Here is a 144179-nt window from a genome sequence, read left to right as displayed (position 1 = left end):
GGTCACGATAATCGCGACCATCGCCAGGCCGCTCGCACTAGCTGTGGGTGGTCACCCACAGCTGTGCGAGCGGCCTGGAGGCTGGAAAAAAAAAAAAAGAACGCCCTGATTCAGAGCAAGCGCACGCAAAAGTGTGCGCCTCTGAATCAGGCCCTTAGTGTGTTTTGATCAGGGATGTGCAGAAAAGGTAGACAGGGGAGGCAGTGCCTCACCTGCCATACACTTTTTACTCCAGAGTTTTGACTATAAAAATGATTAGAATAATACAAATAAGATATTTATAATTTCTTTACATTTTTCTCAGAATTTTTATAGTCAAAACTGTGAAGTATACCTAAGTATAACAGGAAAGGCTCTGCCTCACCTGACCACACATCACTGGTGCAGGGTGTGTGGTGTACACAGGGTCTTTTGTGCACCGCACACCCTGCACCCATTATATACTGTTATGTTCTGGGTTGTTTGCAGGGGCGGATTGGGAAATGAAAGTGGCCCTGGAAAAAACCGTGAAAGCGGCCCTCGGTGTGCGCGCCGAAGGCGCGCGCTGAAAAAGTGGGTGTGGCCTTGTGGAAAGGGGTGTGGCCTAATGCAAAACACCATACCTGCAAGCCACTCCCCCTGTTTCAGTCATAGTCATACTGGGGGCATGCCTACCGCTCCAGGAGCTGATAGCCATGCCCACAGTCCCTCTCTCCAGTGAATAAGCACAGCGAGCATGTGAATGAGCATTTTCTTACCTATATGATTACTCTGCAACGGAGAATCTCTGAAGAAATAGATCCTCCCTGGACAGGCAGTGTCTTGAGTTGGTATTTGCTATTCACACACGAGATCCCATGGTCTGGAAGCCGCCTGTATGTGTCCCAATAAAACCAATGTCATTATCATGCAACAGAGGTTCAACCAGATAATAAATGTGGGTTTCCCATATCAAACAATTTTATATTAATAAAATATATTTGCTCTTTTGGTACCATTTGCATCAGTAATATGGTTTCATTAGAATTGTTATCTTACTGAAGATGACTGTGCCCCAGTGTTTCTTCTAATAGTATCAGCGTTCCTACCGTCCTATATGTGTGTCTCCAGCACCAGCGTCTTGGTGTGTCTCCAACCTATCCCCTCGTGTGTTTCTTCAGCGCTATCTCCCTGCGCCTCTCCAGTGCCACCCCCAATTCTCTCCGGCACCATCCACCCACCGTGCCATCCTCCTGCGTCTCCCGAGCGTCATCCTCCTGCGTCTCCTCAGTGGCGTCCTCCTGCCCTAGCACAGAATAGCCCTTCTTTCTCACACACGGATCATCTCCCCTTAGCACAGAATACCCCCCTCCCCACAGACAGATCAACCCCCCCGTCCCCACAGACAGATCATCATTTCCCCCACCCTTAGTATAGCAGACCCCCCCTCCCCCAGACAGATCATCTCCCCCACCCCTAGTATAGCAGACCCCCATCCCCAGACAGATCATCATCTCCCCCGCCCTTAGTATAGCAGACCCCCCTCCCCAGACAGATCATCTCCCCCACCCCTAGTGTAGCAGACCCGCATCCCCAGACAGATCATCATCTCCCCCGCCCTTAGTATAGCAGACCCCCCGTCCCCCAGACAGATCATCTTCCCCACCCCTAAGGTAGCAGACCCCCATCCCCAGACAGATCATCATCTCCCCAGCCCTTAGTATAGTAGACCCCCCCTCCCCCAGACAGATCATCATCTCCCCACCCCTAGTATAGCAGACCCCCTCCTCAGACAGATCATCTCCCCCGCCCTTAGTATAGCAGACCCCCCCTTCCCCAGATAGATCATCATCTCCCCCACCCCTAGTATAGCAGACCCCCCTTCCCAGACAGATCATCTCCCCCACCCCTAGTATAGCAGACCCCCCTTCCCAGACAGATCATCTCCCCCGCCCTTAGTATAGCAGACCTCCCCTCCCCCAGACAGATCATCATCTCCCCCACCCATAGTATAGCAGAGCACCCCCTCCCCACAGACAGATCATCTCCCCCGCCCCTAATATAGAAGACCCCCCCTCCCCCAGACAGATCATCTCCCCCGCCCCTAATATATCAGACCCCCCTCCCCCACAGACAGATCATCATCTCTCCAGCACCACCTCTAGTATATCAGACCCCCCCTCCCCCAACAGACAGATCACCACCCCCTAGACTGCAGCCAGACCCGATTGTCTCCTCTCCACTCTGCCCCCTCCCCAGGCTGTGAAATGAAACTTAAACATGACACTTCACAGCCTGGGGAGGGGAGAGTGGAGAGGATGTGATCAGGCTGAAAGACTGCTCTGACCGGCCGGCGGCCCCCCATCCCCGCCGCAACTTACCCTCACCGCGGCCACGCTGTCACCCGCGGTCCAGCGCCACTTCACCTCACTCCGACTGTATGCTGGGTGGAGCCTTGATAGGATGCTGGCCGCTGGCCTCTCTTCTCGCGAGAGAGGCTAAGGCACGGCCAGGCAGTACTGATAGGCAGCCAGGCTGCTTGTGTAAAACACACAGGAGCTGGCTGGGTGACGCGAATCGGGGGGCGGGGCCTCAAATAACAAGCGGCCCCACAACCAATCGGCCCACCAGGATTTTCCCCGCAAAAAGTAATGCCCAATCCGCCCCTGGTTGTTTGTGGACCCGGGATGGTAGCAGGAGCAATCACAGAAGCGGGTTTGAATAAAAAACTAGGGGCCTGATTCAGAGCCGGATGCATTTAGCGCTCGCTCGTCCAGAAAATAGGGGTGGCTATTCAAATGACCCGTTCGCTCTTTGCGGTCTGTTCACGCCTCTATGTCTGAACGAGCGAACAAAACTTGCGGTCGTTTTTTGAAAAAATACGCCCCCTGGCCGCTCGCATCCTACGTCATGTCCGCTATTTATTAGATTAATCGAGTACATCAACCAGCGTATGAACTGCTCGCTATTCTTGGGGTTGGTTTTTGCTACCACAATCTTGTGAGCAGTTCTGGCTATAAAATAACCCAGTGATGTGGCCAATGATGCTGCTGTATTAATTATGCACACCCATAAAATGCCCGTTTTGACCTTTAAGCACACCTGCGTTCGGATCTCCACTCCCCGTTTTCAAGCACTTTCCCCTGTTACCACCCACATACGCCTCATTCTGTCAATCAAAATAGCAGGCATTCGCTATTTAGCGAACAAATGATTTTCGGCCGCACTGACTGGTTCGCGCATGCGTATTACGATCCGTACGCATGCGCAGTTGGGCAAACATCGCTCGGAGCGAACGAGCGGCCGCTTACGAGAGGCTCTGAATCAGGCCCTAGGTTTTTTAATATGTGCTTGAGCAGGCATAAAATATGGCAGTAAATAAAAGTCCAGGTATATATAAACGTGCACTAGAGTTCTGTGGTGGGAGTAATGGGTTAATGTCCAAGTAGAAACAATTAGAACTGTCCAGGTGTGCAGGTAGTGAGACTGGAATAATCAACCAGGTATGCAGGTAAATAATAGCCGGGTATGCAGGTAGTGAACTAAGGCAATTGAGCAGGATGTCAGCAGGCTCAGGCACTCAGGTATGGGCAAGGGTGGTGGAGGAAGCAGGGTAGTCCAGTGGAAGCTAGGAGCTGACAGGTAGACTGGCAGACAGCGAATTACACAGGAACAGGATAAGCACAGAGAAGTCCCTCTCAGCTAGGCTGAGATACATGTTGCACTGGCAAAGAAGGAAGGCACTGACTCTTCCTAAATACCCCATGCCATGCTGTTACTTGCCGGAGGGAACATGTGACTCACCAGGATTGGCCAGCCGCATCACATGGCCAGAAGGCAAAATGGCGGCGCCCATGCCAAACGGAACGGAGACGCCGCCAGGCCTTACCAGCGCAGAGTGACAACAGGCCCGCACAACAACGCACGTAGCCAAAGCCTCCCGCCAGACACCAGCTCCGCCACCAGACAGCCCGCGCCACAACGACCTCACAGGTAACACCCGCCTAGCGCCATGCTGAAATACCCTGGCCGTGACAATATATACACCGATGGGCAGACACTTAATTGGTAGAATATGCCCTCATATATGCTGGACCAGGCTACCCTGCAACAATGTAAGCCTGCCAAAGTAATCCACCTAGCAATGGTCAGTATGGAGGCAGCCAAACCTCTGGTGGACAGCCTAGAGGACCAAAAAGTCATCTTTAGTGCACCTGTAATGGGTCCTATGAAAACAAATCCAAAAGGTGATTTCTAAATCTGGAACGGAACCACAACATCTTGATCTAGATAGAAAACTAGAATGAAGGCCAGGCCTGTCTTCAAGAAAAATGAGGTATGGGGCAGGGTCGTCTTAATATCATCATAGGCAAAGCAATGCACTGCGGCCCCCCCTATCTCCACCCATTCACGGAAATAAAAATGTAAAAGGTTTATAAAATTAAAGCGAGGATTAATCAACAGAAACTTCAAGCATTATAAGCCTTGAAAATCACAAACATTTCAATATATAAATGATAACTGCAACCCACACATATACACATACATACAGTCACATATATAAATTAACTGCAGTGATCGGGCACTCAGATCAGCTTGAAAAAAAATATTTTCCTGGCTGCCTTCCACCATATACCTTGCAGGAGTATGAAATATAAATAGACCTTATGGCGGCACTACAGGACTTGCAGTAAAGATAAAGCTACACATTTCAGTATATCCTGATTGAAATGTTGGCAAACAGGAGTGTGTAGCTTCATCTTTACTGCGAGTCCTGGAGTTATGCAATAAGGGCTCTTTCTCTCTCAATATATAGTCACACACGTATATGCAGTCACACATACATATATATATATAGTCACATGCCCCCTGCCCCTTAATCCGCCCCCCCCCTCCCTTAATTCGGCTCTATGGCTGCAGGCTAGGAGGCAGTTAGAGAACGCTGCCTGGCCGCCCTGATTGTGTGTAATTCCCAATCAGTTCGGCCGGGGAGCATTTTTCTCTGCCTGCCTCACAGCCTCTCAGTTTACATTGGATCATTACACAATAGACATCAATTTGGAGAAACTAACCTATTTTATTTGACAGGAACTCTTCTCCTTCTCAGGTGATGAACTGCTCGCAGAAAAAATGAATCATGGTTTACAATTCTAACTTGCATATATCATACACCAGAAGGTTACAAGTTAACTTATATGAGCACAAGATTGGTTTCACTTGGTTATAACAAAGCCAATTCGTCACAAGGAATGCTTCAATATTTTTCTACAAAATGGTAGATGGGTCTTTATCAAAGGAGCTCCAGTGGCTTCATTGGGGGATATAAGCTCTAACTTTTATATATTCCTGCTTTCCCAGGTGGTGAATTACAATGTTGCATAGACATAGGGCCATTGAGAGCATAGATGCTGTAAGGATATTATAGGAAGAATGAAATGAGGTTGTGCATGCATAAGTTCAGCCCTGTCATTACAAAGTGCCAGTTTAAAAGAAAAAGAGAGGGCAGACACTGAACCTTCAGGGAGCCAACCCTTAAACCCCATCCAAACCTTCCTGCACAATAGCACCAGAAGATTTGTCTTTCACACCCTGTGATATTTTTTACCTGAACTGATTTTTGCAACTTATGAAAAATGTTCCTGCCCTAGCAGGTCATATCCAAGAGGCAGACGTCACAGCTGATTTCCTCCCGGCAGAGGGGTATAGAGCAGGAGGGGTTTAAATTCTTAGTGGTATATTTACTAAAGTACAGGTTTTTAGAAGTGGAGCTGTTGTCCATAGTAACCAACCAGATTGTAGCTAGTATCTTCTAGAAGGTGCTAGATAAGTGTTAAGTAGAATCTGATTGGTTGCTATGGACAACATCTCCATTTCTAAAAACCTGCACCTTTGTAAATATACCCCTTAGTGTAGAATTTAAAGTGCCCACACTCATACTGAGCCTTTATACCCCAAAGTCTCCATTGTCCCAAAATGTATTACATAGTAACATAATGTAAAGGTAATGTTTTAAAAACTTTGTTATGAAACTACTAGTCATATATTAAGGAATAATATACCCCTTACTTTGATATATAATAATAGAACTCACAATAGCATTCCATGACCTGTATAAAATGTATGTGGTCATGCAACATCTCAGTGCCTATTAATCATACTTGCGTAATCTTTGGGGATGTCTAAGGGGGGTATTCAAATAGTCAGGGGGTTTACCCCACAACTAATTGGGGGACAAATTAAATAGCTTTTTTCCCGCGCCCCAAAAAAAATTGATGGAGCTGCGAGGTAAAGTCCGTGAAAAAAAACACCAAATCGGGCTCGCGCGCGGGGAAGAAAACCATTGATTCCACAGTTTACGCAGAATCAGTGTGTTTCCGCGTGCGAGCCCGATTTGGTGTTTCATGTAGCTGCGAGGTTCAGTACAACTGCAGGGACTTGCTCTTGGGGTAATCCCCAATAATTTAATAGCTCCGGCGCTTCAGTCAGCCACAGACTAATTGAATACCCCCCTAAGAGACTCATTAATTTTGGGGACCGTTCCCGGAAGACCAGAGCCCATTCCGTGTCCCACACAGCCACTTACCTAGTGAAATGAGCAGTGCGGTGGTGTGATGAATCACATCATCTTCTCCCCAAACGTGCTCTGTGATGCCTGAAATTGCGGAATTACATTATTCGGTGTGGAGCCATGATAACGTGAATCTCAGTAGAAGTAGGACAATGGAAAATGATAGTTTAAAAAATGGAAGGTAACTTGCCAGAGAGCTAAATTCAGGTTACAACTGTAGTACAAGTGTATATTTATAATGTGTGTGTGTTTTTTCCCAACAAATTATTGCCATGCATGACAGCGATTAACAGCCACCTCCAGCAGAGGAGTTGAAGTGACCTCTGCTCTTGCACTTATTAAGACACTGCTTTTTTTGTTCATTCTTATTGACAAAAACAGGTGCATGGATCAAAATACACTCAGGCAAGAGTTATATGAATAGGATAAGCTTAAGTGTTCTGCAGAGGACAGCACCATAGAGACACTGAAAGACACATGGCAGACAAGTTGTGTTATGTAATGTAGATCTAACTGAAATCAAGTAACAGTACATTGAAGTTTCCAATTTGTTTTCCCTTACTTATATAATCAAGAAACATTTACCCATAGTCAACTGTCTCCATGAAATCTGTTCTGGCAGTTTATTTTAGTTAAAAATATAATTATTTTGCAGAAAGTTATATTTTTAAATTGTTGAAACATACCATAAGTAAAGCCACAAGGCTCAGATCTTGATAATTTCAAAGGTAAATTGTGCTCCACATGCAGTAAGTATATATACTGATGTGGGATATATTATCCTGGCTGTTTTGCTGATAAACAGCCTTTATGCAGAGTCAAATGGAAATTACATTTTTAAGTTTCATATGTGCAAATTGTTGCAATCCATAGGCCATGCATAGGCATGATTACATGATTTCTATGATTACACTTGTGGTCCACCAAGTGCCATCATGCCCTGGCAGCTTTGCTGGGACCAGTAGTCCACGGTCAACCTGTAAAGAACAATGGGCCTGATTCAGTACCAATCGCAAGTGCAACTACGTACACAGATCGAGCGATTGTTTGCCATTGCGCATGCATATAAGCCACACTGCGGGTACACTGTAATCGCACTGCGATTACAGTGCACAGAGGAGTCCATCGCAGAGTGAGTGACAGGCTGTTAGCATTTGGGGGTGGTGACAAGGGAGCGGTCGGAAAAATGCAGGCGTGCCTGTCCGTGAGTGGTCAATGTGCATTGATGGTACCGATGTTTACGCAGAAGAGTGACAGTGGACGGATGTGAGAAAGCAGTAGTGGGCGTCTTTATGCCGTCTGAGCTTTGGCAAGCATTAGCATATTTAAGCAGGTGCATTCCGTGTGAATTTGTAGCTGCGATCGCAATTGCGATCCATACTGAATCAGGCCCAATATTATTCATGCTATTAATTACCTCAGGTTCCAAAGCCCCTGGGATCTCCACTCTCTAGGGATTCCAACCCTGTACTGATCTGTCTAGGGATGGTTGACATTATGACATGGGGCTCATAGTGCAAATCATGTCATCGGCCTCCTCCGGACTGCTCACTTTCACCAGAATAGTGAGGGAAGTGAGAGGGGGTTTGTGTGGGGTGGCGGCTTGTCAGGTAGACTTGCCCTCTCTTGCTGGTGACAGGAGCACCATCCGATTTTTGGGAGCCTCCCGGCCGTTCCGGGTGAGTAAGCAAGTATGTATAACTGCACTAATTCCAAGAATCTCAAATAGCAGTAGGGTGCCTTCCAACAATGCAGCAGATATTAACGACCATGGACTGACAGCAACCAAGACATTGTAGCAATACCATCAGCATAGGAAGCAGTATTTCCAATGTTTCAGTTCTCTTTTTTAGAACTTTCCTCAGGGATAAAAAAAAAACACCTTACCTTAAATACCTTCACCCCGCTGTGCACCAGAGTGGTATTGTGCACATCCCATCTCGGTTCAATTATGTCAGCTGTGTGCGTCAGCCGCCTGACATCACAATGTCAACCTAATTATTACAATCAAAATGGTAACTTGGCAACTGAAAACGCGTAAAACTCTGAACTACCCAACACCAATGACATAACAAGCAAAGTAATAAATACATGTAATACATTTGAAACCATCAGTGGCGTAACTAGTGAGTGGCAGGCCCGGGTGCAACAATACTTTTGGTCCTCCACCCACATGTGCTCCAGGCCCTGCATCTCACTAGTTTCATCCTCCTTGTTTCTAACCAGCTTTATCTTCCCTGCGTGTCACCAGCTATATCCCCCCTGCGTCTCTCCAATGACACCCCCCACTGTCTCTTCAGCACCATTTTCCTGTGTTTCACAAGCATCAGCCCCCCTGCATCTCACCAGTGCCTTTCTCATGTCTTCACTCCAGCACCATCCCCCTGTGTCTCTTCAGCTTACCCCCTTGTGTCCTTCCAGTAGCTCCCTGCCCCTGCATCCCTTACCATCAGCTCCCTGCTCCTGCCCCTGTGTCTCTTCTTCAACAAGCAGCTTATAACCCCCCCTCCCTCACCACCACCACCCGGGTCCCTCTAGCAGCAGCTCCCTGCTTCTGTGTCTCCTTTCCCACCAGTAGCTTACTCCCCCCTTGTCCCTCTAACAGCAGCTCCACTGCCCGTGTCTCCTCTCCCGCCAGCATCTAATCCACCCAGTGCATACTTGCTGACATTCAGCTCCATCCTTCCGGCAGGGGGGACGTGGCCGGGCTATGATGATGTTTTGGGGGTGGGGCCGCACAATCGCATCATCGTGGCCCCGGCACCTCTTCACAATACCGAAAATAAAGGCATTGTAAAGCAGGGGGCGGAGCCACGATAACCCGATTCAGCACGAATCGTGTCATCGGGCATCCCCGCTGTGGGGGTTTCTAGTAGTTGTGAGGGGGCAGGCGGCAGCCGGGAGGCTTGCCTGTCTTTCCGGGGATCGGGAGCGGCACCCGATATTCGGGAGGCTCCCGACCAAATCGGGAGGGTAGGCAAGCCTGCCCCAGTGTCCCTCTAGCAGCAGCTCTCCTCCCCTTCCCCAGTGTCTCCTCTCCCACCAGCAGCTTATCCCCCCCTCCCATGTCCCTTTAGCAGCAGCTCTCCTTTGTGCCTGCCCTGGCCCCTGCTCCTCTTTGCGGCTCCTCAGTGCACTATGCAGCGGTGGTGACGGCATGAAGTCACATACACCATGCTGCAAAAGGAGCCACTGGGATGCAGGCCCACAAAGTGAGAGACAGGAGGGGCGGCCGCGGGCGGAGGAGGAACATGGAGCCAGAAATCGAGGAGAGGGAGGCGGCTGCAGTCAGACAGAGTGGCTCTGTCTGTGCAGGGACGTTGTGGTTGTGGAACTACTTCAGCCTACCATTAGAGGTGATGGAACCCAGTTCCACTATGATCCTGCCAACTTTAACCCCTGGTTACTACTGTATAGTCATGCAATAGTGCCTCTGTGATATTACCAGTTATTGCTGTATAATCATGCAATAGTGCCTCTGTGATATTAGCAGTTATTGCTGTATAATCATGGAATAGTGCCTCTGTGATTTTAGTAACTACTATGTTCAAAGCAGTAACAGTGTCATTGTGTTGTTTTACTACTGTACTGTATAGTGAACCAACAGTGCCTTTGTGATGTCAGTATTTACTAGTATATAAGTAACAATAATGCCTCTGTGATGTCAGAATTGTCTACTGTGTAGGCTGTAATAGTGCCTCTGTGATGTCTGTAGTTTCAAATGTTTTATGTTCAAAGTAGCAATACTGCCTTTGTGATGTAAGTAGTTACTACTATAAAGGCTGCAATACTGCCTCTGTGATGTCAGTGTTTACTACTAGTGCCAGTGTGATGTCAGTAGTTAATACTATAAAGGCTGCAATAATGCCTTTGTGATGTCAGTAGTTACTACTATAAAGGCTGCAATAATGCCTTTGTGATGTCAGTAGTTACTACTATAAAGGCTGCAATAATGCCTCTGTGATTTCAGTGTTTACTACTACTGTATAGTCAAGAAATAGTATCTTTGTGATGTCAGTAGTTGCTAATATATAGTTAAACAATAGTGCCTCTGTTTTGTCAGAATTTACTACTGTATACTGAGGCAATAGTGCCTTTAGGATGTCAGTAGTTTCAACAGGGCCAGACTAAGCCTTCAGGAGTCCTGGGGCACTTAAGACAGGGAGACCCACCTCGACTCCTCTGGCCCTTCCTCTTTTGTCAGCATCTCCCCTATCCAGTGGTGGCACACTGGATGGATGGAGAGAAGAGGAAGATGCGGCAGGGACAGAGAGGAGATCTGGCTGGGTGCCGCACATGTGCAGAAGGTGTGTGTCAGAGGTCACACCTTTGTGAAGAGCTGCTGGGTCCCAGAGCCGGATTTAAACCACATGGTGCCCTAGGCAGGGCTGTCTTAACTGCAGTGTGGGTCCTGGGCAAAGCAATGCACTGGGGCTCCTACCCACCCATTGGGTCCCCAGTAGTACGCCCCTTATATAGTGCCCCCAGTAGTAGTCCCCCCAATGCAGTTTCCCCAATAGTGGTACCCCCTATGCAATGCCCCTTATATAGTGCCCCCAGCAGTAGACCCCCATGCAGTGTCCCCAATAGTGGTACCCCTTATGCAGTGCCCTTTAAATAGTGGTCCCAGTTGTAGTCCCCCCCTATGCAGTACCCCCAGTAGTGCCCCCCTTGTATTGCCCCCAGTAGTAGTCCCCCCTTGTAGAGACCCCAGTAGTAGTCCCCCCCTTGTAGTGCCCCCAGTAGTGGAACCTCCTTGTATTGCCCCCAGGAGTGGAACCCCCCTTGTAGTGCCCCCAGTAGTGGAACCCCCCTTGTAGTGCCCTCAGTAGTAGTCCCCCCTTGTATCTTGACCATCGCGACCATCATTTTGGCCGCTCGCTATAGCTGTGGGTGGTCACCCACCGCTATGCGAGCGGCCCGGAGGCCGCTCCAAAAAGTAAGAGGGACGGCCCTGATTCAGAGCGAGTGCTCTGTCAGAGCGTCTGGCTCTGAATCAGGGCCAGTGTCTTTTACAGCTGGGACAACAAAGACGGGCAGGCTTTGAAATTCAGGGACCCGAGGATGAAGGCCGTAGACCACTTGGAATGGTGTTTGGTTCGTGGAAGAGTGGTAGGAGGCGTTATGAGCAAATTCAGCCCATGGCAGCAAAGCAGACCAATTGTCCTGGGAAGATGTCATAAAAATCCTCAGCAAGGTCTCAAGGTCTTGATTAACCCTCTCAGTAGAACCGTTGCTTTGTGGGTTATAAGCCGTAGAAAAATTTAGCTTTACTTGCAATACAGAACATAAGGCTCTCCAAAATTTTGCTGTGAACTGAACACCACGGTCAGAGACTATCTCAGCTGCAACGATACTGAATTAGAACCCCTATACCTTCTAATATCCTGCCTATACCTTCTAATATCCTGCCTATACCTTCTAAGGATGACGCTAATTTGCATACGCAGTTTGTATAGTAAATAAAGACTCCAGACTTAGAACATGTGGTTCCAAAGCACAAAGTATTATTCAAGTAAAAGTACAGTCAGTTACACGCTATTGATCCAAACACAATTCGGCACAAAGGAATTATACAGACCCAAGTACAGTATACATACGCAGCGCTTCCGGACCAGATGTTAGACATCAGCAAGAAACCCCTCGTCAATCAGCATTCAGCATGAAGACTAAGACCCAGTGTTGGAGCACACATATTTATACCCCCCAGAAATAGACAACACAATAGAGAAGTTTGTTGCTGATGCCATTGGTTCCCAAGGGGGATGCATCTGTTACAGAGCATTTAACAGGCTGATTCAAATAGACACAACCCAGCCTCTAACAACTGGGGGTCTCTGGATTCCCGCCTCATGCAACATCCTAACAGTTGTTCATATAATATACATTTTGTTGCTTGAAGTCTCTGCGGTCCATAAGTTGAGAATGCATGATGCGATCTCCACACCGATGATACCGGAATACTGTGGAAAGAGTACGCATCAGTACAAAACCAAACACGGCTTACTTATCATGTATAAAACCTTAGTTACCAAATAATCTTTATTTCACAGCATTTATACTAAATGAACAAACTTAAATTTATACCTTAAAGCTTATGGAACCTTGTATGTGGATATGTAATGTGTGAGTATGCGGGTTTGATATAAAGACGCTAGTTAACTTGGAGCAGATGCGTGCGCATAAAGCTAATAAACAGCATTTTCATATAGGATCTTATGCATTCGCTAATATGCGACTAGTTAACAGCGCAATTGTGCGTATTAATGTGTATATGAGGAATGGTGAAAGATGCAATCGCATGGTGCTAATAGTAATATCGCCATATGTACTTAAATGTGAATTTATCTAAAATGGCGCTTGGGCGATCTCATTTCCAAGATGGCGTCTTGTGGCCAGTCGCAAGATGGCGTCGCTGCGATGCAATTTTAAACTGATCTTGTCTCAGCCAATTATCCAGCTTCGACAGTCCACCCTTTGATAGCGAACAACATGCTATCACAATCTACTTTTTGAATTTAATTTAGGCTTACATTTACATATTATTTAGTGTTATTATGGGATGGCACAAGGTGGTTCTTAATCCATCAAAAATGTGTCTCTGGGTGGGGACATAAAACTACTATTATACGCACATAGCGGATCTTGGAAGATCATGTGAAAGGTGTGGGGATGCACCAGTCTTATAAATTGAGACTTTACATTATCTGAGGTGTTTTAAAAATAACATTTCAATAATACATTCTATGCACGTCTAAATATAATACATTAAATGATGGTATTTCCTAGTTCAGGGTTGTAATGCAGTTCTATATTTACCTCAGTATTCATATTGTTATTACTGACCACCATCATAGTTTCGTTCTTGCATTTTACTCTATTTTTACATTTTCCACACTTCAACACAATAGGAACACACCGGACACATATGCCAATTATTATGATGACAATCACTATAAGGATCAAGAATTTGCCTATGCTGGCGATCACTTCCTGAACCCATTCCCCTAGACCTGAGAACCATTTCACTGGGTTCAGCCATGAAACTCATCCTTCTATCTTTTCCCCTACTTCAGCCACTGAAGCGTTATGGTTCTTACGAAACTTCCATTTTAGCTGCAGAATTTCATCCATCTTCCGGTCTATCACCTCCTTGGGGTCGCTGGTATTATTGGTGACATAGGTGCAACATTTTACTCCAAATTGGGTGGCTAACATTACGCAATACCCTCCAATAACAGCAGTTAAATAATTCAACACTAGCCTGTGTTGCACCAGTTCTTTCTTGTATGCTTGCAATTCTCTCCCTGTATACCTGAATGTGTCATCGTACATCTCGGTGATATTATCTGTCAATTTAGCAAGTTCCTGAATATACCTAAAATTTAATGTACCCCGAGCAATCCTGGTGGTATCCAATGCGACTAAAACTTGAAAGCCAGTTGTCTCACTAACTAACTGAGTGGCTTTATGCACGTCACCAGGTATCATATTTCTTTTGCCTCTGTGTTCATATTGTGTGTGAAGATATGGTGATGGTGTGTTCTTATGTATACCAAGCATTTCAATATGTGTGAGGGTCATAACTTCTGGGACTACTCTTCCCAGGTAACACAAACCTTTGGAACTTGGGGAGAGCCACTTATACGCTTTTCTTCCACATATAAAATATACATTATCAGGGAGAACATAAGGGATGGTATGCATCATTATCATTAACCACATTTCTCTTGCAAACAATCCTATTTCTGGGTCTTCCATCTGGTTCATGCAAGTCTCTGGCTGTATTATTTTAGCACAATAACCATCTGGCACCTTACCAATAATTTCTTTGGTGGAACTCAATGTATACCGATACCTAAAATGTTTCCCACCAGATTTAATTGAGCGTAACAGATCATGGTTTATGGACTCATTATCAGCTCTTTGTGAGAAGGTCATTGTCTGATTATTCCCCGTCACTTCCCAACTCCCGGGTTTATTGGGGTTGGTTATGTTTAAACACAAAAGTGATCTTTCTACTTGGAATTGATAGAGTTTGAAATGAGGTGGTTTGGATGAGAGGAATTTTCCATCCACTGTTTTCCCTTTTTGTAATTCTAAAATTTCCGTGATATTCAGCGGAAATGGCACCGACCCTATGTTATGCTGTCCCTGTGGCACATGTGAACACACCCAGCAATCAGTTTGATTTAACACTTTGCCTACCATGCTATGATAATCCTCTAAAGGATACCCACCCCAGTACGGGTTATATTTAGGTTGGCACCGTTGGATACAGTTCTCATCAACTAGGGACCCACAAAGCTCACAAATACAGAAATCTTCCGACGATAAACCTCCACACCATCCCCGAGTATCCAGAATAACAGCTCTCTTGACAATAACAGTACTAAGATTGGTCAGACACTCCCCTGATTGGCATTGCACTCCTCCTGACTCCACTCCATCAGCACTGCCATCAGCTCCCGTTTCCTCAATCGGTCCCCCATCACAGACACTGGATATCTCCGAACCGACCAGGATGGTGAACACTCTAAAAGAGAATATGAAAATGAACACAGCAGGCCCGTCCATTGTCACAACAAGTCCTGCAAATTTCTCTTAGTTCAGGTATCTCACTACGACCTTATCAATCCTCCCGGAACAAGCTTGCGAGCGACAGGTCCACGCTATCAGCCTCGTCTCCGACTTGTTTCTACACCAGTTGATTGACCTTTTTGCAGCGAGTGGAATGGACCCAGGTATCTCTCTCGGCAACCTTCAAAGATGTAGTACTTGTCAGCAGCACCTGGTATGGACCTTCCCACCAATCAGTCAAACAACCTGAATGCAAGAAATTTCTGATCATAACATATTCTCCTGGTTCAACATCATGACAGTTAGTTTCAGGCATATCATTGGATAACAATTTCAGTTTCTGCTGCTGTTGCTTTAACTGCTTACTCATTGATATAAGATACTTTACAGTTACCTCATTGTTACCCTTCAAGTCTTCCTGTGGACTTATAATCAAATGAGGTTGTCTACCGAACAGTATTTCAAATGGGGACAGATTTAGAGGAGGTCTAGGAGTGGTCCTTATGCTATGTAGGACCAAAGGTACCGCTTCTGGCCATCCTAGTCCAGTCTCTGCCATGATTTTACTTAACTTATTTTTAATAGTCCCGTTCATCCTCTCTACCTTGGCACTGGCTTGCGGTCGGTAGGGGATATGAAGTCGGCTATTAATGCCCATCAGCTTACACATATTTTGAAAAACATCAACTGTGAAATGAGTACCCCTGTCACTCTCGATGATTTTAGGGATACCGTACCTGCATACAAATTCCTGAACTATTTTCTTGGCAGTAAATGCAGCAGTATTAGTGGCCGCTGGGTAGGCCTCAACCCAATTAGAAAATACATCAGTGCACACTAATACATACTTAAGATTCCTGCAGGGTGGTAATTGGATGAAATCAATTTGTATCACCTGGAAAGGTCCATCGGTCAGTGGAAAGTGGGACGGTTCGGTAGGGATCGCTTTCCCTATGTTCTTCCTCAAGCAGGTCAGACAGGACATTGCTATCTTTTCTGCTTGTGAAGAAAAACCTGGTGCACACCAGTATGCTCTCACCAACTTGCACATACATTGTTTTCCCAGATGAGTCAGACCGTGTGCTGCCTCAGCCAGACTGGGGTAATATGCCTTGGGGGCTACTGGTTTACCTTGTCCGTCCCTCCAGAGCCCGGAGGACTCTTGCCCACATCCCTTGGACTTCCAAATGGATTTTTCCTGAATTGAACACAAATTTTGCATCTCAATTAATTTCAGCATATCAGTTGTTTGGAAAGACATAATTTTTTCAGTTGGAGAAAACATTTTTAACCCTGCTGCCCATTTTGCAGCTTCATCTGCTCTGTTGTTGCCCAGTGACACCGGATCATCCTCACATGTATGGGCTTTACATTTAATTACTGCCACCGCTTTGGGCAGTTGGATTGCTTCTAAAAGATGTTTTATGTGTCGGGAATGTGCAACTGGTGTGCCTGCTGCTGTCATAAAATTTCTCAGACACCATAGAGCCCCAAAATCGTGCACCACCCCGAACACGTACCTCGAGTCAGTGTAAATGATGATTTACTTGCTGCCAGTTCACATGCTCTAATTAGTGCTACTAACTCTGTCACCTGAGTGAGGAGGACCAAGAGGTTTAGCTTCTATGAAGTCTGTGTCATTTACAACAGCATAACCTGTACATAATTCACCTGTGTCTGTTTGTCTATGACAACTCCCATCCATATAAAAAGTCACATCCACATTCTCTAAAGGTGTGTCATGTATGTCAGGTCTAGCAGTAAAGGTCTGATTCAGATATTTCATACAACCGTGCGTATCATTATGTCCGCTGAACTCACCTCCCGCCAGCAACTCGCCTCCTTCCACCCTTTGTACATCATGTTGTACATATGGTAAATACATTGCTGGATTCAGCATGCTGCAACGTTTAACAGTGATGTTTGTAGGTGCGATTAGAGCTAGTTCCCATTTGGTAAACCTAGCCGAAGAAAGGTGTCTGGTTTGAGCTGAGTTCAACAGAGCAGATACAGCATGGGGAGTGTAGACAATCATATCATGACCCAGTACTACGTCCTCACTTTTACTCACAAATAGAGCGGTAGCTGCTACACTTCTCAAACAAGTGGGGAGTGATCTTGCTACTGTGTCCAATTGGGCACTGTAGTATGCTACGGGCCTACTGGCATCACCATGTTTTTGTGTAAGGACACCTGCAGCACAACCATCGGCTTCCGTACAATACAAATCAAAAGGTTTTTCATAATCAGGTATTCCCAATGCAGGAGCTTTTGTCAGACTATCCTTAAGATTAAGGAAAGCCTGCTCTGATTCCTCTGTGTGTATGACACGATTGGGCTTTGAGGAAGAGACTAATTCCTGTAAAGGCAAGGCCAAAATAGAAAAACCTGGGATCCACATTCTACAGTATCCACACATTCCCAAGAAGGTACGAATTTGCTGTTGATTCTGCGGCAGTGTCATGTTTTGTATGGCCTGGATTCTATCATTTGTAAGATGTCATAACCCCTGGGTTAGGCAGTGTCCCAAATATTTTACTCTGGATTGGCACGGCTGTAGTTTGTCCTTAGCCACCTTGTGTCCTGTATGCGAGAGATGAAGTAACAAAAGTTTAGTATCATTCAAACATGACATAAATGAGTCAGAACATAGCAATAAATCATCCACATATTGAATTAGAACAGATCCATTGGCAGGTTGAAAAGATTGTAAACAGTCGTGGAATGCCTGGGAGAAGATACTGGGGCTGTCTATGAAACCTTGGGGAACCATGTCCATGTATATTGTACACCTCTGTATGTAAATGCGAATAGATACTGACAGTCAGGGTGGAGAGGCACAGAGAAGAAAGCAGAACAGAGGTCAATGACAGTGAAATAGGTTGCATTTGGTGGGATCTGCATCAGAATGACAGCTGGATTTGGCACTACAGGGAATTGGCTCTCTACCACCTTATTAATACCTCTAAGGTCTTGTACCAGCCTGTCGAAGCTGGATGATTGGCAGACAGGATTTGCGCGACGCCATCTTGCGAATGACAACAAGACTCCATCTTAGAAATAGGGCACACAGCGCCATTTTGTCAAAACCACATAGTACACAAAACATAACGTGCACACTTACATAAAAGGTTCCCTAGTCAAGGTTTATTCAGTAATTATTAAATAAAGACTATTTGATATCTAAGGATTTATACATGATAAATAAATAGTGTTTGGTATTGAACTGACCTACCCTTTCTCAACAGCTTTCCAGTAACATCAGGGTGAAGATCGCAACATGCATTCTCAACTTATGGATCATAGAGAGTTAAAACACCAAAATGTACCTTGTAAAATGTTAGCAGCTTAGTTATGCATGCAGGGGGGGAATAAGCTTTTGGAGGCTGATCTGTGTCCATTTGAAGTGACCTGTTTAGCATTTGTATCACACTGTTGGGATAGGAGTTTCACAGGTGGGGGGAGGAGTATGGCATTCTGAGAACACACAGGCCAGCAGACACACTTGGAGCAGGGAATTGGAGGAGAGAGGTTCTCTCTCTCACAAGACAACCTAAACAATGGGACTCTGTTCAATCAGGAATATGGCTAAGTATATTGTTGTTAAACTGTACAGTAGTTAGTCTATTTGGGTATCTGTAGCGAGTTTTGTGTTAACCTGTTATTAGCTTATCTAGATTGTTTGTAATAAGTTTGTAGTTTGGTAAGGGAATTCATAAGTCTGTGTTAGCATACAGTGGATGATATGATGTGATCTAGTCTGTAATGTTATCATCTACACTGTAGTGTACAATAGTCTGTTCATACTGGTTGTTTTAGCAGCATGCAGGAAAGGGATTGATTATGGAGTTTTTGTAATGATTGATGCTGGTTGATATAATTGTTTGAGATCCTCTGGTGAGCTGTGTTAGGGCCTTCATATGTGCTTGAACAATATCACTGCTTGGGAGAGATAGGCTTGGTATGTGTTGTATACTCATGAATGTAATCATAGGCTAGTATCAGTGTTATATTATGGAAGTTGAATTAATAATTACTTCTGACCAATCAAAGCTGTTATCGTGTGGAAGAACAGTCTGCAGTTTGTTAAAGATGGCTACCTCCATGTGGGGTGAACAAAGGAAATTACATGTGCTCCACGTTTCCCCATTGAATCATGTGTTTTATTCAATGGAAGTTGTGAATTGCTAATCTTGTGGGTATAGTTATAATTCTCAGATAGGTATATTGTAATTATTATAATTGTGATCATTAATGGATATATGATTTACAGAGTTACAACTTAATGTGGGTTTTCTAACTTTCAAAATGGAGTTTGTCTAGAGACCATGCGGTTTGGACAATAGGCCATGTATCATTCCCAAACCCCCACACACACACACCATCACCAGCCATCTTGGACATGTGCTCTCAGCAGACATTGATATCTCTATCATTGTAGTTTGATCTGCCTGTCTCTGCGTGTGCCTCTCTCTCTGTGCGTGTGCCTCTCTCTCTCTGTGTGCGCCTCTCTCTCTGTGTATGCCTCTCTCTCTCTCTCTGTGTGCCTCTCTCTCTCTGCGTGTGCCTCTTTCTCTCTGCGTGTGTCTCTCTCTCTCTGCGTGTGTCTCTCTCTCTGCGTGTGCCTCTCTCTCTCTGTGTGTGCCTCTCTGTGTCTCTCATTGTATTTTGAAGTTTAATCATGCATATGTATATCAACTGTACTTGTGACTTTATGATTTATTTGCGCTTATTGTAAACAGATCATAGCATGTAACTGACTGTACTTTTACCTCGAATATCACTTGTGCTTTGGAACCACAGATTCCACGTCTAAGTCTTTATTTATGGTGTGACTGCGTACGCAAATTAGCGTCATCCTTAGAAGGTATAGGCAGGACATTATAAGGTATAGGAAGGTGTGTATAGAGGTTCATTTCTAATATTAACAAGCCTATAACCCCTCCCACCACTCTTTTTCACTGGAAAGATGGGACTGTTGGCTACACTAGCTGTACGAACTAAAATTCCCTGTTGCAATAATCGCTCAATTATTGGAAAAACCCCTAACTCTACCTCCTGTTTTAGTGGGTACTGGGGAATTTTTGGAGCTTGCCTACCGTTTTTTAAATTCACCATTACAGGGCTTACGTTTGCCATTAATCCAGTGTCCTGTCCATCCTTAGTCCAAAGGGAATCTGGAATTTGGGACAACATTTCATCTACCTGAGATGGATTTTCATTTAAACTTGTAGAGTGATACATTATCCTTTGGGGAGTATCCAACATATCCCGCACCTTGTGTGCAACTCTCTCTGGGATATCTAAAAATACACCATCAGGGGTGCAATATATAACACATCCCATTTTATATAACACATCCCATTTTACATAACAGATCTCTACCCAGCAGGTTAGTAGGAGTCGCAGCAGCCAGAAGGAAAGAATGCCTGGTATGCAACGGCCCAATAGTAACCTCTGTGGACTTTGTTAAAGGATAATGTTCCACTTTACCTGTTACACCCATTGTTGGTACTGTCTCATTGGTCACCTGTAAATTAACGGGAGATTTTATCACTGACCTGGTCGCCCCTGTGTCTACAAGAAAAGGATATTCAGTACCAGCTACATCAACCATCATGACCGGTTCTTCCCTAGTACTTCCCGTTAACCTGACTATCTGTAGACTACAGGTATGACCTGACCCCTAGCGTTGGCTACCATTCTCCAATAAAGCATTTACGGCCACAATTGGAGCTGGTGCCTGCTGGACATTTGCTGGTCTCTGTGCATTATGCTTATGGGGATGTCCAGGTCTTCCCTGATTTGGGGTTCCTACTCTTTTTACTGTACAGTTTCTACTTAAGTGTCCTGTTTATTTACAATTAAAACATGTTCGTGTATCGGGTGAAGACATGTGTTGTTGTGAGGTTTGAGCAGAGGGTAAAGGTGGTGGATATGGGTAAGGATAGGGAGGGTAAGGGTATTGTGGGGGATATGAAGTTTGTGAGTAGTATGGGACCTGTGGTTGTATTGGGTTAGTGGAATAGAGCTGTGTTTGTTGTTGCGTGGGGTTAGTGAGGGCATATAACTGTTCATATGTAAGTGTGTGTGCAGGTGTGAGTGTGTCTGTTGGCTGTGATGTTACCGTCATTCCCTCCAGAGCTTGGATACTGACAGCCATTAGTTTTTCACTCTGGGTCTCTCTCTTCTTTGAGATGTTTTTATCATGTTCTATGGCAGATTCTATGAGGGTATCTATTGTGAGTCCCCTCCAGCCAGTCTGTGAGGTCTGAACCCGAGTCTTTAAATTCTCTTTCAGACCGTCCATGAGTACCGTGACTATCATTTCCCTGTGGTGAGTGCTATCTTTAATATCTTCTATCCCAGTGTACTGGGTGATAGCCTGCAGATCCCGGTCGCAATAATCTTCTGCAGATTCACTCTCCTTTTGCTTAATGGTGAAAATTTTGTTCCAGTTAACTACTACTGGAAAATATATACCCAATTGAGTTACAATGCGGGAAATGTTACCTTGGTTTACTTGGTCTGTTAAGGGAACGTCACCATCAAATACACAATCCGTGATAAATTTTGTCACGTCGGTATTGCATGGCCCTTAACACCACACGCCAATCTTTATTAGTTGGCTCATGTGAACTACCCAAATTTCTCAAAAATCTTTGACATTTGGCTAGTTCCTTTTTGGGATCGGGGAAATCATTTATGATGGAATTTAGTTCTGCTCTTGTCCAAGGACAATGCATTACTACTTCCCTCGTGGGCACTACACAGTTCGCATCTGCATTTCCTTTCGGAACAGTTATCGTCCGAATGGGATGCAGACCGGTAGCGCTGCTACCTTTGACCTGGTTACCTGGCTGGGGGTTTAATCTGCTGCTGCTATGTATGGTATTAACAACTTCCTCTATGGGTGCAGAGTGTGTTAGCACTTCCGTTACCAATGAAGATGGCGGCACCACTCGTGATTGTGGTGATGCAGCATCTATCATTTGCACAGCATGGGAAATGGCAGACATTACAATAGGCTCATCATCCACATCATAAACATTTTCTTTATGGTTACTTAAGAGAGGGTACAAATTGCTTGTTCCGTTTTTATGGGTATTTTTGGTAACTGTTCTTGCACCTCCATCCACATAAGGTGGGGGAGGTGAGCGTGAACTGCTGGCAATACTCTCCACAATGCTACCTGCCGCACGTGCGCGCCATTTTGCGGCTCGTCCGTATTGCAATTTAGCGTCACGGATGTACTCTCTGGCAATGTGCTCGCGACGCTAGTTTGCGTCGCTTGCACATTTTTAAGCCATGCATCCCCTTCATGCTGCCACAATTTTAAACATTCATAATATTTTACCTTTTTCTCTCGGGAGCGTATCAGATTGATGTGATCCCGGACATTATCTAATACATCTTTATCAAAACTACCAATTCTGGGAAACGGTCTAATACTCTTCATCGTCATTTTAAACCATACATCACAATACATTATCGCATAAGTACCATACTTAGTATGCATAATACGATGGGCTGATCCAATCGGCGCTTCCATTAGCAGCACATCATTGTCTAACATCTCTACTCTTTGCGCGGCTCCCATTCTGAGACAAATCCTACACTTTTCAATAAAATTTCAACTGGTGAAAGACAATCAAGATACTTTCACTTACCTGTGGACGATTTAAACGGCAGCGCCCACACACCTGGATAAGATTTGAAAAAGGCAACTTCCACACCCGGATAAGATTTAGTAAGGCAACTTCCACACCTATGGAAGTTTAAGTCGGCTACTTCCACGCACCTCTCTACAACAAAGACAACATGTACACCTGCTACTGTGTATAGAACGGTAAGCTACTGACTGAGCAGCTAGACTAACCCTTGCACCTAGCCCTTAAGGATCATACAATACCCTTAACCTTGTCCAACAAATACTCACTGTTACATACTTTTCCTAGACAGAAAAATACACGTTAACCCAGATCTTGATAACAATTGAAAAATGTAAACCTCAACGGCTTTATTTAAACATGTGGCAGCACAACCGGAAGTACGTATACTCTATTGTGCGACCAGTCGCATACACAATAATGCGACTACCACACAACTGTATGACAACTTTTTAGTTGCGCACGCAAAAGTGCATCTTTGCTGTGCGCAAAACTGCGACTCAGCCGTGTACTCAATACTGCGGCACCCCTTTAAACGTTAGATTCTATCAGCAAAGGAAAACAAACTTTTTCCTCTCTTGTCCCTGGATTCTAGTCAGCTTCCTTGGCTCACACGAAAATGGATAGCGATCTTTCAGCACAAAGCGGTTGCAGGTAAACCCTGCATGTGGCCACTCCACCCTTTGCTGAGATATCGATAACCGTATGTGCCGTGTGAGTAGGTAAGTGACTTCACTACGAGCCCCCAACTAACGATACTGAGTTAGAACCTCTATACACTCCTTCCTATACCTTCTAATATCCTGCCTATACCTTCTAATATCCTGCCTATACCTTCTAAGGATGACGCTAATTTGCGTACGCAGTTTGTACAGTAAATAAAGACTCCAGACTTAGAACATGTGGTTCCAAAGCACAAAGTATTATTCAAGTAAAAGTACAGTCAGTTACATGCTATTGATCCAAACACAATTCGGCGCAAAGGAATTATACAGACCCAAGTACAGTATACATACGCAGCGCTTCCAGACCAGATGTTAGGCATCAGCAAGAAACCCCTCGTCAATCAGCATTCAGTACGAAGACTAAGACCCAGTGTTGGAGCACACATATTTATACCCCCCAGAAATAGACAACACAATAGAGAAGTTTGTTGCTGATGCCATTGATTCCCAAGGGGGATGCATCTGTTACAGAGCATTTAACAGGCTGATTCAAATAGACACAACCCAGCCTCTAACAACTGGGGGTCTCTGGATTCCCGCCTCATGCAACATCCTAACAGTTGTTCATATAATATACATTTTGTTGCTTGAAGTCTCTGCGGTCCATAAGTTGAGAATGCATGATGCGATCTCCACACAGATGATACCGGAGTACTGTGGAAAGAGTACGCATCAGTACAAAACCAAACACGGCTTACTTATCATGTATAAAACCTTAGTTACCAAATAATCTTTATTTTACAGCATTTATACTAAATGAACAAACTTAAATCTTATACCTTAAAGCTTATGGAACCTTGTATGTGGATATGTAATGTGTGAGTATGCGGGGTTTGATATAAAGATGCTAGTTAACTTGGAGCAGATGCGTGCGCATAAAGCTAATAAACAGCGTTTTCATATAGGATCTTATGCATTTGCTAATATGCGACTAGTTAACAGCGCAATTATGCGTATTACTGTGTATATGAGGAATGATGAAAGATGCAATCGCATGGTGCTAATAGTAATATCGCCATATGTACTTAAATGTGAATTTATCTAAAATGGCGCTTGGGCGATCTCATTTCCAAGATGGCGTCTTGCGGCTAGTCGCAAGATGGCGTCGCTGCGATTCAATTTTAAACTGATCTTGTCTCAGCCAATTATCCAGCTTCGACAGCTGGAAGACCATGGAGATGAAAAATATGTTGAACAAACAAGTGAGCCAGGTCAGGGGCAGAAGGCAATTTCTTTGGTGGTATGTAATGGACCATTTTAGAGAATTGGTCTACTATGACCCAGATGGTAGTGAACCCTTGAGAATTCAGCAGATCCGTGACGAAGTCCATGGAGAGATGCATCCATGGACGTGATGGAATAGGTAGTGGCAATAACTCACCAGCCAGTGCCTGACATGAAGATTTATGCTGGGCACGTGAAGAACATGAAGAAATAAATTCCGATACGTCTGCTTTCTTGGATGGCCACCAATAGCCTCTCTTTAAAAATTCCAAGGTCTTCCAGGTACCTTAGTGACCTGCAAAGTGAGAGGAATGAGCCCAGGTGAGGAGCTGCTTCCTTAACTCCGGGGCCACAACGGACTTCCCTGTAGGAGGCTGTAGCTGTAAGGTGGCGAAGACTCTTGACTCCAAAACAGGGGTATTTTGTTGATTCTCTGATTTGTCATTACAGCGGAAAGATCTGGACAGGGCATCTGCCTTTTGATTAAGGGCTCCAGACCGGAAGGTCAGGGTGAACTGAAACCGAGCAAAAAATATCGCCCATCGGGCCAAACGAGGACTCATGCACTGAAGATTCTTGAGGAAGAGAAGATTTCTATGATCCATGAAGACAGTGAAGGGAAACTTGGCCCCTTCCAGCAGGTATCTCCATTCTTTTAATGCTAATTTTACTGCTAAAAGTTCTTGCTTACCAATGGCATAGTTTCTCTCGGCAGGAGAAACTTCTTGGAGAAGAACCCACAGGGATGAACTCGATTATCATCATAATGCTGGGAAAGAACTGCACTCACGGCCTCTGAAGACACATCCACTTCCACTAGAAACGGCCTATGCAAATCTGGTTGTCGTAAGACTGGAGCTGAAATAAACGCCTGTTTTAAAAGTTGAAAGGCAGTCTCAGGTGGCCATAGGACAGGGTTAGCGTCTTTTCGGGTCAACACGGTAATGGGAGCCAATAATGATGAAAATCCTTTAATAAAACGTCTATAGTAGTTGGCGAACCCAAGCAATCTCGGGATGGTTTCAAAGTTTGAGGACGGGACCAATCCAAAATCGCCTGCACCTTCTTGGGGTCCATTTCTAGACTGGAGCCAGAGATGACATAACCAAGGAATGGCACACTGGGAACCCCAAAGACATATTTCTCCAGTTTGCAGTTTGTTCATGATGTTTTGTTACAGAAGACGAAAAAATCAATATGTCGTCCAGGTAAACTACAACCGAGACGTACAACAAGTCCCGGAAAATCTCATTAACAAAGCCCTGAAACACGGCAGGGGCATTGCACAACCCAAAGGGCATCACAAGGTATTCAAAGTGTCCATCTCTAGTATTAAAGGCGGTCTTCCATTCATCGCCAGCACGAATGCGGATGAGATTATAAGCCCCTCTCAGATCCAGCTTTGAGAATATGATGGACCCTTTAACTCTGTCAAACAATTCTGTAATCAAGGGAAGAGGATACCGATTCTTAATCATTATATCATTGAGGCCCCGGTAATCTATACAAGGTCTTTAGCCTCCGTCTTTCTTGCCAACGAAAAAGAAGCCGGCTCCAGTGGGAGAGGTGGAAGGTCGAATAAATCCTTTTGCTAGGTTGTCCTGGATGTACTCTGACATGGCTTGAGTCTCAGGCACAGATAGAGGATAGGTGCGACCACGGGGTGACATCTTGTCAGGCAGCAGCTCGATAGGACAGTCCCATTCTCTATGGGGAGGTAAGACGTTCGCCTGTTGCTCAGAAAAAACATCAGTGAACATCTGGTACTCCTCGGGTATAGCTGGAGATGGTAACAAAGCTGTCTTTCTTACAGGTCGTATTTTGGGAAGACAGGATTTCTGACAGTCAGTTCCCCATGAAAGAATCTGCATTGAACACCAGTCTATCCTGGGATTATGTTGGCGTAACCAGGGTAGTCCTAAAATGAGGAGGAGCAGGAGGCCACCAGGTGAGCCGAATCTCCGCAGTACAGACAGATTTTTTTTAGCATCCTTCTCTGACGTTCCTCTTTGGAGAGATGGGTTTGGTTCACCTGCATGGGCTCCTCATCTAAAGGAGGATGGGGTGGACGAGTAGGCAAGGGAGACGTAAATGACCTTTGCCGGTCAGTTCTGTGCTTTTCAGCCTGATGTTCTCTGAAGCATAGGTCAATTTTGTTGCAGAGTGAGATCATATCATTTAAATTGGTAGGAAGTTCACGGGTAATCAGATCATCTTTTATTCGGTCGGACAGACCATGCCAAAAAGTTGAGGTGAGGGCCTCCTCATTCCACTTAAGCTTTGATGCCAAGATTTGAAACTGTATGGCATGGGACCAGTGCAAACTGTGAGGTTCTGAATTTGTTGTGGACCCGGGGTGGTGATAGGAGCAGACACAGAAGCAGACTTAAATGAAAAAGTGGAGTTTTTAATAAGTGACTTAGAAGACATGGGAATGGCAAATAACAAATCCAGGTATAGCACTAAAGTGCACTTGATAACTGTAGTGGGGGTTAATGGGAAATGTCCAGATAGTGACAGGCAGGAACAGTCCAGTAAACAAATATGGTGAGCTGTAACAGAGTGCAGATATGATGAGCTGTAACAAATGCAGGAATGATGAGCTGTAACAAATGCAGGCTGTGGTAATGAAGTCCAGCTGGGAGTGAATGGAGGCAAGGTGCAGGGAACAGCAGGTTCAGGTACTCAGGCAGGTGAAAGGTATGTGGAGGGTGCAGGGTAAATCCAGAAGGTTGGAGCAGGCAAGGTTCAGGCTAGTAGCGTAACAGACAGGCAGGCAAAACTGAAACGGGTTTGCAGTATTCAAATGGAGCAGGTTTAATAGGAGTATTATGATTCATGAAACGGTGATGAATATATAAACTGGCAGAAAAATAAACAAGTCCAAGTGATGTGTGGCTGAATAACAAGTGACTGGCAGGAAAACAAAGTCCAATTAATGAATCTGGAAACAGGTGTCAGGCAGAGAAAACAAAGTCCAATGGAGGTGTGTGTGACAGAACAGGAACAGAGGTACTGGAGTGGGCTCTGAGTCCAGAGAACTGGAGGATACACAAACCATGTGGTGAGTGACAGGGTATAGCAGGATAGATGTGGGTAACCGGGAAAAGCCTGAGATGGAGACAGAGCAGGAAACTGAGCACTGCTGGGACTGCAATAATCAGACTGAGCTAAGGAGCACAGAGAACTCTCACACAGGTTGTGCTGGCAACTAGAGAGTGTGCTGAAAACCCTTAAGTACCATGGGAAAGTGCATGATAGGCTGCTGAGAGTCACATGCAGAAGCTCCAACTTGATTGGCCCATTCAGGTCACATGCCCAAAACCAAGATGGCGGCGCCCAGCAGTCCCCAGCATGGCAGCACTGCCAGTCTCACCTGTCACCAGATGGCCTGTACCCTTGGAACAACACGCACAACTCACGCCAACCTCCACACACCAGCACCCTCACCGGTAGGACCGCGCCAAAGCACCCGCACAGGCAGAGACCGGGAACCGCCAGGTACAACAACTCTGGTCGTGACAGCAACCCCTCCTTTATGAGTGGCCTCTGGACACTTCCTAGGCTTCTCTGGGTTGGAGGCATGGAACTTGTGAATGAGACTAGGAGTGTGAACATTCTCTGCTTTAATCCAGCATCGTTCTTCTGGGCCGTAACCCTTCCAGTCCAGCAGATACTGTAAATGCCAGTATTGAAAACGAGAGTCCAGAACTTGTTTCACATCGAATTCCACCCCTTTCTCAGTAAGAAATTTAGGAGGTGATGGTAGGACTTTGAGGAATTTATTGAGGATGAGAGGTTTTAGTAGGGAAAGGTGAAATTAATTAGGAATCTTGAGGTAAGAAGGGAGTTTTAGTCGGTAAGCCACAGGGTTAATGACCTCAATGATGGAGAAAGGACAGATGAACCGGGGTGCAAATTCCATGGATGGAACCCTGAGGTGTAGGTTGCAGGTGCAGAGCCAGACCTGATCCCTGTTTACATATTGGGAACCATTCTACATCTCCTATCTGCCCCCTTTTTATAACGCTGAGAGGTCTTGAGGAGAGTAGCATGATTTTGTTACCAAATCTGAGCAAATTTCCATAGAGTAGGTCCGATACAATTTCAGTTGGGATTCCGTGAAGGTGAAAAATATGATGTACGAACAAATGAGCCAGTTCGGAAGCAGAAGGTAGTTTTTTGAGTGGCACATAATGGACCATCTTAGAAAAATGGTTGACCACCACCCAGATGGTGGTATAGACATTGGAAGCCGGCAAGTCCGTTACGAAATCCATGGACAGATGGGTCCATAGACAGTTTGGAATTGGAAGAGGCTCCAGATTTCCGGCAAGAGCTTGTCTAGATGTCTAATGTTGAGCACACTGGGTGCAAGAGGCAATGAACTGAGCCACCTCTGATTTCATGGTGGGCTATCAATAGGAGCGTTGCTAAAACTCTAACGTTTTACGAATACCTGTGTGGCCAGCAAAGCGGGATGAATGAGCCCAAGATAGTAGTTGCTTCTGTAACTCCGGAGCCACAAAGGTTTTTCCAAATGGAGGTTGTACTTGAATGGTAGCAAAAAGGACTGGGGTTTCTCTGAGGAGTTCTATACTGTTATCTGAAGAGAAGGAGCATGCAGAGCATCGGCTTTCTGATTGAGATATCCAAGATGATAGGTCAGAGTAAAACTAAACCGTGAAGAGAATATGGCCCAGCGGGCCAACCTAGGACTGATACATTGAATATTTTTTAGAAACAGCAGGTTTCGATGGTCGGTGAATACGGTGAAAGGAAACTTGGTACCTTTAAGAAGATAAAGCCACTCCTCCAAGGCTAACTTGACCGCTAGCAATTCCAGTTCTCCGATGGCATAGTTTTTTTTAGAAAAGAATCCACATGGATGGATCTTGTTGTCCTCAAATTTCTGCGAGAGAACAGCTCCCACTGCCTCAGAGGAAGCATCCACCTCTAATAGAAGAGGCTTGTTGGTGTCTGGCTGTCTCAGGACTGGAGCTGATATAAAGGCCTTCTTCAACATCTGAAAAGCTGTCTCTGCCTCGGGAGGCCACTGGGAAGGAATGGCTCCTTTACGGGTTAAGGCTGTGATGGGAGCCACAGGAGATGAAAATCCATTTATAAACTTCCTGTAATAATTGGAGAACCCGAGAAGTCTTTGTACTGCCTTGATAGAAGTGGGACGAGACCAGTCCAGAATTGCTTGAACTTTTTAGGGGTCCATCTGCATTCCAGAGCCAGAAATAATGCACCCTAAAAATGGATTGGAAGGCACTTCGAAGACAGTTTTCGATTTTGCAATACAGATTATTTTTTCTCAGCTGAGTCAGGACTTTTTTAACATGGCATCGATGTCCTTTGAGGTCAGGAGAAAAAATTCAAAATGTCGTCTTAATACTCAATCACATTAACATAAAGTAAGTCTCTGAATATTTCATTTACAAAGTCCTGGAAGACTGCAGGGGCATTACAGAGCCCAAATGGCATCACTAAATATTCGAAGTGCCCATCTTGTGTATTGAAGGTGGTCTTCCATTCATCGCCAGAGTGAATTCTAATGAGGTTATAAGCCCCTCGTAAGAGTTTAGTGAAGACTGTAGCTCCTTTGATACAATCAAACAGCTCTGTAGTGAGAGGCAATGGGTATCGTTTTTTTATAGTGATATCGTTTAGTCCCCGATAATCAATACAGGGCCGGACACCGCCATCCTTCTTTGACACAAAAAAAGAATCCGTCTCCGGCAGGAGAAGTGGATGGTCTAATGAAGCCTTTTTTCAGATTCTCCTGGATATATTCTGACATTGGACAGTCCCAGTCTTGATGTGGAGGTAGGATATTAACCTTACTTTCTGAAAAGACGGCAGAGAAAGACCTGTATGAAATGGGAAGTTGCAGATTTTCTGATGTCTGAATTTCTCTTACAGGTTTGATGTGTGGAAGACAAGACTTTCGACAAGCATTGCCCCAGGAGTGGATTTGCATGGAATTCCAATCGATTTTGGTATTGTGTTTGCATAGCCAGAGGTATTCTAGAATAACATTGTGAGATGCCTTGGGTATAACCAGGAAAATGAAGGGCTCCTATACGAACCAACACAGGATGAGTTTGTTTGGTGACTATGCCATTGATAATAGGGCTGCCATCGATTGCAAATAGAGTGATAACATGATCGAGGGTAGTACAGGATATTTGTAGTTTTTTGACAAATCCGAGGGTAATAAAGTTTCTTGCTGCCCCAGAATCTAGGAGGGAGGAAACAGACACAGGACCTTGTTTCAAATCCAGGATTATGGGCAGAACAGACTCAACACATTTTGGGGACGGAGTCACTACTCTTAACCGAGTGTCCCCGGGACTGGCTAGGAGCGGGGGTTTACCGGACGGTGGTAGCAGGAAGCTACAAGATGGCTGGAATCCCCACAATGCATGCAGAGGTTTTCTCAGCGTCGCTTCTGCTGTTCTTCATTAGTGAGGCGAGCCTGGTTAACCTGCATAGGTTCATCATCTGTGGATCCAAAGGTTGAAGCGATGGGAGGGATAACAGGACGAAACCTGGAATGATCACATCTACTTTTCTCTGCCTGTCATTCCCGAAAGCATAAATCCACCTTATTACACAAAGAGATGAGGTTGTCGAGTTTAGTGGAAAGGTCCCGTGTGGCTAGGTCATCCTATAGCCAATCATAAAGGCCATTCCAGAAGGCCTATGTTAATGCCTCCTCGTTCCATTTCAATTCTGATGCTAACGTTTGAAACTGGATAACATACTGACTGACAGGACGAATCCCTTGTCTGAAGCGCATAATTTTGGTGGATGCAGAAGTCGTCCTTTCTGGTTCGTCAAATATTCTCCTGAATGATGCTAGAAAGTGTGAATAATTATCCAATAGAGGATTGTTCCCATAATGGGGAAACCAAGTCCAATGCGGGTCCGGACAGCAGAGACACAATATAAGCCACTTTGGTCTCAGAAGTTATGAATACCCCTTAATTGCTAGAGAGAAATAATCACTGTCCAGACAATAATTGTGGTTCCAAAGCACAAAAATTCTTATTGCATTATAAAAAAAAAAAGGTACACGCTTTGATCTAGCACAATTAGCACAAAGACAATTAAATACAGAATATATGATACAGCCCAATACATACGCATGCGCACCGGTATACAGTCATCAGTCCAGAAGCCTTTGCTCATCCAAGAAGAATGGCTGTTGACTGGGACCGGGACACAGGCTATATAACAGATCATGATAACAACAATGTAGACAGACAAACATAATTCCATTGGTTCTTGCTCTTGGTTGTTGTAGTATGCTGTAGTTCATAGGACAGTTAACTAGGAGTATGTCCCAATTCTCCACAGTCTCTTGAGATTACATTGTCTTTCTATAATTGGTTTAAGACACTACATACAGACTATACATTCTAACCAATAATTTCCTATGATCCATAACCATCAAACGCAAGATGCGACTCCCTCGCTGATAGACTCAGATATCTGGAAATAAACAGTGTGTCAGTATAGTACCAAACATGCCATGTCTACCATGTTGTATACCTTAAATATCATATACATACATTTCACAACATAATTATATGCTACTAAAACCTCTAATATTACGTTTAATGTAAAGGAATCTTTTATGAGTGAGTGTATATTCATGATTATATGTAAGTATGTGTTGTGCGTCTACACGCAGCGTAAAAGGTACACTGTGTGCAGGGGTTGTGTACAGTGCAAACATGTGCTGTGTGTGTGTTTATATTTACAATAGCAACTGTGTATATGTGTGCACGCATTGTGGATACACCTGCGATTGTTTAAGTGTATGTGTGTATATATATATATATATATATATGTGTGTGTGTGTGTGTGTGCAAATGTGCATCAGTGTCATATACATATATTAATATATATCTATATCTATCTATCTATCTATATATATATATATATATATATATATATATAGGGAAAAACAGCGGCACTCTCAGGACTTGAAAAATAAATGAGACTCACAACTCCAAGAGATCAGCGTCCAACGCTTCAGTCGGTGTGACTTTTATCAAGAACGGCAGTGAAGTACAACACATCTTACCTAAATACCCAGTGACATCCCATAATGTCCATGCCCATCTCATCTGTCGCCCGCCCGTGAAACTACGTCATAGGGGCGGGGCCGGCGCTACCTTGATGACGCGGCCGTCTGGAGCTCCAGGCGCTGCATATAGGTTGCCGTGGCAACCCGGCTAGTGGAGCTGTCACGTGACTATCGTGTAACGCGCCTGCGTCAGACGTCTCCACGGGTTACCATGGCAATCCTGGGGCGTCTGAGAACTGCGTGGGGTAAGAAGATGAAATGCAGGCTAAATGAAAAGATAGTATCTGGTGGGTAACATAATGTTTAAGCTGTAAAAGCTATATGGGCAATAGAAAATGACAAAAAATAGGGTAAAAGCTCCAAGGTGCGCGGAGATGCCATGCAGGTAATATGGGCAGGACAAGATGTGATAAACATATACTTAATACATATAAGTGAAATCAATAAGGTGCAGAAACACGAGACAAATGTGCAGTGTATACTGCATATGTAAACATGAAAATAGAAACAAATAATGAAAGTAAAAGATAAAAAATAAAAAATAAAAGATAACTCATTCAGTAAACAAACAAGAGCTGTGGAGAGACAGGATGAGAGATTAATGTCACCATGGATACAATCCATGAAACAACCATTGGAGATGAGTGATACTGGTACAATCCTTTAGTTAAATACATGCTTGTTTGCGTGTTAAATTACTGTTGAAACTCTTCAATGGTGGATGTATCACTATAACTAAACACATATCGGTGTATGGGTTGAACATCTGTCAGTAATAGAGACATCCGTGTGACTCCATAAACAGAGCCGATAGTGAGGTCACAGAGTAAGTAAGCTAGCTGCTGTACAATTCAACAATGCAAGGCTATACAGGTAACCAATCGAAAAATGAAAAAAATAAGTCAAATGGGGAAAAATATAAGGAATAGAAATGAGGGAGTGTGGATGTGCTGTCTCAAATTGAAACCATGGATATTGCCTTGTTACAGTACCAGGTATTCCAAGGAGGTCTCCCATCCCTGTACTGACCTGGCCTACACTGCTTAGCTTCAAAGATCAGACGGTATAAGGCGTTTCCAGTGTAGAATGACTGTAATCACGGTATATGTTATCCAGAATATAGGTCAAGCCCATAAGGGCCAGTTGAGACAAAAAACATTCACTGGGAATGGGAACAAAGGAATGGGAATAACAAAAGGATGATGGAGAAACAACGTAAACACGAGGAAAAACATGAGAATATGGAGAACAAAAGGATGATGTTTAGAATAATCATATATGATCATATAAAACAATAAAACAATGTGAGGGTAAATTATACCCAGTGTGTATTGTGGATGTTCAACTGTAGAAAAATGCCACTGTTACTTTAGTAAAAGCATGAAAAGGACAATTGTTCGTTGAGTCCGAAAGGGGACACAGTGTTCATTCTGTGGATCCAATAGGTTTCTAATTGGAGAAGCCTTTTCTCTCTGTCCCCGCCCCTCTTGTTTGGAGGGATGTGGTCAATTATTTTATAGACCAAGGTAGATAAGGAGTGGCGTAGATTTTTGAAATGTCGTGCCACTGGTTGGTCTACTTCTTTTCCTTCCAACGATTGTCTTATTGCAGTGCGGTGCTGGGCCATTCGAATACGTGCTGTGCAGGTGGTTTTGCCTATGTAGACTAGTCCACAAGGGCATCGAATCATGTAAATGATGTATTTAGTGGTGCATGACAGGACATGTTTGATAGGTATGCTTTTTCCTGAATGTGGATGTACAACATCCGGACCCGTTTCTAGGTAGCCACAAGTGGTGCAACCAGTGCAGCGGTAGCAACCTGGTTTTTTGGTTAAGAAATGTTCAGTGTTGGCGGTCCCACTGTTAACGTCGTTGTGGACCAACCAATCTTTTAAATTTCTCCCTCGTTTGTAGCCAATCATAATTTTTGAGTTGATGAGAGGTTTTATGGTGTTGTCCGTATTGATAATTGGCCATAGGCGTTTGGTGGTACTGTTGATAAATTTACTGGCGACGTTATGTTGATTGACAAATATCATGGTGTTAGTATTCTTGGGTGTTTGGTCAGTTGAACTTGTGACCTGTTGAACGGATTCTAATGCTCTTTGTTTTGCCCGAAGAAGGTCCTTATGTCTGTATCCCCGTTGTTGGAATTTGTCTATCATGTTGTCAATTTCAATTGTTGCCAATTTAGGATCACTGGTTATCCTAGTGGCTCGTAGGAACTGGGAGTACGGCAGGCTCCTTTTCAATGAAACTGGATGGTGACTCTGTGCATGTAGTAAAGTGTTACTGTCAGTTGGTTTGTGATAAACAGTGGTACTGAACTTGGTACCAGACCAATGGATATTGATGTCCAAGTAATGTACTTGATTCGGACTTTGTTCATATGTAAAGGTAATATAATTGTGCATAGAGTTGATTCTTAACGTAGCATCGATAAATTCATCCTCTGTCCCCGACCAGAGTACCAAAATGTCGTCGATATAGCGAATGAAAAATAAAAGATGTTGGTTAAATTCCGGATTGTTCAAAAAGAGTTCTTTTTCTACCGTGAACATGTAGACATTCGCGAAGGATGGTGCAACATGAGATCCCATCGCACATCCTTTTTTCTGAAGAAAAACTTATTATCGAATAAAAAATAGTTCCTCAGAGTTTGTTGTAACAAGCATATGTAGAAATCCACGTTTGGTCCCTGGTAATCCGGTCGAGATTTTAAAAACGATTCCATATATTCACAACCCTCTTTATGAGGTATGCTGGTGTACAATGAGTTGACATCTATCGTACACATGATCAGATTAGATGGGAGGTTGCTTAGAGAATGTAGTTTGACTAAAAGTGAATTAGAGTCTAATAAAAAAGTGGGTTCTTGTGAAATCAGTGGTTGTATGTAGAAATCAAGAAATTTGGAGGTTTTGCTATACAATCCTTCCCTGGCAGAAATGATCGGGCGTCCTGGGGGTGCAGTTAGAGATTTGTGTATTTTGGGTACTGTGTAAAGTAATGGGGCCATGGGTTTGTCAACTGTCAAGTATTGCAGGATGTCGGAAGTGATGTAGCCTTGTTGTAAGGCTTCGGATAAACTATCATCCAATTCTTGACAGTTGACAGTTGCCATGGTAACCCGTGGAGACGTCTGACGCAGCACCGGCCCCGCCCCTATGACGTAGTTTCACGGGCGGGCGACAGATGAGATGGGCATGGACATTATGGGATGTCACTGGGTATTTAGGTAAGATGTGTTGTACTTCACTGCCGTTCTTGATAAAAGTCACACCGACTGAAACGTTGGACGCTGATCTCTTGGAGTCGTGAGTCTCATTTATTTTTCAAGTCCTGAGAGTGCCGCTGTTTTTCCCTATATACTTGGTTCATACACCATTAGAGGGCACCCAGGCAGGTACTGACTACACTGTGGAGTGCCGGCGTTATTTCTATATATATATATATATATATATATATATATATATATATATATCTAGCTTTATTCAGTAACTGGTAATATTACGTTTACTTCCGTCTGAACTAAGGCCCTGATTCAGAGCCGGACGCTGATTCAGAGCCACAGCTATTGCGAGCGGCCAGGATGATGGTCGCGATGGTCAAGACCATCGCGACCATCGGGCTTGAGACGAGACCCTTGTGGTAGGGTCTCGTGGCCACAAGCCCCAGAGATCTTCTGGCTCTAATAGAGCCGGAAGCTCTCCCACTGACATCACTGGTGATGTCAGTGGGGCCGCCCACAAACAGCAGGCGTTCGCATGGGAACTCCTCCGTTTGTGAAGCCACCCCCCGCCACGCCTACAAAACGGGAAGCGCTGTTGATCAACATCCCCTTTTGTAGTGAGCCATGGAATGAGTGCTTTTTGCGCTCGCTCTGAGGCTCACGCGTGCGCATTGGGCCACCATCGACCCGCTTGCGAGTGCTATGCGCTTGTGAGCGGGTCTGAATCAGGCCCTAAATTCAAAAATGACAGACAATGGAGCTGTGTTCTGATCAGAGATGGCCAGTAGATACTTGATGGAATCACAATGTAATCAAAGGCCTCTCTCCAGCCTATTTGGAAGGTAAATACTAGTTCCTTTAGGAATACAATGATAGTCAGACTTAAAGACAATATTTCATTCAAAACATTCGTCTGCACCTCACAATATGTGTGTGTTTTTCAATTACTAGTCACAGACATGTCCACAGGACTTGTCTCCCAGCACTGACCAAACCTTGCATTTTTAAATATATATAAAGTCTTTTAAATACTTATGTGTATCCGTGCACATTTATTATGTAAAGACTTTAACAGTGAGCAGTAACATGGCAGATGTACACAACGCTAAATAGCGCCGTATACAATGATATTATACTGACTACGCCAGATGGCGTCGTGCAGACTACGCAAACATGGCGTCTTCAGATATTTTCGAAGATCTGATCTCAGCCAATCATCCGGCTTCGACACAGTAGGGAAGTTGGAGGGTTGAAGGGTAAAGTGAACATCGCACTGGTTAAGAAAACCACAACACATCTTGGGGTTGCCATCAAATTTACTGGTAAGTACAGACTAGGTGAGGCACTGGGAACTGAAACCGTTGGTGTGGGCTGATTGGTGTTCGCTGGAATACTAACTGTGACTAGGGAAGCCTGTAAGGCATCTTGCCTGCGAGACATCTCCTGGGTTGAATGGTGCCACTTGCTGCTGCGAGGCCTCTAGGCTTTCCAGTCGATTGGCAATACCCTGTAGCAAATCCATTCTAGACTCCTGTTCAGTGGCCGAATCCATTTGGCCAGTGCAAACTGTCAGGTTTGGATTATTTTTTTAACCCGGGGTGGATGCAGGAGAAAAAACTGGAACGGGTTTGCAGTACTGAAATGAAGCAGGTTTAATAGGAGTATTAATATTCATTAAACGGTGATAAATATATAAACTGGCAGAAAATAAACAAGTCCAAGTGATGAGTGGCTGAATAACAAGTGACTGGCAGGAAAACAAAGTCCAATTAATGAAGCTGGAAACAGGTGTTAGGAAGAGAAAACAAAGCCCAATGGAGGTGTGACTGAGGAACAGAGGTCTGAAGTACTGGAGTGGGCTCTGAGTCCAGAGAGCTGGAGGGATCCATGGGGTGAGTAAAGGGGTATAGAAGGATAGATGCGGGTATCCGGGAACAGCCTGAGGTGGAGACAGAGCAGGAAACGGAGCACTGCTGGGACTGCAATATATATAACACTGAGCTAAGGAGCACAGAGAACTCTCACACAGCTCGCTCTGTGTACACGTTGCACTGGCAACTAGAGGGCATGCTGAACACCCTTAAGTGCCATGGGAAAGTGCATGATATGCTGCTGAGAGTCACTTGCAGAAGCTCCAACCTGATTGGCCCATTCAGGTCACATGCCCAAAACCAAGATGGCGGCGCCCAGCAGTCCTCACGCAGCAGTGCTGCCAGCCTTACCTATCACCAGATGGCCTGTTCCCTTGAAACAACCACGCGCACCTTGTGTCAACCTCCACACACCAGCACCCCCACCGGTAGGACTGCGCCAAAGCACCCGCACAGGCAGAGACCGTGAACCGCCAGGTACAACAACTCTGGTCGTGAGAAATAGGTTCCTATTATGTAATTATTAAAATCAAAAGATTGTGTTAACTTTCCATACTCAGATTCAGTTATATGGCATTGGACACAGCTGTATACCAGTTTGTCCACACATGGAGGATGAAAGAAACATATACAATCTTGAAGACCAGAGGAAAAATAGAAAGGGGAAACAGACAGGGGAGAGCCTTTGTGATGTTATTAGATGCTACTATATTGTCAAACAATTGTGCCTTTGTGATGTAATTAGTTAATACTATATAGTTAAGCAAAACTGATATTGTGATGTCACTATATGCTACTGTATAGTCTTCAATAATGGTTTTGTGATGTCATTATTTACTACTGTATAGTCAAGCACTAGTGCCATCATGATGTCAGTAGTTATTAACCAGTACTTACATCTGACAGAACTGTATCTGAGACACGCTGATATGCTGCTGTATGCTAAGATACTGCCCTATCTACAGTCTACACCTGACTGTTTCTGCCGCCCAACTAAGCCCTACCTTTTATACTCGAGAAGTGATCTTTGATGGGAGAGAATTCTAAAGCAGCAGTGACAGGTCTGAAGTTGCTCGGCACTGTGACGTGGACAATATTTTGCTCTGCATTGATGTTTCCTTTATGAATCAGTGTACCGTCAGCTTGGTGTGACTGTTACACAGAGACATCAGTGTAGCGCGACTTATCCGGCCACATCACAGTACCGGGTGGCATGTAAATGAAGACGGGCGAAGCACTGGAGAAAACACTGACAATACCACAGAAACAGTTTGTAACAAAAAACAGAAAAAGATTATGGCCCTCATTCAGAGCCGCTCGTTAGCGGCAGTACGCTCGTTCCGAGCGATGTTTGCACATCTGCGCATGCGTACGGTTTTTAGTACGCATGCGCGAACCAGTCAGTGCGGCCAAAAATCGTTTGTACGCTATATAGCGAGTGCCTGCTATTTTGAGTGACAGAATGAGGCGTATGTGGGTGGTAACAGGGGAAGGTGCTTGAAAATGGGGAGTGGAGATCCGAACGCAGGCGTGCTTAAAGGTCAAAACGGGCGTATTATGGGTGTGCATAATTAATACAGCAGCGTCATTGACCACGTCACTGGGTTATTTTATAGCCAGAACTGCTCGCAAATTTGTGGTAGCAAACACCAACCACAAGAATAGCGAGCAGTTCATACGCTGGTCGATGTACTCGATTAATCTAATAAATAGCGGACATGACGTATGGTGCGAGTGGCCAGGGGGCGTTTTTAACAAATAAACGAGCGTATGTTTTGCTCGCTCGTTCAGACTTAGAGGTGTGAACAGACTGCAATTTGCGAACGGATCATTTGAATAGCCACCCCTTGTTTTTGAACGAACGACCGCAAATAGCGAACGGCTCTGAATCAGGCCCTATGGCCATCAGTGCGTAACTAGTGGACCTGGTGCCCAGTGCAGATCACGCCCCCTCTGTGTGACATTATATGGAGGGGGCAGGGCAACAATCGATGGGAATTACAGAGATGTCCGGAACACTGGGTGGCAGGTCAGCGGTGTGCACGTCTGAAGCGTCCTAAGAACGCTCCAGACGGCACTGCTGCAGAGATTCTAACTGCGGGGTGCCTTTCCAGGCACCCTGCTAACCAGATGCAGGGACCGTGGGTAAGCAGTGGCAGAGCCAGATTAAGGGGGGTATAGGGGTACCTCATCCAGGGCCCCCGGCCATTGAGTCCAGCTGCAGTGCAGCAGAACTGCACTTCAAGCTATAGGAGGCTGAAATGGAGGTGGAGTTGGGGCAGGGGGAGGGGCTACATGGCCCTCATTCAGTGCTAGGGATGGCCATCGGTGGTGTAACCATCGATGGTTACAATCGATGGTAAAATAGCAAGTAACCATCAATGGTTACAAACTATTCACTGGATGACCATCGATGGTTTCACCAACTGATGGTCATCCCTGTCTTTTGACTGACTGGCCCATAGGCCAATCAGAACATGGGGGTGGGGCTTCACAGGTGCCGGGGACGGAGCTATGCTCCATTTCCCAACACTTGGTAAAAAAAAACATTCGGTTATGCTTTTACATCGATGGAGGGAACCCATCTGGTTCTCCCCCATCGATGTCAAAAACATTCAACATCGGCCATAAACCATTAATGATTTTGAATCATCGATGGTCAATGGCCATCCCTAGTCAGTGCCATGTCTGCAGCATGGCAGAGAGAGGAGGTAATGGAGGAGCTACTGTGCATGTACCCTGTACCCTGTAAGGTGAGGAAGAGGGAGGGAGGGAGGGAGGGGGCAGGCACTATATTGTATGTGTGTCTGTGACTGTATGTATGTGTCAGGGTTGCCGACATTCTGGATTCCAGATCGGCAAAGCAAGGGGTGTTGCCGGCATATGTGGGGCGGAGCGGGGTGTGGCCACGCAAACAGGTCATTTTGGCGGGGCCAAAATTACGCGAATAATTGTGAATCACATCATTCTCTTATAACCATGGGTGCTGGGAGACTTGCCTGCCTTTCCAGGGGGCTGGGTACGGAACCTGATTTTCATCTGGGAATCAGGAGGGTAGGCAGATATGGTATGTACAGTATGTGTGTGTAACTGTGTGTATTTATATTATTATAATCATTTATTTATATGGTGCCACAAATGTTCCGCAGCGCCTTACAAAGTACATAACCAAAAAAGTGACTTACAGTACAATACAATAGCATACAATACAATGCAGGACATGGATAATACAAATTGATACATTGGTGGCCATAACACCCAAATAAGCAAAAGAGCATAAGCAACCAAGTGTTTGTTGTCCTAGTGGTGGGTAAGAACGAAGTAGATGAAAATAAAGTAAGGAGAAGCACAGGAGGGTAGAGGGCCCTACTCGCAAGAGCTTACATTCTCAAGGAGAAGGGCAGACAGACTGGCATGATACAGAAGGGGAAGACAGGGAGGAAGGAGGATGTAGCAGCAAGTTAGGATGAGAGCTGGAAAGCATTGATGAAGTAGTGAGTCTTGAGAGCCCGTTTGAAGGATTGTAGAGAGGTGGAGAGTCTGATGGGGAGAGGGAGAGAGTTCCAAATTGGGGAGCAGCACGGGCAAAGTCTTGAAGGCTGGAGTGGGAGGAAGTAATTAGTTGGCAAAAGAGGCAGCATGCATTTATTGAATGAAGAGGGCGGCCAGGAGAGTGAAGGGAGATGAGGTCAGAGATGTAAATGGGAGAGGAGTGTATGAGGGTTTTGTAAGCGAGTGTGAGAACCTTGAATTGGGTTCTGAAGGGGAAGGGGAGCCAGTGGAGGGCTTATGTGTATATATATATATATATATAGATATATATATATATGTGTGTGTGTGCATGTGTGTATAAGTGTGAGACTGTGTGTCTGTGACTGTATGTATGCATGTGTGTGTAACAGTGTGTATGTTTGTCTGTGACTGTATTTATATATATATATATGTGTGTATAAGTGTGTGACTGTGTGTGTGTCTGACTGTTAATTTATATATGTGTATGTATAAGTGTGTGACTGTGTATCTGTGACTATTTATGTATGTGTGTATAAGTTTATGTATGTGTGACTATGCGTACGTGTGTCAGTGACTGTATATTTATCTATGTATGTGTGTGTATAAGTGTAAGTATGTCTGTGTCTGCATGTGTGTCTTTGAATGTATTTATATGTGTGTATATGTCTGTGTATTAGTGTGTCACTATGTGTGTGTATTAGTGTGTGACTGTATGTATATGTGTGTATGTATTAGGATGTGACTGTTTGGTAAGAAGTGTGTCTGTATGTATGTGTGTGACTGTATATATGTGTGCAACTATGTATTTGCATATATGTGGGACTGTATGTATGTGTATATGTGCGTGACTATAGGCAAGATGTACTAGCGCAGTGGTTCCCAAACTTTTTTAAATCACGGCACCCTATATCTGCATTGTTTTCATGGCACCCCTAAGCCAAAAGTCTGTTATTGAGAAATTCGGAAAAAAATGTAGTAAAGTAAATTGTGCTACCTGTCTTTCTTAGGCTCAGTTATGTGGTGGTGGACAAGTTTGCACTTCTGTTTGTCCACATATTTACATTACATTGGCCATGAATGATTTGATTTGATGCTGGACCACCAACCTGAGGCACCCTTGCAAGTGTCCCGAGGCACCCCAGGGTGCCACAGCGCACAGTTTGCTGCAAAATGCGGTCAAAACGCTGAAAACTGAAGTTTTCAGAAGTTTGACCGCATTCCCCATATGTATCAAGCTCCGGAAAGCATAACTTTGCGGAGCTTGTACCCGATAGGCAACACCCTCTATAGCTGGTGATAACGCTGATCTTAATAGACCCTTTATCCTCCACAGCTCACATACAGCGGTCAGCCACCAGTTAACACAATGCATTTTACGGCCGCAGAATGATGGGAAACAATAAGACCTGTATGTTTCCAAAACCACTCTGCCTTTATTTTGGACAGACAGATTATTTTATAGCACTCAAATTAACATAGAGACAATGAAATCTAGTCTGCACATGGTCAATAACTTTGCCTATCTGATCTAATTATAATATCTATGAATATATTTCAAGCATTAGATACATCGTCAGTAGATGGCAGTATTATCTAAATTATCAATAAACGAATATTAGTATCTACAGATATAAATTTAAATGACATCTCCTTGACAGATTTATTAGCTATGTCTAGCCTTGGAGAAAATAAATCCTCAATAGTAAACAGTGTCTGTCATTTTACACCACAGTTCTGAATAGAAACAATAGAATCTCTTATCTTTCCTGTCATATAAATCAGAATGGAATACAAAGGATGAATACACTCTACTATAGCCTTAATTGGCTAACATAAGTTATTCTATATGAATACATTCCTAAGAGCTAGAATAGATAGATAAGGAGTGAGGCCCTTCTCAGGCCCAATGTCCCACACAGAATATAATTTCTTCTTAGCATTTGAACACAAAATTGAGTCATGCTTTAAAATGATTCTTCACTTTAACACTGGCATTGCCTATAGAAGTCTATGGGCTTCTTTCTGCATAACTCCCGAAAAGGGATCCAATAGGATCCCTCCCAGGGTCCCCCGCGGCTTTGCATGTGCAGTAGGACCCCTGGGTCATAAACCTGAAAGTCCTCATATCACAAAGTACAGCTCTTATCGGAATAACTGTCCTTTGCATAAATAATTGTAAATCTTCATGCATATGGTGTTAATAAACACCGCTGCATATGGTAAGTGTCAGGATGTATTGCATACAAAATGTGATGCTTTATACATCCCGCCGTATGGATGTATGCATACCCCCTCAACCACCCCAAGTTTTGTTGAACTGTCCTGCATTTCGGGGGGAAAGGTAGGGAGGGACCACTCTCACCTACTCTGCGAGGCTAGGGAAGTGATTTACACACTTCCATTGTGACAAAAAATGGGGGCGTGATATGTGGCCACAACCCCTTTTCATGTGCGCGCCAAAGGCTTGTGGACAAGAATACAATCCCCATGTCCCAAATCATGCTCTTAGGACCCCCCAGTCTTAAGTGCCTCGGGCCCTCCAAAGCCAGCTCTGAGCGGCGGTGCCACCCACAGCACTCTGTCTGGTGACACTGCTTGCACTCTCCTAGTTATGGCCCTAATTGCCATTACTAAACACCAACAGCGAACATCCTGCTCTTAAAAATTCCAGATTACTCCCCTGTTACAGACATGGGAAAAATATTAGTGATTGAGTGGTTCATAAAGAAGTAACCAATTAGAGTGAATTGTCCAGTCAATGAATGGTTTAGAGAATTCACATATTTAAAAGGATGGTGTATGTGGGAGATACAACATAAACACTATTTTGAGATATCTCCCACTATTATTATTATGTATACTTTTAAATACATTTTTGGTTTAAAGATTGAAGGAACTATTGATTTTGGCTTTGAATTTTGATCCTATTATGTTTCTCACTCTTTTTCTGTTTTGAGAAATGTTGTTGGTTGTTTTATATTTGCATGTATGCATGCATGTAAATATACATATATATATTGTCGAAGCTGGATTAGTGGCTGAGACGGAATCAGCGTAAAACTTAGCGTGCGCAACGCCATCTTGCGAATGGCAGCTACAATCCATTTTAGAAACAAGAATCTGCAAGATGGCATTTTGCGACCAGTGCCATTTTAAGTTACAACTCACGAGCTAAGTACAGATGGCAATGTTTTTGATAATCTACCAAGGACAACTGGAAGAACAGCCTCCTGAGAAAAAGTAAATAGAATAGACAATGCACCAGAATACTGTGAGTGTTTTACATACAAATTGGGAATCCCTGTATGTAGACAAGTATAGTTGTGGCAATTGTAATATAACCCAGGCATTGATCTACACAATTGAATTTGTCTGAATCCTAAAGAGGTTTTAGTCCCACACCCAGACAGAATGGCCCCGGCTTCACAGCTGGGGGTAACACATTTGCATTGCAGTTTGAAACTGTGAGTGAGGAATGAGATGTGTGTGTGTATATATATGTGTGTGTATGTACATGTATATATATATGTATATGTTAAGTCCATCATAGATAGAATCTCATGCATAAACACCGCACATTACGCACAGTTGAGCTGCTAACATGATGCTCAGTAGCGAATGCACAATATCCTGCATGCGAACGCTGTTTATTAGCTGCATGCGTGCACATCTGCCCCAAATCAGATAAACCTAACTAGCGTATTTTCCCATATCCCTAATACTTACATAATGCACACTTACACAAAAGGTTCCATAGCTATAAAGTAAAAGATTCAAGTTTTATTCATTTATTACAAATGCTGTGAAAAAAAAACTCTTTTGGTATCTAAGGTTTAATACATGATAAGTAAGCCATATTTGATATTATACTGATCCGCACTTTATCCACAGCTTCCCGGGATCAACGGTGTGAAGATCGGAACATGCGTTCGCAACTTATGGACAGTAAAGACATAAAGAACCAAAATGTATTTTTGTGCATGCAGGGGAAATAGAGGAGGCAACAAGCTGTTAGAGGCTGTTCTGTGTCCATTTGAACCAACCTGTTAAATGCTCTGTATCAGATGCGTCCCCCTTGGGAACCAATGGCATCAGCAACAAGCCTTTCTATTGTGCTGATCTATTTCTGGGGGGGTATAAATATGTGTGCTCTGACCCTGGGTTTCTAGTCTTCTTGCTGATTGACAGAGGTTATCTTGCTGATGCCGGCATCTGGTCCAGAGCGCCTGCGTATGTATAACTGTACTTGGGTCTGTATAATATCTTTGCGCTAAATTGTACTTAGATCATAGTGTGTAACTGACTGTACTTTTACTTGAATAATACTTTGTGCTTTGGAACCCAGGTTCAAGGTCTGAGTCTTTATTTAATGTATGACTGCGTACGCGAATTGCGTCAACCTTAGAGGTTTATAGGCAGGATATTAGAAGGTAGAGGCAGGAGTGTATAGAGGTTAGAATCCAGAATCCTTAATATATACAGTCAGGTGCATAAATATTGGGACATTGACAGAATTTTCATATTTTGGCCTCTATTCACCACCACAATGGCTTTGAAATGAAACAAACAAGATGTGCTTTAACTGCAGACTTTCAGATTTAATTTGAGGGTAATTACATCCAAATCAGGTGAACGGTGTAGGAATTACAACGGTTTCTATATGTGCCTCCCACTTTTTAAGGGGCCAACAGTAATGGGACAAACTAAACTATCCTAAATCTAACTTTCACTTTTTAATACTTTGTTGCAAATCCTTGCAGGCAATTACAGCCTGAAGTCTGGAACGCATAGACATCACCAGACGCTGGGTTTCATCCCTGGTGATGCCCTGCCAGGCCTCTACTGCAAATGTCTTCAGTTCCTGCTTGTTCTTAGGGCATTTTCCCTTCAGTTTTGTCTTCAGTAAATGAAATGCATGATCAATTGGATTCAGTTCAGGGGATTGACTTGGCCATTGCATAACATTCCACTTTTTAGCCTTAAAAAACTCTTTGGTTGCTTTTGCAGTATGCTTTGGGTCATTGTCCATCTGCACTGTGAAGCGCCGTCCAATGAGTTCTGAAGCATTTGACTGAATATGAGCATATAATATTGCCCGAAACACTTCAGAATTCATTCTGCTGCTTTTGTCAGCAGTCACATCATCAATAAATACAAGGGAACCAGTTCCATTGGCAGCCATACATGCCCACGCCATGACACTACCACCACCATGCTTCACTGATGAGGTAGTATGTTTTGGATCATGAGCAGTTCCTTTCCTTCTCCATACTCTTCTCTTCCCATCACTCTGCTACAAGTTGATCTTTGTCTCATCTGTCCATAGGATGTTGTTCCAGAAGTGTAATGGCATTTTTAGATGTTGTTTGGCAAACTCTAATCTGGTCTTCCTGTTTTTGAGGCTCACCAATGGTTTACATCTTGTGGTGAACCCTCTATATTCACTCCTGTGAACTCTTCTCTTCATTGTTGACTTTGACATATTGTTCTTGATTTGGCCAACTGTTGTGAAGGGGTTTTTCTTCACCAGGGAAATAATTCTTCTGTCATCCACCACAGTTGTTTTCCGTGGTCTTCCGGGTCTTTTGGTGTTGCTGAGCTCTCCGGTGCGTTCTTTCTTTTTAAGAATGTTCCAAACAGTTGATTTGGCCACACCTAATGTTTTTGCTATCTCTCTAATGGGTTTGTTTTGATTTTTCAGCCTAATGATGGCTTGCTTCACTGATAGTGACAGCTCTTTGGATCTCATATTGAGAGTTGACAGCAACTGATTCCAAATGCAAATGTAACACCTAGAATCAGCTCCAGACCTTTTACCTGTTTAATTGATAATGAAATAACGAGGGAATAGCCCACACCTGTCCATGAAATAGCTTTTGAGTTGATAGTCCCATTACTTTTGGCCCCTTAAAAAGTGGGAGGCACATATAGAAACCATTGTAATTCCTACACCGTTCACCTGATTTGTATATAATTACCCTCAAATTAAATCTGAAAGTCTGCAGTTAAAGCACATCTTGTTTGTTTCATTTCAAAGCCATTGTGGTGGTGAATAGAGGCCAAAATATGAAAATTCTGTCAATGTCCCAATATTTATGCACCTGACTGTATGTGTATATATATATATATATATATATATATATATATACACACACACATGTAATTTATTTTTAGATTATACATTGTTAATTGCGACACTGTTGAAGGAAGTATATCATTTTTGTGTCATTTTTCAAAGTTTTGAAATAAAAAGAAATTAAAAAAAATAAAGATTGAGAGAATGTTTCGAATTTTACAACCAAAAAACAGGAGAGGTGTAGAAATTACTAGCTAATGAATAGACCAGTAAATGAATAAAATGACTTACATAAATAAAACTTAGGGCCTCATTCAGCAGTGCACGAAAGTTCACTGCTGAATGCAGATTCACAATTATCAATTCAATAAAAGTACATCAAGTTGGGTGCAGGGGAGCAATAATTCAATAAATATACTGTACATAGAGGCGGTGGGTTATTGACGGGCTTAAAATTGGCCAGTACTCAACAGACATAGGGGCCATGAGCTGGACAGACAGTGTGGTGAACTGGAGTGACACAGTGGGGTGATCTGGAGTGACACAGGGGGATGAACTAAGGTAGCTCAGGGATGAACTGGAGTGATGCAGGCGGATGACACTGGTGAGAAATGGAGGAATGGTGTTGGTGAGAAACAAGAGAATGGTGTTAGTGAAAAATGGGGGAATGGTGCTGGTGAGAAGCAGTGGGGATGGCGCTGGAGAGACACAGGTGGATTGATGGCAAGACACAGGGGTTGGCACTGGAGAGACGCAGGGAGATGTCACTGTTGAGATGCTAGGGAGATGGCACTATAGAGATGCAGGTAGATGACGCTGGTGAGAAGCAGAGTAGGATGGTGCTCGTGAGACGCAGGTGGAATGATGAAGAGATGAAAGATGCCTATAACAAGGCATCTACAATACACTTGGACCGGCATCGCTCCTGCAATCAGCAACACTAGGAGAGCTGGGTAATTATACCGAGACTGAGCCTTTTACACCACCACTGTCTCTTGCAATAGCTGCCGCAGACTTCTCTTTCGGCTGGCTGTGGATAGTGTTGATCAGAGACTATACTCACCACTGGAGTGGAATTGTATAAAGTTGTAATGTGCATGGAGGCTATTTTATCCAAATTTAATCTGGAGCGCTTCAACTCTCATTTGGAACTAGAGACTCTTTATTGCCTGATCTGGATAAACGTATTATCACTAGGAGTTTAATTAATTCATTTGCATAAGTGAAACTGCTGATTATTTGGGCAGGTGAACAAGCCACCTCTGGTGAAACGCACGTCCTCGCACCCCGGAAGTTCGGCCAGTGCACGGACCAGACTCCAAGGGATCCAAACCCTGAGATCGTATGTATGCCTGCAGACTGACCACCGTGTCAGTGCAGACGCTGCTGTTCACAGCTGAGTGGATAACTCAACGTGTCCTTAAATGTATTCATTGTTTGTTTCTACATTGATTAGCCTAATCTCACTTATTATGCATAGGGAGAGATTTTCTCTTCCTTTCTGGTAAACGATAGGCTGGCTGCATATATCCGCTGAAGGGTGGTATGTTCAGCATAAACCTACCATAGATATTTGCACACATTGTGAGATAGCATTTATATATATCTCCTCCACCTGTGTCAGTCTGACTAAACAGTAAGACATGCTCTACGCATACTCTTGCTGAAATATTGTATTCATGTATTCTTTCTGCACAGTTTAGGTACTTATTCACAGTATGAATATAATTTCCTCTCATTGTGATCTTTCTTCCCGTATGTAATATGCATGCCAATAAAGTTGGATTATGAAAGTTGGCATCAGATCTATGTCCTTCCTGTGCACTTATGGTAATTGAATATGATACTTTGACATGCAGGCTTTTTATGGTGTAACATTACCTTCCCTGTACAATTGACTCAATTTTGTATATATAGGCCTGATAAGCAGATCTACGGTGGTACAATGCTTATTGTTGTTGACATAACTGATACATATTATTTGCACAAGCAAAACAAGCTTTGAGTCAGATGAATATGTTTATGCGTAAACAGTATACTATGATATGATCAATATTTGGAACCAGCTGTAAAAATGCATATGCTGGAATACAGTACAATGACATTTAATGTGTGTTCAAATATTTTCTGGACATTAAACTACGCTTATGCACTACTTTTTGTTGAACTGTGCGTTATTTAATAAAGTGGACTCCTTACGCAAAGTTAGTCCTACAAATACCTCTGTACTGTGTATACCAGGGCATTCATACTCCCCTATCCCAGACAGATATACCTACAATCATACCATACCGGATATGCCCAATCTCGTCTGATCTTGGAAGCTATACGGTTATGGGCCTGGTTAGTACCTGGATGGGAGACTACCAGGGAATACCAGGTGCTGTAGGTTTTACATATAGGAGGTGGATTGGGACGGATTGGTAACACAGCAGAGGGTAAATTCAGCACAGTATTTGCATAATTTCATTCCCACACATCCAGTGTTTTGTAATGTCAGCAAATCATATTTTGTCTGACATATAACACTGCACAACAATGAAAATGTTTCCGATGTGAAAATAGTTACTTCTAATTGATTTCAGCATGCAAAGAATGAATATGACATTTAAATCTCTCAGTTAGCCCTGAGTTCCGAGATATAGCCCATTTATGACGATGTAGGGGTATTCCTAGTGATGTGGGCAGAATGGAGAGAATCTTACCAGCAATCTGCGTTCCGTGCAGAGGGGGCGGGGCCTAATGACCCAATTAAATGAATCAGTTATTTGCCCCCTCCCCTATTCAAATATATGCGATTCACAGGATTACCCACACAAGATAACTGTGGTGCACTGAGTGACAAGCATAGTGAGCGATTCCACCAAGACATTTCAGCAATGGAACAAAGATATCAGGGTAGGTGATCACTACTGTTGGACAGTGACAAGAGATGCCCCAGAAGAGGAGTACAAGCGACAAGCAAAGAGAAAGCACCCCCATGAATAGGCCACTATATTAGATAGTACTTTCGTATGCTGTTTGTTTGTTTCGTATGCTGTATGTTTGTTTCGTTTTGTGTTCTTATTTGTGATTGATTGAATTAAAACAACTGTTATTTATTTTCTATCACGAAAATATCAGATTATTTTAAAATAGCTTTTCACTATGACTATTACTAATGTACATACAGTATAGTGCAAGTAGTGTAGCTAAAAAAATAGAGCTAGTAAAAACATTCTGAAACCATTTCAGTTTTTCTTGACCTCAAATTAGTAATGTATGACTATTTTTAGAAAGGAAACAAATTAAAAGTATTCATTTGTTGTACAGTTTAATCAGGGTTATTAGGGTATCTGTCTCTCTACGTATTTATGAAAAAGTAGTATTTTTTGTTGGATTTTAATGTTATGTGCAAAAACATTCTTCTTTTTTAAGTTTTGAGATATATTTTCTGTGCAATATAGGTTGTTGTGTCTATATGTTTGCAATTTTTGTTTTGGGCTAGCTTATTTGGTTTATTTTTTTGTCTTTGGGTAATTTTTATAGATTTAGGTAGTTGTAGATTGTACTGTGGTTTCTGTTGCCATGGTTTCTATTATGGAAAGCTGCCGAAGCTGGTAGCGTGTGAAGTCATGACGTGTTGCGTCTGTCATGAGTCATTGACGTCATGATGTGGACAGCATCTTTCGAGAGCTTGTGATGTCATCACTCCATTGGCATTATTGCTAGACTATACAGTAGTCAATTCTGAAATCAAGGTGGCACTACTGCAGCCTTTATAGCAGTCAATAATGACATCAGAGCGGTACTATTGGTTGACTATGCATTAGCCAATTCTGACATCACAAAGGCACTATTGCTTGACTATACATTAGGAACTACTGACATCATAAAGACACTATTGTTTCTTTTACAAATGCAACTATTGACATCACAGAGGCATTATTAGTCTTAACAGTAGTAAGAACTGACAATACAATTTCAGTATTGCAGTCTATACTGTAGTAAATACTGACATCACAAAATAAGTGTGCGGGCCCCTTCCTGTCTCTAGCGATGCCGCAGCGGCCGGCGGGTGCAGTAGATTCTGGCTTAGTGCGCGAGGCATTGGGAAAATGTCCAACGCCATTTTCCCATTGATTTTGCTCGGCACTGCAGAGCAGCAGTCTGAAAACAACGGACGGGTAAGTATAAAGACTAAATGGGTGCAGAGCATACTTGCCGACTATCTGGCTGCTCCTTCCGGGAGGGAGAGCAGGGGGCGTGGCCGGCAAAAGGGGGAATGGGCGGGCAGATGTCATTTGCGGGCGTGATGGGGGGGGTCACGTGATCGCATAATTTTGGTCCCACCCCGCTACATAATGCTGATAATACAGGCATTGTGAAGTAGGGGGCGGGGCCAAAATGACGTGATTCAGCATGAATCACATCACCGCTCCCCCCCCTGGGGGGGTTTAACAGGTATTCGCGGTGGGGCCGGGGGGGATTGGCAGCAGTTGGGAGGCTTGCCTGCCTTTTTGGGGGACCGGGAGCTGCACCTGTTTATCGGGAGGCACCCGGCCGAATCGGGAGGGCAGGCAACCCTGGTGCAGGGTGTGCGATGTGGGCCCCCTGGACCCAGGGGCCCTTGTGCATCCTGCACCCATTATAGATACGCCCCTGCTAACATCACAAAGGCACTGTTAGAGCGTTTACAACAGTAATTACTGCCATCACAGAGGCACTATTGCTTGAGTAAACAGTAGTAAAGTCTGACAACACAAATACATTATTGCAGCATATACAGTAGTAACTACTGACATCACAAAGGCACTATTGCTTGACAATACAGTTGTAAATACTGACATTACAGAGGCACTATTGCTTGATTATACAGCAGTAACTAATGACATCACAAAGGCACTATTGCAGCTTTGACTATAGTAACTACTGACATCACAAAGGCACTATTGCTTGACAATACAGTTGTAAATACTGACATTATAGAGGCACTATTGCTCGATTATACAGCAGTAACTGACATCACAAAGGCACTATTGCTTGACAATACAGTTGTAAATACTGACATTATAGAGGCACTATTGCTTGATTATACAGCAGTAACTAATGACATCACAAAGGCACTATTGCAGCTTTGACTATAGTAACTACTGACATCACAGAAGCACTATTGCTTGACAATACAGTAACTAATTACATCACTATGGTAACTGTAACTAATTACATCACTATTGTAAGTGCAGAACAGAAAAGGATCCCTGTTCCATTCAAGCACTATTGAAGCAAGAGCCAAGAAGTACACGCTGGAAGGTCAGGTTGGGTGGTCCTGGCAGACGCTGCACATCAAAAATGGTAAGCCTATTTAAGAGCATTTGTTCACATGTAAAGTTTGTTGTATTTGTATCCTGACGACGGGGTTGCAGACCCCGAAACGTTAATATGTACTTTTTTCCCTAAAACTTTGGAAATAAAAGACTCCGAGTGACGCCTTTTTGGTATGCTATATTTGGAGGTTTAGGCCCCCTCAAGGAAGGCACCAGAGCGAGTTACCCCTTTTGGGGCTCCGGAGTGCCGGGATTATTGGCTTGTGTATATATATATATATATATATATATATATATATATATATACACACATACACAACAGAGATATATACATTCAAATGGGATCATTAGTATAATTTCCATGCATTGGTTACAAGGCACAATGGGGGAGCTGTATTAAGTGCCAAAGCGCTATTAGCACACATTATGTGCGCTGATACCGCTTCTCCCTGATGTATGATCGGGGGGTTTGGCGGTAAATGACAGGGGCGCTATGCGCCCGTCATTATCGGCGCTGCTATCTACAAGATAGCAGCGTTGATCGGCAGGGTATGTATGAACAATCAGTTCGCCTGACCGTTCCACCCGCTGTAGCTGTCACTATCGACAGCTACAGCCTGGCGATGCTCTATCCCGACAGCAGGGACAGCGCTGACCCTGATGTGGTGCTGCTGGCTCCAGGGCTGCACACGGGGTCTTGCGATACTTGCGAGATCCCGCGCATGCTCTGTCTAGCCGGCCGTATCCGGCTGATAACTATGCCCTCAGGCAGGGATCGCCGGAGGGGGGAGTTAACGCCCCCTATCTGGCCGATGAGATGTTCATACTTCTCATCGTTAGTGCTTCCTGCTTCGCCTCGATAAAGAGGCGAAGCTGGAAGCGATATAGCGGCACTTCCCGTGCCGCTATAATACATCTCCCCCAATGATCTCTATTGTTACATGCATTTTCTGAAAAGTATCAGTGTATTTTCATCAACTAATAGACCTTACTAACTGCTTTGGGGCTCATTTACATTTGGATGTTAGTCAATTTTACAACAAACCTCTCAAATGTAGCAGTACACGTCCACTTTACCGCCACACTCATAGGTGTTGCTTTCACAATCTCCCTGAAATGCTTTTTCAAAAGTAGGAAAGGTCATTTCTGACACCACAAAGGCACTGTTGCTGCTTTGACCAGAGTAACTACAGACATCACATAGGCACTATTGCTTGACAACACAGTAGTAAATTCTGACTTCACAGTAGTGATGGGACATCGAAAGAAAACATTGGAAATACCAATGTTTTTAACATTGAATACAAAACATTATTTAAATATAAACATTGGTCCTCTGGAACCGATGTTTTCCAATGTTTCTGTGTTTTGTTTTTCCAGCAAACTCTATACTTAAACATATATTATATAATACACTTTTATAATAATTCTTAGACTGTCTATCTTCATGGAGGCAAATAGTAATTATATATATACAAATGGTGCAAAAATGATAAGGATGTATGCAGTTTTAGAAGTAAAGTAAAACATGTTTTGTGGTAAATAAAACTTGTTATTGAAGGTGTCTTGCAGTCTCAATTTAATTTCTCTTGTTGTTCATTCTTCCAGACTTTACTTTGTCAGCCTGACCCTCCTCTTTCGTTTTTTCTCTCTGTCTCTTCTCCACTCTCAGGGCCTGATTCAGAGCCGGACGCTCTGACCAGAGCACTCGCTCTGAATCAGGGCCCTCCTACCTAAACTTGGAGCGGCCTCTTGGACGCTCGCATAGCTGTGGGTTACCACCCACAGCTTATGCAAGCGACCATCGGGCTTGCGACGAGACCCTGCGGTAGGGTCTCGGTGACCGCAAGCCCTGGAGTGATTTTGGTTCTATCAGAGCCAAAATCACTCCCACTGACATCACTAGTGATGTCAGTGGGGCCGGACCCAGACGGTAGGCGTTCCCATGGGAACGCCTCCGTCTGGCAGCCACGCCCCTGGCACACTCACCAAAGGGGGCGTGCTGTCACTCACCATCGACAGCACGCCTCCTTTGGTGCGAGACCCATAACGGCAGCTACCCCGTCATTATTCGGGTCTCGCACATGCGCACGATGGAGCTCCTCCATCGTGTGCATGCGCACTAGGGCACCATCGACCCGCTTGCGAGCGGGTCTGAATCAGGCCCACAGCTTAAGTCTCTGTCTATATCATCAGTGCACATACTCTCTCTCTCTCTCTCTCTCAGCTCCTCACCAATTATGTCACTCCAGACACCGCTGGCCACACACATGGTGATCTGCACACAATCAGCCGATGTGTACGATTTGTGTACAATTTCTCTTGAAACTCTCCCCGGCAGCTCTGCACACGATCTCCACACGTTCTGCACACAATTTGGTGTCCAATCTTCAAACCATATCTCCTGCAGTCAGACTTTCACAGTGCATCATGTCCTACATTGTCAGATCTGCCCTACTGCACGGCAGATCTGAAGATGCGATGTGCGACCAGCGGGGCCATATTTTACACGATCTGTCGTCCGAATGTGTCAGAATCGGCCAGATCGGGTAAAATATCGCTATGTGTGTGGCCAGTTAGGCCCGCCATACACGGTAAGAATTTTTTATACGATGTGCACGATTTCGATCGATTGTAATGATCAATTGTGCATATCGTGTGTGGTTTGGCATGCTGTACGACGGTGTAACAGGAGTGACAAAAATGGAGTTTTCAAGCCATTTTGATGTTCAGTGCTCTCAGTCGGTTTTGCAATATATACAGATTGTGACACAGTCTAATATATGTCAATATGTTTTAGAATGCTAACTAGTTAGCTATTACAAATGTATTGTTATGAGACAACATATACTTAAGACTGCGTCAACATGGTTTTACCTTCAACTACGCACCATAAATGTACTCAATTTCTAAGACAACAGTGCCCCCTACTGTCTCAATCTACTTGGGTGTATTGCAAAAGATGACCTTTATACCTTTTAAAATGCCTATTCAGGAGTTTTCCCCTCAGCATCTAGCCTATATTAGCTGTACTGTGTCAGTGTGGAAGGAGCCTTATTCCTGGAACCACACTGACTGCAGAAGTGCCAGGAGATCCCGTTTGAATGTAATCCAGTCTCTAGATGCTGAGAGAAAGGCTCCTGGATTTTGCTGATGTGATTGCTGTATCTACTGAATGAATCGACAATTGTAGCTAAGTATATTAAATTTACACTTTTATATTCATTTTGTTTGTTTAAGTATCATTTCTGGGAATCCACCCATCTGGGATCTTTTAGATTGAACCCACTTGTAACATTTGGCGAGCCAGGTAGGAGATCCCATTTGGACCCCCAGCAAAGTACTGTATATTGTATTTTGTAACAAAACGTTTAAGCAATTATTCAGTAAGAGAAAGAGGACAAGTTTTCCTTCATGGCTGACTAGATCCGGACCCTGGGCTGACATGATGGAAACTGCCTGTAAATACATGTAACCAATCAGAACTGTAACGCCTTTAGTTAGATTTAACAAGGGAGGTGCAAACGGATAAAAAATCCTCTGTCTCATAATTGAGTGAGGGAGGTGTGACCTGATCAGTCACAGAGTGTATACTGTATGCCACAGTATATCTATATGTTGTCTGTTTACTGTCTTTGTGTTTGTGTAACTGAAACAAACAAGAATAATGCATTTTAAAATTCTTAAAAAATTTTGTAACATTGTAAAACAGAAATTAGAAGTTCAGCTGGCTGAGTTCCAAAGAAAGCATAATGTTGGTTTTTCACTGCCTGAGAGTAAAAATAGTGAAATTTTGCGTAGACCCATAAATGTTGGGAAGAGAGAAGGGAGTATAAAACCTATGCAGAACAATGCAGTGATAAGAAAGCCTGTCTCACAGATAGAGAGAGTAGGCTTGAATTCACATTGTCCCATGAATTCCCAAGGGAGGGGCAGTGAGGGGTTTCATTACTTAGCAGCTACTGAGGGAGAGAGATCAGATGCAGCTGCCTTTGAGAAAGAAAGTTGTCAGGTACAAACTTTGAATGTATCTGAAGATTCTTGTAAAATTGCAGATATTGATAGTCACACATTGTTAGAATAAGAGTTTGATTCTGAATTGAATGGCAACAAATGTGTGCATGAAGTAGCAGAAACTGAGGTTTCTGACAAAATTACATTGGTTTGTGGCACTCCTGAGGTGAAAGATAGTACACCTGAATTACTACATACTGCCCCTGTGTGTGGTAAACTGAACAAGAACCAGGAAGTGTCTGAATGCCCATTAGAAAAGGTTGGGCTAAGTGATGATGGGGGAGTGGTTATGATGCCCAGTGATGATTGGGATTTACCCAGAGGGTGGAAAATGGGCAGGATTGCAGTCAAAGACCATACCCTTGAGACAGAGAACTACCCCCATGATGATCATGATTATCAGAGAGTTACTGTGAAGTTTCACAATAATGAAAATGCATGCTCAGCAAATGATGTTTATGAGTTATCAGCTATTGATGAGACAGTAGTGGTGGGAAACACACTGATACTGATAACCAGTGAGCCATCACATATGGCAATGCACAACAGCTTTGCACCCACAACATACAAACTGAGTGGGGAAATGAAAATGTTGTTTGATAACAGAGAGCAACAGAGAAAAATATGGGATGTAAATAGGGGTGTGCACCGGCCACTTTTCGTGTTTTGTGTTTTGGTTTTGGATCTGGATCTTTCTTTGTGTTTTGGATCTGGATTGGTTTTGCCAAAACCACCCTTCCGTGGTTTGGGTTCTGGGTTTTGTGTTTTGGATCTGTATTTTTTTGAAAAAAAGCATAAAAACAGCTAAAATCACAGAATTTGTAGGTTTTTCTGCTCCTATGCTATTATTAACCTCAATAACCTTAATTTCCACTCATTTCCAGTCTATTCTGAACACCTCACACCTCACAATAGTGTTTTTATGTCCAAAAGGTTGCACCGAGGTAGCTGGATGACTATGCTAAGCGACACGAGTGGGCGGCACAAACACGTGACCCATCTAGGCGTGAAACTGCAGTGGCAGACAGGATGGCAGATTGAAAAACTAGGCCCCAAACTGTACATAATGCAAAGAAAAAAAAGAGGTGCAAGATGGAATTGTCCTTGGGCCCTCCCACCCACCCTTATGTTGTATAAACAGGACATGCACACTTTAACAAACCAATCATTTCAGCGCCAGGGTCTGCCACACAACTGTGGCTGAAATGATTGGTTCGTTTGGGCCCCCACAAAACAAGCTGGCAATTAATGTGTCCCTGCACAAACTGGCTCTACGGAGGCAAGATGTCATCCTCATCCTCCTCATCCACCGATTCCTCACCCTCTTCAGTGTGTACATCCTCATCCTCACAAAGTATTAACTCGTCCCCACTTGAATCCACCACCACAGGTCCCTCTGTACGTTCTGGAGGCTGGTCTCCCTGGAAGAGCTGATAATTAATTTTGATGAACATCATCTTCTCCACATTCTGTGGAAGCAACCTCCTACGCCTTTCGCTGACAAGGTTCCCGGCTGCACTAAACACTCTTTCGGAGTACACACTGGAGGGGGGGCAACTCAGGTAAAATAGAGCCAGTTTGTACAGGGGCCTCCAAATTGCCTCTTTTTCCTGCCAGTACAGGTATGGACTGTCTGACATGCCTACTTGGATGCTGTCACCGATGTAATCCTCCACCATTCTGTCAATGGTGACAGTATCATATGCAGTGACAGTAGACATGTCAGAAATTGTTGCCAGGTCCTTCAGTCCGGACCAGATGTCCAAACTTGGTCCTGCCTGCCCTGCATCACCGCCAGCGGGTTGCTTAGGATACTTAAGTTTTTTCCTGGCAGCCCCTGTTGCGGGAGAAAATGAAGAAGGAGCTGTTGACGTGTCACGTTCCGCTTCAGCTGACAGTGTGTTCACCAGCAGGTCTTTGCACCTCTGCAGGCTTGTGTCGGCCGGAAAGAGAGACACCACATAGGCTTTAAACCTAGGATCGAGCACGGTGGCCAAAATGTAGTGGTCTGATTTCAACAGATTGACCACCCTGGAATCCTGGCAAAGCGAATGAAGGGCTTCATCCACAAGTCCCACATGCTGAGCGGAATCGCTCCGTCTTAGCTCCTCCTTCACTTTCTCCAGCTGCTTCTGCAAAAGCCTGATGAGGGGAATGACCTGACTCAAGCTGGCAGTGTCTGCACTGACTTCACGCGTGGCAAGTTCGAAGGGCTGGAGAACCTTGCACAACAGGGAAATCATTCTCCACTGCGCTTGAGTCAGGTGCATACCCCCTCCTTTGCCTATGTCATAGGTGGATGTATAGGCTTGAATGGCCTTTTGCTGCTCCTCCATCCTCTGAAGCATATAGAGGGTTGAGTTCCACCGCGTCACAACCTCTTGCTTCAGGTGATGGCGGGGCAGGTTCAAGAGTGTTTGCTGGCGCTCCAGTCTTCGGCACGCAGTCGCTGAACGGCGAAAGTGGCCTGAATTTTTTCGGGCCACCCAAAGCGTCTCCTGCACGCCCCTGTCGCTTTTCAGAAAATTCTGCACCACCAAGTTTATTGTGTGAGCAAAACATGGGACGTGCTGGAATTTGCCCAGATGTAATGCCCGCACAATATTGGTGGCGTTGTCAGATATCACAAATCCCCAGGAGAGTCTAAGTGGGGTAAGCCACTGGGCGATGATTTCCCTCAGTTTCTCTAAGAGGTTGTCGGCGGTGTGCCTCTTACTGAAACCGGTGATACACAGCGTAGCCTGCTTTGGAACGAGCTGGAGTTTCTGAGATGCTGCGACTGGTGACGCTGCTGCTGTTGCTGCGTAAGGTGATACATCTACCCAGTGGGCTGTCACAGTCATATAGTCCTTAGTCTGCCCTGTTCCACTTGTCCACATGTCCGTGGTTAAGTGGACATTGGGTACAACGGCATTTTTCAGGACACTGAGGACACTTTTTCTGACGTTTCTGTACAGTCTCGGTATCGCCTGCCTAGTGAAGTGGAATCTAGACGGGATTTGGAACCGGGGACACACTACCTCCAGCAATTGTCTAAATCCCACTGCACTAATGGCGGATACCGGACGCACGTCTAACACCAACATAGCAGTCAAGGCCTCAGTTATACGTTTTGCTTCAGGATGACTGCTGTCGTACTTCATCCTCCTCGCTAAGGACTGTTGGAGGGTCAATTGTTTAGTAAAAGTAGTGGTGTTCCTACTTCCTCTCTGGGATGATGAACGACTCCCAGCAGCAGCAACAGCAGCAGCGGCAGCAGGAGGCGTAGCAATGCAGGATCCTCCGGAGGAATCCCGGATAGGAGAGTCAGTCATGCCAGTGACATGGCCTGCAGGACTACTTCCGATCCTGACTAAGGAGGAAATTGACGAGGAGGGAGTTGACGGTGTGGTTTGCAGGCGCTTGGATACAACAGGACAATGGGATTTAGGTGTCCCTGGACTGCTTACGGTCTTAGCCAAAGTTTCTGAACTTGACAGTAACTTATTATGAATGCGCTGCAGGTGCCGTATAAGGGAGGATGTTCCTAGGTGGTTAGCGTCCCTACCCCTACTTATTCCACCTTTACATAAGGTACATATGGCAAGACAGTTGTTGTCCGGATTTGGATAGAAATATTGCCAGACCAAAGAGGTGGAATGTTTGGTCTTCTGCCCAGGCATGACCGTGATAGGCTTTTTCATCCCACGGACAACAACTGTCTCCCCCGGAGCCTGATTTAAACAAACCACATCACCATCAGAATCCTCCTCGCCAACTTCCTCCTCAGCGCCAGCTACACCAGTATCCTCATCCTGTTGTACTTCAACAGTGACATCTTCAATTTGCATATCAGCAAGTGGACTGTGGGTGCTCCTTTCAGCACTTGCAGGGGGCGTGCAAATGGTGGAAAGAGCCACCTCTTCCCGTCCAGTGCTGGGAAGGTCAAGCATCGCAACCACCACCACACTTGGACTCTCCTTGGGGATTTGTGATATCTTCTTAGAAAGCACAGTTCTTCGCTGTGCTTTTGCCAGCTTAACTCTTTTGATTTTTTTAGTGGGAGGAGGGCTTCCATCGTCATGTGAAGCTGAACCACTAGTCATGAACATACTAGGGATCGACCTTAGCCGTTCCTTGCCACTCCGTGTCGTAAATGGCATATTGGCAAGTTTACGTTTCTCTTCAGCTGATTTAAATGTTTTTTTCAAGGTAATTTTCCTGAACTTTGTCATTTGGGATTGTATGTGCCCTCTATTATGACATTGGGCATCGGCCTTGGCAGACGACGTTGATGGCATGTTATCGTCTATGTCATGACTAGTGGCAGCAGCTTCAGCACTAGGAGGAAGTGGTTCTTGATCTTTCTCTATTTTATTTTTATCGGAGAAAGTTTGGTCCTCCATTTATGTTATATCGATTTGATATATACGTGCGGCTAAACACAGAAAATATTTTTTTTATTTTTGCTGGAGAGTAGTGCACTTTGTGGGTTACACCAGCCTTTAAGAAATGAGCCAGCCGGCTCTTTACTTATGGGACACAGGCGCACGCTTGGCGCTGCTCCTTTGTTGATGCACGTGCGGCTACTGCGCACACAATTCACAAACACAGAAAATAATTTTTTTTTTGGTTTGGACTGGAGTGTACTTTGGGGGTTACAGCACCCTTTAACGGTCAAGCCAGCCGGCCCTTTACTTATGACACAGGCGCACGCTTGGCACTACTTTGTTGATGCACGTGCGGCTACTGCGCACACAATTCACAAACACAGAAAATATATATTTTTTTGGTTTGGACTGGAGTGTACTTTGGGGGTTACAGCACCCTTTAACGGTCAAGCCAGCCGGCCCTTTACTTATGACACAGGCGCACGCTTGGCACTACTTTGTTGATGCACGTGCGGCTACTGCGCACACAGTTCACAAACACAGAAAATAATTATTTTTTTGGTTTGGACTGGAGTGTACTTTGGGGGTTACAGCACCCTTTAACGGTCAAGCCAGCCAGCCGGCCCTTTACTTATGACACAGGCGCACGCTTGGCACTACTTTGTTGATGCACGTGCGGCTACTGCGCACACAATTCACAAACACAGAAAATAATTTTTTTTTTGGTTTGGACTGGAGTGTACTTTGGGGGTTACAGCACCCTTTAACGGTCAAGCCAGCCGGCCCTTTACTTATGACACAGGCGCACGCTTGGCACTACTTTGTTGATGCACGTGCGGCTACTGCGCACACAATTCACAAACACAGAAAATATATTATTTTTTTAGCACTTGGGGGGAGCACCCCTGATGGACAGAGCACTCCCTGGACAACACTACAGCACCCCTTTAGGACTGGGACACTGCACAGGACTTTGGAGTGGACACAGCCCCTATGGAGAACTGACTGCACAACACAGTGCAGCCAGCCCCTATGGACTTTGAAGTAGTGGACACAGCCCCTATTAACAACAGCAGCACAGCACAACACAGCCAGCCCCTATGGACTTTGAAGTAGTGGACAACAGCAGCACTACACTACACTACACTACACAGCCCAGCCAGCCCTAACTCCCACCCTCCCTCTTCACTGTCCACAGCCGAGTGAGAAAATGGCGCCGACGCGGGTACCTTATATAGGTTCCAAAACCCGTGAGACTCGGAAGGCGGGATGATGACGTTTTGCCTCGATTTCAGATCCGAGTCAGGCGGGAAAAGTCGAGCCTGACTCGGATCGGACTCGTATCGGGGGGTTCGGATTTCAGAAATCCGAACCCGCTCACCCCTAGATGTAAACACTGTGTTTTGTATTGCAGAAAGTCTGATTGTGAATGGTAATAAAGATCAGACCCCAGTGTATTCCCTGATAAGACCTTATCAGTCAATTGTTTTAAATCAGCTTACAGATGCACAGTCACCAACAGCAATTACCAGAGCTGACATGTCGATTGCTGAGGAGTTTAAAGCAGAGAAATGGATTGTGCATAACAGCGGCATGCAAGATCAGACTTTGATACATGGACGATGGTACTTACAGGAAAGAATTCGCATGAAGAGACAAGGCCCTCACTTTGTGCCAGTTATATCACAGCCAACTGCTGGGCTTGTCAAGTTTAAGTCATTGTTGCCAACGTTACCAGGACTGGATTATAGTGCTGCCTGCACTGATACAGAACTTTTATGGACTGTTGCTGCAGCAATGCTGCCATCTTTGCAGACTGTCAGGCAGACACGTGAAGAAAAGGAATTATTCCTGCTGCAAATAAGTGCGAGACCAGTACTGGTGGCAGAATCGTATGCCAAATTAAAGGAACACCAGCTGCAACTTGTGTGGTGCAAAGATGGATCAGACACACTGAGAATGAAAGGACATTTTTGCACAGACAGCTGGGCCATGTTGCAAGGCTTCACCACTTGGATGCCGACATGGAATCAGGACTGGCAAGTCCACAGCAAAGTTATCTGGGGTGGCACTACTCTGTGCATTCGTAGGCCTGTGTCCGTGAGCCATCTCAATGCCCACGCTGGACTAGATGGCAATACAGTTACGGATGTACTGGTTCAAGACAGAACAGTGGCGCTTACCCCTGGAGAGCGAAGAGAACTGTACAATCTGGGAGAAATGGCTCATGTGCAGTGTGGAGAAATGGCTCATGTGTGCTGAGGAGCAGAAGACAACTATACCTGGGCCCAGAGAAAATAAATTCCCATGACACAGTTGCTGGCAAGAAACATTGTGGAGAAATGCAAAACTGATCAGCTGTGGAACTACAAGTAAAAGCAAATAAAAGACATGGGCTCTATACACAGAGGAGAAAGAGCAGGACAGGTGTGGCAGATAGCTTTTATTGACCCTGTGCCCACTGGACGTGGGGGAGTCAATTCTGCTGCACTGCGATGGACACCTACTACCTTATGGTGATTGTCGCTCAGCCTCTGTACATGCTAATACATATGCCCATAGTCTGAATGGTGAAATTCATTGCAGACGCAGCACTGACTGTGCAAAGACTTGTGAAACTATGAAGCTGATGTCACATTAAAGCAAAGCCTTCTTTCCAACCATGGACAGAGACAATGCAGAAAACTGTCATGTTTGACAACAAACAATTGAGAAGCTTTAAACAAACACAGCATAGAGTACACTGGAGGGTCATTTGTATTTTCTTACTATCCACAAACAGCAGAGTGTGAATGTGTGAATGTTTTGTTTAAGAGAACTGTACATTTCTATGTTACATATAGATTAGATATTATAGTAGGAAATATACATCTGTTTATTACAGTATAGCAGCTAATTAAATAAAATGTTTATTTCTGTTTATTTAGTTAAGATTAAGTAAGGGTTAAGGTGTAGATTTTGTTGTTAAGCAAATACACTGAGACAGTTAAGTTGAAAGAGTACATCTATAGGACTGATGTATTATATTGTATTAGATATTGAGACTCACCCTGATTTTCTTTCTTTTTCAGGATATGTTATCAAGAAAAATGACGTCCCTCATGTTTATTCCGGGATTTTGATACAGAAGCTTTCTTGTGATATTACTGTATATCAGAGACTATATTACAGTGCCAAGGACAACAGTGAAAGACTGTTAAATTGTATGGATTCATCCACAGTGCAAGGGTGGGGAGATACGGACTTTAAATCCATTGGAATGTGGTGTGATTCTCACACAGGACAATTACCATCGAGGACTCAACGTGTTTTATACATGTGTGTTTACCTGATAATGTGTATTACCTTAGTACATTATAAGATAAAAGGGTGCCCAGTAAAAAATACCACAAAAGTATTGTGGTATGTGAGGGAAATAATAAAAGGTGGGCAGAGGAGATTACCTGAAGGATATTATTTTGTATGTGGACATCAGGCATATAAGTTTTTACCATGGGGAGGATCCGGTAGCTGTACTATGGCCCGGTTATCACCTGCAACATGGATTCAGAAGAAGTTAGATGTAAAAATAATGCCCACTCATATGATGCATAAGAGGCTTTGAAACAGAATAAAGAAAGGGCTAATGATTTGGTCTTCATACCTTGGTATAAGAAGATGGGTATGGCTTTAACTCTCTATGGGTTACAAGTTGAAAATGCACATAATATAGAGGCATTGGCCCGGTTATTTGACAATGTAACTGATAACATTTTATATGTACTAGATATAACAGCTGATACTTTACGGTATCATGTTAATTAAAATATTGAGACAACATCAATTGGTTTTGGATTATCTGACAGCAGCTCAAGGAGGTATGTGTCAAATAGTGGGTCCCGCATATTGCAGACAATTTTAGTGACCCTATAACAGCACATATTAAGGAAGTACATAAGTTAAAGGAAGAATTTAGTAAAGCTCATAATGACCCAGAGTATGACCTAGATAGTATAGGATGGCTATCCTGGCTAGATCCAGCTAATTGGTTCTCTGGGATCAAAGGGTGTTTCATGGGAATCTTACATTTAATAGGATATATTTTAATAATGATTTTAGCAATATATTTGGTGAACAAATGTGGTATATGGTTATTAGGAAAATTTTGTTCTAGTGTAGAAAATGTTAAATCATATCCTGTTAAGATGATAACTAATACAGGAGAAATTTGGAAGGTATATGGTGCAATATCACCTGAGAGCAAGGGTGGAGTGTAACAGAAGTGACAAAAATTGAGTTTTCAAGCCATTTTGATGTTCAGTGTTCTCAGTCGGTTTTGCAATATATACAGATTGTGACACAGTCTAATATATGTCAATATGTTTTAGAATGCTAACTAGTTAGCTATTACAAATGTAATGTTATGAGACAACATATACTTAAGACTGCGTCAACATGGTTTTACCTTCAACTACGCACCATAAATGTACTCAATTTCTAAGACAACAGTGCCCCCTACTGTCTCAATCTACTTGGGTGTATTGCAAAAGATGACCTTTATACCTTTTAAAATGCCTATTCAGGAGTTTTGCCCTCAGCATCTAGCCTATATTAGCTGTACTGTGTCAGTGTGGAAGGAGCCTTATTCCTGGAACCACACTGACTGCAGAAGTGCCAGGAGATCCCGTTTGAATGTAATACAGTCTCTAGATGCTGAGAGAAAGGCTCCTGGATTTTGCTGATGTGATTGCTGTATCTACTGAATGAATCGACAATTGTAGCTAAGTATATTAAATTTACACTTTTATATTCATTTTGTTTGTTTAAGTATCATTTCTGGGAATCCACCCATCTGGGATCTTTTAGATTGAACCCACTTGTAACATTTGGCGATGCGCGTCCCCGCCGTCGTACATCGGCATCGTAGATCTTATGGAAAATCCATAAGATCTGCGATCCGTCATGCTGTTAGATAGGGAAACGAAACATCTTGTAAGATGCATTGTTTACCATTCACAGCAGCATGTGATGCATCGGGCTGATTTTTAAAACGTACCAAGGTATAGTACACTTTCAAATCTCCCCGTGTATAGGCCATAGACACCGCTGGGTGTGTCATGAAGTGCACATGCAGTGAGTGCCTGACAGTGACACTGTGAGACTGACTGTACACAGTTACCAATAGCTGCAGCAGCCAGACACCCCAGCAGCCAACCAGGGTTCAGTGAGAGAAGCACCAGTGACAGTGAGCCAGGGGTGGGACTGTCCTATGTATTGCAGCTGATTGGCTGACCAGACTGTCTTTCACTCTGTCAGCCACCACCCCCAGCAGCAGCATGCACGCAGCAGTAGTAGCCCAGTCAGTGTTTTGTACACTCTTCTTAAGTTGTAGTTGAATATAAAACAAGGAGAGAGCAGCTGGCAGCTCAAAGCAGTGAAAGCACCACACTGTCACAAAAAAAATAAAAAACATTGGAAAAGCATCGGGGGAGAAATCTTGCGATGGTGATGAAACATTGGATCCTAAACATTGCAGGGTTGAACATCGAAACAATTTGACCGATGTTTCCGATGAAACATCATATGATTCCCATCCCTACTTCACAGAGGCACTATCAGAGGTGCCAAGAGAGGGGGGGAGGGATGGGTACTAATTACTTGGGCCCGGGCTTGTTGGGGGGGCCTAGGTCCTATGCCGCCCACCCTTCCTCCCTCCTACCTGTTGTTGCTGTGCTGCAGTGGGAGACTACTTCCACAGAGCAGCAGTCTCCTCTCCTCTGCCTGTGGGGGGGGGGGAGTGATCACAATGATCGTGCCCCCCCTGTATTTGCGCCGGGCTAAGGGGCTCACAGCGTCCTCCTCCCCAGTGCTGCAATAGCGGTTTATTGTTTTCTAAGGGGATGTGGCCGTGCCTCCAGCAATTAGGCCACACCCCCGATAGTAACGGGGCCTGGGCTGGCTCTCTATGGCTCTGGGCACTATTGCTTGACTACAGCCACACCAAGAGAGTAAGTGAGGGGCGGGTACTAATTACCCTGACCTGTCAGCAGCCTTTCTCTCCAGTCCAACACACACTGCTTTGTGCTGGGCTACAGTGGGGCTAGTGAGGCTGCTGCTGCTGAGCAGCAATCCCCTCTGCCAGCGCAGAGTTTGGGGGGAGCTATCACACTGATCATGCCCCTCCCCTCGATTTGCCCCTGGCTGAGGGGTTTAGAGCACCCCCTCTCCAGTGCGCACACTGCAATTAGTTTTTTAAGAATTTTTTTCCACACCTTCCAAGATTAGGCCAAGCTACCTGAAAATAACCGGGACCATGCCGACTCTCTACAGGCCTGCTTGACTATGCAATACTGATATCACAGAGGCTCTATTACTGCCTATGCAGTAATAAATATTAACATCAGAAAGGCAGTATTGCTTGACGATACAGTAGTAAATACTGACATCACAAAGACACTATTGGTAGACTATACAGTAGTAAATTCTGCCAACACAAAAGAATGTTGCTGCTTTGACCATAGTAACTACTGACATCACAAAGGCACTATTGCTCAACTATACACCCATCAGTATTAACATTATAACCAGGGCTGGCTCCAGGGGTCTGAACACCCTGTGCCGGCCCGTTACTATGCGCCCTTTATTGGGGGCCTCATTACCATATGCCACGCCCCCAAGTGACATTATTTGGAGGTGTGCCCGCATGGCACGCCTCCAAATAACGTCAGGCTGGGGATAAAGCCCAGCCCTCCGTCACTGGCTGGGGTTCCCCCAGCCCTCTCCCATTAGTGAATGGATGCCGCGCGCATGCATTCACACTCTGGGGGTCCGACACCGCTGCGGCGGTGGGGGTCCCCAACCTCCCGACTTGACCACCCGCGGGCCACCTCGGCCCACGGGAACAGCGGGACAGTACTGTCCCGCAGAAATCGGGATGTTGGGGAGGGGTGCGCCCTCTATGGGTGGCGCCCATGTGCCACCACACTGGTCGAACACCCCTAGAGCTGGCCCTAATTATAACCACCAGCCTAGTACTATGTAGGTCCCCCTCGTGCTACCAAAACAGTTCTGACACTTTGAGGCATGGACTCCACAATATGTCTGATGGTGTTCTATGGTATCTATCACCAAGATGTTCGCAGCAGATCCTGTAAGTTGCGAGGTGGGGTCTCAATGGCTCTGGCTTGTTTTCCCAGCACATCCCTCAAATGCTCGATTGGATTGAGATCTGGGGAATTTGGAGGCCAAGTCAACACTTTGAACTTTGTCATGTTCCTAAACAATTATTAAACAATTTCTTTGCAGAGTGTCAGGGTGCATATTCCTGCTGAATAAGGCCACTGACATCAAGGAATACTGTTGCCATGAATGGGTGTAATTGGTCTGCTACAATGTTTAGGTGGGTTGTAAATGTTAAAATAATATCCACATGAATGGCAGTACTCAAGGTTTTCCAGCAAAACATTGCCCAGAAATTATACTGCCTCTGCCAGCTTGCATTTTTCTCATAGTGGCATAACTAGGGGGAGTCGAGCGGGGCACATGCCCTGGGCTCTGGCGGACCTAGCAGCAGGGAGGGTGCTACCAGCCAGGTCAGTGCGGTCCGTGGCACTACACACTAAAACAAACACACCGCTGCCGGGTAGTACATTCACTGACAGTGAGTGTACTACCCGGCAACGGTGTGTTTGTTTTAGCAGCCAATAAGAGTCAGATTCTTATTGGCTGCTGCACCCAGGGCCGGCGCAGGGCTGGAGCTAACTTATGAGCTCCACCTTCCAGCTCCTGCAGTGGTTGAAGGGATAGACATCATGACGTCTCTCCCATAGTGCCGTGTGGGACCGGAGGAGCGACGGCAGCGGGCACTGGAGCGGACATTCGAGTAAGTAGTTTTGTGTTGTTTTATGTGTAAGGAGCACTACTACAGAGGCACTTCATAAGGGACACTACTACTGGGGGCTTTGCCTAATGGGCAGTATTACTTGGGGCATTTAGGTGCATACAGAATGGAATGTTCCCAAAGTGATGAGAAATGGTGGCGTCATGTTGACAGGCCCTTTTTTTCAGTAGCCATGCCCCTTGTGACATGTGACCACACCCACTTAAGCATGCGCACGCAGCTGGGGGGGCGCCATTTTTTTTACGCTTGCCCTGTGCACCAAATACCCAGGATACACCACTGCTCATTCTGGTGCCATCTCATTATTATATATGATCTTTACCATTACAAATTACACAGCACATATGCACGTCATCTATTAACGGCGTCTGATGAGCAGTGCAACGGGTGAGAGGGGGCCACTTTGACATGCAAACTTGTCCCTGCCTCCAGCTCACAAAAGTTAGGAGGTAAGCCCTAGTACAAATTGGGCAGGTTCCCAGCACACAATATCACAAATAATAGACTAGAAGCACCAGAAAACTGCACAGCTAATCGCAGTGAACATAGATCTGTCTTCAAACTCCATGTCATTAGCCACTACTACTAGTCTCTAGTCTAGACTAGAGGAGCGACTGAGTGTGTGACCTTAGACTAGAGAGAAGCCAAGAGCCAACCAACCAACCCGGCCAGCAAAAGGGCGGCGGTCACATGGCACAGTGATGTCACAGTTGTGAGCCTGATCACGTGACTTTGTGACGTTACGAGGATCGCTTCAAAATAGGAAGTGGTTGCTGCTGCCTGGCGGCGGCTGATGTGGCAGGATGATCGGGGACCTGCTGCTGTTCGGGTGAGAGCACGGGTCCGCCCGGGGGAAAGAGGGGGGTCACGTAGTCACCTCACAGCTTAGCTCCCTGCCAGGCGTCACCTGTGCGCAGCAGCCCCACTGTCGTAGTGGTACGGCCAGTCTCAGTGGCACCCAACCCTGACACCTATACAGCGCTGCTATATATACATGCGTTTCGGTAAATGTGCACCTCCATTCCGTACCGAGCATTCCGGTGGCTGCGTGTGTGTGCTTAGTGCTGCTGACAGTGTCCGCATGACCCCCCCTATCTCCCTCTTTTGCAGGATGTGGCTGTTTACTTAAGGTCACAGTAGTCAATATAGTTGTTTTCCATCTGTTTTACCTTTTTTATATAGTAATTGTAGTTAGTGTTATTCAGTAGCTTACAGGATAATCATGACGTTTAGGGGGCTATTCAATTGTTTGTTTATGTTGCAGTAATTAATGGGCGCCCAATGTTGCAATTCAATAGTTTTGGGCGCTCATTATTGCACTCTTCGCAGGTATTTAGCCCGGGTTTAGCCATGTAAAATGGCTAAACCAGTCTAAAGTCCAGGTTAAGGTGCCCAAAATCTAAGCCTGATCTGTTAAATGCTTGGATTCAGTGGGCGGAATTCAATTGTTTTAGCGTGCCCGATCTCCCGCCTAAAGTGTCGGGAGATTGTGGGGCGCTATTCAATTGATGATGTTTATCGTACTGATTGCGCCCTTAGAAGTCAGGTTTAGCCACGTAAAACAGCTACACCTGACCAAAGTGCTGGGCGCAATCGCGAAAAGTGCTGTTTTGGCACCCGGGTAATTTTTTCGCCTGTTTCAGCTCTCATCCCCCTGGGGGTGCGAGCTGAAATGGTGCGCCAGCAGCTGATCGCTCCTGACAGGAGCAACAATTAATTAGCTCCAAACAAAAAAATGGCAGCTGCTCAATCAATCTGGTAGCACTTTTACAGGTGCATGAAAGGGAGGGGTCATACCAAGTAGAAAAGAGAGGGGGGTTTAACCCCCTATTGTTCCTCAGCACACTGAATTATACTAGCAACAATATATGAACACTATATGGTAATAGAATTTCAGAGGTATTAGTTGCATGCATTTGCAAATACATGGGATGCTGCTAGGCCTCGTCAAGGCTTCTCTGTCACTAGCAGTCCCTACACTAAACTGTTCACGTCCGGGGCGCAGAGCACCCCAAAATAACGTCCAGCCCAGGACCCCCCAGGGCATCACACGAAAAATGGAAAAAGAGTCACAGTGCAGTGTAAAGTATAGAAGTGTGCAAGTAATTACTAAGTGTTAAGGGGTTAAAATGTATGTGAAAAATTACATGAATAATAAACAAACATAAAAAGGTGATGTGAAAAGTAACTATGTGTATTAAGTGGTGATGCCCTCAGGAGGCCCAGCCAGAGCAGCCTCGGGGGCCCTACGCCCAAACGCTCACCCCAAATGTAATGTATGCCAATTAAAGCCTCATAATAAAGGCACATATATATTTTTGGCAAATGTAAGGCCTCATGATAAAGGCACATAGATAAATGCATCTGAATTGAGAGCCAGCTTACCTGGGAGTCACCCCTGGGAACTCCAACTAGCACTACTAGAACCAGCATGCCCTGCTAATGGTGCAGTGTAAACGGTGCAACCTGGGTTATCTGACCTGGGTCATGCCTAAAATGAGCTGATTGGTGGTTGTGGGGCATTCACCTCCCACTTTTTATGACCTCACAGGTTTAGCAGGGCAGACCTGAGTTCAGTGTGAACAGAGCTGACCTGGGAGTTACCCAGATCGAAAGTGCAGTGTAAATGGGCCTGACCTGGGTCTGACCAGGGTTGGAACCATGTCCAAAATCCCAGGTCGGACCTGGGTTTTTGGTGGAAAAGAGGTATTATTTACTCTTATCATCATCTGAGTTTTATTAAAAAGAACCTGTCACATTTCAACTGATATTTGTTTTATACCGTGCCTAATGCACTGTTGCAATGCAGATAAATATTTTACTATGAAGCCCAGAAAATGGAGAGTAATAAAGCATTCCTTGCCTGCCAATGTGGGCACAGTGTGAAATGTCATATGCATTCTGCACTATACTTGCTGTGGAGTTGGCTTAATTTACCTGGGATGTAAGAAGACTGTCACCAAGGTTTCTTTTCCAGTTCTAGAAGAAATGAGAACATTAAGATAGCAGTGCATAGATTATAGCCAATTACAGATCAGAAAGAGATTAAATGGAATTCAGTCCCAGTAGTTGATGAAGCTGCTGTTGACCTTGCTGGACATGGGACCACTTCACTGAAAAACTCAACCAACTTTAAGGATATTATAGATAGAAGACTTGGATCAGATTTTAAGAAAATCTGCCGGTTGCTTTAATTTTCAGTGAATGCCCAGTATTAGAAGTTGTCCTGTTTCAGTTACAGGAAGTAAACCCACATGTATGTTGGCATGGATGGATGCCAGGAAATTAAAATTACTATGTGTACTGTATAACCACTTTATGTATATCAATCATGAAAACAGAAACTGTAGAATTGAATAGTGGAGTATATACTTTTTAATTTTATTTTAAAGATTACATCAGGCAGCAACAGTATGGGCACAGTGTGCTACATAATGTTTGTTAAACATGTCAACACTATAGTGATATAAATTCTATCACTTATAATTTAGCTCTGTAATATGACTGTCTTTTATTAGTAGGTTTACATGCTCTGTAATCAGAAAAATTAGATAAAGTCGGTATACATTTGAGTGTGATGTATACAGTGCTCTGTTTCCTGTCCATACTTGCTTATTAAGAAGATTCATAGGGCTATATTTACGAAGCTTCTCTGCGGGTTTCAGGTCAAAAGCATCGCTCACATAAGCGTAAGCCTGGCTTGCTTTACACTTTAAGTACTGGAGTTGAGAACCATTGCTTTAAGAGAAATCTGGAGCAGAGCCATGACGACCAAGTACAGGATTAGTGTTCAATTTACCCACATGTATAGGTAGACAAATAGTGCAAGATTTCACTGTTCAGCTCCTCATTTGTTCATTATCGGCTACTTTTATACACTGGGACTGATTCAGAGGTGGATGCAGTGCCGATATTTGCGCAGTTGTCCGATGTTTTTTGTACTGTGCATGCATACCGATGGTTACTGCCGGCGGTCGAAGAAAGAAGTTGGATGCAGAGAGAGAATTTCAGAGGGTGGTAATTAGACGTGGGGGGGTCTTGTCCAAAGTCGCAATGGCACAAGAAGCCATTTCCGTCGGACATTCTGAGCAACCATAGGCCTCCTCTAATGTCCGATGGTGCAACTATTGTGCATTCGATGGTGCAACTTTTTACGGCAGGTGGGCGTCTTAGTAGGCATTAGCATAAATTCTGTCTTGCCAGCATTTGACCTTTTATTGTTTTACTTGTAGATTGGTTGCCAGGTTGGATTAATACCGACAGTTGGGATGCAGGAGCTTAGAATGCTGGCGCCGGAATCACGTCACCTGTCAAAATCCCGGTGCCGGTATCCCGGCGGGAAGTAGTGTTGTTAGGGGGAGGCTTAGGGTTAGGCACCCCGGGGGTAGGTTGCTAGGTTTAGGCTATGGGGGGGGAGGTTAGGTTCAGGCACTAGGGAGGGAGGGTTAGATTTAGGCAGCGGGGAGGGGGTGGGATACTTACCGACAGGTGTCTGTGTCCTAACCCTGTCAGGATGCCGAAATCAGGATTCTGATCGCCGGCATCCCGCACCCAACCGACGAGGTTATTGTCTTACATGTTTAAATTTAGTTTACATATAATATATGTATCCTCCAAGGCGAGGCAGTTCATGAAACGCTAATGCTGGCCATATCAGCGTGTATGGTCATCTTCCAACCACAGTCCCAGGAGGTCTGGCCCCACTGTCTGAGTGCCGAACTCCAGTTTGGTGACCCACATATGTCGCCAAATTGGAGCAATGACATTACAGCTGCAGAATTCACTGCAAACTGTAGTAAAATAAGACTTAATATGTAGTATGAAGGTTGTTGCTATTTTGATACTTTTTTTTTTTTTATAAAACTTTTTTTATTTATACACTGCTTCCATAGTAAAAATGAAATCCTGTTGTTGCATTGAAAACTCCATGTACTTAACATTGAAGCAGAAGATACTAAATTAGATTAATTAGTTTATCATACATTTTGTTTTGGTTATTCTTTATATGTATTCTCTTTCATTCCACCATGACAGGACACTGCTGGTGAATGCAGGGGCAGTTCTAAACTTCAAACTGTAAGTTTCCATTCTACTTCTTCCACTTTAATATTCTTTCCTCAAGATCAATTTTTGTGAAATCTGTACCTTAATTATCCTAATTAGCTGTGGTTGCTAATATAAATCTAATTATATACCTGTGTCAGTAACTATCCCACTGATATATTTTCATGCATTTCTAATGCCATTAACGTTGTATACTTGTTCGTATCTTGAATTTCTTTGGAAGGCTTTTCAAGTGTTGCACTTATGTTTGTACAATTTATGCTGTTAGCATTGTTACACACTGGTTTGGAATGGCTGCCTGAAATGATAAACAGCTGTAATCTTTCACTTCAACTGACATTTACAGGCGTTCTCTTCCTTTATATCCCAGGAAGAAAAGAGATTCCCAAGGATTTGGAGATGATCCTGCTGTGGCCACCACAGGTAAGTAAGGAAATATCGTTGGAGCTAATGGGCGGAATTCAATTGTTTACGCGGGCCGGATCTCCCTACCACTTTGGGCGTGATTAGCGCAAAAAATGGCAGCAATTAATAGCGGCCCGCGATCTCCTGTCACTTTAGGCAAAGTGACAGGAGATCGCGGGCCGCTATTCAATTGCTGACATTTTTCACGCTAATCGTGCCCAAAGCGGTCGAGTTTAGCCGCGTAAAGCAGCTACCCCCGACCAAAGTGCTGGGCGCGACCACAAAAAAGTGATGTTTGGGCGCCCAAACAGGTCACTTTTCGCACATTTCAGCTCTCAACCCACTGGGGCTGCGAGCTGAAATGGTGGGCTGACAGCTGATCGCGCCCGACAGGAGCAACAATTGAATAGCTCCGTCGGGTGCGATGGGGGCTGGAAACAATTGAATTCCGCCCAATGAATCAATGGCTGCCTTGTGCTGATGAGAAGTACATTATTTCTGGACAGTTGAAAATAAAAGCTGATAATTTCCATGTTCCTGTGATTAAGTTTTCAGTGTACATATATATTTTCTTTAACAATGATCTGCTCTGTTTTTTTTTAATTATTATTGCTTAAAACTAAACACAGGACGTGAAAAAACATCTCAGTAAATTATATGGTTTAATTCTTTAACCATGATTTTAAAGATGAGTTTCTAAGATAGGAAGAGGAAGGCCTAAAGGGTAAGTACATCTTGACAAAAACTTTAAAGTAAGCTCCCGAAAGTCTGCTAAAGAATGAGCATATGTAGTAGAATTGGAATATCCTCTCCTATAGTTTCTATGAGATGTGATTATATAAATCCTTCCTCTTCTCAGTGTATGGAGGTAGAAACTCAAATGGTATACTTGTAATAAGATAAGCTAAGTCCAAACCTGTACAGAGAAAATCAAAGGGATTCATGTGAGACATACAGACTGGGGTGATGAGGGGGGATACTACTTACCCAGGTTGGCTGGAGTCTCCCGACGGGGGCCTGGTCAGTACCACATTGGGCAGGGAAAGGGATGAGCCTGCTACTGCAGCCTCTCTCCCCAGCCCAGCACACGCTGCTGTGTGCTGGGCTGCGGAGGATCCAGGCAGGCAGCAGGAGCCAGTCCTCTCTCTCCCCCTGCAAGTATTATGGGGAGGGGGCAGCAATCGCACTGGTCTGCCCCCTGGGCAAGGGAAACAAATCTTCCCCCCTTCTCAGTGTGCTGCACCACACATTGTATTTTTGTATTAAAAAAAGATGAAATAAAAAAATGGGAGGGGGCGTGACCACGTCTTGACTAGGCCACACCCCTCCCAAGTACCTGAGTCCTTCACTGCTCTTGACGGCCCTGCTTACAGAATGTTTCTCTGATAGAGGTTCTATGAAATGACGACTAACCTTGGCTGTATTGTCTTTGAATTTGGATTCCTTAGCTGAGCCCTATCCTATTTCACAATTAGAGATTGTTTCATCTGAACCCCAGGTTTGTGCTCAGAGCTTTTCAACTGATGTATCCCACTGGCAAGCAGGAGGTGGCTGTATAGTTTAGTAGGATATTGGGCATTTCAATTCCTGGAGCCAGATTAACGGTAATCCTAAAGATTCTAAGGAACATAGGGCCTGATTCATCAAGGAACGCAGTTGCTAATGTGCACGCAATTGGCCGATTGTTGCGTACTGCGCATGCATACACATCACAGAGTGAATGACAAGACGTGCCAATAGTGGCCGATGACGGGGCGTCGGCCGAACGCAGGCATGCCAGTGCATTTGAACGCCGTTGCAGGGGCGTACATAAATTATCTACTAAAATGCCCTATGCAGCCTAAGGCCCCATAGCGTGTGTGGAAGTTAGCCATTTCTGAGTTAGGTCAGACCTTGTGCAAGTGTGTGTTAGGCTGCAGTCTTGCTAAACATTACGGATGTGTGTAAGGTAAAGTGGTCGTCCTTATGTAGTGCAGCGCGGCATATCGATCGCAATGGATTAGCATACTATCGCATTTGAACTGCATGCGTAATGGCTATTGCATTCACAGTTGCGTTCTATAGTGAAACAGGCCCATAGTCCCCCATAAATAAATCGGTTAAATGGCATTGAACAACACAGAGAAAGGTATGTAAAAAAAAAAAAAAAGTGTTTCAGATGAGCAGTAGAACTGGACAAAGCATTTATCTTCATGACATTAAAACATCAAAACCAAGAGAACAGTGGGCCTGATTCAGAGCCGGACGCTCTGACAGAGCGCTCGCTCTGAATTAGAGCCGGTCTTTTTTAGAACGGCCTCCTGGCGAGCGGCCAGGAAGATGGTCGCGATGGGCAAGACCATCACGACCATCGGGCTTGCGACGAGACCCTTGTGGTAGGGTCTCGTTGCCGCAAGCCCCAGAGAGATTTCGACTCTAACAGAGCCGAAATCTCTCCCACTGACATCACTCTTGATGTCAGTGGGGCCACCCCCAAACGGAGGCGTTCACATGGGAACGCTTCTGTTTGGGCAGCCACTCCCCCGGCCCGCCCACCAAAGGGGGCGTGCTGTCACTCAACACAGACAGCACGCCCCCTTTGTTGCGAGACCCGGAGCAACGGAGTGCCCGTCGCTATCTGGGTCTCGCGCACGAGCACGACGGAGCCGGCTCCGTCATGCGCACTGGCACACCATCGACCCAGTTGCGAGCGCACAGAGCTTGCGACCGGGTCTGAATCAGGCCCAGTGTTTGGTCCATTTGTCTTGTCTAGTCCATTATAACCGTTGCTAAAGAGGGCATAAAATTCAGGGGCAGTATCTTGGATAGATTTGCTCAAGAGATCTACATTCCGTTAATATTTCAGCATTGGAAAGGAGATAATGTGTGAGGACAATTGTCCTCCATTGCCATTTTCTTTCCTTACCCATCCTTTTTTTCTGTAACCTAGTCTGAGCAGGAAATATAGACAAGTCTTATTGCTCTGTGGTGTTTTAAGGTGCCTACACACATTGCGATGTGCTCACGATCCTACCTGAGGCACGATTTCCCCTGAACTCTCCCCAGGCAGCTCCCCGGCAGTCGTGGTCATGATTTGGAGTAAAAAATGTCCAATCTGACTTAAGATCTATCGTGCATCCAGTGCATTGTGTCCCAGATTGGCAAATCTGCCCTACAGAACTGCAGATCTGAAGATGCGATGTACGACGAGCGGGGACGCGCATCGTGATCGTGAGTAGAAACCCACTATTTGGGCATATTTTACACAATTTGTCAAAATCGGGCAAATCGTGTAAAAGAATCACCTTTAGACCTTGAAAGAGGGAGGACTATCAGTGTAGACGGAGATCCCCTGGCATTCCCATAAGGTGGCTGAGTGGCCATTTTTTTTTTATTATAAGATGTCTCATTGTTATGTTTCACCTTCTTTTTAACTTGATCCAGTAGCAGCTTTCAAAACCATGTGCATCTTCCAGGTGTTTAGTAGGATTTCAATCATAGCTCTATAAAACTGAAGTGATTCCTTGACCTAGGCTTTAGACAGAAGTTTGTTTTTGTGGTTATAGTCTTGAATGAGACATGTCCTATCTCCTGGCCTAGTATTGGCAGTACTTTAGAACTAAGGACCATGTAATTACCATCCCATTCTCTTGCAGTATGGTGATTATTTATAATGTATGTTTCAACTTTGCTTCGTCTGTTGCCTTGGATGGGAACATTATTTATTAATTTAATTTTCATTTATCATCTTAATAAGCGTAACAAAGTATTAAGATAATACAAAGAGAAACAAATTGAACAGTTGTACATTTCACATCACAAAAGGCAAATGAGTGTCATAGTTATGCACATTTTATAAAGGCTGAAAGAGCAGCATATTCAAGAAACTTAAAATTAAGTTAGAAATGTCAATTTGCAGGCATTGTGGAAATGACTTGTTATTCAATACAAAGAGCAACCTAGGAGATCTGCATGAAAAAGTAAACTTCAAAAAGTGGCAACTGTGATAACAGGACCAATATAGAAGGCTTTTAGTGTAAGCAAAGTATTGGAAGTTTTTAATGTGGTGTTTTTTTTTTCACCCTTTATATGCAATGTTGTAACATTTTCGGGAAAAAACCCCAAAAAAACCCCTTTTTTTCCAAGTTAAAAAACCTATTTCCCATCAGTACAACATCTCTATAAACATGTCCCACATAATTTAACCAATTTTTGAGCTTTTTAGAGAAAATCACCCTAGAAATGACATGTCTTTATTGGCCAAATGATACTATTTAAACCTCCAAAGTACTACTATTATTCACTGGGAGAGATGTACCAGAGGTTCTGCATTTTTTCCCCACTATTTTACCTCAAAATAAAGGCTTTTCTTACCTTTTCGCCTGCTCTCGGAGGTGCTGAGGAATTGAAATGCAAATTAAAATTGTGGTGCGATATTGCAGCAAAAGTGGATCATGGGGCACACATTGCTCCTAAATGATTCACCCCACAAGAAGAAAAAGCAAAAAAGTGGAAGAGAAGAGAAATGGACAGGGGGGTAAAGCATGCTCCTCCATTCAAGGAGGGAGCGTGTGACAATACATTGTTTCTATTTTCTTAATAAACCATCCTTTTGGAGTAGTAGGGTGAAAGAGAGCTTTTCCTGCTCTAATGCCTTTTCTGAGGCCTTAACAATTTGTTTAAAATTTTACATCTCGTCTCTCCTCTTCAGTGTCCATTTTTCTCTCTGGGGACAAGCGACTCAGAGGGTAAGATGTATTATAGTGGCATTCATTGTTCAGCTATAACTCTTCCTGCTTTGTTTCTTTTTTGAGGGGAAGCAGTACCAACGGGATGTAAGAACATCTCGTCTGCCGGAGTGGGGGAGAGAATAATCCTGCCAGAGCCCACAGTGCATTGTCTATTGATGATGCGCTGTGTCTTACCTCGCGTGAGATCTTGCAAGCATTGCGAGATCTCATGTGCAGCCTGGAGCCCAGCAGCTGCTGCAGCCAGAGACAGTGCTGTACCTGCTGTGGTGATGGGGCAACGACAGCTGCAGCTGTTGAAACGGTAAGTGCCACTGACCGTTCATACATTGCCTAGCATATCGGCTCACTATCTTAGATAGCAGCGTTAATAATTACATTAATACATGGGGGAGAAGTGGTATCGGCGCACATAACGTGCACTGATACCACTAAGCCCCAATATCGCTGGTTGATACATCTTGCCCAGAGTGTTCTGTTAGTCAGTGATCTAAGGATTTTATAATATTTAGCTCTGGTCCTGCTTAATCTGGTATTTGTGAGATGTTAAGCAGTCTGTTTGATTAGGGTTATGATTTGTGAAGATATCTAGCTGTAGCTATGGATGGGGGCTCATTATGGTCTATGTGTGACCCAGAAAACTATTTATCATTTGTAGTAACAGTATCTGAATCTCTACGGGTGCCGCCTTATTCCTAAAATACTGACTGAGGGTCAGAGCCGTAACTAGCCTTTTTGGTGCCCTGTGTCAGAGCATTGGTGCCCCCCTCATTTTTCACAGGGGCATAATGCACCCTAAAAAGGGTCACAGCCTCATGGGGAAGGGCCAGGGAAGAGATAGGAGAGGCCAGGAGATGCTGGGGATGAAATAAGAGGAAGCTACAAGCAAGAATGATAATAAACAGAAATTTGACAGGCCCAAACAGCGCCCCCTGACCTGTGGTGCCCTGTGCGATGGCATCGGCTGCACTACCCTAGCTACGGCCCTGCTGAGGGTTTTTAGAATGCAGTGCCCCCAAGCCGACTTTTAGGGGCAGGGAGGGGGTGACGCCAGCCTGTGTTCCCGGAAACGGGGGTGCATCACTCTTGTTTCCTGGAAGTGCCAAGGCCAGGATCTGCATCTGAGGATGCAGATTTCCTAGCCTCGCAAGCTTGCTCAGCTTCAGCTTACTCAGATGGCTGATGTTGATCCAGTTTTTTTTTATATATAATAGTCAATTTTTTCCAGACCGGTAGGTGTGTCCAATGAGTGCCTGATGGGGCATGTTGTATATTGAATCCCAATAATTGCTCCTTGCTGAGCAATTATGTTATGCAGACGGGTCCTGGCAGCATAACAATATTGTATAACATTGCCTTCAGCCTATGAGTATAAGGTGTACATGGAACATGCATTCTGTGTTTAGACTTGACTACCATTCCCAAGATATCTCATTATAGTATGCAAGTATTCCAAATATGGAAAAATCCAAAATACTTCTGGTCCCAAGCATTTTGGATATGGGAGACTCAACCTGTATATATAAAAAGGGTCCGGCACTCGTCCACAAATAATCAAATAATGAACAATAATGCATTGGTGCCTTCCAAAGCAATAAGCAAATATATTCACCATTCTGTGTAGTAAGTGACACACACACACACACACACACACACACACACCCACCACCGATGCAAGTACAAGCTGGTCGGCGCCAGTCTTTATTGTACAATGTCAGAAATATAAAGAAAACATAAATCCTAGCCCTGTCGGGGCACTAACTTCACAGGTAGTTCCCTCACTGCCAGAACCTGGCAGGGCCTAATGCCCTCGCCAGCAACAAAGCACAGCACAGAACTTACAGATAGGTTTTCCAAGTGTCTCTGAGCAAACTCCCCGTCTGCTCTCCCAGGTGAGACAATCAGCCCTAAACACACTAGGCTTATATTGGCCACTCTCAACTAACAAGCCTGTTACCAGGCTGCGAGAACCAAAACCTGGAGTGGCCGTGGGTGGAGCCCTCCCTCTCCTCTCACCCACAACCCCCAGGTCCCAAACCGGCTTTTCAAAAAGCCGAAACTCAAGCCTGCTACACTGCAGACTTTCTCCTGGGGATTTTAAACACATAGGACAGGAATCTGGGATAAATGTCCCTGTCACAGACCACTTTACCAGTGATCCTATAACAAAATATAAATATATATATAATGATTTTGTCTGTTTTACCTCCCAACAACTCATCAATCCCATCCCTTATATAATATATTTAATTATTTTGTATTACCCCCCTTATGTAATATATTTAATGATCTTCTCTACCCCCTCACCCCTTATATAATATATTTAATGATCACCCCCACCCTTTATATATGTATTCGTCTTCTATTCCCCCCCCCTCCCCTCACCCTTTATGAAGTTAATGATTCTATTATATATTTCATGATCCCCCCCCCCCCCATATCTGTACAGTTTTAGGGGTCTATTTACTAAACCTTGAATTGAGATAAAGTGAACGGAGATAAAGTACCAGCCAACCAGCTCCTGCCATTTTTCAAACACAGACTGTGACATAGCAGTTAGGAGCAGCAGGTTGGTTGGTACTTTATCTCTGTTAACTTTATCTCCATCCAAGGCTTAGTAAATAGACCCTTAGTCACTAACCTCTACTGACTGGTGTGGGCTGGGTTCAGCTCAGTCCCCTTAACATTATTACTTGTCAGGCAGCTCCAGCCTCCCTCTCATCCTCTTCTTCTTGGGGGATGAGACGTCTCATCCCTGAGTGTCTGTTGTCAGTGCCGTCGTCACCGCTCGAGGATGGGAGCATGTGGGGACAGGGACAGCAGGTGCCAGGCCAAGACCAGTTAGAAGATCCTATGTAGCCAGGTAAGACCAGTAGGGGCCGTCTTCAAGCGTGCCGGGAAAGGAGCTGTGATGGAGGGTGTCACCAACCCCAGCTGACACTATGTGGCCGTAGCTCATTCCCCTGCCCGGTGCCGCTGCATCAGCCCATTGCTTGGATGACTACTTCACTCCTGGCTGTGGATCCGCCATTGCTTTTGAAGAAAGAAAATTATTCACATGCAGGCATCATTAGATACTCTGCTATAAAATTAATCTAACCAACTGAGCACCAGGGACTTCAGTTTCAACAAGGCACACTTTTAGTTTAACAATTTATAGGGCAAACTCAACAATATTGGACACTTCCTACTTTTTCCTTCCCCATAATTTTTATAATAACATTCCCTATAACCTACCTAGCTGTTTTAATATAACCACTCCCTACCTTTTTACTACTCCAATGTCAAACTGGTTCTAATTGCCACCAGGCAAGATGCACCTGGCAATGCATATTATAATTACAGATACAGTATGTAATTATCATTATCTCTCCTATCCAATTAGTCTTTGAATTTGAGGTTGGGGAATGCAATTTTGCACAGACTATAACAAACTGTATAACGCAATAGATCTGTACAAAAGCAGTTTTTCTCTATGCATCAATAAGTGGATGTTCTGCGGATAAGATGTAAGCATGCTTAACATAATCCTATTGGGAAAATATCTCTTGTATGCTCATGAGGGTGTGTGCCTAGGGAATAGTTATCATTTCATGTTTGTAGTATACTGCTACTACCCAGAGAGAAGTCTTTGTACAACATTTTATCTTATTAGGTATATTTGGTATATGGTAATAATACATAATTAAATTGTTAAATGTGTTTATTGCTTTGCAGGCAGTATGTATAATCTTACTAAGAGAAGAAAAAGTGTGCAGCCTTCCTCCATTAGCACACATGCATTAGCAAAGAAGAAGAATTACTATTCTAACTTCCATCTTGTAGTGTGCCATTGCTGAGTAATGCTACATTAAAAAGTCATAAGCCTGTAAAACATTTTATTTGCCATTTAGTGTAATGTAGCCTGCAGGTGAATCTACTGCATTTGTCAGCCAAATGCTTTCTAAGAGAGGAAGTCCACATGTCATCTACAAGCTATAAAAAGGTACTCACTGGAAGCTACCACCTTCTATGGCCAGGATAAAAATGGATGCTAACAATCTCATAAAAAATTGGATTATTAGGAGACAAACAACATTTTTTTTATTTTTTTTTGCTCTGTTCCTCTCTCACTAAAATCCACTAAAGTACCAGCTGTAGCTATTGTCATACATTCAGCAATGCCCTCTTCATTGAAAGAACGAGAATGGCTTCCTTTAATATGGACTTGGCATCCCAGGACAAAATAATGATTTATATGATTTTATTTAGTTCAGTTACACTGATGTGGTGTTTGCATTAAGTCAATGCTGTCCAGGTATTACACTATGAAGGCATGTCTGTTCTAGCTTATTGGCAGGCAGAATATTGATCAAAAAATCTACAGAGCTTTCAGAGAAGCTGGATCATTCCTGAAGGATGTGAGAATGCTGATCATGTTTTGTTCTTGTTTGTATTGGATCTCCTCCATGTTTTATTTCATTGTCTATTCCCTTCTTGTATTAAGGCGGGTATCCACTTATAGATATACAAACGAGAGCACGATTACGACATTGCTGTCGTGCTCTCGTTTGTATATCTAGTGATGTGCCTAGGCTGAATGTTAACTCGTTCAGTCCAGGCACATCCCTCATCCCTGCACATGCTGAACCTGATGAGATCGTCAGGTTGACCAGCATGTACGGGCGATGTCGGAAACGACCAGCGGGCACGCACATTGCTGGTCACTTCCGACCCAAACATGCACAATGCATGCGCGATTTGCAAGCAATTGCACGATAACGGCGTCGTTGTCGTGCAATCACTTGGATAAATCGCTAAGTGGATACCCCCCTTTACTTTTACTCTTTTATATAATATACAGACCGTATTTGGTACATACCCTAAACTGCAGTAACCATCCAAAAGTGACAGGATATCATTTAAAAGTCTAATGTGCTCTTTGTTCCTTAAAGGATGCCTGGGAGAAGGTACACATTAAATTTGTAACTAGTCACACTGGTGCTGAGCAAAAAGATTTATACAGACCATAAGTTATCTTGTCTGTGTTGCCCTACATTCCACAACCTCACGGATTTGTCAGATTTGTTCAAGAAGGTTCTCTTGGTCACAAAGGCTGCAAGTTGTTCTGTTTATCTATATAGTGCCTACAATTTATACACAACTGTACAGAGAAACCCACTGAAACGCAGGGAGAACATACAAATGTCCCACTGACAGGGCCCTGCTGGGGAATTGAGCTTGTGACCCCAGTGGTGTGAGGCAGTAATGCTAATCACTTTGCAGCCATACTTGCCCAGGTGACTACACAGGCCTGTATTAAATATGCAAACTGAGACTACAACACTGAGAGATTATCAACAAATTCAATTGTACAGTTACCAGCTTTTGAAATATTACAAGTTATTGCCACATATATGGAAAAGTAAAATTCCTTAAAATGCCCAATCCCCCAGGCAAGGAGAGGATAATATATACTATCTTATAAATTGGTGCACAATGTCATACCCTATTAACTAATCTTCATGTGCAATCTACCAATATGCAGCTTATACTTTTCATGTACAGTAGTGATGTAGCTTCTTTTCAACAGTCACTATGCAAAGAAAAAGGATTATGCTGTCCACAGTTCTAGTTTGCAGCTCACTTTCTGTGCAACGGTTGAAAATAAGGGAAACTAATTAGCAGTATAACTGCCAGTAGTTGTCCCCAGTAATGTTGTGAACCATGGTGAAACAATCCCACTCATTTCAGATGCAAGGATTCAGTTTTCCAGGTGCTCTTGCATTAGCTCCATGTCTTAGTGAAAGAGAATAGACCACACATCTGTCCAGCCCAATGTTCTGCTGTGCCCAGTCTGTTTTTTTTTTTTTTATTTAAGGGGGCAGGTGAGATTGCCACATGTATTGGGGATATGTAGCTATAACCTAATGCAGGATTGCAGTCCCTATTATTCTCCATGGGAACTGTGTCTGGCCTGTTTACCAAGTTCTGCACAGAACAGCATTTCAGAGCTCGGCCTTGTTGGCTGACATAACTTCAGAGCTCGGCCGTGTTGTGCCTATGCAGACCTTTTCATGTGATCCCTTTCCCGCAGCCTCTGTCGTCCGCTTTAAGATTTCGCAATATGACACTGCAACGTGCAAAAGGCAGTGAAGTGATATCGATCACTTCACTGCCAAGGTCTTCGCAGGGAAAGCATGATCTTACAAGGGGCTGTCCCTGCTAGAGCATTTTTCTACATAGGACCTAAGGTAAAAGAGAGTAATAAATGTGTGGATATGGACTGAAGAAAATTCAGTGGCATACCCCAAATATAGATACAATGACCCCCTAATGTCCAGCAAACTCCCAGATTTGAGTAAGACTTCCCACACGCCCATGAGCGATGCAGTGCCCCCACAAGGGTAGCATCACTGGGTAGCCAAAAGCATGATGATGAAATGATCCCTGTCATACACCTTGTTCCACAAACTTGGTTATGCACGTGATCTGCCATCCTTCATATCTCTTCTCATCTCTCAGAAAGGAGGCACGCAAAGTGTGCATATAGGCATGCCATCACCTGAGAGGCTTTACAAGATAACTCTAATATAGACATGTACTTTCGGGTAGCGCAAAGCAAGATAAAATAACAAAAATATACTTTTCTCTGTTCCCCTCAATCCTCCATTCTGGTGGGTACCTTGGTGGTCATAAATGCCCAAGCAGATCTTAATACAAATTGAAAAGATATGACAGTGCTGCTAGAAATTTGAAAAACACGCCCCCCCAAGCAGGAGAGTGTTGCATGCTCAGACCATTATAGCCAGCAGGGGGAGTTGTTGTAACCCGAAAAATTGTGAATACCACAAATGTAAGGTGCTGCCTTTGTGTTGTGTACACAATACTCAAAAGTTCAGTAACAAATTGGCAATAAACCAGCATAATAAAATATACACGCATATAGTGAAAATGCTGCCGCATACACTGGGTAGTCTCCCAGGAAAGATATCAAAAGAAACAAGCCTAAAAGCAATTTTAAGAAAATGCGGCACATGCAATGCAATGTAAATTAACTGGAAAAGTATTACCAAAAAATATATCAATTAATAAATAAACAAAAATAAATAAACAAAGCTGTCTGTGACGGAAACGCGTGTTAGGCTGATAACCAGAGATTTGCCCTTTATTGGACCTTTTTATTACCTACCATCTTGGATTTGAGACTTTGTTTCATCAAAAACCGGAGGATTACATACAAGCAAAGCCTTGCCGGAACCCTACCATTTGAGAGCATTCTACAGCCAAGGGACTGCACAAGCTGCAGGTTATTCCAACCCTGCTGGATTTCTAACATTGCACCCTATAGGACTGAGAAGGCACCCAGTAATTATATTTAGAGCCCCCACTGACTATTTACAACACTTTTGTAAAAGATGGATGGGTCCCTTATCTCTGGTGTTTTAAAATACCCATTTTACAGTATTTCTTCTGAATACTATGTACATAACCGTATAATCGTGTTTGTTATAACATTTGATTATGCATATTAAACTTGCTTTTTATATATTTGCATAGGTCGCTCACACAGTATTTGTTTGTTTTTGTTTATTAATTGATATATTTTTTGGTTATACATTTCCAGTTAATTTACATTGCATTGCATGCGCCGCATTTTCTTAATATTGTTTTTTGGTTTTGTTTCTTTTGGACTTTTTGTAAAAAAAAGGATTAGGGGAGCAGAGGTGCTGTAAGTAAATTGGAATTATTTTATTTCTTTTAATAAAATTCACCTAGGACAACATTTTACTTTTGGATGTAGTTATTCTTCAAATGCGAGTCACGGGACTTGGGTGTTTTTGTCAATATACAGACATGTATGCAGATATTATTTTTGTCCTATAATTTCAATGAGATGGCATTCAGTCAAATTTGATATGGGCAAGTGCATTTTAAAGTGCACAAACAAAATAAAAATATTCAAACATGCAAACGAGACCTGACAGTCTCAAAGTCCTATAAATCTCATGAATAATGTAAGACTTAAATGAAGCTAGAAGCAGTGTTTTAGGAAGGGGATGTAATCTAATGAAGGGTATCGGCAGGATTTTTTTTTTCCTACTTTTTCCAATGTGCGCATTTTAATATGGACCCCTAATCCTGGTAATGTAGGTATGAGTGCTTTACAAGAGCAAAAGCGCAATGTGGGCATGTATTTATGTGTGGTTGAAATTAGACTAGTTGTTATCCCGAGTTATAAGTATAATTTGTTTCTTCCATCTTAGGTGACAATATTCGGGAGTTTCTGCTCAGCCTTCGGTACTTCAGGATTTTCATCGCTCTGTGGAACATTTTTATGATGTTTTGTATGATTGTGTAAGTATACGTAGATGCTATTGTTTGAGGATGTTCTTCGCTACAAAATAATAAATGTTGTAATTATGAAATTGGGAACACTGATTATAATTAGATACATGAGGGTGATTCTGCACATTGATCAGATTTAGAATATTGAGAACCAACAATATGAAGAGTAATGTCAATGACCAAAATAGTCGCTGAATAGTGTACAAAGTGTTGGTGGTTGCACCTGTGGAGTTGAATGGTAATTATTCAAAGCAGATTGATATGATGTAATCCTAAATTAAAACAGCTTTTAATGTATTATCCTATAATATATTAAAAGCTATGTTTTCATTTGATTACATACTATAATTAAGACTTTTATTCACCTCTTGTGGATCTCACCCTGTTTTGAAGTCTGAATATATTAAAATTTGTCTTGACATCACATATATTATTCTATGACCTACAGCATGTTTTAAGCAACTTAAAACTGGGCTCCAGCTTTTTAATCTTTATTTATAACATACTGATCAAATTTATTATTATTATTATCCTTTATTTATGTGGCACCACAAGGGTTCCGCAGCGCCTTACACAGTACATAAACAAATGAGCACACAAGAAAACCGATATTAACAGTACAAACAATGGAGGACAAATACATGATTTATATATTGCTACCTAACACTTAAATAAGCCGCATGGTGCCTGTAACCAAGGTTTGGGTGCTGTTGTAAATTAGAGTATAATTAAGTGAAGGAGAAGCACATGAGGGAAGAGGGCGCTGCTCGTGAGAGCTTACATTCTAAAGGGGAGGGGGCAGACAAACATGGGTGACACTGATGGGCTGGATACAAGGGTCACAGTAATATAATATCCATGGAGAGGTTAGTCTAAACTTAAGAGGAAAAAACGAGTTCAGCAAAATTGCACCAAGCCTCATGATTTGAGGGGTCATCTTGCTGCGTCGCTCGATATGGCATAGTTGGAGTGGATAAGCAGATTGCATGTGGAGATCAGGAGGGATACGGGCAGCATTGGAGATCCAGGTGCAGGCACAATCCATAGACATGATGGAAATGTGGTGGTAGATAAAAGCAGAAATTGCTGATTTGTTAAATTCTCCTTCTGTTCTCCTGTTTAACTCGTGAATAACTCTGGCTTCAATTTAAATGTTCTATTTACACTTTAAACTAAGCACTTCAATTCTAAGCACTGTTGCTGGAGCAGCCTCGGCTATGGCAGCCTAATAGTGACAAGAAAAATAAGTAATAAAGTTTTTTTTTAAAAATAGCTGAAACAAATGTTGCATTTATATTACACTGATGATAGTAAAAGCCTTTTTTTGTTCTTGGATACATAAAGTAACTGAGACATAATTGAATAATTGTATCAACACTGCCTGGTCAAGTCTTTCTACACTTAATACATTAATCTTAATGTACTTCCAGCAGTTTTAGTAGAAAACACTACTTGGCGCTTGTGCTTACTTCAAATGCAAGTTTGACTTCAAAGTATATGAAACCTTTCAATACCATTGAAGCCTTCATTATATTTATTATTCTTTAGAAGAAAAACAGCTGGACCAAATTCTAATATGACATTAGGGTACAAGTACTAGGGTATGTGTGTGTGTGTGTGTATATATATATATATATATATATATATATATATATATATATTTGGACTAATGGTACAGGCAGCACTCCACAAAAAAAAAGCCAGAGACTTCAATGTGTGTAGCAACGTTTCAGATGCCTTACTGCATCTTTCATCAAGGCTTAAATAAGGTACATAGCTTCTTACCTTTTATATAGGCACCCAGTATACAAAACAACCACCAAGACAGACTGCAGAGCGTCTCCGGGTCCCAGGCACAATGTCATAACGCAGGGCCATTCCTGATGATGTCACGCGTGTCAATGCACACGCACTTCAAGCAGGGAAGCTCTCCACTAGCACCACTAATGAGTGAAACCCCTACACCATGGAAACACTAACAACAAGTAATCACATAAATGTGGCAAAATATTACAGCACCAAGAACACAGTATTTAAATGCATGCAAAAGTATCCTAGTATTAACAATATATGAGACGGTAACATGTCAATTAATCATATACCATGAAAAAATCTATTAAGAAAAAAAATGTTTCATAATCAAGTATTCATTAAGGCCCACAGGAACCACAGTGTTCAACCGGTGGATCCAGGTGGCCACAAGTTGTAGCAGCATCTTGCCTCTGTCACCACCTCTAACCATCGGTGGCACATGGTCAACTAATTTATACTTCAAGGTGGCAAGAGAATGTCTGGCCAATACAAAATGCCGGGCAAGTGGCTGGTCACTGATCTTACCCTCAAGGGCCAAATGGCCGACCTATGTTGGGCAGGTCTCTCTATGGAAGAGCAAACTGTCTTCCCTACCTTTTCAAGTCCGCATGGACATTTAATGACATATATGATGAACTTGCTAGTACAAGTAAGCACATGTCTAATCGGAATTTTGAATCCAGAATGAGGATGTGTAATATAAGCACCTACTTCCGGATGACGACGGGTCACACAACCAGTACATCTATAACAACCAGCGGACCTGGACAAAAAATGTTGTTGTGTCTGCATAGCTCTATCAGTGACATAATTTCTAACGAGCCAATCCCTAAGGTTTTTGCCACACTTATAACAATTTATTAAGCGGGATCCACTAAGGGAAGGCATGTTGGTGTCAGAACAGATGACCGGCCAAAACTTCTTGGACGTTTTGCTAATCATCTGACTAGCAGTAGAAAAGGTGCTAACAAAAGGAAATACAGGTTCTGGTTTGATATTTTTGCTTAAGCACTCATTACGAGGAATGGACATGACCTTGTTTCTGGCTGCTTCCAAGTCCTGCCTGGAATATCCCCTAATCAAAAACTTAGCGAACATAATATTGATATCTGTTTAAGCTTGAACTGCATCAGAGGTCACTCTCCAGGCCCTAAGAAACTGTGAAAATGGTAAACCCTTTTTCATGGGTCACTATAAGAGAAATAGACTATTGACATCAGCACTTGAAAAATCCATTATTGATGTTACCACCATGAAAGCTCTCAGTACGGAACATCCTAGAGTGCCTTTGATCTATTCGTTACCAAAGATCCACAAGAGCCTTGTTGATCCTCCTGGGAGGCCAATTATTTCCGCACAAGACTCACTGTTTTCAGTGATTTCTAAATATTTGTATTTTTATCTACAACATGTGATCCAAGCAGAGGAGGCATATTTAAGGGATACCACAGATTTGCTCTTAAAGTTACAAGGTTACAGCAAAAATATCAAACCAGAACAACCTGTATTTCCTTTTGTTAGCACCTTTTCTACTGCTAGTCGGGTGATTAGCAAAACATCCAAGAGGTTTTGGCCGGTCGTCTGTTCTGACGTCAACATGCCTTGCCTTAGTGGATCCCGCTTAATAAATTGTTATATAAGTGTGGCAAAAACCTTAGGGATTGGCTCGTTAGAAATTATGTCACTGATAGAGCTATGCAGACACAACATTTTTTTTTGTCCAGGTCCGCTGGTTGTTATAGATGTACTGGTTGTGTGACCTGTCGTCATCTGGAAGTAGGTGCTTATATTACACATCCTTATTCTGGATTCAAAATTCCGATTAGACATGTGCTTACTTGTACTAGCAAGTTTGTCATATATGTCATTAAATGTCCATGCGGACTTGTATATGTAGGGAAGACAGTTTGCTCTTCCATAGAGAGATGCCCAACATAGGTCGGCCATTAGATTGACCCTTGAGGGTAAGATCAGTGACCAGCTGTTTGCCCGGCATTTTGTATTGGCCAGACATTCTCTTGCCACCTTGAAGTACAAATTAGTTGACTATGTGCCACCGATGGTTAGAGGTGGTGACAGAGGCAAGAGGCTGCTACAACTTGAGGCCACCTGGATCCACCGGTTGAATACGGTGGCTCCTATGGGCCTCAATGAATACTTCCGTTTGGCTTGTTTTTGATTTTTTTTTTATATTTATATATTTCTTGATTTAGTTACAATATCTGGCTAATATGTGTATTAGGCATTGCAATTATATTGAGTATTTTTATTAAGTTCATTTAATCTCTCGTTGTTTTTATCATATTTTTGTAGTTGCATTTGTGGTTTTTTCATGTTGCAACTTATATTTATGTGATTATGACATTTTTTTTTCTTAATAGTAGATTTTTTTCATGCTATATGTTTAATTGACATGTTACTGTCTCATATATTGTTAATAGGATATTGTTGCATGCATTTAAATACGGTGTTCTTGGTGCTGTAATATTTTGTCACATTTATGTGATTGTTAGTGTTTCCATGGTGATGGGGTTTCACTCGTTAGTGGCGCTAGTGGAGAGCTTCCCTGCTTGACGTGCATGCGCGTTGACGTCATCAGGAATGGCCCTGCGTTATGACATCGTGCCTGGGACCCGGAGACGCTCTGCAGTCTGTCTTGGTGGTTGTTTTGTACACTGGGTGCCTATATAAGGTAAAAAGCTATGTACTTTATTTAAGCCTTGATGAAAGATGCAGTAAAGCATCTGAAACTTTGCTACACACGTTGAAGTCTCTATTCTTTTATTTTTTTGTGGAGTGCTGCCTGTACCATTGGACTATTTGGGGGGTATTTTCCTCCTGGGACCCTTGCACCCCTGAATCAGGACATTTATATATGGAGTGCCAATCAAGCAGATTGTGTGTGTGTGTGTGTGTGTGTGTGTATGTATAACCAAGATAATAATCAAGGTGCACTCCCCAGTGACTTTCCATCAGTAGCAAAAACCGTAATTTATTTCTTACAGCATAATCTCAGGTTGTCACAAGTCGACGTTTCGGCTAGCAGACGTAGCCTTCCTCAGGACAGACATCCCAAACCACCAAGATAAACCCATGTTGCACACTATGCTGAGCCCTCCTCTTATACCCCCAAGGCTAATTATTAGCCATACCCCCAAACCGTGGAATCATGGGGCAAACTATGTAAACCAACACTTTAATCTAATAAACAGCATACCAAGTATACTAATCTATCCTCACTGGCATCCCTAAGCGGGCTGAACCATGGTTCCAACCTTAAATTATGCCAAACACACTGTAACAGCGTGGGAAAACCACCTCGCGGCTAAATTAGCGGTACTTCCGGTTTGCTTTCCACCGCAACCGGAAGTCGCCATCCGATGCGTTCCACGGAAGTATGGTGTTTCACCTCCAAATGGCTCCCTAAAGTAAGGGAAACATGTGCTAAGCTGGAACCCATATACCATGAGCGTTTTTAAGCACCCCTGTAGGTGTATTAACAAGAAAAAATCATATACTGGAATTATAGATAGTAAATATACCTAATAACTATTACAGGGTTTAGAGAGAGGCTTATCAGCATAGTGCAAAGTTGGAAATATGAAAATGTAAAAACACAAAAAATAAAACAAATATTAATACAGATAAACGTACTCTACATACAAACACACACCCCCAAAAAACCCCTGGATCAAAAGTAAGTATAAAGATAAATAATCAAAGAGTGATTTCATCCCTCGATTAATTGAATTCTAAATACATATCATGCTCAATCAAAAAAAATATAAATAAATAAATATGCAACTGTCAGACATCAGATTGGCCTATGAAAAGGGGAATACCGATAAACCAGTATATGATTTTTTCTTGTTAATACACCTATAGGGCTGCTTAAAAACGCTCATGGTGTATGGGTTCCGGCTTAGCACATGTTGCCCTTACTTTAGGGAGCCATTAGGAGGTGAAACATCGTACTTCCGGTGATTGGAACGCATCGGATGGCGACTTCCGGTTGCGGTGGAAAGCAAACCGGAAGTACCGCTAATTTAGCCGCGATGTGGTTTTCCCACGCTGTTACAGCGTGTTTGGCATGATTTAAGGTTGGAACCATGGTTCAGCCCGCTTGGGGATGCCAGGGAGGATAGATTAGTATACTTGGTATGCTGTTTATTAGATTAAAGTGTTGGTTTACATCGTTTGCCCCATGATTCCACGGTTTGGGGTTGTGGCTAATAATTAGCCTTGGGGGTATAAGAGGAGGGCTCAGCATAGAGTGCAACATGGGTTTATCTTGGTGGTTTGGGATGTCTGTCCTGAGGAAGGCTACGTCTGCTAGCTGAAACGTCGACTTATGACAACCTGCGATTATGCAGTAAGAAATAAATTATGTTTTTTGCTACTGATGGAAAGTCCCTGGTGAGTGCACCTTGATTATTATCTTGAACATGTGTTGATGCTGCCTTGGAGGAAGCATTGGGGAGCACCCCAGGCGGATGTTTAAAAACTTTATTTGTGTGTGCCGATATTTTGGTGTGTGTATGTGTGTGTGTATATATATATATGTATGTGTGTATATATATATATATATATATATATATAATCGTGTGTGTGTATATGTAAATATAATATACACACACGATAAACGGCCGTTTTTCGCAAAAAGATTAGGCGAAAACGCAATTGGCGAAAAAAAAACTGGAGATAACTTCTCTCCATTCCAGACCAGGTGAAAAAAAAAAATGCAAAATCCCTATTTTTGGCTAAAAATGTGGAGATTTCTTTCAGAACCCTTTGGACACCCTCCCTAAATTACCCCCCAAAAAAATTGTAAGTTGAGCTCTTTGGTGAAAAACGGCCGCTCAAATTTTGGGTAAAAAAAAAACAAAAAAAACATTGAAAATGGTTTTAATGTATTGGGTCTGATTTTTCGGGGGACGGTATGGATGTGTGAAGTATTTTAAACATCGCACGCGGTTGCAGCAGGTGGTGTTTTCCGGTTTTTAGAATTGCGTTTGTACGACACGCAAATATACTTGCACCCATTTTAACGTACCCCCAATTTCCGTGGAACAGTAATTTCCTGGAGAAAAAAATTGCGTCCTATCATTTTCAACGTTTTTTTTTTTTTTTCTTCCCCACCCAAAATTGTGCGGTTGTTTTTCGCCAAAGTGCGCAACTTACAAATTTTTTGGGGGGGTAATTTATCATTAGGGGGGGGTGTTCAAAGGGTTCTGAAAGAAATCCCCACATTTTTAGCCAAAAATAGGGATTTTAAATTTTTTTTTCACCTGATCTGGGATGGAGAAAACTTATCTCCATTTTTTTTTCGCCTGTTCTTTTGCAAACAACTGCAGTTTTCGCCGCTAATTGAATACAGCAAAGGAAAAATGGAGTTGTTGCCCATAGCAACCAATTGTAGTTCTCATTGCTTAGACCAGGGGTTCTCAAACTTGGTCCTCAGTACCCCACACAGGTCACGTTTTCCAGGTCACCCAGCAGGTGCACAGGTGTACTCATTACTCACTGACACATTTTAAAAGATCACAGGTGGTTATAATTATTTCACTTGTGATTCTGTGAGGAGACCTGCAAAACATGCACTATTTGGGGTCCTGAGGACCGAGTTTGAGAACCTGCGTCCTAGACTGTACTGAATACATTCTAGCTAGAATCTGACTGGTTATGGGTACCACCTCCACTTCTCCTTCAAGTGTATTCTGGATCGAACAAAATTGTATATACTGTCTGCTATAACATTAAAGATCACGTTATTTAGGATGTGAAAACTCTGGTGTGCTTGGTAGATTTGTTAAGTGGAATACAAGTAAGTAAATGTCACAGCAAGTGAGGAGTAACTTCCATTATGAGCTACTAAAATGTTAAGAGTTTGGATTGTGTACAATGAGAGACTATATAGAATACATTTAAAATGTTAAGTCATGTACTGTACACGTAACTGCTGCCATACATTATTTATCATATCTGATCTTGTTTTACAAAAAAAGTGACATCAAGTTGAATAAAAAGACTAAAGCTGGCCACACACTAGACCAACTTACATTCAACCAGCCAACTTGTTGATTGGTTGGAATGAAAATCTGGTAACATATGTGAGTAACTAATGATCAGCAATTTGCTCCTAAATGCCAGAAAACAGATGAAAATGGTCGTTCAGACAAGTTTGAACAAATTGTTTAGATCAAATATTTAACAAACAATAATTTTTGGTCATTTTACAGCATTTGGGAGCAAATTGCTGATTGTCATTTGCTTTCATACCTTACCAGATTTTCATTCCAACCAATCAACTAGTTGGATGGTTGGACAGATCTTTAAATGTGTGGCCTGCTTAACTCTTAATTATTATTGCATCTGCAATGAATGAACTTGGAACACAGTCTCACATAAACATGTTTTTCAAAAGTCCATAGCATCAAGTAAACTATTGGAAATTTACTGTGTCATTAATCATTTCCTCTAGAGAAGCAGTATTCATTGTGACGATGATTACCCTCTATAGACATGCTATTGCAACATACATCCATTTGTAGCTGGAGAACACGCTATAAGCCTAGTATTGGTAAACCTTGCAAGTTACATGAACACTAAGCAATGTCTGTTATTCTTCACTTGTGAAATATGGCCATGATATATGTAGCATGATACTTTCTACTATACATTTTGTACATTCATATATTAATCTTCTTATGTCCTTCCTTTCAGGTTATTTGGTTCATGAATATACTTGGTTCCCGTGAATAATTCTCTTTTGGCTATGCTGGTTTTCTAAATCAGTCATCTTCAACAACACTCTGATACCAGTTTACTATTTCTATAGTGAACACCAAGGCCTACTTATTTCCAGATACTGGCAATCTTGTATATAATGCACTGTCTCTTATGTGGCTCACACAATTCTGTAGCATCAGAAAGGTTAGCATTACTGGAGATTCAGTCAAAAAATGTTCCTACATATGACTTTGGTATAAGAGCAGGAATGATAAATAGGATTGTAGAAATGTGAAATGAGTTTTATGCTAAACAATATTACAAAACCTGAATATGCCCTGCTTCTCTCAGCTCTAAACATTTCCATGTCTTAGCACTAAATCATACTGTTAATGTTGTAGTGTTTCTCCTTCAAAGATGGGCAACACAAAATGAAATACATTTTGTCATGCCAAAATGTCTTGCAGTAAAATCTGTGTGTGATGAGTTTGTATGCACATGTGAAGCACATTGGGAAAAAAAAAGTTGTTTGTATTTTCTATGCCTGATTTATTTCTTGTGAATTTGATATACCCATTTAATGATTTGTTAATTGTCTTCATATCTTGGTGTCTTTGCTACTAATTATCTACATTTTTTTTTATTTTTTTTTAACAAGTACATAGCAAGCAGAATTCAAACAGGAGGAACAGCAACAACTCAGTTTAGATATGAAATGCTATGATTATTTAAGTTATAAGGGTATTTAAAAAAAAAAAAAAAAAAAAGCCTTTCTGCTTTACTCTCAGTAGCAATATGCAACTGTCTGAAATGTTTACGTGTGTAAACCAGCCCTGGCAAAATGCACGTCTCCTGTTCTTCCAGGGGGTAATCTGCCACGGGAATACGTTGTTCTGTTTTTCCTGTCCCTCTCCTGTTCACAGCACTCTTATCAGAGATATACAGCCTAGCACTGCCCACAGCACCAGGGATATTTCAGTTATAGGGAGCCCTGACAACAAGTACAGCGCTGCTTTTATTTCCACTGTGCTATTGTATGGTTACTCTCATCCCCCGTTTACTGCAAATGGCAAACGGGGGAAAGCAAATACCCACATATATTTGTGAAGACTGTAAAACAGCCTATGCACTATTAGCGTTCCCGCTAGGCTGTTTTAGCGGGGCGTGGCACCCTGCCCTCCTTCTGGAAGGCAAAAAGCACCCTGCCCTCCAGGAGGAGGGCAAAAAGCACCCTGCCCTCACAGCCTGCGGGTGCCGTTCTCACCCGCGGGACGCAGTGTCCCGCGGGTGGAGAAACATGCGGTGTCGCGGTGACGTCCCGGTCACCGCCGGAGAATAGACGCCGGGCGCATGCGCCCGGCATCTATTCTCCCTTACTGCAGCGCTTGGGGGCTGCCCGGCATGTCCGTAAGCACCGGGCACGCCCACAAGTATGACGAAAAGGGGACGCGTCTTATAGACACGTCCCCTTTTCATGACCACGCCCCCTTTTTGGGCGCGCGCGCCTTCGGCACACGCATAAGGTTGCCCTCTCTAGCTCCGGCGCCCTGCCTGCCGCCGGAGCTAGAGTTAACACTACACTATCACCTTTATTGAAAATGGTATCCACATATGTTCAACATATATTGTAGTGGTTTTTTCTTTTCTTTTTTTTGCATATGGACTGATCACAATATACAGTAGCCCTGTAAAATCCATATTGGATATAGGACACTTAAACCATTTACACTGAACTCATTTCCATATACAGACATCTACAATCTTTGACAAGTAGTGATATATTAATGTACTTACTATATGGTCTGTGGTGTATCTTTTAACCTGAATGCTATTTTGTTTATCAAATTACCCAAAAGATATTTCACCTTCGATTGCACATTCAACCTCCCTAAACTTTACCCCTTGGTAATTATATCACATATTCTTATACAACTTCTATATATTTTTTTCTATAGGGTAATTTATAAGTATACTCCTAGATGATTTTTATAATATAGGGTTAAACAATTAAGGAGTGTTATACACCGAAATATTCACAGGGAACCTTGATTTCTCTGTGAATCTTGTTCATGTTTATTAGTGCTGTATTGATTTTGAATTCTAAGGAAGTAATAAAAGTTACATTTTAATTGAGACCACATAAAATATAGTGACAGTGTGCCCCTCCCTTTTTCTTTTTCTCTATATGCTTGAATGTTTAATCTACACACCAGTTAATAGACTGTGGATGTTTTGCATTGCTTTCATTTATATGAAGGATGCTGCACTACTGTAAGACTCCTAAATGTTAACATTCTTTGTTACTGAATTGGTGTCACTTGTTGTTTAGCCCATTTCAGCTTTAGAATCAAAATAATTTGATTATTAATACACTGATGAGCAACTTTATTTAAATAAGTTTACAAAGGGCATATTTCCCATGTCAAAAATAAAGGTAAGGACAAAGATGGTATTTTAATAGACACCACTCCACACATACATTTACTTTGACTAAAATTGCAGTTAATGTGTTTCTGTAAGGTAATGACACAAGATGGATAGCTTTAATAAAAGGATGCTTATAAATGAAAAACATTGGATACATGAGACTTTTATTGTCTTAGGGGGCGCATACATCAGAAATCACAAAAAAAAAAGTTCACCGATTCTGCATTCCCCCTCCCCACTTAACGATTTTCCAATCCACCAATATGTGCTGATACACTGCCAATATTTACCAGCAATATGCAAATCATTTTCACCAAAGAACGGATCTGCCAATCGTGAAAGAATCTTTATTTTACTACTAACAATCTGCAAAACGGCTAATCCGTACCATACACTAGCAATCTACAGCAAAATCCAACATGTTGGACAACCTGATTCCGATCGCTTTTTGGTTGGAATTGGCAATCTGTGAACTCCATTTATTGCTTACACAGTCCTCTGCAAAACACAGAATTGCCCCAATTGTTTGCTGATGTATATCGGTGCCTTAAAACCCACTATTATGCTTTGCTGTTGTCAAAAATATTTCCCAGTAAGAGGAATATGGATGATTGGTTCAAACCTTACCGTTGGTTTGTGAAGTTTATGCATTATATTGCGACTTCAATGTACTTGCAAGGTGTGTATACGAGTAGCAGTAACTATTAACAGGAAAAATGATCTCATCTAATAGACTAAATGTAACAGTTAATTATTAATGTTGTAAAACTGTATTTATGATCTGTCCAATAAAGCTGGGTACACACCTATACAATTGCTGGCCTGGTCACCCGATACAGGGTGATCGGGCTGACAATTGTATAGGTGTGTATGCAGTACTTTTGCATGAGCTTTAGTTGATCAACAGCTTCTAATGCTCCTGCAACAGACATGATCGTGGACTGTTTAATATTTGTCGGCCCAACTTCCTGATCCCATAGAAGCCTGTACACACTGAGCTATGTCTGCACAGTGTGTACAGGCCTCAAGCAGGGGACACAACACTTGGCTGATTGAGGAGCGTTTAACCGATCAGCAGTGATCAAATAGGTGTGTACCCAGTCTAACAGTCATACTATGTTACAAAAGTCCACCAACTGAGCCTCATATAAGTGTTAAAGTAGTTAAGTTGTGTTGTCTCCAAAGGCAACAAATCAATAAATTAAAGTTCTCTAAAGAAGGACAATACATTTAAACTATCAAACAAAGCTCAGATTGTGTGCTCATGCAGTATAGAAAGACACCTTCTTTGTCCTCAGTGAAAGACAACCCAATAGTGCTTGCATGTATTGGAAGTACGGCATTGTGCCAATATATATAAATTAGCAATGCAATTTCAATGTAGTATAACGGTTTGATAATCCATGATTGGGAAAACGGTAGTTTTGTTTTTAACTGGCTACAGGAAAAGTTTGGTTAAAACATTGCCTTAATTACTATTACATTTATAGACAATGGCATTCCGTTTACTGGCTGGCTTCACTTTTTACAATGTCACCTACAAAATTCCTGGTGTTTTGTGGGTATTTCTGATTTCTACCTTTCCCATATAATATAGAGAATAAAAACAAAGATTATATGCTACATTTCTTTAGCTAAACAGTCCTATAGGTAAATTTACAAAGATGGAGGTGTTGCCCATACCAACCAATCAGATTCTGGCTAACCTTTATCTTGTACAATCTAAAAAAATAAGAGCTAGAATTGAATTGGTTGCTATAGACAACACCTCTACTTTTGTAAACCTACACTTTGGTAAATGTACCCCCTAGTGTTTCAGGAGGTGACATCAGTTTCAAGACTTCTTCAAATGAATACCTGTATTTGTCCTTTTAGGGAATGTAAACAAATGTGATAAAGTTGTTTATTAAAGTAGTTCAGGGGGCATTTAAATTCCCATGTATTTTTCTGCAATTTTAATGTTGGAAATTATACTGACAATTATAGTACAGGTTGATTCTCCCATATCCAAAATGCTTGGAATATGTGCTTACCATAATGAGATATCTTGGGAATGGGACCCAAATCTAAACACAGAATGCATTTATGTTTCATATACACCTTATACACACAGCCTCCAGGTAATTTTATACAATATTTGTAATAATTTTGTGCATCAAACAAAGTTTGTATATATACATGAAAATCATTTTTCATATACACCTTATATATAAAACATATACCAGGACTGTATGTTAATAGTAAAATCCCTCTATTTGGTGACGAGAATTGGTAACTATACGTTGGACATATACGTTATACCTAAAAAAGACAGAGTGTGATTAACATTTATTCAAAATCCGGAAACATTTGTAGGAACAGGCTATTTTTACCTTTATTGGAAAGAGAGGCTTAATGTTTTATATGCTGTAATCTGTTTTATTTGTTTAACTACATGTCAATGATTCATTGAGATATTTTATATAATTGTAATAAATTCATTCATATTTCTTACTAACATTGTATGGGTCGATTATCTAGCGCTGCTTTCTTGTATATTGGGTCTGACAAACCCTCTTTTTTCAAGCAGCTTCTTAGTAAAACAGTTCATTCCAGTGCCTGTGTATTCCCCCGTTTTTCTTTTTGAACACCTTATACATAGCCTGAAGGTAATCTTATACAGTATTTTTTTATCATTTTGTGCCTTAAGCAAAGTTTGAGTACTTGAACTATCAAAAAGCAAAGGTTTCACTATCTTAGTCATGCTTAAAAAAAAAAAAAAAATCTGTATTTAGGAATATTTGGATATGGGAGACTCAACCTGTAATTTTAAAGTGCAACAGTGCAGTTTAAAACAATCCTCACAAGAACTGGACATTTTGTATGGTTTATGAATGACAGCTAGAACTGACACCACTGTTTATACGGAATCGGTATGTAATGCTGGTGGCTGTTTAGCTGCCGGGTTGAAATTCCAACAGCAGCAGCCTGGTGGGTCGAAATTCCAACAGCTAAAGGTAAGTATCCTAACCCTCCCCTCTCCACCCCCTAACCCTCCGTTAGAGGTACCTAACCCTAACCTCCCCCCAGTTAGTGCCTAAATACCAACTCTCCTGGCGTGGTACCTAACTCAGGCACCCCCCCATCCCCTGTGGCTACACGCTAAGACACCCGGCTTACCTTTGCTCAGTATGCCGGGAGTCGGGATTTAGTGGTGGAGCTAATTGTAGGCGTCAGGATTTTGACGCCTATCTTTAGCCCCGTCTCAGGATATTGGGGGGCGGGATAGCGCCTGCCGGTATCCTGACTGCATCCCGTTTATACATTTTAAGGCTAATAGTGAAAAGGTTTTGTGATGTCTTCCTAACCTGAATGAGTATGTAATTAATGTTAAAGATATAATCGAAGTGACTAAAATAGCACAAAATAAAAATGTCTAATAGACAGCAATACTTTGCCAGTACTAGAGTCCATATTTTATGTAATGGCTGTGATGAGGAAGGGTGGCAAATACATAAAGTTAAGGGTAACTTATCAGCTTCATCCTATCAATTTAAATAATGGATAAATACTAAGCTGTTGTGGGCAACTTACTTGATATGTCTCCTCATAAGGTCCTTATGCTCATGTTTCTAAATGTAATTGTATCCTCAAACACATTTTTTGTGTTATTGCATATTACGTTTGATCCCAAAGGGAGTATACTTCTATATATATTCTAGTAAAAAAATGACTGCACTTGTGTCTGCAGTGTAAGAGATTCCGCTGTGCCCATGTCACTAGGCCACCTGAGACACTGCGTGTGCGGCTTCTTCCCAGCACCCACAGACTGACTGAACCTTTGACAGCTCAATCAATGCTACTGCTCTTGACACTTCCGCTTCGGGGGAGGGAGCTGTACGTGCAAACGTCCGTGCGTGACGTGCGTGCTGCCCAAAGGAATTGTGACGCAAGGACGTCGCCTCTGTGGCGTCACAAAGCGTGCGGCGGCGGATTTCCCGTCGTGCCTCGGGGCTCCCGGTCGCTCCACTCCAGCTGGAGAGACGCGTCTGGGAGTCTCCGGTATCCAGGGCTCCCGGTACCCGCCGGGCAACTGTGTGTCCCCCTCTCCGGGAACATGCCGCGCCGCCCTCCGCAGTGATCCCCGGACAGAGGCAATGACAGCGGCTCCGGTATCCCCGCGGGAGATCAGGGAGAGGCTGCTGCAGGCCATCGATCCGCACAGCAATGTGAGTGGCGGGGCCGGGGTGCTGGGCGGGTGGCTGGTAGCTGAGGGGGGACCGGGAGGCAGCGGCAGTGTAGCGGGAGAGGACGGCTCATCACACAACGGCCGGCTTTGGCCACTCACCCTGGGCAGGGGACAAGCAACGACCGGTCACACTCTTCCCAGCACCGTGTAACCCCGGGCAGGTACATTGCCGCGTGTGACACCGGTGATCAATGGGTGACAGCAGGTGTCAGGCATGTGCGGGGCCGGCCCGGGGACCTGTTGCTGGGGGGGGGGTGAGTGTACGCGGACAGCGCCGCCAGGAAGCGGAGGATCCGGCCCGTACAGCGCCCGGTGACCGCGGATGAGCCCAGGTGCTGCCGGTCCTGGGGCTCTTGTCGTCTCCCTCGTGATCCATAGCGTGCCCCCGGTACCCGCTCCCTGCCCACGCCCGGCACTGGGTGCCTGTAGCTTCCAGGAAAGACCGAGGCTGTGGCCTAGTTCCTGTCGGTCAGATGCAGCTTGCCCTTGGAGGAGGAGCCCAGATGGCAGGGGGCTAAGTGCAGTCAGTGTGCCCGGTGTGTGTGTACATGGGGAGCCCATACAGTGTCACCTGGCTCTGGCGTCATCACTATCACACTCCGGCGTGTGATCCCTTCCTGCATACTTACTGCCTGACCCCCACATGCATGTGTCACACTGTGCTCCATGTGCGCAGGTTTAGTACTGTATGTAAGTAATGTGTGAGTGTGTCTTCTGACGTGTGGAGGACACATTGGTTCAAGCCTGTGTCACAGTAGGTATATGCTGAGCATTGTTACAATTAGTCTCTCGGGTCTATTTATCAAGCAGTGAAATGTGTGGAGAAGTTAGCCATAGCAACCAATCAGCTCCTACCTATAATTTTATAGACCGTACTTGATCAATGCTACTTCAAAGCTGATTGGTTGCTATGGGCAACTGCTCCACTGGTTCACATCTCCACACTTTTCACTGCTTGATAAATAGACCCGTCAGTTATTACTGCTGTAGATCAGGTGTTTGGTGTCTTTACCTCATTGAGTACTGTTATTTAGCACCAGAGCACAGGGTCTTCAGTGTCCAAAATCCATGTTTCCTTTTATTTCTCATTTTATTGACCTGTTGGTGTTGAAAACATTGTGTTCCCAACCTTAACTCTGCATCCAAATGTTGTTCAGCAAAACATTTGTGTTACTGTAGGTATACTGCAAATGTTTTGACCCCTTGTGTGGTTATGTCAGTTGTATTGCCCCATTGGTACCACAATATAACTCATATTCTTGTTGATAGACCTTTTTGGCAAGTTTCATCAGATAAAGCAAAAAAGTAACACAATCAGTTTGTGCAGACGATAAAACGCAACAGACAAGGAGAGGAGCAATGATCAAAAATTGCATGGGCACATCCTGCACTTCACAACACTGATATGGCTGAATGACGATCGGACCGTTTTGCTAAGCAAACTATCTTGACCATTTTCTTTGTGCTGTGGAAGATTCTTTCATGTCCATACACTGAAGGATTATCATTCAGAATGGACGTTTGATCAGATCCAGAATGAGTTCTATGCAGTATATGAGCAGCTTAAGAAATGGACTCTAAAGGGCCCAATACACTGTGCGATGTGCATCCAGCGATGCACGATCCGACAGCCGACATATCTGGTACTCCCCACACACTGAGCGATCCGCTGCCCGATATGCCGGCCTCTCCCCCCGCATAGACAAGCATTAGATCGTCCTTGGATTCTCCAGATCTCTTGTGCAGACAGAAAGCAAGATCTGGAGGAGCGAAGGACGTCCTCACAGGAGCCCGCAGTGGCCAATATCATGCCCACACACGGAATGATATAGCTGCGATATTGTTCCAATCCGTCGGATCGGCCGCTATATCGCTCCGTATGTGGGGGCCTTAAGGATTTGGCAACGTTTTGATGTCTTTGAAGATGCTGTGGCACAAAAAAAGTAGTGTGTCCGGATTATTACATTTCTTTTAGCTGCTTGTTGCTTGCTTTGACATTGTCTGCTGTTAAGATGTATGCTGAATACTACTATTACTTTAATACACATCTGTGGTTCCCAAACTCAGTCCTCAAGCCACCCTAACAGACCAGGTTTTTAAGATATCCATGCTTAAGCACAGATGACTTAATTAGTACCTCAGTCAGTTTTATTATACAATCTGTGCTTAAACATAGATATCCTCAAAACCTGGAGTGGTACGGTGCCTTGAGGGACTGAGTTTGGGAAACCCTGACATACACTGTTAATGCACCCCAGAGCAGAGGATGCCAATTTGGGATGTATTGTAAATCCTATAGGTAAATGACTGTCCTCGCTTGCTTTATTTTGTTTGGCCCACCTGCACACAATCAGGCCTCTGCACAACCTCAGTGTGTTGTACATTAGAGAAACTGCAACCTAGCAAACATGATGGCAATTTAAGTAAGGTACAGATTCATAAAAGTATAAACAGGCGTATTTAACTAGCAAACATGATGGCAATTTAAGTAAGGTACAGATTCATAAAAGTATAAACAGGTGTATTTAACTAGCAAACATGATGGCAATTTAAGTAAGGTACAGATTCATAAAAGTATAAACAGGCGTATTTAATTTTTTAAGGCGCGCTACAAAACTGTAGGGAACTAAAGCTTATTTTAAAAGTGTGAAGGGTCCACAGACAAAAAATTCAGGTCATTCAAGAAGCATAAATGCAAGAATAGCATGAAATTAAACTGCCTACTGTATATAAGACATTATTATGTAAATTTTATAATAAATGTTATACAGGACAGTGCAAGAAGCATGTTTCAAGGATACACAGGTGGATGAGGTAAATGCATCACCAGCATATGAAAAGCACAACACTTAGGGTTATTTATCAAAGCAGGAAGAGTGGTAAGTGTTCTCCCCACGCTGTAATTGTCGGGCATTCCGCCCAATAATAATCTCCTGCCACCCGGCAAGGTGACGTGCTGAAAGTTGTGCTGCACTGCTTCCTCTCAGTCTTTGCAATGCAGCCGAAAGTTGCACTGCGCTGACATTTCTACATCTGCGTCACAGTGACAGACGGGAGGGCAGAGAAGATCCCTCCCCCTGTATAAGGGGAAGGGTGCCGCGGTTGCCAGTGGGAACAGTAACTGACAGAACTGTGAAGAGAGTGGTCCTCCTGTAACTGGGCACCCTCCTATGTAGCCAGCAATTGGGTGCTATTAAAAAAATTATATAAAAAAAAAGTCCCTAAAAAATGTGGCAGTATCTGGGCCCTGTTTAAAAAATGTGTCCAAAAAGCAATTATTGGGCAGTATCTGGGCACTATTTATTGCGGATAACACACGGCTACTTCTTGATGCCACCCAGTTGGCAAAATTCTCTGGGGAGAACACTGGTTGGATAAAATTGTAAAAAATAAAATTGCCAATCTGCTCATAACTATCATTTTTTAAACACATCATGTAAAATGGAAGCTGATTGGTTAATACTTTTTCTCTCACAATTTGATCTCTTTCCCAGCTTTGATACATACGCCCCTAAGGCCCAGATTTATCAACGAGTAATATTTTTGTCACCCGTTACTAATCTTAAATGGTGCTCCTAACTCATTTTTCAGACACGACAGTTAGGAGCTGACTGGTTGGAGCACCATTTATGGTTATTAACGAGTGGCCCTAAATTAGACACCGTAGTGCATTTTTAAAAGACAAGTTCTATCTATCCAGCTCAAAATCGTGATAGTTAGATGTTGTTGTAAAACCTTCATATTTGACTTAAAGGTAAATTCAAATGCCTAGAACTGCAGGTGACAATGTCCTCGTCAAGTTTCATGTAGTTATCTAGTACAGTGTTTCTCAAACCCTTTCCCCAGGACCCCTGACAGTTCATGTTCTCCAAGTAACCTATTGATCTTTGGAAATGTGACGGTTAGTAATGACTTTACCTTTGCACCTGCTAGTAGCTCTGGGAAATGGTCATTGGTTCGTGAGTACACCTAGTGTATGTGAACAACGTTATTTACAGATGTATCGCAGCAAATCGGATGCAAAATATCTTGCAGATATATATATATATATATATATAATATAGTTGGCATCTGCCAGTGTGTACGACCTACCTACCCACCCATATGCTGGCCACACGGAGCAGTCAAAATGACGCCAACACTGCTGCTTCTGGCCAGACACAACGGGGTTGGCCAATTAAGTGTGACAGTCACATACTTGCCAAAATCAATTTGTTGGCCAAGTGTGTACCCCACATTAGGGATCCTGATGTGACAGTTTGAGAAACACTGATCTAGTGGAAAATAGAAAGTTTGGGCCCTTACAGGAAGTATCTGTTGTTCCATCACCCCCCTCCCATATGTTTCATGCGTGCTATGTTAAGTTTGTATGCATAATGTGGTGACAGTTTGTCTACATATCTAATTATAGAGCACTATGGTTAGTTCGGTTCACAATACAGTCTGCCAGCTATAAAGACTTCTTTATATAATATTTTTTATGTTTGGATATGGATGGCCACTTATTGTTATATGGGAAGGACAGTCCTGGAGTTTTGTGTTCAGTTCCAACCAGGATGATATCTGTGTGAAGTTTGTGTGCTCTTCCCCCATGTGAGAGTTACTTCTGGGTACTCTGGTTTTCTCTTCTAGTCCACAAACACAAGGGTAGCTAAATAACTTGTCACAAAATGTGTGTGATGTAGGGACCTTAGATTAAACTCCAATTTCATAGGGATTGTAAATTTTTGCATGTTCTCTGTATAGCACTGCATAATATATTTGGTGCTATATAAATAATGTGGATGATATGTTGTAGATTTATATATTTATTTTTTTAAATTCTTCTTTCATTCATTGCCTTTATTTTTAGGCAACAAAATAATACTTGACCATTTGTTTCCAAAGAGATGAGAAAAAGCCCTACTTGATGACTGTGGTTCAGGCTGTTTCCTTACTGTATGTAGTTTGGTTTGTTGCCTCTGATTTATGCAGTGTTGGTCATATGGAACTTATTTGGAAAATACTTGCATATAGTTTTTTTTTTACCACTAATCTGTATCGAAATGCTAATTTTTTCCTACTAAAAAAATGGTTATCATAATACCCCCTTCCCTTACATGAATTACGAGGGACCACTGATATTGGTTCTTCATAAAAAACATGGATTGTTGCACTGTACATGGGAACGTATCATCATGCCCGCCGCCATTGCGACGTACTTCAGTAGGCCAGAGACGTATTTGCGGTTATTAGGGATTTCCTAATATTGTTACAACAGCAAGCTAAATGTGAGGACTGACTGTACACTCCACTGTGACAATCTAAGCAAATCAGGTCCTTCTGTATTACAACCATGTGTGGAACACTAAATCCAGGTAAGTAGTATAGAAAATTGTAAATGTATTTCTTTTATAGAAGATAAAATTGGCCTTTTGAAGAAAAATATATTGTGAAGAGTCAACACACACTTATTCTCTCAATATATATGTGTGTTAATTTATTCAATTATTTATTTCAGGTTCTTTTGTTTACTAAAGTTAATCATGGTGGTGTTAAGTGCCTGGTTTTTACTCTCCATATATACAGTGCCCTCAAGTATTGGTATACTTTAAATATAGATCACAAAAGTAATGAAGAAATTACACCAATAAATGGACAAAAAATACCTTAATATAGGTAATTAATTCCCCCTGCAAAACAACATTTGGACCCAAAGTTTTTGGATCCCATGTTTTCAGTACTTATTACAGTCTATTCTCAAATGGATAACGGCACAACGTTTCCTATAATTTTATAATGAAGTTGTAAACACATTGGACTGTTCCTAATGCAAAATGTTTACATTATCGATGGTGTCGAATCTTTAGATGGGTTTATCACAAATTTTTGTCTGCCACCTCTGGAGGCTGTGAGCAGAAATGTATGTGTGCGCCTGCAGCTATACGTGCCCGAACAGAGCAACAATTGAATTGCTCCTTCGGGCGTCCCAAAGAAATAGCCGCTACAAAAACAATTGAATCACTCCCTGTGTGTACATTTCTGAGCTTTCTTCTTCCAGTCGGAACACTAGTTTTCTATGGCGATTAAGCCGAGACTGATATGACCACTGCAAAATGTTGATTTGTATTTCCTTTCAACAATTTTTTTATTTTCAGCTCTAGAACATCAGTAATTCACTGCCATATATCCCAATATGAGGCTCCTTTCTCTTTGTGCCTCCATATAATGCCTAATATTCTGATGGTATGAGTGACCAAAGACTCTAATTTTGCTCTCTTCTGACCATCGCACCTGATTACCAACCTAGAAACATACAGTTTGATAGCAGGCCCGAAAACTAGCATCTTATCTGTCCTTTTTTGGGACAGTGGAATTCTTTATATTTATATTTTCTGTTAAAAAATAAAAAAGTAAGATATCAAGTATGTATTGTAGAAACATATCCAAATTGAGTTTGGCAAACCCCAATCTACATTTGTTCTTTAACTTTTTCAACTAACATGTTGGCAATATTTTATGTTTTTTTGGAAGAGCCCAAGATGTTATTACACCGCTGTTCCCCCAACTGTGACCCTTTAGAGATTGGGTATTTTTTTTCTAGTTGTTCCTTCACAATTATCCTCACTGTGCATGTATACAAGATAAGCTTGCGTCTCCTTCCTGGTAAGCTGCTCATTGCTTTAGTGGCTTAATACTTATTTCACTAATAGTGTTAACAATTGTTTTAAATACAATCGCTGATTTGTGAGGATTAATAATCATTTGTCTGTTCTGTCTTTTGCTAAAGTGAAGGATGACGCGCTTTTTATTTTTTTTGTGTGTTTCCAAACTTAAATATTTAAGTGATGCTTTTATTTATCTGTGCTGTGTAATAGAACAGCATATGTAGATTTAGATACTGTGTAATTAATGTTGCAGTGTTGGTTTTAGGTGTTTCTAACATTTGATCTCTAAAGGTGCATACACGCGTAACGATTTTGTAACAAACGATTTTCTGACAGATTTTCCCTTGAAAAAGTGAACTATTTTTACGATGACTGAAAAATGTTCCTTCCCTTAATGAAAATCGTTATGTTGGACAGTCTGAAATGAACGATAACTACAAACGGGAGCGCGCTTGAATGATTATCGTTCGTTAAAACACAAACTGATTTTTTGAACGATAACGACAAATCATTCAAAAAATCGTTACGTGTGTATGCACCTTAACAAGTACTATGCTCCCTGTGTAAGAAGAACTTGGAAGCTCTGTAAATTTCAGACCACAACCTTGTTACCTATGGTATTTGGAAGAGTTTGGAATTTTGATAATACAACTGGGAACAAATGAGCGTCTCTGCATTGGAGGTGTCATGGAGTGTGTTTGCTGATTATTGTTTTCCCCAAAATTCATTTTGATGGTAACACATATATTAAACTTGGGGATGAGGACACTGGTTTTTTTTTTTTTTTTTTTTTTAAGATGTTTTAAGCTGAGCATGGATAACGGTTTCTAGCCTATTGTACAAGCTTGAATGTTGTTAATTCTTGTGTTGGTTCTAGCATGTTTCATAATAGAACAATTAGAGTGTAAACGCCAGTAAACCGTATTTGCGTAATTCTGTTGCTTCAGTATTCATTAGCACAATATGTAACTTATTTTATTTATCACTCATATAAGGCTTACCAATGTAATGACCTAGAACCCACTGTACATTATAAAGCTGCTAGAAGTCTCTCTAGATTTCCTGCACACTGAATCTCTGTCCTCGCACATTTCTTAGGTTACAGAACTTCTCAGTAACTTGTAGTCTTGAGGGTAATGTAGACAAGCTAGAAAAATCAGGAGCTCTTGCTTTATGTTTTGTCCTCTTATTGTAGAGTTTGGGATTCAATCCAATTAGGTGTGAGTTTCATTAAACTCGCATACATTGCATGAAAGCGCGCGCACCCAAGAAATGAGATCCAATTAGAAATGCCAGTTTGCGTTAGTCGCAGTGAGGGAGTGTGATTTTTCTACAAAATACGACCTGGGAGAAGTGCATGGAAAAGTGAGGAATCACCCTGTACCCCCAAAAAGTGACAACTGAATTAGCAGGACTATATGGCAGGCTGTTAGCTGTCATAGGGGAAAGTGTCATGCGTGATTTTTGCACTGTTTATTATAAAGGTGGAAAAAATGATCATGCAAGTGTTTTTCAGCCAGTCTTTCCAGTATGTCTGTATAGTAGTTTTTCAGTGTTTTACAAGTTTGTAAAAAGTTGGAATAAACACTTACCTCTCATCTGCAAGTTCTAATACCCCTCTCCAATCAATACAACACTACCTCATCATTTAACCGATTATTGAGCAATTTAGGGAAGTTTACCTGAAAGCTGGCATGTCTTGATTGGACACATTATGCTATTTAAACCCCTCCAAGTGTGTTATTAGTCATTGGGAGGGGGTGTACAAGAGGTTCCTCACTGTGCCTGACTTTTTTTTTTTTTTATATTAAAATTAAGATTTTAACTACTTTTACCTGCAATATTGTGCCATGCTATTTCTAGAAGTTTCAACAACAAAATAATGCTGTTTTTTGAAAATCAATTCAGTAGTTTTCGTACCAACTTGGAACAAACATGTCGTTCTCATGCAATCGCTTGCAAATCGTGCATGCATCGGGGATGTTTTTGACGGAAGCGACCCGCGATGTGCGTGCCCGCGGGTCGCTTCCGACTTCGCCCGTGAATGCAGGTCAACCTGACGATCTCGTCAGGTTTTGCATGTGCGAGGATGAGGGATGTGCCGGGACTGAACGAGTGAACGTTCAGTCTAGGCACATCACTAGCTACACAAACGACAGCACGATTGCAATGTTGCAATCGTGCTGTCGTTTGTATATCACTAAGTGGATACCACCCTTAAGACTTAAGTGCCATCCGCGATGTTAGCACATGTACTAAGCATTGCAGCACTAGTTTAGTCAGATTTCTGCTATCACCTTAGGAATGTGAGAGCAAAAATCCTTTAGTCTGGATTAACAGCACTGTCAATTGAATAGCTCCAGGAACTTTTTCCTGGTGCTATTTAACATCGCACTGCCTCGAATCAATCGCCCCTAAACAGATACAACGTTCATATAATATTAGTATAGATGTAATGTAAGCAATTGTTCCCTTCTACATTAGCAGGTGTTTGGCTTCGTACCTCCTCTTTCCAAATGTGGTGTTTCATTAGAGTTATCTGTTCAATGAATGAAGCTGAATTAATCCAAGAGGTGGGATGAGACAATTTAATGGAGGCTGTTTGACATAACCTTTTTCTGTATGTCAAACTTCATTCCTAACTGTGACTTTGAAAATAACTGCTCCCATTTGCTTACATTTAATAAGAGTAGTCAGTTACCTTTTATGTGGTCCTCTGCATGGAGTTTGACTAATAGCTGGTTAAAACAGTCTTTTACTGCCAGACATATTGCTTCAGGTATTATTTATTTAAATAATCTTTTACTTGGGCTGTATTGTGGACTCAAGACTGACTAATCTTATGAACCTGAGCATTGCTTGCAAGATTATATCCTTAGTTTTGATACTACAAAGTTTCTTGAGCACATTTGCCCCATCCCTACATTTAATACTTTTATTTTCGGCCTTAATGTGGCAAGTTACTCACACCTTAAAAAATGTGACAAGATAATCCGAGATATAGTGAAAATCGCTGTTGCAAGGTAATTTAGAGAGAACCATATGTAGTGCAGTTTGGTCTGTGACCATGTCTCCGCTTCACTTTTTTTAATTCCTGTTCAATTACAGGAACAACTTTAATATATGAAGTGATGTACACCGATCAGCCAAAAGATTAAAACCACTCAGTTGAAGTGCATAACATTGATTATCTTGCTACAGTGAGGACCCCCATACACCTACCGCCAGAAGGGAAACGCCGGTGTATGGGGGCCATGACACCTATCAAGCGGTGTGATACATTAGACCGCAAATGAACTGGCGGTTTTTGAAGTTGATGTGTTGGAAGCAGGCAAACTTAAGGATCTGCGTGATTTCAAACAAAGGCCAAATTGTGATGGCTAGACGGAGTGTACCCGGTATGCAGTGGTTCGTTCCTACCAAAAGTGAACTGGCAACAGGGTCATAGGTGCCCAAGGCTCATTGATAACTGTGGGCAGCGAAGGCTGGTTTGATTCCAAAGAAAAACTACTGTAGCACAAATTGCTGGAAAAGTTAATGCTGGCTATGAAAGGTACAGGGTCAGAACACACCGTGCATAGCCGCAGATCTGTCAGTGTCCATGCTAACCTCTGTCCACGTCGAAAAATGCCTACAATGGGCATGTGAACGCCAGAACTGGACCAAGGAGCATTGGAAAAAGGTGGTGTGGTCTGGTGAATTGTTTTTTTACCTATGTGGACGGCTGTGTGGGTGTGCGTTGTTTACCTGGAAAAGAGATGACTCCTGGATGCATTATGAGAAGAAGACAGGCTTGCGGAGGCAGTGTGATGCTCTGAGCAATGTTCTGCTAGGAAACCTTGGGTCCAGTCATTCATTTGGAAGTTACTTTATTTTGACATATGCCACCTAAACATTGTTGCAGACAAAGGGCGGAATTCAATTGATTATTCCCCTCTTCGCACCCGACGGAGCTATTCTATTGTTGCTCCTGTCGGGTGCGATTAGCTACTAGCGCTCAATTTCAGCTCGCAGCCCCAGAGGGGTGCGGGCTGAAATCGGCGAAAAGTGTCCTGTTTGGGCGCCCAAACGGCCCTTTTCGCAATCGCGCCCAGCACTTTGGTCGGGGTTAGCCGTTTTACACGGCTAAACCCGACCACTTTGGGTGCGATCAGCGTGAAACGCTGGCACAATTGAATAGCGGCCCGCGATCTCCTGTCACTTTAGACGGGAGATGCGGGCCGCGAAATCAATTGAATTCCGCCCATAGTACACCTTTTCATTGCAATGGTATACCCTGATGGTAGTAGCCTCTTTCAGCGAGATAATGCCCCTGCCACTCTGCAAACTTTGTTCAGGAATGGTAGGCGGAACATGACAGAGTTCAAGGTGTTGACTTGGCATCCCAATTCCCTAGATCTGTATCCAATTGAGTACCTGTGGGATGTGCTGGAAAAATAAGTCTGAGTCATGGAGGCCCACCTCACAACTTACAGGACTTAAAGGATCTGCTGCTAACGTCTTGTTACTAGATACCACAGGACACCTTCAGAGGTCTCGTGGAGTCCATGCCTCGATATGTCAGAGCTCTTTTGGTGAAACAAGGGGGACCTACACAATATTGGGAAGGTGGTTTTAATGTTATGGTCAATGAGTCTATATGTGAGAGTTACAGGAAGAAGGGCCAGCATTTGATGTTAGTGTGTGAAATCAGAGGTTGCCCATATACATACGTAAACTCACTGCAGCAGTATCTCTACAAATGGGGAAATACAATGAGGGTTTAAATCATTTGCAGGGCCAACTAGGTGAAAAAATGTAAAACTGTAAGCTAAACTGTTTGTGCAGTGGCACACTGTTGCTTTCTGTGCAAACACAGGGCTTTTAACCTATATCATATGAAACTGCAACAGTGATTTTCACTATATATCTGATTATCTTCTCACATTTTTTAAGGTAACCTCTGCTAAGGCTCTATCAGCACTTAAATGGTTTGTCGTACTTGGCTTTGAGGTGGTGAACATAATTGAGCTGCTGTACATCGGATTTTAAGTAAACGGTGGATCATAAGGGGGAGCCCCTTATTTACTTTCAATTTCAGGTCTCAAGCTTTACCCTCTTCCCACTTGCCTGTGTTATTATCACCAGTGGTCCTCGTCTTTTATCTTTTGTCCCCTTCAGCTTCTCCATCAGTTTTCTCGCCCATACGATGGGTACAGAATCGTCTATCTTGTGACTTCACCACTGCATGTCCTACCCTTCCCGCTGTACTCTTCATTCCCTGGTTTACTGTAATGTGTTGTATTCTTGCTATATGTATTTATGCATTGGTTTACTGTTTTGTATTGTATTTATTTTATTTGTGTTAATTTATCTAAAAAACTGTGTAGGCATGAGCTGAATAATACATTTACAATTTCTGAAGTACTTCTACTTGACCACAACATGTCCACCATCGTGCTCCCTTATCTGTGTCGGATTGCCATGCTATTGGGTCAAGGAGTGCTTCTCTAAGCAGGCAATTGTGAGCAGGGCTAGTGCTGTCACAGTAGCTCAGTTGACTGCAGGAAAGTTCTTAACTTGGCATTCATTCTCTTCTCAAGTACCCCGATTAATTTCTCAGTGTGATAATTAGCCAGAGAAAATACTGTTCATGTTGAAGGAAATGCTCTATACATGAGCAGATGATACAATATAAGTAGATCTTTGTGAATCTAATAATAAAAAAAAAAACTAGCATTTACTCATTGAGATCCAGGCTGGTGCTACTACATATCATCAACCACCATCTCCATTTTATATTCCCTTCCAGACTAGTCCCTTGTGTCTTGTTTGTTGCTCATTTAGGTGTTGTTCTGGGTACACACCTGAGGAACCTGGCGGCCGGCCGACGTCAAGCTGACCGAACGGCTGATTTGGTAAGCAATGCAGTTGGCCGCTCGATATGTCTGGCCAGACATCACTACTGAGTGGGCATTTAAATTTGCCCGGCTAGTTGTGACAACCATGTCAATGGTTCCTGCCACCCGTGTAACGAGTCGGTTTGTGGGTTTCCCGTACACACCGTCAGATGTGCATGATATGCCTTCACGATATATCGTATCTGCCGTGCAGCACAGCCATCACAGTATATCTGTGGTTGATGACGTTCTCAGATGTATGTCGCGTGTACTCGCTAGCCTAAGTACGTCGGCTGTATGAACGATATATCAGTGTTTACCCAGCATTAGCCTTGTAAGTATGAGCTATCTGATAGTGTTGAAATGTTTGTAGATGTGTCCAGAACTGTAATATCCTCAGTTGTACTATGCTGCTGAATATCTGGTTTATAAATGGAATGCAACATTTGAGGTCTATGATCTTTCATAGTTTTTGTGTTCCTCCTTCACATGAAAGGGGTAATGGATTGTGTGGACTATTTATCAGATTTGTGCATTCTGTCTTGTGACCTGAGAATTCTACAACCCCAACTCTGTACTCTCGTCACTTGGTAATAATGTTTAGTGTGAAGTTTTTCCTGTGGGTGTTTTTTTTTTTTTTTTTGAGTGAGTAGTGTTATGTTGCTTTGTAATGGAGTACACATTATATAAAGCTCTCGTATGTGTGTATGTGTATGTATATATATATATATGTATATTTATTTTTTACATTACTGATGGTCCTTCACAAGCTGGGCTCGTGCTGAGTTTTTTTTATATTTCTAAACTGATCTTCACAACCCATATAAATTAAGGATCGATGTGGACTGATACTTTTCTTGCAACATTTAAAGTAGCAGAACTTCAACCATTTTTTTTTATCTTTTTCCCCTTTCCCCCTCCTATTACCCATGCGCCATTCACAAGCAAAGTTTTTGGATTTCATAACTGTGTGGCCACTGATGGCACTTAAGTGGAGGTTACATTATCCAGGTGCTATCTCAGGGCTTCTTTAGTGGCTGTTGCAGCCTGTGATCAATTTGTAAGTTGCAAGTGACAAGCGGTGTCAACTTCCTAGTTCTGTATTACAGAGGTAGTGGTGCCCTTGGGAAACTGGCAGCATGGAGTTATACCAATGGTTTCTTTAATGGCGTGGAAGATACTTGTATTGCAGATTTTCTGGATCACCCAGGTTTCTGTGTCACACTAGTACTCCAGAATCTGTGACCCTTCTAATAGGAACATGAACAGCTGTTGTAATGGTTTGTTTTTCGTGCACCTTAAACATTACATTGGTGGTAGGAGGCAATTCGACTGGCAAATGTACTGATCTCTACTGTTAAGTAATTTATTATGTATGCATTTGTGTCCTTGTATATGGAGTAAGGTGTATTGTGGCATGGGGTCCCCCTACTTTAATATACTTCTAAATGTGCAGTGGTAAGAAAATTGACGGTCTGCAATATTGAACAATTCTTTATCACTGTAAACCTGTTTGCTGTACATATCTCTTTATCCCTTTTCAGCTGGACATCTCAAGCTCTTATGTACTGTCCCTTGTCACTGGTTTGTGCTAATCAGTTATAACTTGATCGGTCCTATAAATAGCCTTCAGCTCACTATTTATAGAGGACTGACCCAGGGCATTATGGGACAGCAGCCCTGAACTGTAAACAGACTAAGGTGCTGTGTTATGTGGTTAGTTAACCCCTTCTCAACATGGATTACAAGGTTCTACATTACTCTTGTGGGTGGTTTCCATTGTGGGATTTTTTTTTTTCTCTCCCAATGTGTTTTTTTTCTTTTTTATATTTTGTAATTCTTCCAAGCCCCATTGAGAAACTAGTGGTAACTTGTCTTTTTGTATTGGGATCATATGTTTTCGCATTTGTACGTGTTTGGTATGATTGGTTGGATACGCCACTGGTGAAAATGTTGTAGTGTGAATATCCTTCCTCTTTGGACAGAATTGTTCGACCTTTGACTTTACTGGGTGCGTATAAGAAAACTGGTGCAAATAAACTGGTGTGGTTAATAAAGCTATCTTAATGACATATTAGGCTTGGGGACTTTCATGAAGTATATTAAGTATTCAAGTCTGTTATTAGAAATAAGTTTCTTCAGGGTCCATAGGGCTCCACAGAGAGGGGGTGTAAGTGGTACTTGGAGGACTGGACGTTTGCCTGTCCCAGGATGCTCAGGTGTCTGGCAGGAGGAGCTGGATCACTGTTAGAACAGTGGGGCTGCTATTAAGCAGTCCAAGTTTTAATTTTATTTTCATTTTTACTACAGTGCAGCAGCGCTAGACAGGCCTTTGGACGTCTGCACTTCTGCTCAATCACCCCTCCGTGGCGCAGCGACACCAGCCCTCAGCTAGGTACTTTCGGCAGGGCTCCAGGGGGACCTAGCTAGCAGGGCTCCTCGGACCCTAGACTGCAGCCGGGACTCAAGGGGGACTGGTAAGGCGGATCGCTCCATGTGGGGACCTGCGTCTGTGCAGTCTGGTCTCAGGAGACAGACCGGAGGCGCTGATGTGGATCCCGGTTCGTCCGGTACTCCACTAGACCACCAGGGCATTACAAATAGTGGTGCAGGGCACAGATTAAGGCCAGGGACCTAAGGGTTAATGTCAGCACAGGGGAGAAGGCCCTCTCACTGCGGCCCCCCCCCCCCCCCCCGGCTCAGGGCACCATTCCACTGCGGTCTTGCTGCTCCTCCCTCACCCTCTGCCCTCTCTGAGACTCACGGCAGTCATTTTCTGCATTCAGGTCTCCAGGAACACTGGGTCCAGTCGTCTTTTATACCTCTCCCAAGAACCAGGTCTATACAGCGCTATTTCCTACCGGCCGCTGTGAGCTGTTTAGTTGAATTTAGTGCCCACAGCTTTGTATGTGACTTGTGCTAGCGCTGCTGTCTATTTTTTCACAACTGTCAGCTTATACCTTTCCCTTTCATTATAACCTTGAAATACTGAGGTATAGGGGGTTTATTGTATCTCACATCTACCTATACTTGTGAGAGCTATCGGATACTGTATATGTGTTGCGCACTACACTCTGCTATATTGTACATATATCTGGGTTGCTCACTGCACTGTGCCAGATTGTGTGCTACATTATCCTTGCTGCTATGTCTAGCAAAGGCAAGAATAACAAGCAGCCTGCTGCTCCCCCTCTGGTGTCTTGCAAGTCCTGTTTAGCAGGCTTAGCTTCAGAGGATCTCATTCAAGATGGTCTATGTGCATCTTGTTATATAGCACCTGGCCCCTCAGCCCCGGCTTTCTCTCCTCAGGACTCCCCCTGGGCTTTTTTCATAGGTGTTAACAAAAATTGAGGACCACCTAGCGGTCCCTGTGGTAGCTCCCCCTATGGAATGGCCGCAGCAGGTACTCCCTGCGAATCCTTTGCTTCCCCCATGGGTAGACATACTTGCTACCTCTACAGCCTTTCGGCAAATTCTGCAAAAGGAGAAACCCTTACCTAGTAAACCTACTAAGCGTGCTGTGTTAGCTTCCCAGTCCACCCAGCTATCAGATTCTGATTTATCATCTGGGGAGGCTGAAGATGCAGACCTCTCTCACTGTGACTCCCCTTCGGGTGACTAGGGACCCCCCTCTAAAATTAAATATTCTTGCACTTGTAAGAGCAATAAAATCTATTCCTCCAATAGAGACATAACCCACTCCGAGGGCAAAAGAGCCACTATTAAGCGACAAAGTAGTTTTGCCAGAGTTTCTTCACTCGTGTCAGCTTTCTGGGGAGGCAAAAGCCACTGAGAATTGGGCAGAGGCCCTAGAAGATACATTTCCCTCTGATGCTTTGAGGGAACAGCTGTCCTACATATCTCACATTAGAGATGCAGCCTCCTATTTAGGGGAGGGGGCTTTGGATACAAGTCTCCTAGATTCCAAGGCATCTGCTACTTCTGTGGTAGCCTGCCGTATTGTTTGGCTTCGCTCATGGAAAGCAGATTCGGACTCTGAAAAGGCTTTGGAGTCTCTGCCTTATTCTGGAAAGATACCGTTTGATCCAGAATAGGACAAGATTGTGACTACCTTGGCAGCTTCCAAGACTGCATTCTTGCCCTCTGCATCTACTACAAAGCCTCAGATGTCAACTTTTAGGTCCTTTTGTCCCCAAGGATAAGCTAACGGTCAGTCCTTTCCACAGCAGTCTGCATCCACTAAGGCCTCCAAGTCTAGGACCAAACAGGTCTGGGTGGACGTCCACCTATTAAATCTGAGGACAAAACTTCAGCCTGACTGGGTGGGCCTCTCCCTGAGGGCTCTCAGGGTGGGAGGCTGACTGCTTCAGTTCGCCCAGTTCTGACGTCAGACCACCTTAGACGCCTGGGTAAGAGGTGGTCTCCCATGGGTACGCTCTCGCATTATCTGTGAAGTGGACCTTCCATTTTTGCATACCTCTTTCCTCTGGTCTCCCTTCCTCGAGTTCTTTGGAAATTCAAGCAAGAGGGGGGCAGGGTCCTGTTGGTAGCTCCGGCTTGGCCGAGACGCTATTGGTACTCCGATATTCAAAGTCTAAAGGGTTTTCCAGCTCTGTGGTCCAGACCATGCTCAGAGCATATAAGCTGGCGTCTGCCAGAATTTATCACTCAGTGTGGCATACATATTTCCAGTGGTGTGCTACTAGAAACTGACCCTCAGGTTTTTAGGGTTTCTAGAATCCTAGCTTTTGTTCAAGCTGGATTGGATCTTGGACTCTCTGAAAGTGCAGGTCTCTGCTCTGTCCAACTGGTTCCAGCACAGAATTGCTCCTCTACCGGATGTTCACACCTCCCTGCAAGGTGTTCTACATATACAACCTCCCTTTGTCCCTCCTGTGACTCCATGCGATTTGTCAGTGGTTCTCAGCACACTTCAGGAACCTCCATTCGAACCCCTGGATTCAGTAGATGTCGACTGGCTCATTGCGAAGATGTTTCTTCTTGGTCAGTCTGCGGGGGTGGGGGGACCTTTTAGGATATTTGCCTGCATAAATGACGGGACTTTTATTTGTGGAGCAGTGGTTATTGTAGATTAAGATCTCAAAATAGAACACTGATATATGCAGGAGGAAAAGTTACCTTGGTGTTTCGTTTACTGGCAAAAAAGAGGGGTTTAATTAACTTCCTGTGTTGAAATATGTCTGTTAATAGTTTTTTATTAAGTTTGTTGTAATACTTTCATTTACTTAGTTAAGAATCCAGGATATATGGATGTGAATTTGTTATATACTAAATAAACTGAACAATAAAGGGTGAATCATTCAGTGAAAGAATTGTTAAGGGAGTTCTCATATTTAAGGGATTGGTGTATTTTTAGAAGATACAACATAAAAACGATTTAAAACCTATACCATCATTATTACTATGCATACTTTTAAAATATGCTTTTGGTTTAAAGATTGAAGGAGTTACATTTTCTACACCTGTTTTTTTTGTAAAATTCTAACGTCTGAAGTTTTCACATAATTTGCGTGTTTTGGTGCGCTCCCAGTTTTCACCATCCTATCTCAAAAACACGCAAAAACGCATGGTGCGAAAACTGTGCATGGTGAAACCAGCGAAAACTACAGCACATTTTGGAATCAGCCTGTACCCCATAAAAAGCCTAACTGACATTGGAAATCAATCTAGAAGTGTATTAGTGGACCTAATAAAAGTATTTTGGGTTTTTAATTAGTCTGTTTATATGCATATTTGTAGAAGTGTGGAAAATGATAAGCAATAGTTTTTTGGAGAAAATGGGTGCAATTCAATTGTTTTGGTCCCTTCTCACGCCCGATGGAGCTATTCAGTTATTGCTTCTGTCGGGCGCGAACAGCTGTTGGCATTTCAGCTCGCATCCCCCGTAGGTGGCGAGCTGAAATGCGTGAAAAGTGACCCATTTGGGCACTCAAACTACACTATTCGCGATCGAGCCAGGCACTTTGGTCCGGTGTAACGTTTTTACGCTGCTAAACCCGACCTCTTTGGGCGCTATCGATGCGAAGATCTGCATCATTTCATTTGTGCCCTGCAAACTCCCGTCACTTTAGACGGGATATTGGGCGCGCTAAAACAATTGAATTGCGCCCAGTAATTACTCCAGTTAAATTGGGTGTACATTAAATTGGGTGCAAATATATTTTTGTCTTAAGAGTGTACTTCTAAAAAAATTACTTGTCATTATTAGGGGGGTATTCAGTTAAATCCTTTCTCTCTTCAGGGTCCATAGGGCTCCACAGGGAGACCTTGGGGGTGTAGGTGGTGGTTGAGGACTGGGCACCACGCAGTTTAAGCTTTAGCTCCCAGGATGCATTGGTCCATCCCCCTATACCCCTCTCCCGAGCCAGAGGCACCTCAGTTTCGTTGGTGCCCGGCCAGAGTCAGGTCACCTTTATGCAGTGAGCTGCTTAGGCATCCCAAATAGCTTTTTATTTTTATGATTTTACTTATTTATATTTTATACTGTGCACGCAGCAGCAGACTGTTCACAGGACGTCTGCGCTGCCGCTCCGACACCCCTCCGGGCGCTACATCGCCAGTTTCGACTGGGGATTTCGGCGGGCATCCCAGGGTCCTCGCTAGCCGGCCCCGCGGACGGACCCAAACTGCAACCTGGACGACAAGGGGACAGGTAAGGCGGGTCATCACTCGCGGTGACCCGTGATTTGGCAGTCATACCTCCGATCTCAGGGAACAGACCGGAGGCTATGAGTGTGGACACAGGCTCCGTCCAATGTGATCCAATATGCCATCAGGGTACATATGGAGAGGGAATCCAGCGTCTCGGTGGGTAAACAATCAGCATGGGGAGGTTTGCTTTCCCCATTAAAGCAGCCCCTCCCCTCAGCTCAGGGCGCCACTCCTCTGAGGTCTCACTTCCCTGAGCTGCTTTCCTCCAACCACGCTCACTCAGAGGTCTCCGGCGACCATTTTCTCTCAGGCACAGCCACAGCGCTCTCAGGGAAACGCAGGGTCCGGTTCCCCTACATACTGGAGTTAGTGTATGTAGTGCTGTAGCCTACCAGACACTGAGTCTGTGTAGTTGATTGTAGTGCCATATTGCAGTTATATGTTTCTGCATTGTATGTGACTTATGCTAGCGCTGCCTGTCTCTCTCTATACTGTAAGCATATATCTTTCCCTTTTTCTCTGACTTTGCCCTAACATAACCGGTGTATTCAGGGTTTTCTACTTCAGGGTCCATAGGGTATCCACAGGATACTTTGGGGTATAGGTGTGACGTCAGTCGCAGGGCACCAAAGAGTTAAGCTTTCAGCCTCCCAGGATGCACTAGGTCCCCCTCCTATACCCCGCCCCCGGGCCAAGGCACCTCAGTTTAGTTTGGTGCCCGGCCGGAGTCGGGTGCACCTGTTGGAGTGGGGGCTAGAAGAGCCCCTGAAGCTTTTTCTTCATGCAGCTGTGGCTGCATATCTGGATGAACAGCATGGACAGTCAGTCCTGACGTCCATGCTGTCTTCCCTACACCCCGCCGGTACCAGAACGCCGGTACTGATCCGGGGATGCTGGTGGGCGTCTGGGGTCACAGCTAGCGGTGACCCCAGATGCTCCGGACCATGGCCGGATTCAAGGGGGACAGAGGTAAGCAGCGGGGTCCCGCGGTGGGTCCCCGCTGATCACATGGTCCTAAGTCCCCAGGCAGGGGGCTCCCTGGGGACTGGCTGCAGCGTGGAGCCAGGCGACCAACCTGCGCTTCCACTACCCCCTGGGACAGCGGACCGCAGCAGAGCGGTAGCGCTGCGGCGTCCCAGGGGTTAAATGCATGCCAGGGGAGCGCGCCTTCCCTGTCTCACAGCCGGCGCCTCCCCCGCTGCACACAGCCCTCTCTGCACTGTGCTGACTGGTCCTGTGTCAGCGCTCCTCCCCCAGGCCAGCTTCTCTCTGCTCCTCGGCGGCCATCTTCTCTGCAACGCATGGTGAACGCTGCTGGAAGTCTGGAAGGAAGCATCGTGGTCTGGGTCCCCCCGCATACCTCTCCTCCGCTGTGGCTCAGGTCTGTGTATGCAGCGCTGTGTCCTATCAGGCCCTGTGTCTGTGTAGTTGAGTGATCAGCGCTGTTAGTGCAGGAATTGTTATTTCTCTGCATTGTATGTGACTGTGCTAGCGCTGCCTGTAACTATTCTTCTCTAAACTGTCAGCTTTATTACTGTCCCTGTTCTTTCTGCTAAAGCCCTTGCGGTGCGGTGCTGCAGGGTGGTCTCTCGCCTATTTAATACTTAATTGGTGAGAGAGGTCACATACGTGGTGCCATCATGTCTGAAAGTGATTTTCCCCTCCGGCTACAGTGTACCACGTGCAAAGTACCGTTAGCGGAGGGGGAGGGTAGCGCGGAGGGCCTTTGCCGGCAGTGTTGTCCATGGCGCGGCCTATTACGGTTACAGCACCGGTACAGGAGCCGCCCTGGGCTTGTTTCGCTCAGGCGTTAACAGCTTTAGTGGGCCAGATAGCTCCGCAGCCCGCGTTTACTCCGATGGGTTTGTCCCAGCAGTCTGTGGTGTCGTCACCCAGGCAGGGGTTCCCACGACAATTGGTGGTACCACACAGTCTCCCTATTTCCCCGCTCCCGGGTTCTCAGGAGCCAGCGTGGGTTAACTCCCTGACGAGTTCTTTACAGCACTTGTCGGATGTGTTGCAAGGGGAGTCTGTGATGCGGCCTCATAAAAGGCCGGTGGCGTCTCTGTCCGCTCCTTATGAGGATGACGAAGGGACGTCTGATGATGGGGAGATTCTGGATCCTTACGATCAGGAACCTTTCCATACTAAGGACGCTGATGCTAAGTCCAAAGTATATATTCCTGGACTTATTCGGGCGGTCCGCACAGCCTTGGTGATTGAGGACGAAGTTCCCCCAGCGGCTAAATCTAAGTATGCCTTTTTCAAAGATGTGAAGGGCGATGCCACAGTCTTTCCTCTTTCGGGTCAGTTGGTGGACCATTTAGAGGAGGCGTGGAAACAACCTGGCAAAAGATACCAGCCGCAGAGACGCCTGGCGGTGGCTTATCCGTTCGCGGATAATTATTTTGCTAAGTGTGAATCCCCTCCACAGGTGGATTCTCACGTGACCCGTCTTGTCCGTAGTGCCACATTGCCGATGCCATCCATGTCCTCCCTTAAGGATGCTACGGACCGCAAGGTAGAAATCTGCCTGAAGTCCGCTTATTCCCTTGCAGGGGGGGCAGCACGGCCGGCTATGGCCATTTGCTGGGTTGCCAGAGCGATGGAGCGCTGGGCGGATTCATTAGAGGCTTCTTTTGAATCCGACTGTCCGGCCGAACAAGCGGAGTTGATTGGCAATCTCCGTGATTCGGCCACCTACATCAACGAGGCGGCTCTAGACATTAGTACTCTGGTGTCTAGAATTTCTTCAGCAGCGGTAGCTGCTCGTCGCACCTTGTGGCTGCGATCCTGGAAGGCGGACGCAGATCCAAGAAAGGTCTGGAAGCGTTGCCGTTTACCGGAGAAGTTCTCTTCGGTCCGGATCTGGATAAGATTGTGGCCACGCTGGCGGCAGCCAAATCTGCTTGTCTCCCGTCGGCCGCTGCTCCTTCTGGTTCTGGACCATCGTCCTTTCGGTCATCTAGGGCCCAGGGCAGGCCCAAACCACAGTCGTTTCCTCGACAGGCTGGCCCTAAGAAATCGGTCAAGCCCCGGAAACAGGCATGGAGTACCAGACGTCCGGCCCCCAAGCCAGATGACAAGCCTGCGGCCTGACGGTCCGGGTCTCCCCTTGGGGGATCCCAGGGTGGGAGGCCGCCTGCTGCAGTTCTCCCGGTGTTGGTCGTTCACTACGACAGACACTTGGGTTCTGGAGGTGGTCTCTCACGGGTACGCCCTCTCCTTCCGGCACAGACCCCCGGCTCGATTCTTCACCACGGGTCTGCCATCAGACCGGAACAAGGCTACGGAGCTGCGGAAGGTATTGCACACTATGCTCCAGGCTGGAGTTATAGTGCCTGTTCCATTCTCCCAGAGGGGCCAGGGTTTCTATTCAAATCTATTTTTGGTACAGAAACCCAATGGGTCATATCGTCCGATTCTCAACCTCAAAGCACTCAACAAGTCTTTGCGGGTCCCGAAGTTTCGGATGGAGACCCTACGGTCCATCATTCTGGCGCTGGAACCTTGGGACTACATGGTGTCATTGGACATACAGGACGCTATGGCGGTCATGGCGGCTTCTCTGCGGCTGCAAGGAGTCCGCATGTTGCCGTACTTGGACGACCTGTTATTGGTGGCAGGATCTCCAGAGCTCCTGTTACACCACTTGGACCTGACCATTGCACTGCTGCAACGGCACGGCTGGCTAATTAACTGGCAGAAGTCCACTCTAATCCCGTCTCGGAGGATTCTGCATCTTGGAGCCTTATTGGACTCGGGACAGCAAAGGATCTTCGTGACGGAGGACAAGATCTCTGCTTTACAGTCAAGGGTGCGCAGTTGTCTGCACAGCCGCCGGGTGTCCTTACACTCGGCGATGAGCTTACTGGGCTCCATGGTGTCGGTGTTCGACATGGTGGAATACGCCCAGTTTCACTCTAGACCTCTGCAGCACCTGATCCTGTCCAAGTGGAACGGGCTGCCTCAGTCTCTGAAGTTCCAGACGATTGTGCTCACCCCGGAGGTTCGCCTGTCCCTTGCGTGGTGGTTAAAGATGACCCACCTCAACAAGGGACGTCCGTTCTGGGTTCCAAATTGGGTCCTGTTGACAACGGACGCCAGTCTTCGGGGCTGGGGAGCAGTTTCGGGTCCACACTTGTTTCAGGGCAGGTGGACACCGACAGAAGCGGAGCTTCCAATAAATATCTTGGAACTCCGTGCGGTCTTCAATGCTCTCCTGCAGGCACAGCGGTTTCTCCAGGGTCACCCGGTGCAGGTCCAGTCGGACAATGCTACCACCGTGGCCTACATAAACAGGCAAGGAGGAACTCGCAGTCGGGCGGCTCTCGTAGAGGTCTCTCGGATCCTGGTTTGGGCGGAGCGCAATCTTCCGGCCATATCAGCGGTCTTCATCCCGGGAGTGCTAAATTGGGAGGCGGACTTTCTAAGTCGCCAGGACGTTCATCCAGGGGAATGGTCCCTGCACCCGGACGTTTTTCAACTACTGGTGGACAGGTGGGGTCTTCCAGAAATCGACCTCATGGCGTCCCGGCACAACAACAAGTTGCCGGTGTACGGGTCTCGCACAAGAGACGAAGGGGCGTCTCTGGTGGATGCTCTGTCCGTCCGGTGGACGTTCAGGTTCGCATACCTGTTCCCTCCGGTCTCCCTTCTTCCACGGGTAATCCGGAAATTCAAACAGGAAGGAGGGACGCTCCTGTTGATAGCTCCCGCGTGGCCCAGACGGCACTGGTTCTCAGACCTTCAGGGTCTGTCCGTGGACAGTCCTCTGCGGTTGCCGCTACGACCGGACCTTCGGTCTCAGGGTCCTTGTCTTCACCCGGACCTGACTCTGCTGTCTTTGGCGGCGTGGCTGTTGAGACGGCCATGCTGAGGTCCTGGGGGTTTGCCAGCTCTGTGATGCGTACCATGTTACGAGCTCGGAAACCGTCTTCCGCGAGGATATACCATCGCGTGTGGCATACGTTCTTCCAGTGGTGTCGACCGGGAGGTTATGCACCGCGGGAGTTTCGTCTGTCTCGGATTCTCGCCTTCCTGCTAGCGGGACTAGATCATGGGCTTCGCCTTGCTTCTTTGAAGGTACAGGTTTCGGCCCTATCTGTCTGGTTTCACCGTAGGATTGCTACAATCCCGGATGTGCGCACCTTTATGCAAGGTGTTCTCCGTATTCAGCCGCCCTTTGTTCCACCTGTGGCGCCTTGGGATTTGGCTGTGGTCCTGAGGGCTCTCCAAGGACCGCCGTTTGAACCACTGGGCTCAGTGGATATTAAATGGCTAACAGCTAAGACTGTTTTCCTTCTGGCCGTTGCTTCAGCCAGACGTGTTTCTGAGTTAGGGGCTCTTTCTTGTAGACCCCCTTTCTTGGTTTTTCATGGGAACAGGGCAGTGCTCCGCACTCGGCCCGAGTTTCTTTCCAAAGTTGTTTCCCAGTTTCAGGTTAACGAGGAAATAGTTGTTCCGGCCTTTAACTCACCGGGTCTGTCCGTGGGTGAGGCCTCTTTGGATGTTGTGCGGGCCTTAAGGACTTATGTTGACCGCACTTCTTTGTTTAGGAAGTCGGACGCTTTGTTGTCCTCTATGGCTTCTGTAAAAAGGGTTGGCCTGCTTCAAAGCAAACTTTGGCAGCCTGGATCCGTATGGCTATTTCTGAAGCTTATCTTCATGAAGGCCTACCGGTCCCTCCTTCTCTGAAGGCTCATTCCACTAGGTCTGTGGGTCCTTCGTGGGCAGCTCGACGTGGTGCCTCGGCAGTTCAGATCTGCAAGGCTGCTACGTGGTCTTCTGTCCATACCTTCGTGAGGTATTACAGGTTTGACACCTTCGCCTCTCAGGATGCTTCCTTCGGGCGGCGGATTCTCCTTTCTGCACAGGAGCGTCCCCACCCTTAAAGGATACTGCTTTGGGACATCCCCAAGGTATCCTGTGGATACCCTATGGACCCTGAAGTAGAAAATATGAGATATGGTAAGAACTTACCCTTGTTATCTCTATTTCTACGAAGTCCATAGGGTTCCACAGGACTCCCGCCCTGTCGCACCTGTGCTGCAGATGGGCTTTGCTCTGGTCACCGGTTTTCCGTCTCCCTCTGGTGAGAATGTGATTCTTGTATGTGTCCAGATCTTTGTTCTCTCTCTTCCTTCTCCTCCTCCGGCCTATGGCTTGGTAACTAACTGAGGTGCCTTGGCCCGGGGGCGGGGTATAGGAGGGGGACCTAGTGCATCCTGGGAGGCTGAAAGCTTAACTCTTTGGTGCCCTGCGACTGACGTCACACCTATACCCCAAGGTATCCTGTGGAACCCTATGGACTTCGTAGAAATAGAGATAACAAGGGTAAGTTCTTACCATATCTCATATTTTTCCTGTGCCTCACATATATAAAACTAAGTACAAGTTGAGTCTCCAATATCCAAAATGCTTGGGACCAGGGGTATTTTGGATATAGGAATATTCCGTATTTTGGAATAATTGTATACTATATTGAAATCTCTTAGTAATAGAGCCCAAATCTAAACACAGAATGCATTTGTGTTATATACAGCTTATACACACATTATACCCAGTGTCATATTGTGTGCCATATTGCTCTGCAGCTATGTCTAGCAAAGGCAAGAGTAATAAACTGGCATCTGCACCCATACTGCTATCATGCAAATTATGTGCTGCAGGCTTAAGTGATACAAGATGTGTTATACTCCAGCGCCTGTACAAGAGCCCCCCTGGGCTGCTTTCTCTCAAGTGCTGGCTACTATTGTGGACTGCTTAGTGGTCCTGGCTGTAGTTTCCCCTATGGGGTTATCGCAGCAGGCTGTAATTCCCTCCTCTGGGGTTGCCACAACAGGTTCAGGCGATACAGGTGCCTCCTGTACCCCCCACCATGGGTAGATGTTCTCTCTAACTCAGTGCAGAGTCTGGTGGCTACCTCTACTGCCTTTCAAACTGTTGCAAGGTGAGAAGCCCCTACCCTGTAGGCCTTTTAAGCGTCCTGTGTTATCTTCACAGTCCACGCAACTCTCAGAATCTGAAGTATCGTCTGAGGAGGCAGAGGATGCCGATCTCTAACACTGACTCCCCTCTGGAGGAGGATGAGAGTTGATCCAAAATTAATTTTCCTGCCTTGGTATGAGCTGTCAGATCCATCTTACGAATAGAAGACAACGAGCCAGCCCCTAAATCCAAGCACCCTCTATTTAAACGACGACAAAGTGGCTTCAGCAGACCTCCTTCTATCAGATCACCTAGCTGAACACATCTGCAGCCTGGCAGACGCCTGGTAAGAGGTCTCACAAAAACGTCTGACCTCCTGTTAACCCATTCCCTTTGGCTCATTGTTCAAAATGGGATACACCCCCCCCCCCATGCCGACCGCCCGCAGTGGACTCCCATGTTACGCGTTTAATTAACAGTGCTACGTTACCTATCCTTGCAGTAACCTCTTTGAAGGATTCTGCTTATAGAAAGGTGGAATCTTGCCTGAAATCGATATACTCTTTCAGGAGCTGTTGCCCGTCACCATGGCTATTGCATGGGTGGCCAAGGCAATAGAGAGCTGGGCTGACTCACTTGAAGACTTCTCTCAGAGGCTTCTAGGGATCAGATATCTGTTGTTGCTCATATTCGAGATGTAGCGTACTATATTGGAAAAGCAACATTGGATGCCAGTCTCCTAACCTCCAGAGTCCCAGCTGCGACTGTCTGCCCGCTGTACCCTGTGGCTACGCACATGGAAGGCCTGCAAGGGTTGCCCTACAATGGGGAGATCTTGTTTGGCCCAGAACACGTTGGCAGCATTAAAAACTGCATTTCTGTCTTCAGCAACTACTACTACAAGGCCTCGGACAACATCTTTTTAAGTCTTTTCATCCTCAAGGAAAGCCTAAAGGTCAGTCCTTTCCTAGGCAGTCCGCTTCAGATAGGGCCGCCAAACCCAGGACCAAGCAGGCCTGGAACATCAGACACCCTGCTTCAAAACCCGAGGATAAACACTCAGCTTGACGGGACGGGCCTCCCTCTGGGGGATCCTAGAGTGGGAGGTCGACTTCTTCAGTTCGCCCAGTGCTGGTGTCAAACCACCATGGATGCTTGGGTAAGAGAAGTGGTCTCTCACGGGAACGCCCTCTCATTTCTTTGACTGCCACCCCACCAGTTTTTCTACACAGGCCCTCCTTCAGACCCGTACAAGGCCCTACATATCCAGAAAGCCATACAGTCCTTGCTGCAAGCAGGAATCATTGTCCCAGTCAGCGAGGGACTGGTTGTTATACTCTTTCTTGTTCAGTAGCCGAATGGGTCTCATCGGCCTCTCCTCAACTTCAAAGCCCTGAACAAATTCCTCAGGGTACCCAGGTTCAGGATGGAAACCCTACGCTCCATCATCCTAACTATGGAACCTGGGGACTTCATGGTAACTCTGGATATTCAGGACACATGCCTACATGTACCTATAGCGCCCTCACATCAGCACCGGTTTGCTATACTACAGCAACACTTTCATTTTCAGGCTCTGCCTTTTGGACTAACCACAGCTCCACGGCTATTAGCCATAATTTTGGTTATCATGGCGGCCCGCCTACGTGGTAAGGGTGTCCGACTGTTACCATATCTGGACGACCTCCTGCTCCTAGCAGGATCCCCAGAAGTGCTTCACAGCCATCTGCAGCTAACAATTGCTTTCCTGCACAAACACGAATAGTTGTTAAACTGGAAAAAGTCCTCCCATGAATCCCTCTTAGAATAATTCATCTGGGAGCCCTGCTGGGTTCTCACTGTCAGAGAAACTTCCTGACATCAGACAAGATCTCCACACTTCAACTACGAGTGCGCAGATGTCTCCACAGTCGCCGAGTTTCGACCCACTCAGCAATGCAGGTTCTGGGATCCATGGTGTCCACCTTCGACATGTTGGAATATGCTCAGTTCCATTCCAGACCTTTGCAAAGGCTGATCCTCTCCAGGTGGAACGGGTTACCCCATCGGATCAAAGCTCAGACGATGGTACTCTCTCCAGAGGTGTCTCTATCTTGGTGGCTACAGACATCTAACCAAGGATCCTGGACTGGCTAATCCTAACAACGGACGCTAGTCTCCAGGGCTGGGGCACTGTGACCGGTCAGCACTCCTTTCAGGACAGTTGGACATCGGTCAAATCAACCCTGCCAATCAACATATTGGAACTTTGCGCTGTCTACAGCCCCCTCAAAATGGCCCAGCACATACTCCACGGAAAATCTGTACTGGTTCAGTCTGACAATGCCACAAGTGTCTTACATCATCAAGGAGGCAGTCACTCGGATTCGGGCAGCAATGACATGTCACGCATTCTGACATGGTCACCTCCCGGCCATCTCTGCAGCGTTCATTCCGGGAGTTCTCAATTGGGAAGCAGACTTTCTCAGCCATCACAACGTGCATCCCGGGGAATGGTCCCTTCACCAAGTGGTGTTTCAACTCCTAGTGAACAGATGGGGCTGTCCCAGAGGTGGACCTCATGGCCTCCCAACACAATCACAAAGTGTACGGGTCCAGGGCAAGATATGCCGCGGCAACCTTTTGTAGACTCTTCATCAGTGAAGTGGACCTTCCAGTTTGCATACCTCTTCCCTCCAGTCCCCCTTCTTCCTCGAGTTCTATGGAAGTTCAAACAAGAACGAGGCAATGTCCTGCTGGTGGCTCCAGCTTGGCCCAGACATCATTGGTACTCAGATCTTCGGAGTCCCTCTATCGACACTCTGTTCCTGCTGCCTCAACGACCGGACCTGTTGTCTCTGGGTCATTGTCTTTACCTGGACCTGGGTAGTCTGTCTTTGACGGCGTGGCTCTTGAGATCCAAAGGATTCTCTAGCTCTGTAGTCAAAACTATGCTCACAGTGCGTAAGCCAGGCTCTGCTCGCATCTACCACAGAGTGTGGCATACATATTTCCAATGGTGTTGTACTAGAAGCTACGACCCCATGTGTTTAGGATTTCCAAAGTCCTGGCCTTTTTTCAAGCTGGATTGAACCTTGGACTTCGCCTGGCCTCACTGAAAGTGCATGTCTCTGCTCTGTCCATTTGGTTCCAGCGTAGACTTGCTCCGTTACCAGATATCCACACCACCTTCCAGGGTGTCCTCCGGATTCTACCTCCCTTTGTCCCTCCAGTGCTCCTTGGGATTTGTCAGTAGTTCTTCGTGCCCTCCAGGATCCTCCATTTGAATCACTGGATTCTGTGGAACTCAAATGGCTAACGGCAAAGACTTTCTTCTGGCTATAGCATCTGCCAGAAGTGTGTCAGAATTAGGATGCGCTCTCCTGTCGTTCCCCCATTTCTAATAAATCACCAGGACAGGGCTGTTTTGGCTCACCCTTGTTTCCTTCCAAAAGTTGACACTAGTTTCCACATTTTATGAGGAAATTGTCGTCCCGGCCTTTCAATCACCAGACCACTCGGCAGGTGAGGCCTCCTTGGATGTGGTCCATGCCCTCAGGATATATATGGAACATACCAGTTCCCTTCGGAAATCAGATTCCTTATTCGTGCTCTCTGGATTTCACAGGAAGGGGTGGCCAGCCAACAAACAAACATTGGCTAGATGGCTTCGCATGACTATCTCACAGGCTTAAACATAGGCAGGCCTTCCTGTACAGGCTACTGTTACTGCTCACTCTACTCGTTCTGTGGGTCCTCTGTGGGCAGCTCGCTGTGGCGCCTCAGCTAAGCAGCTTTGTACGGCGGCTTCGTGGTCCTCTGTCCATACCTTTTTTGAGGTTCTATGTCTTTTGATATCTTCGCCTCTCAGGATGCTTTCTTTGGGCGCCGGATTCTCCTCTCAGTGCAGGAGCATCTGCCCACCCTTAAAGGACTGCTTTGGGACATCCCCAAGGTCTCCCTGTGGAGCCCAATGGACACTGAAGAAGAAAATGAGTTATGGTAAAACTTACCTTTTGTTAACTGTCTTCGAATTCGATAAGGTCCACAGGGCACCCGCCCTGACGCATCTGGCTTCATGTGGGTTATGTTTCTGGTCACCGGTTTCCCTTCTCCGTGAGAGTGATTCTTGTGTGTTCCAGTCTTCCTTCTCTCTTCTCCTCCGGCTTTTGGCTTGTCACGAACTGAGGTGCCTCGGGGGTGGGGGGTTATAGGGGGATGGACCGAAACATCCTGGGAGCTAAAGCTTTAACTGCATGTTGCCCGGTCCTCAACCACCATCTACACCCCCAAGGTAAGGTTTTTTTTTTTCTAATATATATTTATTTTATTTTTTACATAATTAGTCATGGGGGGTGGAAGTGTCCAAATGGTTCTGAACTAAGTGCTAACATTTTTACTAAAAAATAGGGATTTTGCTTATAAAAAATTTCCCCTGCTCTGAGATGGTGAAAACAGTTTGCTGGTTTTTGTCTATGGAGTTTTTGCACATGCTGATACTTTAGCAGTAGGATTGCACGATATGCAGTTTTGTGCTAATAGTTTATACCTACAAACACTCATCACCAAAACGTGGCTTTTCGCGGCTAATTGAATCCGGCCCCTAAGATTGTATGCACTAAAATTTAAGTTTACTGTATTAAACCTGAAAATGTTCTTTCACTGGTAGTGTTCATTCACTGGCTGATTCACCCTACTTGTAGAATAAGTAAGTGTGTGTGTGTGTGTGTGGTGGTCCCATTTGTTCTTAGATTGAGCCCAGTGATTGCATTGAGTGAAAAAATATGGGTCCTATCTGAACATTTCTAGGTCCCATCATAATTTGTGCTTTTGAGATCACCATGTGCCCTTCAGACCTCCCCACATGCCCCCTAAATGCATGTTAAAGGTCACCATGATCCTACATGTAATATGACTTGTCTGTGCACAAAGCCCATAGTGAGCAAGCCATTAGCTACTAGGGGGCATATTTATAAATTATGGGATATCCCCAAATAACCACAAATATCAGATATCTATTGGGGTCCCCAGTTTTCAAACGCAAATGTATCCCTAATGCCAAATTAACTTAGCTTGGCCCTGGTAGCTAATGTCATCTTCACATGATATTCGCCATAGTAGCCTATGTGCTATACTTTGCAACATTTGCACAATGTCTGAATGCACATGTGCAGTAGTGTGGCCGGGTTCCGAACTCTGAAGTGATCACATATGCGAGCATGTGTATGGCAGATCTTATCACATTGTACTAAATCTGAACAAGTACACCTTTCTCTGCTCCTCTGTAATGCTCCACATCTGTACCATTAGGTGAGATCACGAACACTGACCTAAAATTTGGCATAGTCCAGTCATAAATAGATTTTCTTTCATGCATTCTTTAATATGTACATTAGATAAAAATACACCATAAAAATGCAGGCTTTAAATCCTTTTTTTTTGTTTTTGTTTACTAATGCTGTATTCAGAAGGTTCTCTGCTTGTTGCAAGAATGTGATAATTATATTGGTTTTTTTTTTGGTTTTTTTAACCCACTCCCTGCAATCAGTACACATAAATACATGACTTAAATATGGAGTTGTTTGTATATAAGGCTTATAAAGCTGGTCCTGCTACCCAGTTTCTTTATCGACTGATTTTGATTGGAATACCGGTACCATTGAAATGGTACATGGCTATTATATAAAATGTATGCACAGGACCGGATGCCATTGTTTTGAAAACATTTCATGTGACTCATGTTACATTTCATGTTAATTTTTAGAAGTTTAAAAGCACCACACACACATTAAGCTGAAATTCAACACTTTAAAAATATGACCATAATATTTGTGGCAGGTAGTCATAATGCTTAGAAGCAGAATTTGTTTTTACAAGCTTTAGTAGTTAAATGTTATTGTTTATATGCGTGACTGATGTTACAACAGAAGGGACTTCTATATTTATTTAAACCTGCTCTCCTAATTATTTTTACTATATAATTGTTATACTATAAGACCCTAAACTTCTGATTGACACACACACACAAAATATGAATCTTTACCAAACTATACTTAATATCAAATTTGACATGTGCCTCACATTACATTCTTGTCCCCAGTTAGATATTGACGTTAACATTTTTAATTACGATGTGTAGTTACAAAATTTTTTCCGTTACTATTGATAAAATTACTTTTCATGTAAGTTCATGTGGCAGCAACTATGAAACTACAATTTATAATTTCGGGTATAAAATTTGTGGGAATTAGACGTTTTTGCATCCACTTAAACAACTTCCATATATGTTCAATATTTACACATTCGGGAAATCAATACACGAAAAATATATAGATTTTTCAATTATCACACAATATACTACAAACTTTTAGCAGCATAATATACTAAAATGTTAGCAGTTATGTGATATTAAATTTTTTATATCTTGTGTCCCATATTGCATGGAATGCCCCTTTTTATACAAGAATAATTTGCTCCATTTCTCATCTAAGTCTATGAAATGGTCTATAATCTGCTTCTCTTTCTTCCAACAGATACGTAACATGGTGGCTGTGTTAGAAGTGATCTCCAGTTTGGAGAAGTATCCCATTACCAAAGAGGCACTGGAGGTGTGTTTGGCATTTGGACATTCGTATATGTATAGGCCATTGTATTCCAAGCTTTGGTGAGCGGGTTTAGATTGAATTCTGAGTACTGCTTTTTTTTTCTTTTTTTTTAAATAAACAGCTATTGGGTTAATGAATAAGACCTGTTTTTTTTATTGTCTTCTATGTCCTTTCAAGTATATACTAGGATGAACTCATAAGATTTTAATGTTTGTTTATTTTGCTTTATTCCTTAGGAAACGCGATTAGGAAAATTGATCAACGATGTCCGCAAAAAGACCAGCAATGAGGAGCTTGCCAAACGTGCGAAGAAATTGCTGCGTTCTTGGCAAAAGCTGATAGAGCCAGTTCAACAGAATGAGCAGTCTGCCAGGGGCACTGCTAATCCACCAGGTTCAGCTAATGGAGGTGGTGCCCAAAACTGTAAGGTGGAACCAAACGCAACTGCACTGTTAATTGGGAAGCCTATTCAGGACCTCAAGGTCAGAAATGATATCCAGAAGGCACACTCTCCCAAGGCTGAAAAGGTGACTAGTCGAAAAAGAAAGCTAGTAGTTCTTAAAGATGGTACCCAGGGGCCTGCTTGTAAAGTGGTCAAGCCCAGCCATGAGCTGTTCCAAAACTCCTCACCTCTACCAACAAATGGTATTGGAGGTAGTCCCCCTGAAATCCTACTTAGTCCGCTTGATGGCAGCTCACAGACTAACCGGTTGGAGACTGAAAATGATAAGCATGGCAAAATACCAGTAAACGCTGTCAGGCCTCACACGAACTCACCTGGACTTGTAAAACACCCAAGCACTTCCTCTTTGTTAAAAGTGGCCGTCCTACAGCAGCACAGTGTAGGGTTGGAAGATGTCCATTCTCATCAGCCACGAAGTCCCCGTTGCTCTTCCTTCAGCCCCCGTGGCACTAGAGCAGAAGTAGTGGCACGGCAGCACACCACATATGCACCAAAGGGTTCTGCGCCCAGCCCTTCCCACAGGCTGCTGGCTGTAGACACTGCACATACACCCTCTTACCAATCCCCTCTGCGCCCTTCAACACCCCCTGCCATAGCAAAAAGACTTGAGTCTCCCAGAAGAGATACAGCAGTCTCTTCACCTCACAGATCTGTGGAGCAGCTACTCCCAAGTGACTGCCATCACCAGCAGTCATCCAGGATACCACAACAGCACACCCCACATGGACCCCGCAGCAGTCATCCTCATACGGACCCTCAGACACCACGGAGTGGCTTTTCAGAAGAGCCCTCAAAAGTGGACAGCGATGATGCAGCATCTGGTTCAGACAGCCAAAAGAAAAAAAGATCCCGTAATTGGGGTGAGCAAGAAGGGTATTCAGTAGATGGGACTGGCAAGCAGACACGATTAAAAAAGGATCGTAAGTTAAAATTTAATGTTAATACTAGGGAAATAAAACCCTTAACTCTCAAAGATCCAGCCCACGCTGAGAGTTCTGCCCCTTCAGAACAGCACAGGACTGAGACGGACAAACAGGACCCCAAATTAGGACTGCCAAGTCCCTTTGAACAGACAAACTGGAAAGAGTTGTCTCGAAATGAGATCATACAGTCCTATCTCAATCGTCAGAGCAGCTTGTTGTCTTCCTCTGGTGTACAGACACAGAGCGCACATTATTATATGTCAGAATATTTAAAACAGGAGGAATGCACTAAGCGGGAAGCTAGAAAGACTCATGTTTTAGTGCCACTTGCCCTCCCCAGTGAGCTGCCTGGAAGAAACAGGGAAGTAACTAGTGCTGACTTAGAAAGACTACATGACCAACATTGGCCAGGTGTTAATGGCTGTCATGATACACAGGGCAACTGGTATGATTGGACGCAGTGCATCTCCTTGGACCCTCATGGTGATAATGGTAGATTAAACATCTTGCCTTATGTTTGCCTAGACTGAGCACCTGTCCCAAATCTGCTTTTTCATATCTGCGGTTTTCACTGCAAACCATGGGTTGCCTAGCGACCGCTGCTCAAAACAGAAGATTTAAACGAGAGAGGCGTTTCCCTGTTTGTTTGGATGTGGAGGGTGGGGTTGTAGAGAACCTGGAAGAGAAGATTTGTGTCCACTACACCCTGGGAATTACCTTCCCCTGCCGGCGCTCCCCCTGTGTCTGTCACACCCGTTCTTTTGTGCTAAATGCTGCTACCTGTTATCTCAAAGGAATACAGAAGGGGGTAAAGAAATGCAATGAAAGGGGGTAAATTTGGAGTTTTGAATCTACTATAGCAAGTGAGCTATAATAAAATACATGAAAAATTCAAGTGTTAAGTTTAAACCTACCCTTAAATTGCAAAAAGAAGTGAATATGTCCGGTACCTGGAAAAGGGCTGGAATAAAAAAAAATTATATATATATATACGACAGGTACCTAAAACTTATGTGAAAGAGGATTTAATTAAGTTGACAATAAGTTACCATAACAGAGTATGCATTTATTTATTTGAATTAATGGTTTTTCCTTTTTTCAGATTTTATTTCCATTGAAATTTTGACAGCAAAGCGTCTTTTAACAAGGGGCGCAACATAAATATATAATTCCAAGCATCACAACTGGTCCCTGTATTGTTAATAGGGGAAGAGTCTTAGCGATCATTCATTCCCTTCTCCCAAAAAAGCTAGTTTTTGTTTTTTTTGCCTTTTTAAAGGTTTATTCTACACATTTACCTTCTAAAATGCATCTGTATAAGATCAGATCCCTAAGCTGCTGCTAATCACTACTTAACATTAATGTTTAGAAGCCCCCTATGTAAGTAAAAGACAAAATTCTTTCAATCTTTTATTTTAAAACAACATATTACCATATTTCAGTGTTTTCATCACCCAGAACGCTAACATAAGCTGTAGTCATTCTACTCCTAATGACACAATTTCTTCAGTTGACCTTCACCTCTAAAACTACAAGGTGACAGATGGTGCTACCAGCTTTAGATAGTCCAGACACAAAATAGGGCCGGTTTGTATGCTGGGAGAAAAAAAAATAAAACTAAACTTTAAAACTACTTGCTACCATTCCTCTAGATGTAATCTGCCTTATGGGATCTCCATCATAAACGCGATTTTTTTTTTGTTTGTTTTTTTGCAAAAAAAATAAAACATCAAAAAAAACAAAAAAAAAACAAAGCCTTAGTTGAATGTACAGTAAGACTTCTGTATTTCTCATATGCAGAAGGGAGCAACTTTGCTAACTTTGGTCCTCTCGGTGGACAAATTGTGATATAAATGTGGAAACCATAATAAAAAAAAAAATACAGTTTGTGTAGTCTGATTATTCAAAGGTCCCTGCGAGGTATATGTTTCTCAGATATTTCATCTAAAATTGCCAAAATGTGGGGTTTATGCTCTAAAGTTGAAATGCGCTCCAAAGGTTTACGTAGCTTGAAATTTGTGAAAGCTGTCTGGGCAGATTACTTGGACAGGATAAATTACTATTCTTGCATCACCTCTGGTTATTTCTGTTGGGATTGAAAGAAAGGAAAAATAAATTTTATCAAAATGTGTTTTTCAATTGCATAGTTTGATCTATACCAGAGTCTTAACACTTTGTATAACATTGCTTTTTTAATTAATCTCATTTTGCGATTTCAAATACTCATAGGGGCATATCCAATTAGCGGCTAATTGTTGTGCTGGTCGTGATTCAATTAGGGGGGATTCCACGCACGGGTGTACCTGAGACCCCTTGCGCGAGTCCCCACTGTCGGACTTTACCTCGCACCTCATGTAGGTGCGAGGTAAAATCAGTGTGAAGCCGCCTTATTCGGCCTTGCGCGAGAGGGTATAACACACTGATTCCGCAGTTCTCGCGGAATCAGTGTGTTCTCGTGCGGGAGTCCCGGTCTAATGACGCGGGGAAATAGCTATTTAATTGAATAGCTAATCCCCACGTCGCGGGACTTTTGCCGGTGAAATCCTGCGGCTATTTGAATATGCCCCTAAGAAAGGGTTTTAATAAAAAATTAAATTATTACTTTGTAAATTGAAACAACTTGTATCCTTTCCATAACAAACAAGCAGCCATATTTTCAAAATCCGCATAAAGTCTATTCATTGTTAATTATAATTAACATACTAACTCGCTGCACATGCCGGAGCTATTCACCAAATCAGCTGTCTCTGCGAGCGGCTTCACTTGCACTTGTGTTACCTACAGGTCACGCATGCATACAAGAGCCCCGACGTCCAGCAGAAGAAGCTGGACAGGGGTGGAGGGATCCAAAAGGATCACTCAGCTCTGAGCGGGAGCAAACTGCATCTGAAGATGGTGAACACTCAGTCAAGCTCCAAAAAATATTGTGTTTTTCTGAGCTTGATGATTTCTGTATGTATGGGAACAGTGGGCTATTCCAGGAGAGAAAAGTAAGCAGGAGATATCTGTGATATCTCCTGCTTTACCTTCTTGATGAATGGCCCGATAACTTGCAGGTGAAAATCTTAATTTTCACCTGTTTTTGTACAAATTAAGTTATGATGTACAGCTGTATAATAAGATAAATATTCCGGCAGAAACTTTACAGAATATGAACGAAACGCAGCGATGGCAGGTGTATCCTTTTTACCAATATAATTCATCTCCCCTCCGGTGGGAGGAACACTTGTTTGCAAACATTGGATCATATTAATAGTTGCTGCACACATGAGCAAATATTACTAATTTGCAGGTAATAGTAAATGTTTTTTGAGCATTCTAACATGTTAGGCTTTCGATATGAATTACACTCAGATATAAAGTTTCTGCCTGAATATATACTGCTGTATACAAATATTGCTTCTAGCAATATTGATGCTATATTATTGAAAGGATGCACTTGAAGTTTGAATTTAACTTTTTTTTTTTTTTTTTTTTTAATCCAAACCATTTCTTAGCATTTATTTGAAATAGAAAGTAGGATTAATTAAAACAGCGCTGTGAGGTTTATATATATTTGACGTTCTCTAAACTGACAAACATAACCAAGCGTTATTTATTTTATTTTTTTCTTGCATGTAGGTATTTTTTTTTTTTTTGTAGTAATAGCCATAATATACCTGACCATTTTTACTTTTTCATCCATCTAGGGGATGCCTTAGTGAAGGGTGGAGTCGGACACTGGCTAGTTGAGACTAGATCCCACCCCTATATAACCCCTCCACTTCAACTGTAAGCTCAGTTTTGTTTGTTTTGGTGCTTTGGAGTAAGGCACTGGCTAGGTCCTAGCTTTTAGTTTTATTTCTTTATTTTGATGTTTGTTTGCTAGTGCTTGTTGCCAGGAACTAAGCACCCAGAGTGGAAGTTATATAGATTAGAGGTCTGTGTGTCACTAAATTAGAGTCCCTGGGTCTCTCTCCATACCAGACACATACCAGTCTGCTTGCAAAGAGAAGGTAAGACTTGTTACAGAAAGTGTAAAAATCGTATTGCCATTATGTACTGCTTCCCGGCACAATGCTTTTGAGCAGATTGGCCGGGCTTCGCATTCACTGTAGAGCCGGCTTGACTCTCACCTCCCCTGGCTTCCACAGCACCACGCCGCTTTCAGTCCCCAGCGGTTTCCTTGTTGGGCTGCCTGAGTGGTTACAGAGTAGCAACTTGCTGCTGGCTTTGAGGAGAGAGGAGCTTGCTGCGATGCAGGACATGGCATTGCTGCACGTGTAGGCGCACAGCGGGTGACCTAATCAGGCCAGGCCGTAGGTAGTTTCCGAGGAACGCCGGAGGCTATGGTTAGCCTCCCCCAGGTATGTATTATCAGTAGTTCAAGCTACTGCAAAGCCAGGCATGAGAACGGCTGAAGTCTGTGGGAAGGAGCTCACAGCAGATACTGGGGGATAGAGGCTGCCAAGTTAAGCAGTGTATTTAACCTTGTGTTTTTTGGGCTTATAGATATCTAAGCATATTTTACTGCACTGATTTCTCAGAAATTTAGGTGGTAACATACAGGGGTATGTGAGATTTATTTGCCTTTTTTTTTGCCTTTTTTTTTTTTTTTTTTGCAAAGAATTTGGTCTTTTAAGAGTCATGGTTTTTTTTGTATTTAACAGATGGGTGAATTGGCTCTTTTTTTTTTTTCTCTATTCAGTCAGTGCTACACTTTTTCCATGGCAACTTAGGTAGCTATTTATTTTGATTAGACTTGTCTGGCTTATCCATACTGAAAGACAGTCAAGGGTTCCAAAAAGTACGGACCCAGGGTCGCTCTGTGCTGGTTGTTCACAGAGGTTTCATTATCAGGAAGTTGTGCCAGATCTATGGCTGACTCCATAGGTGACGTCACTTTCAGGAAAATTTGATACCCTGTGCTCAAGCTCCTCCTTTGTCTGATCCCTCGGTAGACCCCAGAATATGGGACGATGTCTCGCTCAGATGGCGACGTCCCTAAATAAAATTATAGCGTCTGCTGGGGCCACAGCTGTTAAAAGACGTTCAGGCCATTCCTCAGTGGATTGTCTTGGAGAAGAGGCTTCAGCTACCTCTTCCCAGGATAAAAGGAATTGGATTATGACTGGGAAGGCACTTCAAACTGAGTGGGTGACTCCCATTCTGATTCAGGAGTTTCTATGTTGATAGATGCGGTCACAGAAATTTTGCAGCTATTCCAGAGACTAGTTCAGCTTCTTTCTTTAAACGTAAGAAGAAACATGTATCTGTTTTCCCAGAATTTTCACATTTTGAAGAGATACTAAAAAGTCTGGTTAAAACCTGATTCTAAATTTTGTATTCTGAAAAAATGTAAGTGTCTTTATCCTTTTTTCGGAAGAGGATTCCAAGCTTTGGGAAATTTCACCCATGGTGGATTCTCCTATTGCTAGGTTGGTCAGGAATACGGTTATTCCCACAACTCCGTTTGTAACTCCTAAAAATCCTATGGATAAAAAGAATGAGGCTGTACTTAAGTCTTCACTTTGTCAGGAGTATCGCTGCGGCCAATTCTGGCCAGCGCCGGGTTGATAAAACCTATCAATCCCTGGCTGAACCAGATGATTACTGGTTTTCAATCTGGGGAGGTGTCTGAAGCGAACTCCTTAGCTGATCAGATTTCGGAAGGTCTAACCTAATATAGGTGACTCTTTAATATACTATTCAGGTACAGTCTCATATTTCAGCCTTGGCTGCTTCCAGAAGGCAGGCATGCTTTAGAGGCATTGCCTTTTGAAGGAGGTTCTTTGTTTGGTCCAGAGTTAACTGAAATTATTTCTCAGGGTACAGGAGGAAAAAGTCTTCCTGTAACTACACCTAAACCAAAATCTCCTAGGTTTCGGACTCAAGGCAGAGGAAGCTTTCAGACTTTCCGAGGTGTGCCTAGGGGTCCTGAAGAGCGCCCTTTAGGGGACGAGGTGTCCCCCAGCACCAGTCTACCTGCTGCTTATCTAGCAGGTCAATCCACATGACTGTCACGGGACTGGGACCCATTCTCTGGTGGGAGGCTGCTTACTAAGATTCCGGGAAACCTTGGATTCAATCCAATTCGTATTTTTGTGTAAGTAAGCTAGTAACCAGGGGTTACATTTTGGATTGGGAGGGTCCTGTTCCATAAATATTATTTTCCATTCCTCTCCCTGTGGTGGTTGCAAAGGGGCGGCTCTCATACAGGCAATTTCTGTGCTTTCCGACTCTGGAGTAATTATTCCAGTTCTAGTATTACAGCAAGGCATGGGGTTCTACTCCAGGCTTTTCTTGGTAGACAAACCAGACTGTTCTTTTCGTCCTGTTTTCAACCTTCGGGTTAAATGCTTATCTACATTTAGAAAAGTTCAAGATTGGGTCATTTGTTCCATGGTGGAAAATACATTTCTGGCTTCCATAGATATCAAGGCTGCTTACCTCCCATATTCCTATATGTAGGGGTCATCAGCATCTTTTGCAGTGGGGCATTTTCAGTTTCAGGTTCTGCCATTTGGTTTGGCCACTGCTCCCAGAGTCTTTACAAAGGTTATGGCACACATGATCTTCCTACTCAGGAGTAGGGGAGATAAATATGTTGGCTTATCTGGACGATTTGTTGCTAAGGGCACCCTGAATAGCCCTATTGCAACAACCTCTTCAGATTACCTTAGGTATGCTGCAGCAATTTGGCTGGATCATCCATTTTCTCAAATCAAATGTAATTCCATATCAGGATGGTATTTTTGGGTCTTCTCTTCCTCTGGCAAAGATTCAGGATCTGTAATCCAGAATAAAGACCATTTTACAGATGCCTCCTATCTCAGGGCTTTGCAGATACTAGGGCAAATGGTGGCTCCTTTCGCCAGATTTCATGACTGTCCACTACAAAACTAATTGCTTCATTGATGGGGTGAAGCCAGATCCTCGATTAAACGGGCAGATGTTCAGATTATCTCTGCAGACCCGGCAGTCTCTCCTGTGGTGGTTACACAATGCAAATCTGAACAGGGGTTGCCAATTGTCTGTAATAAATTGGACCATTGTCACCACAGATGCCAGCCTAACAGGCTAGGGGGGTGGTGGTTCTAGACACACAGGGTCCTTGGTCTGTCCAGGAAGCCTCTTTCCATCAATATACTGGAATTAAGGACAATACGATATGCCTTGATTCAGGCCATCTAAGGAATTAGTGCGAATCTAATCGGACAATGCCACGGCCCATGCTTACATGAACATGCAGGGTGGCACATGCAGCTGGCAAGCAATTAGGGAGCTTTCTCATATCCTTCATTGGGCAGAAATTTGGGTTCCAGCTAT

General features: G+C 43.8%; 2 protein-coding genes and 1 pseudogene across 2 annotated transcripts; all 3 read left to right on the top strand.

Moving 5' to 3' along the window:
• The first annotated feature begins 49796 nt into the window (after nucleotides 1-49796).
• On the top strand, nucleotides 49797-49915 carry LOC148479048 (5S ribosomal RNA; annotated as a pseudogene).
• Nucleotides 49916-69810: 19895 nt separating this feature from the next.
• On the top strand, nucleotides 69811-98729 carry LOC148479047 (small integral membrane protein 7-A). Its single transcript, XM_088455021.1, has 5 exons — nucleotides 69811-69921; nucleotides 74127-74168; nucleotides 74527-74579; nucleotides 87535-87625; nucleotides 96152-98729. Exons 1-5 carry the CDS (start codon nucleotides 69896-69898, stop codon nucleotides 96165-96167), a joined length of 228 nt encoding a protein of 75 aa, XP_088311147.1. The 5' UTR covers nucleotides 69811-69895; the 3' UTR covers nucleotides 96168-98729.
• A 3780-nt stretch (nucleotides 98730-102509) lies between these two features.
• Nucleotides 102510-138934, top strand: LOC148479046 (mediator of RNA polymerase II transcription subunit 26-like). Its single transcript, XM_088455020.1, has 3 exons — nucleotides 102510-102792; nucleotides 135414-135488; nucleotides 135722-138934. The coding sequence occupies exons 1-3, from the start codon at nucleotides 102721-102723 to the stop codon at nucleotides 137399-137401; spliced, it is 1827 nt and encodes a 608-aa protein (XP_088311146.1). The 5' UTR covers nucleotides 102510-102720; the 3' UTR covers nucleotides 137402-138934.
• The last annotated feature ends 5245 nt before the right edge of the window (nucleotides 138935-144179 follow it).

This window comes from Taudactylus pleione, unplaced genomic scaffold (genome assembly GCF_031769625.1).
Source record: "Taudactylus pleione unplaced genomic scaffold, aTauple2 ptg000641l, whole genome shotgun sequence".
Lineage (NCBI taxonomy): Eukaryota > Metazoa > Chordata > Amphibia > Anura > Myobatrachidae > Taudactylus > Taudactylus pleione.
Note: the sequence above shows the minus strand (reverse complement) of the source record. Positions and strands in the feature narration are given on the sequence as shown.

Bases quoted from the DNA above. Each gene is read 5' to 3' on its own strand.
- LOC148479047 (XM_088455021.1), top strand. From the start codon at position 69,896: ATGATCGGGGACCTGCTGCTGTTCGG. The intron at 69,922-74,126 runs GTGAGAGCACGG...CCACCATGACAG, and splicing joins GGGGACCTGCTGCTGTTCGG to GACACTGCTGGTGAATGCAG. The intron at 74,169-74,526 runs GTAAGTTTCCAT...TTTATATCCCAG, and splicing joins GCAGTTCTAAACTTCAAACT to GAAGAAAAGAGATTCCCAAG.
- LOC148479046 (XM_088455020.1), top strand. From the start codon at position 102,721: ATGACAGCGGCTCCGGTATCCCCGCGGGAGATCAGGGAGAGGCTGCTG. The intron at 102,793-135,413 runs GTGAGTGGCGGG...TTCTTCCAACAG, and splicing joins CCATCGATCCGCACAGCAAT to ATACGTAACATGGTGGCTGT. The intron at 135,489-135,721 runs GTGTGTTTGGCA...TTTATTCCTTAG, and splicing joins TTACCAAAGAGGCACTGGAG to GAAACGCGATTAGGAAAATT.